The sequence below is a fragment of the Selaginella moellendorffii genome, unplaced genomic scaffold, assembly GCF_000143415.4.
Source record: "Selaginella moellendorffii unplaced genomic scaffold, v1.0 SELMOscaffold_0, whole genome shotgun sequence".
NCBI classification, from domain to species: domain Eukaryota; kingdom Viridiplantae; phylum Streptophyta; class Lycopodiopsida; order Selaginellales; family Selaginellaceae; genus Selaginella; species Selaginella moellendorffii.
Window position 1 is genome coordinate 5767141 of NW_003314261.1, and position 120659 is coordinate 5887799.

The 120659-nt window shown below is 46.4% G+C and overlaps 25 protein-coding genes, 2 long non-coding RNA genes and 1 other non-coding gene across 43 annotated transcripts; 16 read left to right on the top strand and 12 right to left on the bottom strand.

Moving 5' to 3' along the window:
• Positions 1–3561: 3561 nt before the first annotated feature.
• Positions 3562–5153, bottom strand: LOC9642697. The gene is made up of 5 exons (XM_024681657.1): positions 5108–5153; positions 4684–5036; positions 4096–4620; positions 3985–4048; positions 3562–3917 (listed from the first exon to the last, which is right to left on the bottom strand). Exons 2-5 carry the CDS (start codon positions 5032–5034, stop codon positions 3805–3807), a joined length of 1053 nt encoding a protein of 350 aa, XP_024537425.1. The 5' UTR covers positions 5035–5036; positions 5108–5153; the 3' UTR covers positions 3562–3804.
• Positions 5154–5439: 286 nt separating this feature from the next.
• Positions 5440–7164, top strand: LOC112348690. The gene is made up of 6 exons (XM_024681740.1): positions 5440–5758; positions 5813–5861; positions 5933–6285; positions 6349–6873; positions 6921–6984; positions 7052–7164. The coding sequence occupies exons 1-6, from the start codon at positions 5447–5449 to the stop codon at positions 7162–7164; spliced, it is 1416 nt and encodes a 471-aa protein (XP_024537508.1). The 5' UTR covers positions 5440–5446.
• A 79-nt stretch (positions 7165–7243) lies between these two features.
• LOC112345206 (probable pre-mRNA-splicing factor ATP-dependent RNA helicase DEAH5) lies at positions 7244–10858 on the top strand. Its single transcript, XM_024671528.1, has 2 exons — positions 7244–10273; positions 10333–10858. Exons 1-2 carry the CDS (start codon positions 7251–7253, stop codon positions 10724–10726), a joined length of 3417 nt encoding a protein of 1138 aa, XP_024527296.1. The 5' UTR covers positions 7244–7250; the 3' UTR covers positions 10727–10858.
• Positions 10826–12163, bottom strand: LOC9642698 (putative oxidoreductase C1F5.03c). The gene has a single exon (XM_002961202.2). The coding sequence runs from the start codon at positions 12078–12080 to the stop codon at positions 10839–10841; it is 1242 nt and encodes a 413-aa protein (XP_002961248.1). The 5' UTR covers positions 12081–12163; the 3' UTR covers positions 10826–10838.
• Positions 12164–27795: 15632 nt separating this feature from the next.
• Positions 27796–29215, top strand: LOC9632758 (loricrin). The gene is made up of 2 exons (XM_024673483.1): positions 27796–28543; positions 28705–29215. Exons 1-2 carry the CDS (start codon positions 27882–27884, stop codon positions 29039–29041), a joined length of 999 nt encoding a protein of 332 aa, XP_024529251.1. The 5' UTR covers positions 27796–27881; the 3' UTR covers positions 29042–29215.
• Positions 29216–29340: 125 nt separating this feature from the next.
• Positions 29341–31972, bottom strand: LOC9632759 (tRNA (adenine(58)-N(1))-methyltransferase non-catalytic subunit trm6). Its single transcript, XM_024673462.1, has 14 exons — positions 31863–31972; positions 31695–31804; positions 31518–31644; positions 31384–31465; positions 31254–31324; positions 31149–31190; positions 30968–31092; positions 30821–30914; positions 30364–30771; positions 30185–30290; positions 30043–30129; positions 29898–29994; positions 29669–29744; positions 29341–29611 (listed from the first exon to the last, which is right to left on the bottom strand). The coding sequence occupies exons 1-12, from the start codon at positions 31946–31948 to the stop codon at positions 29908–29910; spliced, it is 1425 nt and encodes a 474-aa protein (XP_024529230.1). The 5' UTR covers positions 31949–31972; the 3' UTR covers positions 29341–29611; positions 29669–29744; positions 29898–29907.
• A 105-nt stretch (positions 31973–32077) lies between these two features.
• Positions 32078–34791, top strand: LOC9642699 (probable methylenetetrahydrofolate reductase). Of its 2 annotated transcripts, none has more exons than XM_002960553.2 (13): positions 32078–32168; positions 32215–32455; positions 32511–32693; positions 32764–32824; positions 32883–32962; positions 33014–33187; positions 33244–33417; positions 33501–33601; positions 33654–33765; positions 33827–33907; positions 33966–34143; positions 34197–34534; positions 34596–34791. In XM_002960553.2, the coding sequence occupies exons 2-13, from the start codon at positions 32237–32239 to the stop codon at positions 34677–34679; spliced, it is 1785 nt and encodes a 594-aa protein (XP_002960599.1). In that variant the 5' UTR covers positions 32078–32168; positions 32215–32236; the 3' UTR covers positions 34680–34791. The 2 variants fall into 2 exon arrangements, with proteins under 2 accessions (XP_002960599.1, XP_024529167.1); XM_024673399.1 differs by having other exon boundaries at positions 32229–32455.
• A 100-nt stretch (positions 34792–34891) lies between these two features.
• LOC9632760 (28 kDa ribonucleoprotein, chloroplastic) lies at positions 34892–36412 on the top strand. The gene is made up of 5 exons (XM_024673489.1): positions 34892–35016; positions 35110–35588; positions 35670–35771; positions 35826–36125; positions 36188–36412. The coding sequence occupies exons 2-5, from the start codon at positions 35124–35126 to the stop codon at positions 36236–36238; spliced, it is 918 nt and encodes a 305-aa protein (XP_024529257.1). The 5' UTR covers positions 34892–35016; positions 35110–35123; the 3' UTR covers positions 36239–36412.
• Positions 36413–36492: 80 nt separating this feature from the next.
• TRNAN-GUU lies at positions 36493–36566 on the bottom strand. Its single transcript has one exon. It is a non-coding gene; the product is annotated as a tRNA-Asn (tRNA).
• LOC9642700 (ribonuclease H2 subunit C) lies at positions 36524–37350 on the top strand. The gene is made up of 5 exons (XM_002960555.2): positions 36524–36726; positions 36787–36879; positions 36944–37101; positions 37151–37196; positions 37260–37350. The coding sequence occupies exons 1-5, from the start codon at positions 36585–36587 to the stop codon at positions 37295–37297; spliced, it is 477 nt and encodes a 158-aa protein (XP_002960601.2). The 5' UTR covers positions 36524–36584; the 3' UTR covers positions 37298–37350.
• Positions 37290–39328, bottom strand: LOC9642701 (probable mitochondrial adenine nucleotide transporter BTL3). The gene is made up of 4 exons (XM_002961204.2): positions 38521–39328; positions 38129–38432; positions 37607–38065; positions 37290–37557 (listed from the first exon to the last, which is right to left on the bottom strand). Exons 1-4 carry the CDS (start codon positions 39081–39083, stop codon positions 37489–37491), a joined length of 1395 nt encoding a protein of 464 aa, XP_002961250.2. The 5' UTR covers positions 39084–39328; the 3' UTR covers positions 37290–37488.
• A 77-nt stretch (positions 39329–39405) lies between these two features.
• On the top strand, positions 39406–42945 carry LOC9642702 (shikimate O-hydroxycinnamoyltransferase). Of its 7 annotated transcripts, none has more exons than XM_024673432.1 (6): positions 39406–39528; positions 39817–39979; positions 40079–40302; positions 40395–40452; positions 40595–41450; positions 41707–42945. In XM_024673432.1, exons 5-6 carry the CDS (start codon positions 40944–40946, stop codon positions 42646–42648), a joined length of 1449 nt encoding a protein of 482 aa, XP_024529200.1. In that variant the 5' UTR covers positions 39406–39528; positions 39817–39979; positions 40079–40302; positions 40395–40452; positions 40595–40943; the 3' UTR covers positions 42649–42945. The 7 variants fall into 7 exon arrangements, with proteins under 7 accessions (XP_024529200.1, XP_024529192.1, XP_024529207.1 ...); XM_024673424.1 differs by having other exon boundaries at positions 39410–39528; positions 39760–39979; XM_024673439.1 differs by having other exon boundaries at positions 39412–39528; positions 39814–39979.
• Positions 42946–43226: 281 nt separating this feature from the next.
• On the top strand, positions 43227–45413 carry LOC9632761 (UDP-glucuronate:xylan alpha-glucuronosyltransferase 1). Its single transcript, XM_024673406.1, has 5 exons — positions 43227–43327; positions 43396–43587; positions 43637–44268; positions 44337–45157; positions 45208–45413. The coding sequence occupies exons 1-5, from the start codon at positions 43299–43301 to the stop codon at positions 45280–45282; spliced, it is 1749 nt and encodes a 582-aa protein (XP_024529174.1). The 5' UTR covers positions 43227–43298; the 3' UTR covers positions 45283–45413.
• Positions 45414–51877: 6464 nt separating this feature from the next.
• Positions 51878–54181, top strand: LOC9642703 (UDP-glucuronate:xylan alpha-glucuronosyltransferase 1). Its single transcript, XM_002960558.2, has 4 exons — positions 51878–52014; positions 52157–52384; positions 52458–53086; positions 53151–54181. Exons 1-4 carry the CDS (start codon positions 51968–51970, stop codon positions 54086–54088), a joined length of 1842 nt encoding a protein of 613 aa, XP_002960604.2. The 5' UTR covers positions 51878–51967; the 3' UTR covers positions 54089–54181.
• Positions 54182–54214: 33 nt separating this feature from the next.
• Positions 54215–54622, top strand: LOC112344440 (zinc finger CCCH domain-containing protein 15-like). The gene is made up of 2 exons (XM_024669206.1): positions 54215–54332; positions 54392–54622. The coding sequence occupies exons 1-2, from the start codon at positions 54243–54245 to the stop codon at positions 54527–54529; spliced, it is 228 nt and encodes a 75-aa protein (XP_024524974.1). The 5' UTR covers positions 54215–54242; the 3' UTR covers positions 54530–54622.
• Positions 54623–54659: 37 nt separating this feature from the next.
• On the top strand, positions 54660–57097 carry LOC9642704 (neurofilament heavy polypeptide). 2 transcript variants are annotated; one of them, XM_024669197.1, is made up of 6 exons: positions 54660–54725; positions 54823–55704; positions 55768–56373; positions 56450–56518; positions 56581–56814; positions 56902–57097. In XM_024669197.1, exons 2-5 carry the CDS (start codon positions 54847–54849, stop codon positions 56767–56769), a joined length of 1722 nt encoding a protein of 573 aa, XP_024524965.1. In that variant the 5' UTR covers positions 54660–54725; positions 54823–54846; the 3' UTR covers positions 56770–56814; positions 56902–57097. The 2 variants fall into 2 exon arrangements, with proteins under 2 accessions (XP_024524965.1, XP_024524959.1); XM_024669191.1 differs by having other exon boundaries at positions 54712–55704.
• A 4421-nt stretch (positions 57098–61518) lies between these two features.
• Positions 61519–65032, bottom strand: LOC9642706 (cryptochrome-1). Its single transcript, XM_002961206.2, has 3 exons — positions 63693–65032; positions 62608–63548; positions 61519–62546 (listed from the first exon to the last, which is right to left on the bottom strand). The coding sequence occupies exons 1-3, from the start codon at positions 64003–64005 to the stop codon at positions 61749–61751; spliced, it is 2052 nt and encodes a 683-aa protein (XP_002961252.2). The 5' UTR covers positions 64006–65032; the 3' UTR covers positions 61519–61748.
• A 739-nt stretch (positions 65033–65771) lies between these two features.
• LOC112350486 lies at positions 65772–68516 on the top strand. The gene is made up of 10 exons (XM_024686812.1): positions 65772–66466; positions 66548–66673; positions 66741–66917; positions 67010–67144; positions 67196–67314; positions 67365–67500; positions 67549–67678; positions 67732–67811; positions 67883–68017; positions 68078–68516. Exons 1-10 carry the CDS (start codon positions 65915–65917, stop codon positions 68294–68296), a joined length of 1809 nt encoding a protein of 602 aa, XP_024542580.1. The 5' UTR covers positions 65772–65914; the 3' UTR covers positions 68297–68516.
• A 19-nt stretch (positions 68517–68535) lies between these two features.
• LOC9632762 (zinc finger MYND domain-containing protein 10) lies at positions 68536–71060 on the top strand. The gene is made up of 19 exons (XM_002960560.2): positions 68536–68595; positions 68650–68715; positions 68763–68819; positions 68876–68920; positions 68989–69045; positions 69102–69215; positions 69274–69330; positions 69383–69452; positions 69526–69581; positions 69650–69734; positions 69816–69852; positions 69901–70009; positions 70069–70146; positions 70201–70290; positions 70346–70408; positions 70456–70530; positions 70590–70632; positions 70692–70872; positions 70934–71060. The coding sequence occupies exons 1-19, from the start codon at positions 68560–68562 to the stop codon at positions 71022–71024; spliced, it is 1410 nt and encodes a 469-aa protein (XP_002960606.2). The 5' UTR covers positions 68536–68559; the 3' UTR covers positions 71025–71060.
• Positions 71057–74727, top strand: LOC9632763. 2 transcript variants are annotated; one of them, XM_024686679.1, is made up of 14 exons: positions 71057–71339; positions 71399–71787; positions 71868–72039; positions 72099–72316; positions 72361–72421; positions 72477–72549; positions 72598–72675; positions 72730–72890; positions 72941–73109; positions 73169–73643; positions 73706–74017; positions 74074–74313; positions 74374–74507; positions 74568–74727. In XM_024686679.1, the coding sequence occupies exons 1-14, from the start codon at positions 71123–71125 to the stop codon at positions 74704–74706; spliced, it is 2838 nt and encodes a 945-aa protein (XP_024542447.1). In that variant the 5' UTR covers positions 71057–71122; the 3' UTR covers positions 74707–74727. The 2 variants fall into 2 exon arrangements, with proteins under 2 accessions (XP_024542447.1, XP_024542501.1); XM_024686733.1 differs by having other exon boundaries at positions 71405–71787.
• LOC112350531 (putative MYST-like histone acetyltransferase 1) lies at positions 74698–76951 on the top strand. 3 transcript variants are annotated; one of them, XM_024686939.1, is made up of 15 exons: positions 74698–74762; positions 74834–74915; positions 74972–75040; positions 75088–75326; positions 75379–75456; positions 75510–75544; positions 75604–75709; positions 75761–75892; positions 75952–76080; positions 76135–76228; positions 76282–76349; positions 76401–76475; positions 76523–76593; positions 76640–76700; positions 76752–76951. In XM_024686939.1, exons 1-15 carry the CDS (start codon positions 74760–74762, stop codon positions 76836–76838), a joined length of 1329 nt encoding a protein of 442 aa, XP_024542707.1. In that variant the 5' UTR covers positions 74698–74759; the 3' UTR covers positions 76839–76951. The 3 variants fall into 3 exon arrangements, with proteins under 3 accessions (XP_024542707.1, XP_024542656.1, XP_024542748.1); XM_024686888.1 differs by having other exon boundaries at positions 76282–76475; XM_024686980.1 differs by having other exon boundaries at positions 76282–76475; positions 76651–76700.
• An 813-nt stretch (positions 76952–77764) lies between these two features.
• LOC9642707 (regulatory protein NPR5) lies at positions 77765–79838 on the bottom strand. Of its 3 annotated transcripts, none has more exons than XM_002961207.2 (3): positions 79028–79463; positions 78199–78958; positions 77765–78124 (listed from the first exon to the last, which is right to left on the bottom strand). In XM_002961207.2, exons 1-3 carry the CDS (start codon positions 79445–79447, stop codon positions 77982–77984), a joined length of 1323 nt encoding a protein of 440 aa, XP_002961253.2. In that variant the 5' UTR covers positions 79448–79463; the 3' UTR covers positions 77765–77981. The 3 variants fall into 3 exon arrangements, with proteins under 3 accessions (XP_002961253.2, XP_024542947.1, XP_024542884.1); XM_024687179.1 differs by having other exon boundaries at positions 78068–78124; positions 78188–78958; positions 79028–79838; XM_024687116.1 differs by having other exon boundaries at positions 78087–78124; positions 78192–78958; positions 79028–79838.
• LOC112350657 lies at positions 79535–81421 on the top strand. Of its 3 annotated transcripts, XR_002993854.1 has the most exons (10): positions 79535–79648; positions 79714–79765; positions 79846–79961; positions 80014–80118; positions 80174–80340; positions 80402–80535; positions 80599–80642; positions 80725–80876; positions 80960–81109; positions 81169–81421. It is a non-coding gene; the product is annotated as an uncharacterized LOC112350657 (long non-coding RNA). The 3 variants fall into 3 exon arrangements; XR_002993851.1 differs by lacking the exon at positions 79535–79648 and having other exon boundaries at positions 79722–79765; positions 80204–80340; XR_002993843.1 differs by lacking the exon at positions 79535–79648 and having other exon boundaries at positions 79722–79765; positions 79846–79927.
• A 1891-nt stretch (positions 81422–83312) lies between these two features.
• Positions 83313–93244, bottom strand: LOC9642708. The gene is made up of 3 exons (XR_002992355.1): positions 93230–93244; positions 83427–83563; positions 83313–83367 (listed from the first exon to the last, which is right to left on the bottom strand). It is a non-coding gene; the product is annotated as an uncharacterized LOC9642708 (long non-coding RNA).
• A 680-nt stretch (positions 93245–93924) lies between these two features.
• On the bottom strand, positions 93925–94899 carry LOC9632764 (germin-like protein 5-1). The gene is made up of 4 exons (XM_024673992.1): positions 94640–94899; positions 94439–94575; positions 94241–94377; positions 93925–94182 (listed from the first exon to the last, which is right to left on the bottom strand). The coding sequence occupies exons 1-4, from the start codon at positions 94855–94857 to the stop codon at positions 94009–94011; spliced, it is 666 nt and encodes a 221-aa protein (XP_024529760.1). The 5' UTR covers positions 94858–94899; the 3' UTR covers positions 93925–94008.
• Positions 94900–99173: 4274 nt separating this feature from the next.
• On the bottom strand, positions 99174–100137 carry LOC9632765 (germin-like protein 5-1). Its single transcript, XM_024674198.1, has 4 exons — positions 99901–100137; positions 99700–99836; positions 99502–99638; positions 99174–99443 (listed from the first exon to the last, which is right to left on the bottom strand). The coding sequence occupies exons 1-4, from the start codon at positions 100116–100118 to the stop codon at positions 99249–99251; spliced, it is 687 nt and encodes a 228-aa protein (XP_024529966.1). The 5' UTR covers positions 100119–100137; the 3' UTR covers positions 99174–99248.
• Positions 100138–104702: 4565 nt separating this feature from the next.
• LOC9632766 (nectarin-1) lies at positions 104703–105656 on the bottom strand. Its single transcript, XM_024681918.1, has 4 exons — positions 105439–105656; positions 105238–105374; positions 105042–105178; positions 104703–104982 (listed from the first exon to the last, which is right to left on the bottom strand). Exons 1-4 carry the CDS (start codon positions 105654–105656, stop codon positions 104809–104811), a joined length of 666 nt encoding a protein of 221 aa, XP_024537686.1. The 3' UTR covers positions 104703–104808.
• Positions 105657–110235: 4579 nt separating this feature from the next.
• On the bottom strand, positions 110236–111270 carry LOC9632767 (nectarin-1). Its single transcript, XM_024673512.1, has 4 exons — positions 110973–111270; positions 110772–110908; positions 110574–110710; positions 110236–110515 (listed from the first exon to the last, which is right to left on the bottom strand). The coding sequence occupies exons 1-4, from the start codon at positions 111188–111190 to the stop codon at positions 110342–110344; spliced, it is 666 nt and encodes a 221-aa protein (XP_024529280.1). The 5' UTR covers positions 111191–111270; the 3' UTR covers positions 110236–110341.
• Positions 111271–120659: the final 9389 nt, after the last annotated feature.

Consider the following 120659-nt stretch of genomic DNA (forward strand, 5'->3'; position numbering starts at 1 on the left):
CACATCATTCACACACTTCGGAGTAGGGAACTTTAGAACAGCCACAAGTTTGTCAGGATCAACTTGCAAACCCTCACGAGAAATACGGTACCCAAGATAAGTTGTGTCCTTGGACCCAAACACACACTTCGACCGCTTCAGATTTAAACCAACGTCGCGTAGCTGATCCAACACTTTACAAACATCACGAACATGCTCCTCCCACGTCCCCTCCGAGTGGATCAAGACATCATCAATGAAGTCAGCCGTCACCTCCGGCATATCGCAAAGAACCTCGTCCATCATCCGCTGAAAAGTTGCTGGAGCATTGTTCAAACCAAACGGCATCACCAAAAACTCGTACAAACCAAATGGTGTACGAAAAGCAGTCTTAGGAATATCGTCTTCAGCCATCGGTACTTGCCAATACCCAGAAGCAAGATCTAGCTTGGTGAACCAATGACTTCGCCCCAGACGATCCAAGAGATCAGCAGTGTGAGGAAGAGGGTACACGTCCGGGATCGTCACTTCATTTAACGGACGATAGTCGATGCAGAAACGAATACTCCCATCAGGCTTCGTCACAAGATGAGGTTCACATGCCCAAGGACTCCGCGACTTCCGAATAACACCCTTCTCCAACATCTCTTTGACGTTTGCACGTAAAATCTTGATCTCCTTGGGTGACCGATGACGAACAAGAACCTTGATTGGACGAGCATCCCCGGTTGGAATGGGATGACGTGTGGCAATCTTGGCCCCAGACGATAGGTCAAATTCAAAGAGATCAGAATACTCCTTCATGAGCCATTCAATTGCTGCAACACAAAGATCATCGGAGGGATTGGAAAAGGGAAGAGCAGAACAAGATGGAAACACAAGAGGAAATAATGGGGGAACAAAAGTAATGGAAGCAGAGGTAGAAGTAGAGGGACGAAGAGGTACGGAAGTGAGAGGAATGGATGAAACATAAGGAAGTATGAGACAAGGGGGAAAAGCCTCAAAGTCACACTTGGCATGATTGTGCTGCAACCAATCCATACCAAGAATGAGGTCAAAAGCTTGACTCGGCACCACCCGCAACGACTGCAACTCAAGCTCGAGATCACCCACACGCACAACCAGGTCTGCCTCATCTCGTGCACATGCATGTGTGCGGCCGTTGCCATAAAGAATGAAAACTGGATCCGCCGCACGACGCAAGTGTAGACGACAACGTGTGGCAACAGGTTGAGCAATAGAAGATAAACTCGAACCTGTATCAACCAACACAGAGAGAAGAATAGAAGACCTCATGTTATAAAATCGAGCTTGGAAAGTAAACACTGGATGAACCGGTGCCGAGTGAACCCCTTGATGATACTCCCGAAAGAAAGATGGAGGGGTCACTAACTTATTTGCGCAAGGTCCCTCCATTACTCGCGCGACTCCTCGTTTCCCGAATGCACCTTGGTATCCAAACCTTCCACCGCAGCAGCACCAACGGGACGTTGCTGACGCCAAAGTCTCCACCCAGGAAATGGAGGTCGCCAATCCGGAAAGCGCCGACAACGCCGATAAGTATGACCAACTTCATCACACGCCCAGCAACGAATGTCACGGCCACGACCACGTCCTCGCCCTTGTCCTTGGACTCGAGTAGCAACAGCATCAACCTCCATGGGAACAGGACCATCACTCATAGGAAGTGGAGCTGAAGGACGTGTAGCAAGAAGTGGAAGAGGCGACGTCTCATAACGTTGTGCCAAGCGAAGAGCATCGTCAAGAGTGGCAGGAGCAAGTGCATGCACAAGTCCGACAAGATCTTGACGAAGTGCTGGCCACAGCATTCCTAGCTTGATCCGCTCCGACATATTTGGCTCCGCACGAAGCAAAAGACTTCGGAAACGAACACCAAATTGCATCACTGACTCAGATGGCCCTTGGCGAAGACGATGCAATTGTTGGAAGGCATCATCACAATCGTCGGCGTGTCCGAAGGTGCGTTTGAAGACGTCCGGAAGAACACTCCAATCGCCACGAGTAGCTGCGCTCAATCCATTGTACCACTGCAATGCCGTCCCTTGAAGACATGTGGGGAACTCACGCAAATGTCGAGCATCATCCCAAGAATGATATGTGGCAATCACCATGAAGTGATCGAACCAATGGTACACATCATCCCAGGATTCCCACGAAAGAACTCCGGCCGAACGCGAGGATTGGCACCAAAAGCAGGAGGAGTTGTACCATGTGCCGTGAACGCCGCCATCAATTGAGTTTGGTTGTTCAATTGCAAGCGCATAGCATCAAGCAATTGAACCAACTGTTGCTCTAGAGTCAAAGGAGGAGATTACGGATCGGCCATGAAAATGAAGGAGAAAGAAAGAGCAAAAGAAGAGAAATGACAAAAAGCTGGAAAGAAATGGTAGATCTAGACAATGCAAAAAGCTAGATCTAAACCAAAATCCTGAAAGGAAAGAACAAAAGAAAGGAAATGGAAAAAGTTAGATCTAGACAATGCAAAAGCTAGATCTAAACTGAAATCCCACATCCAAGCACTCCCCAGGGACAATCAAAGGTGCCCCTCACCTCCACCAATGTGAGTGCATGGAATATGGAAAGGGAATACAGAAATGTGCATCTCAATTAACCCAAAAACCCTAGCTTATATACAGGAGCGAGTGGTCCGGATTGAAACCAATCCGACGGCTACCAAAATCCACTACGCTAATATTAGTATACGGCATCGTAGCCGTACACTTGGCCCTCACAAATTTATATTAAAATCAGAATATATTCAATCTTGTTAACAAAATAATATTAACATTATAATAGCTTTGACTAAATTTTGATAAGTGATCCTTTATTTTAAATTAACACTTGTACTTTAGATTGAATTTGCCCATGATAAAACTTATAACATTCATGTGTTATAATTTAATGGTGAATTTGTTGGCACTTGAAGTAAGTTATTAAATAAGGAAGTTATGTAGTTGAAGCATTAAAATTACAAGCACCTGTATTAGTAAAAGTGGTATTTCTATGTCAAATAATTAAGTTTTTTTCTTAAAGCTTATTTTTCATCTATTTTTCTTATTAGTATTTTAAATTGTATTAGATTTGAACGTAATTGAAGAAAACTTTTAGTGTGATATGAATATCAGAAGACTTTACCTTTATAATCAAGTGAGACCAATCAACTTACACATTATCAGAGAGGGTGAACTTGATTATCTCCTTCAACTAATATATAATACATGTTTTTGAGGTCTTGCAGCCAGACGCAGTGATGACTTTATTAGTGCAATCAACACTAAATAGCATCTGTCAAAGGGTGTTAAATCTACATGACAATCTAAACATGCCAATGCTTCTTCTGTCTCAATCTACGATGAAGATGGTACCATTGTTGCATGAATATAAAGGGAGAAAGGTGGCAGAACATTCCACTTCCTAGTAGTGATTGTTTTCAGCCACTCTTACAAAGAGCAAAATAGTTTACGACAATGCTGGTAAAACGGACCAGCTGAGCCACAACGTTTCTATCCTTGTAAACCTGGCGAGAGAAAAAAAAAAAAGCAAGCGTCTGGAAGAAAAAAACACCCAGCAAAAGTCTGAATTTTGTTGAGCCAAAACAAGTTTCTGAGATAAGTGACAATTATTAGTTCCACTCGCTCACAAAAAGCTTGTGTCCCACTAAGTTTCGTGGACGAAAACGTACAAGCAGCGAGAACTTACCTGACTCCCTCAAAGGCCCAGCTCGACTCGGCCAGCGTCTTGTCGCTTCACCCTACGTGCGTCTCCAGCTCGAGCGGCATTCTTCTGGCACCGCCCGGGCTCCGTTCATGGATGTAGAGTTAACAAGTCCTTGGGCATGAAATCTTCCAGGAGATACACACCCTTCTCTGCTTTCTCCAGTTTCACGCCCAAGTTCTTGCAAAACAGTACATCTTGGCCTGGAAGTAAGTTACCACGATCAGCACAAGGATTGAAGATAGCTCACTCGCAATCTAATTAACTTACAGTCTTGCCTCCAGTACTCGCGAGGAAGCAAATAGTCGTTCTTGTAGTGATCCTCGTAGATCATCTGAGAAAACCGCGTAAGCTTTCCACAAAAGAGAGCACTATACTCACGTCAACCAGGTAGATGATCATGTCGTTGATCTGACTCATCCGTGTTTCCAGCGCAGGTTTGTGAACTTGATACCGCCCATTCCACGCTCTAGCTCGTATCCCCTGGAGCTCTTCCAGCGAGCACTCGAGCATTCCCGATTCCTTCCAGCGACAGTTCTCGCACAGGCTCACAAAGACACCGCGGAATGCTGCTCCGAAAACGCTGGCTGCCGCATCGTAAAGCTCCTCGCACCTGTCCCCCTCCTCGTCGTCGGCAGCTCCCTGGAGGCTCCACTTAACGTGCTCCACGAACGACTTGGTGGTGACCCCGCACAGCTTCTGGAGCTCCGCGTGATCACTCTTGCCTCTCGTCGTCAACGTCCAGGTGTAGAGCAAGCGGCCCATTGTCTCGCTCTCGTCACTGTACGGGTGGAAGTCCCATCGTTGCTTTCGGTAAAGTCGCGAACGATTTGTGAGCCAGTCTTCGACAAAAGCACTCGTCGCAGCACTGACATTCTCGATGTCAGTGCCTCGCAGTTTCACTTCCTGAACATTGGGAAACAAAAGCATCAGATAGAGGATCGAGAAAAGTGGCAAATGCTTACTTACCTCGAGCATCTGGCGGACAGCAGCAGTGAGTTCAATCGACTTGCACTCTATCCTTGGGACGGTATCAAGCCATGGGACAAGCAGCTCGATTATCTCCTCCGACGGTGGAGACTGGTAGTTCTCTGCGAAAAACACCAGTGCAGCGTGAGTGGCAGCGTCCGCAAGAGCCCGCGTCTCGAAAGCAGCCAGCCATTCCATCGCCTGCTCGTAGCTCTCCCCGTCAAGCTGAAGTACCAGCCAGGTATGTATAACATCGCAGGCTGCCTCACTCATGTCAAACAGCCGAGCAGCATCCTCGACGATTGTTTGTGGCATGCAAGTCGAAGGGACTTTCGCCACTGCGTCCGCCATGGCTGGAAGGTTTCTCGTGTTAGAAGTAACAATGAGAAGCAAAAAGAAACGAGAGAGAAGGCCATGTACATACATGCCAGTGCTTCTTCGGTCGCATCTATGTTGAAGGTGATACCATCCTTCTGCAACAAGGAACCTTAGCTTCTGGATCGTAAACATAAGAAACCACTTGGTGTTTGAGCCGATGCCAATCGCTCCCATCTCTCCTGTTCGTGGAGCTGCTCGTGATGAAAGAGGATGAAAGAGGTGCGATCTCTTCTTGTCTAGTGGTATGCCTAGGCCTCATTTCTTGCATTGTAGAACGCTCGCTCAAGGAACGTCCATCCCTTTGCTCCATCCCGACGCTGGTAAGTCTCTCCCCTTTTATATCCCTTGTATATATACTCAAGTATATCCCAAGGCCGGAGGTACCATGGCGAATCCTTTTAGCAAGTGGAGGGAGACAGAGATCGGTGAACAAGTGGAACACGTTGTGAGAGCTTTGTTCTCTCGGTTTGGTCTGGACAACACCGAGTCTCTCAGCTTCTACCACTCGACAGCCCAGCGCCAAGTTCAAGTTTGCGACCTCAAGTGGAGGATTTGGCACCATGCCCTTCGTCACGTCCTTCAGACGACCGTCCCGGATGTTTACTTGCTCGCAATCTTCGCTGCTGACTTCTATGTACAGCAGCTGCCTCCCTTTTCCTTTATGTTCCAGGACGTGGCCAAGATTTTCGATGACGAGGTACTAAGTGGTTTCTTATGTTTACGATCCAGAAGCTAAGGCTCCTCGTTGCAGAAGGATGGTATCATCTTCAACATAGATGCGACCGAAGAAGCACTGGCATGTATGTACATGGCCTTCTCTCTCGTTTCCTTTTGCTTCTCATTGTTACTTCTAACACGAGAAACCTTCCAGCCATGGCGGACGCAGTGGCGAAAGTCCCTTCGACTTGCATGCCACAAACAATCGTCAAGGATGCTGCTCGGCTGTTTGACATGAGTGAGGCAGCCTGCGATGTTATACATACCTGGCTGGTACTTCAGCTTGACGGGGAGAGCTACGAGCAGGCGATGGAATGGCTGGCTGCTTTCGAGACGCGGGCTCTTGCGGACGCTGCCACTCACGCTGCACTGGTGTTTTTCGCAGAGAACTACCAGTCTCCACCGTCGGAGGAGATAATCGAGCTGCTTGTCCCATGGCTTGATACCGTCCCAAGGATAGAGTGCAAGTCGATTGAACTCACTGCTGCTGTCCGCCAGATGCTCGAGGTAAGTAAGCATTTGCCACTTTTCTCGATCCTCTATCTGATGCTTTTGTTTCCCAATGTTCAGGAAGTGAAACTGCGAGGCACTGACATCGAGAATGTCAGTGCTGCGACGAGTGCTTTTGTCGAAGACTGGCTCACAAATCGTTCGCGACTTTACCGAAAGCAACGATGGGACTTCCACCCGTACAGTGACGAGAGCGAGACAATGGGCCGCTTGCTCTACACCTGGACGTTGACGACGAGAGGCAAGAGTGATCACGCGGAGCTCCAGAAGCTGTGCGGGGTCACCACCAAGTCGTTCGTGGAGCACGTCAAGTGGAGCCTCCAGGGAGCTGCCGACGACGAGGAGGGGGACAGGTGCGAGGAGCTTTACGATGCGGCAGCCAGCGTTTTCGGAGCAGCATTCCGCGGTGTCTTTGTGAGCCTGTGCGAGAACTGTCGCTGGAAGGAATCGGGAATGCTCGAGTGCTCGCTGGAAGAGCTCCAGGGGATACGAGCTAGAGCGTGGAATGGGCGGTATCAAGTTCACAAACCTCGGCTGGAAACACGGATGAGTCAGATCAACGACATGATCATCTACCTGGTTGACGTGAGTATAGTGCTCTCTTTTGTGGAAAGCTTACGCGGTTTTCTCAGATGATCTACGAGGATCACTACAAGAACGACTATTTGCTTCCTCGCGAGTACTGGAGGCAAGACTGTAAGTTAATTAGATTGCGAGTGAGCTATCTTCAATCCTCGTGCTGATCGTGGTAACTTACTTCCAGGCCAAGATGTACTGTTTTGCAAGAACTTGGGCGTGAAACTGGAGAAAGCAGAGAAGGGTGTGTATCTCCTGGAAGATTTCATATTCAAATCTATGAATGTAGCGCCTTGTTAGATAAAATATGAAATGTTAGATAAAATATGGAATATTCTTGGTTTCCTTGATTTAGGGGTTGCTAGGGCTAGGGCAGAGAAGCAGCGATGGAGAAAGCGAGAGACGGCGAGGCGGTGCTCCAGAAGAAGCTCGAGTACTTGTCGCTCGTGTCCAAGGTATGCGCCGAGCTGGAGACGCACGTAGGGTGCAGCGACAAGACGCTGGCCGAGTTTATCATCGAGCTGGGCCGGGGCAGCGAGAGCGTGGAGGAATTCGGCGGTAAGCTCAAGGAGAATGGGGCGGAGATGCCGGATTACTTCGTCAAGACGCTGCTGACGATCATTCACGCCATTCTGCCGCCCGTGAGGAAGGAGAAGGAGAAGGACAAGGAGAGGGACAAGGAGAGGAAGGAGAAGGAGAGAGACCGGGAGAAGGAGAAAGATAGAGAGAAGGAGAAGGAGCGAGAGAAAGAGAACAGGGAGAGGGAAAGGGATAGAGAGCGGGACCGAGATAGGGAGAAAGATAGAGATAGAGAAAGGCACAGGGACAGGGATAGCAGGGATAGCAGGACCAGTAGGAGAAGGAGAGACGAGGAAAATGGAAGAGACCAGCGTCGGGAGCCCGAGTCCCGGCCGGAGGAGCCAGAGCTCTACAAGATCTACAAGGGCAGGGTGGCGAGGATAATGGACTTTGGCTGCTTTGTCCAGCTGAATGGGTTCTGGGGGCGCAAGGAGGGACTAGTTCATATCTCTCAGATGGCTTCTCGAAAGGTTGGGCATGCCAAGGATGCTGTGGAGAGGGACCAGGAGGTTTGGGTGAAGGTGGTGTCTTTGACGGGGCAGAAGATGAGTCTTTCTATGAGAGACGTGGACCAGAAAACCGGGGACGATTTGGTTCCTATTCACAAGCCATCAGGAAATGAAGAGGATGCGTTTAGAACCAATCCATCCATTGCCAACAAGCCGTCGACGACAAGGAAGGGTCTTTCTGGGATTCCGTTGATCGACGACGACCCAGACGTATCGCACTCCAGAAGGCCTTCGAAGAAGATGAGCTCTCCAGAGAGGTGGGAGATAAAGCAGCTGGCTGCTTCAGGGGTGGTCGGCATCCGAGAGAATCCCCTGTATGACGATGACGGTGGTGGTATGCTGTATCACGACGAGGGTGCTGAAGAAGAGCTTGAAATCGAGCTTAACGAGGACGAGCCTGCGTTTTTGAGGGGACAAACAAGATACTCGGTGGATCTCTCGCCTGTGAAGATCGTCAAGAACCCCGACGGTTCGTTGCAGAGAGCAGCAACAACTCAGTCGGCTCTGGCTAAGGAGAGAAGGGAGCTTCGCGAACAGCAGCAGCGGACAATGCTGGATTCTATTCCCAAGGACTTGAATCGTCCATGGGAGGATCCCATGCCAGAGACAGGAGAGCGGCACCTAGCGCAGGAGCTCCGGGGTGTAGGACTGTCTGCATACGACATGCCCGAGTGGAAGAAGGATGCGTTTGGGAAGGCTCCAACTTTTGGACAACGGTCGAAGCTTTCGATTCAAGAGCAGAGGCAGAGCTTGCCGATTTATAAGCTGAAGATGGAGCTTGTGAAGGCTGTGAACGAGAACCAGGTCCTGGTCGTGATTGGTGAGACCGGCTCGGGAAAGACGACTCAGATGACACAGTACCTGGCTGAGGCGGGATACACTTCGAGGGGGAAAATCGGCTGCACGCAGCCTCGTAGAGTGGCTGCCATGTCGGTGGCGAAGAGGGTGGCGGAAGAGTTCGGTTGCCGTTTGGGTGAGGAGGTTGGATATGCTATCCGTTTCGAGGACTGCACAGGGCCCGAGACCGTCATAAAGTACATGACAGATGGTATGCTTCTCCGAGAGATACTTGTGGACGAAAACCTCTCGGCATACTCGGTGATCATGCTGGATGAAGCTCACGAGAGAACCATCCATACGGACGTTCTTTTCGGGTTGCTCAAGAGCCTGGTCAAGCGGCGGCCTGATTTGCGGCTGATCGTTACGTCGGCAACTCTGGACGCGGAGAAGTTCTCGGGTTACTTTTACGACTGTAACATCTTCACCATACCGGGACGGTCATATCCAGTCGAGATTCTCTACACCAAACAGCCAGAGACCGACTACCTAGACGCGGCATTGATCACGGTGATGCAAATTCATCTTACGGAGCCGGAGGGGGACGTCTTGCTCTTTTTGACGGGTCAAGAGGAGATCGACACCGCTTGCCAGATTTTGTATGAACGGATGAAGGGTCTGGGACCGAACGTGCCAGAGTTGATCATCTTGCCGGTCTACAGCGCTCTTCCCAGCGAGATGCAAACTCGAATCTTCGATCCAGCTCCTGCAGGGACAAGGAAAGTCGTCGTTGCTACTAATATTGCGGAGGCGTCCCTGACAATTGATGGCATTTACTATGTCGTTGATCCGGGATTCGCAAAGCAGAAGGTGTACAACCCGAAGCTGGGACTCGACTCACTCGTGATCACTCCTATATCTCAAGCGTCAGCGAAGCAGCGAGCTGGTCGTGCCGGAAGAACAGGTCCCGGGAAGTGTTATCGACTTTACACTGAGAGCTCGTTCTGGAACGAGATGCTTCCGACGACTGTGCCGGAGATACAGAGAATCAATCTCGGGATGACGGTTCTGATGATGAAGGCCATGGGGATCAACGATTTACTCTCGTTCGACTTCATGGATCCTCCACAGTCCCAGGCGCTTATTTCTGCTATGGAGCAACTCTACAGCTTGCAAGCGTTGGATGAAGAAGGTTTGCTGACCAAGCTGGGGCGAAAGATGGCGGAGTTTCCTTTGGAGCCACCTCTGTCGAAGATGCTTCTGGCGAGCGTGGACCTTGGTTGCAGCGACGAGATCCTCACAATCATCTCGATGCTCCAGGCGCAAAACATTTTCTATCGTCCTCGTGAGAAGCAGGCCCAGGCAGATCAGAAGAGAGCCAAGTTCTTCCAGCCGGAGGGTGATCACCTGACGTTGCTTGCTGTTTACGAGGCGTGGAGAGCTAAAAATTTCTCCGGACCATGGTGCTTCGAGAATTTTGTACAGTCTCGATCACTGAGGAGAGCACAAGACGTGAGGAAGCAGCTGCTCACGATCATGGACAAGTAAGACAAGTTTTCTTTTTTCCTTTTCGTTTTTCTCATCTGTTCTTGTTTGTGTGCAGATATAAGCTGGATGTGGTTAGTGCTGGGAAGAACTTCACAAGGATCAGGAAAGCAATATGTGCTGGATTCTTCTTCCATGCCGGGCGCAAGGATCCTCAGGAAGGATACAGGACGATAGTGGAGAACCAGCCCGTCTACATTCATCCAAGCAGTGCACTGTTCCAGCGTCAGCCCGACTGGGTGATCTACCACGAGCTAGTTATGACGACGAAGGAGTACATGCGAGAAGTTACACTCATCGATCCAAAGTGGCTGGTCGAGCTCGCTCCCAGGTTCTTCAAGGAAGCCGATCCAACGAAGCTGAGCAAGAGAAAGCGGCAGGAACGTATAGAGCCGCTGTACGATCGGTACCACGAGCCGAACTCGTGGCGTCTGAGCAAACGACGAGGATAAGTGGCTGGCTAAATTTCACCATGGCACGATTGTCAAAAAGCCTCTACAGGTTTTTTCCATGGTTTTCAATTCTCTTTCACTCTCGTTTTCGAAACTCTTCGTTTTCTACTCGTTACAGAAAGCAGTCTTTCCTCCGGGCATTGTTCCTAAAGAACCTGGCCGGATCAAAGTACTTCAAGTCCAAAGTCTTGCATTCGCCATCGACGATGAGCTCCGACAAGAAGGCCCCGGTGGCCGGTCCGTTAAGAATCCCCCAGTAGCCGTGTCCGGTGGCAACGTACGCTCCCTCGACGTTTGGAAGCTTTCCAATGAGCGGCCGTCCATCTTCCGATAGCGGCATGAAGCAGGCCTGGGCGGTCTCGAGCTCGGCCCCTTGGAGGTGGGAGGAGACGGTCTCGGACACTCTCCTCAACATGGCGACGGCCTCGTTCCTGGGCTTGACTTGATCGGCAGTAGCGGGCAGCTCGGCCTCCTCGGACATGCCCGAGACGTAAACTTCGCCGGTGGGACGCGGGTAGACCTCCGGAGCGAGCTGCTTGCCTTCCCGGGTCTTGTACCTCAGCAGCAGCGCGTGCGGGGTGAGATCTTGCGAGCTCTTGGGCCGGACGACGATGCTGTGAGCCTTCCTCCCCGAGATCCTGGTGAGGTCCGAGATGGAGCTGAGATTGCTGGACCAGGGGCCGAGCGCCACCACCGCCACCTCGGCCGGGATGAGCTCCTTGTTCACGACAACTCCCAGCAGCTTCATCCGATGTGGATCCAGGCGGAGCTCCTCCACCTCGCCGCGGATGACCCGGACGCCAAACTCGGCCTCGGCGGCGGAGAGCACCGCTTGCGTGAAGAGAGCCGGATGGACCTGCGCGGTGGTGGTCTGGTTTCCAATCGGGGTGGCACCTTTGACAGGGCCGTCGGTCCAGGATGGAAGAACCGAGGGGGTGGAAGCGTTCACCACCTCGCTGCCACCAGCGTGATGGCTGTCAGTGCCGGACCTTGGCTCCTCCACGACGAGGCTGAGCGTGTCGAGGGGGCGGTAGCCGTAGCGGTGCGCGCCGTCGAGCTCGGCGGCGAGGCGCTGGTGCATGAGGAAGCTGGCGCGCGCGAGCTTGCCGAGGGGGCTGCCATCGCACCAGTCGAGCGCGAGGAAGCCGCCGGCCTTGCCCGAGGCGGCGCAGGCGACGCTGCAGCGCTCCACGACCGTGACGCGGACGCCCTTCTTGGCGAGGAAGTAGGCTGTGCAGGCGCCGATCACACCCGCGCCGCACACGATGGCGTGGCCGGGGCTGGGAGACGGGTCGCTGCTGCTGCTGCTGCTACTGGCGCTGGGATCGATTGGAGTGGGCGGAGTCGGATCCATTGGATTGTTGGAGGTGCCCGCGTCGCCGCCGCGCACCCTGCGCTGGCGCGGCGCGGCGGAGAGGAAAAGAAAAGACAACGGTTGGGTGTCTTGGCCCTAGGAACAGGAAGGTGAAATCTGTGCCACGTCATGTCATAGAAAACAACGATATTTTATTTGTGAATAATAAAAGATGTTTTATGATTATTTCTTGTTGTTTCCTTTATTTTTAAAGTGTATCTCTTTTTTTTTGTGAGTTCTTTTAGTCTTTTTGAATCTTTATTATTGTAATCTTTATTGAAGTCTTTGAAATGTTTTGTACTATATTTGTTATATGTTTTTTAATTAAGTTTTGTGAGTGCATGGAATATGGAAAGGGAATACAGAAATGTGCATATCAATTAACCCAAAAACCCTAGCTTATATACAGGAGCGAGTGGTCCGGATTGAAACCAATCCGACGGCTACCAAAATCCACTACGCTAATATTAGTATACAGCATTGTAGCCGTACACTTGGCCCTCACATCATCCCCTCCTCTTGGAATAATGGAAGGCTGTTAGGGTTCTCTTGTAGATGGGCCGGGATCTGGAGGAACGTCAGGAGGAGGCATCGGTGGATCTGTAGACGGTATTAACTGCTCCTGATCCCTTTGTATGAAGCGTTTTAACCGCTGCACATGCACAATCTCCGGAGGATCAGCCTGCTGAACGTCATGCCGAACCTCATAAACTTGTGGTCCAACTTGCCGCAACACCCGATACGGTCCTTTCCACTGCGCAAGGAGCCCCTTAGATAAACCACGCACCGTAAGATGGGGAAAACGGACTAACACCAAATCATCCACTTTGTACTCCGCTGGTGGACGATGATGGGAATTGTAGTGCCGTTGTTGTCCCACTTGTACGCGGCCTAAGTGTTCAGCAGACTCTGCTCGGACAAGTGGAAGAATGCTTGTCAAATATTGATCCCATGACCTAGCATCAGGAGCTCGTGGCAATCGCGAAGGTAAACCTAGCTCTGTTGGTAATATTGGATCATGACCATATAGAAGTTTATATGGTGAAGCACCAACAGAACTCTACACCCCTGTGACATAAGCATACCAAAGAGACGGCAAATAACCATCCCAATCCAAATGTTGAAAGTTCACATACTTCGCAATCATCCCTTTGAATGTCCGAACGAGCCGTTCCACCAGACCGTTTGATTGTGGATGATAAGCACTCGTAAAAGTGTGGCGTATCCCCAACCGAGATGTCAAAACATGAAATACCTCAGCCATAAATGCAGGACCATTATCCGAAAGAATCCGTTCTGGACAAGAATGCTGGAACACCACTCGATTGAGGAGGAAGTATCCAACAGCAGTTGCAGAGGCACTAGCAAGAGCACCAACTTCCACCCAACGAGTCAAGTAGTCAGAAGCAATAATAACATACTCATTGCCAGCAGTCGATCGTGGAAAAGGTCCCATAAGATCAAACGCCACCAACTCAAACGGACGAGAAACTGCAATTGACTCCAACCGTCCTTCCGCAGCACAAGGGGGAGTATTACGAGCTTGGCACCAAATGCAGCTACACACATACCGGATAATATCACGTCGCATCTCTGGCCAATAGAAAGATCTGCGCAACTTCTCGGTGACACGACGGTCTCCCATATGCCCACATAGAATAGGAGAATCATGGTAGGCATGGAGAAACCGCGGAATAAACACCGAAGGCACCACCAGCCGTAAATGAGCATCAGGATCCGTCCCCACAAAATAAAGAAGGCCATCTTCAAGGCGATATTAAGAATGTAAATGCCGAAAAGGCAAGTCATCAGCAAGTGATGCAGGATTCTCAAACCCATCTCGAAGCCTTCGAATCCACGGCTCAATCTTTTGAGCCTCGCGAACCTCATCCAGAGAAGGTAGATCTTGCTCTACGCCCTGTGGACACTGAACGTCAAGGACAGCAACCGCCGATGGCACAGAATCCTCATCTAGAAAATCCACAGATGCTGGAACAACAGGTTCATCAGAAACATGAGAAGTGAGTGGAGAAGGAAGAGGAGCTCGAGAAAGGGCATCAGCATCAGCCATAGAACTCCCTGGGCGATGAACAACATCAAAATCATATATCTGAAGCTTCAAAGTGTGAGACACAAAATCCCTAGGCCCCAAAGTGGAGCTGGAAGGGCGCCACATGGTAGTGGCCGAAGCGAGAGCCAAACGAGCGTAACACGTTTGGACCAAAAGCTCCGACTTGAAAAGTCAAGAGCGGGAGTGGAACTCCCAACGAAGTGCTCGAGGAACGAGCACGAAGCGAGCAAAAGGCGAGGCTCCAAAAAGGGACCCAAAAGGACCAACACATGACACGTGGGAGTGTCCGAGATGGACTCGACTTGGAGTCCGAAGTGGAGTCCGAGATGGACTCGAGTTGGAGTCCGAAGTGGAGTCCGAGATGGACCCGAGTTGGAGTTCGAAGTGGAGTCCAAGATGGACCCGAGATGGAGTCCGAGATGGAGTCCGAAGTGGAGTCTGAGGTGGACCCGAGATGGACCCGAGTTGGAGTCCGAAGTGGAGTCCGAGATGGAGTCCGAGATGGAGTCCGAGATGGAGTCCGAGTTGGAGTCCGAGGTGGACCCAAGATGGACCCGAGTTGGAGTCCGAAGTGGAGTCCGAGATGGACCCGAGATGGAGTCCGAGATGGAGTCCGAGTTGGAGTCCGAGGTGGACCCGAGATGGACCCGAGTTGGAGTCCGAAGTGGAGTCCGAGATGGACCCGAGATGGAGTCCGAGATGGAGTCCGAGATGGAGTCCGAGGTGGACCCGAGATGGACCCGAAATGGAGTCCGAGATGGAGTCCGAGATGGACCCGAGATGGAGTCCGAGATGGAGTCTGAGATGGACCCGAGATGGACCCGAGATGGACCCGAGATGGAGTCCAAGATGGAGTCCGAGATGGAGTCCGAGATGGAGTCCGAAGTCGAGACCGAGACCGGGACCGAGACCGGGACCGAGACCGAGACCGAGACCGAGATCGGGACCGAGACCGAGACCGAGCCCGAGCCCGAGTCCGAGTCTGAATCCGAGTCCGAGTCCGAGTCCGAGTCCGAGTCCGAGTCCGAGTCCGGAGCTTGAGAGGGTGAAAGCCCAAAGCGTTCGTCTCCCAGACCCTGGGGGGTTTGGTGAGCCCCAAAAGTATAGTAAGGGGGAGGACTGCAGTGGAGCCAGTTTGGCCAGGAAAGGCCAGTTTGGCCAGGAAAGGCCAGTTTGGCCCAGGAAGGCCAGACCCAGTGTTGGGTGATGAGCTGCCCACTGGGAAGTCCAAGACTAGAGTGAACACAGACCGACAAGCGGGGTAGCTTGGTGAAGTGTTCAAGAGCCGGCTCTAGTTCCCCCGGGAGATCGACTGGCCGATGCTCCCAGTCCAAGTGTGGGTGGCACTACCTACTTGGATACCTGGTGTGGCTCAACGGAACCCGCTCTAAGCCCATGGCTAGAGCACCCAAGGGCAGAAGGCGAGGAGAGTACCCAGGTGGCTCGCGTAAGGCCACGGTGTTCCGAAATGTTGCCCCAAAGGCCCAGACTGTGGAAAGGAAGAGGAGCAGTCTTCTGGGGTAGTGACCAAGGACACAGTCGTGTGGTGAGGAAGTCCCAGAGGACCGTGGGACTTAGTGGTCAGGCCTGTGGGTCTTGATCCAGTGGCAGTATTGGCAAACACGGCCAGGGGCAGAAAGGGACTTAGTGGAGACTGACAGAGGGATATTGGGGAAGGCTATTCCCCTTGTCGGTGGGCATCCTAAGGATGCTAAGGAGTGGATTTGAGATGACCACTCACGGATGGTTTGCCTAGTCTTGGAGGGCCAAGACGGTGATGCAAGTGGTGTTGGACCACCAGTGTGACCAAGGTAAATGGGCATGGCCTTAGCGTAACAGGCCGGTACGTCGGTGATACCTTGGGGTGTCGATCATGGGATCGGACACGTGGAGCACTTGGACCAAGTGCTAAGGTTGAGTGGCATGGATGCCATTCTCGGGGTTAGCAAGCCCCAAGTCCTGAGTTGGACTTATGGAAGTTGTCAATGAGACTCCTCCAAGTGGTCAGCCGTGTGGTTAAGTGACTAAAGTAAAATGGAAAAATTAGTCGCTTACAATTTGGTATCGGAGCTGTTCCTTAGTCCGACTTTTATTGGTGCTCAAGTATATCACCACTAGTGTTGGCATCGGAAGGTCCAAGGAGTGGGCCTATCCTTGAGGAGTAGCAAGTCGGGAAGACATGGCTCTCCATTACAGTTCATGTGTGAACTTGTAGACGAGGTGGTGGATAGAAAAGGGCCAATAATGGAACGACTTTGGGATCTTGGGAACAGTGCAAGGTTTTCCTCATTGAGTTGAGGATGTGATCCGGATGAGCATTTGTCTCAGCAAATTGGCTTAGGTTGTTGTGGTAAACAACTAAAGTTGGGATCACGGGAAAGATAGAGACTCCAAAACAATAAAGGAGTCACAAGATTATCCTCATATGGTTGAGGTTGGTGCTCATGAATGTGAGACCAAAGGTAATGACCGTGGAAGGTCAAATACGGAAGAGGACTCAAGTCCTTGAAATGGTAGCCGGGGCTACCTTTAATAAATGCTGGAACAACCCAAGGAGTTGGGGGTGTATTAAGTGGATGAGTTGGTATTCTCATCACATGGACAAGTAGTCCTAAAGGGCAAAGGTTGCCCCCAGAGAACAAAATCAAGTGTCGGAGTAACGCTTGTGAAAATAGTCCTTTTGAGTAGGACCGGAATGCAAGATGTGTATTCCAGTGAGCTAGTGCCCCACAAGTAGGACCTTACGGGTCGGTGGATTAACCAAGTCCAAAACTGCTAGACGACTCAAGTAGAGTCAAGGGAAGGTCCTAAAAAGGACTGAATGAAGCATTTGGACTGAGGTGCGTTGTACCCCACAAAGGATGGGGGGGGATCATAGGATCCAAGGATGAGAACAGAGAGTATCTCATCGATGGCAAAATGTGCCATGCTAAAGTTATGGGAAAGGTGTTCCCAGAAGAAAACAACTTTGACATAAAGTTGTGTGTGACCTCTATGGGGCAGTGCTAATGGTTGGCATGAGAAAGAGCGGTGTTGGTCTTGGCAAAGACTTAGACACGAAGGGGAAATGTCATAGAGGTAGGCTCGTGGAGCCGATGGTGTGGAGACACCAAATGTGCCAAGGTGTGGTACCTTGAGGCTATGTTGGTGGGTTCATGAGAACCCCTTGCCAAAGGAATCCCAATGGAAATGGGAATGGCATAGCCTAAGCTGCAGAGCATGCAGTTGGAGTGTGGTGACCCAGATAGTGATGGAGGTGTGAAAGCACCAAACAATGAGTTGTAGGACTTGACAACTATGAGGCAACTAAGCAAGAGGTGCAAAATAACTGGTTAAACGGGTAGAAGGTAGCTACCCAAGACTTCTAGTATAGGGAAGTCGGATATACCCTTACGGGGGATAAGTTGCTTATGTTGCGATATAGTAAGTCAATGTCATAAAAGGAAATACTCATTGTCAAGAAAGCCATCATTGGGACACCCGAACACTCTAGAACACCAGAAGGTGGTGTTTGATGTCGCGAGGGCAATGGATAAAGCCCAAGGGACTAAGTCCCTAGCGAATGATGGATAGAAGGTGCTATCCAAATGTCCAAGGTTGCGGAGACAGGAGAGGACTGTCTACCCAAATTGGACAAAGCCAAAAATGGAATTTTGGCAAGGCTAGTGATGGGCATGTAAAGGCCCGTAAGCAACAATGTAATCCCAGTGTGTGGGATTATAAGGTGAGCATACCCGGATTGAGGAACCACTCCCTAGGCTATTGGGTAGGTTCATCCCTAAGAATACTTGCTAAAGCGTGATAGAAAGTGCAAAGCTATCCTCCTGGTCTGGAGGAGAATGACCAAAGGAAAGGTGTGAAGCCAAAAAGCAAGAAGTAAGGGGATAGAACCGAACCATAAGAATCAAAGGGCATAACCAAGGTTGATTATGCCAGCTGGGAGTGGAGAATCAAGTGGGGGCTCAAGGGTGTTGCCACTAGCAACCGTGATGCCATGGAGAGTCTAAAATATGGAATTGTCCATGTTAGACTATGTGGCATTTGGAAGGCTTGCAAAAAAGGAGGCCTTAGCAAGCTGAGGGACAGAGTTCCTTCAAGGTTCCCAAAGACGATTCTAGGTAGCTTAGTACCTAGAAAGGCCAAGTGTAAATGGTTCATGGAACGCGCGAAATCAGAGTAGCGCAGCAGAAGCGTGGTCTTGAAGCTTGCCATGAGGCAAGGCTATCAAGGTTAGGGAAGTAGTTCCCGAGTGTTCAAAGAGAGGGCTTTGAACGAAAGTCGATGGTCAAGGACTTTCACGCTTATGCAGGAACCATGTTACAATGGTCGGAGGACTTGCCAAGTGAGATTGGCACGTCGGGGGAACAAATACCATAGTTGAAGGTGATATCTTCAAAAAGGGTGGGCCAGGGGGCCGAGCATGGAGGAGTCCATGCATGATCACAGACATGTCAAGTGAGAGGACTTGGCAGTGTGGAGGAACTAGGTTCCTAAGCTGTGATCTGTAGCGCGCTTTAAAAATAGGTTGGTGCACCGGCGTGGGGAGTCACGCCAGGCATCTAGTGTGATGCCGTCCGTAGATGCATATACGGAGGTTGGGTTCGAGTCCCGACCCTCTAGTGCTTGGGTTCGAGTCCCAAATCACTAGGGCGTGGTGATGGTTTGGAATATGAGGACACTCATATTTCGGTGGTCATGGACTCTCAGTGGGGAGACTGGTTTGGGCACACCGCCAAGCGAGGGATGCCTCGGAGTCGTGATGCACGGTTAGATTGCCTAGTGTGAAAGCTCGGCATATCTAACTTGAACGCTTTGGTGCAAGTGGCACCAAGGTCGTGGTGAGTGAGATGGGGACACCTAATCTCAGTTGCTATGAACCCTTAGCCGTAAGGGCTAGCTTGGGTGCACCGCCAAGTGTGGGGGATGCCCCCGGGGTTATAGTCAACAACTTGGAGGTCTAGAAAACCAAGTACCTCTTGGCAAATCTGTTAAGGTGCCAAGGTGAGATCACTAGGTGATCTTATGGCTAGATAAGGACAAGGTCCTTGGTTGGCTAAGGAATGAAGTTCCTGGTTCAAAATGTTGAAATTGAACTGTTTAAGGTAGTGTGGCTTGGTCGTGATAACCAAGTGGGAAGAGCACCTAAGGGAAATAAACTATGTCCGTGCGATGGCATAGTGAGTCCGAGGAAAGTAGTCTCTATAAAAGACCCATGGGAGGGTCACGAAATTGGGCCGTGAATAGAGCCCATAGCAGAAGATGCTAAAGAGACGTACTAGGGGTGAACATCCTCCGGACTTGGCAAAGAAGAGTCTTTGCTATGGAACCGAAACAATATCTCAAGGAGGGAGGTAGAGATTCGATGTTGCTTGGTGCAACAATCAACGGATAGGAGCAAAAGATGAGTGGCCAAGATAGGGCCGTGGAATCCCTTGGAAGGAATCCAAGTGACAAAGTTAGGCGAGGAACACTAATGTGTTGGACGCTAACAAGTTGCGGGAAAGGAAGTGTGTTTCCAAGGAGGGATTCCGAAATGCTCCGATTTGGCGAAAGTGGAAGCTCCAAGGGAGGGAGCGGTAAGGTAGCCAAATGATAGGGCCATGAACAGCCCTAGCACAAAGTATGATAACTGGAACTTTGGCACGAAATAGAAGAGAGGATGATGGTGCCCTCGAGTAGAGAACTTCCTAGGATGGGAAGTGGAGTTGCACAAAAGGTGCAAGGCAAGGTGTCGGAGACACCTAAGATATTGACTCCAAGAAGTCAAAATTCAAAGTTCCAAAGTGCAAAGGTTATATCGATGGAAATTAAGACTACTCGAGAAGGAGTAGTGGGATTGACTGAGAGAAGGGTCTCTAAGAGGTTTAGCGAGAACTAAACCAATAAAAGGAGAGAACCATTACATGTGGTCCAATCAGTCTCTAAGTTGGAGAGACTACGCTCCTTAAAGGATGGACAAGGCATGGTGAGCCTTTGATGTCAAACCATAGACAAAGATTGGCTAGGTGCCAAGGATGGAAATGGTAACACGTGTGGGTGTCACTTTAGAAAAGGGTTTACCGTTCGATGAGGACATCGAACTTCGTCTATGGGTGGTGAAGTTGTGAGACACAAAATCCCTAGGCCCCAAAGTGGAGCTGGATGGGCGCCACATGGTAGTGGCCGAAGCGAGAGCCAAACGAGCGTAACACGTTTGGACCAAAAGCTCCGACTTGAAAAGTCAAGAGCGGGAGTGGAACTCCCAACGAAGTGCTCGAGGAACGAGCACGAAGCGAGCAAAAGGCGAGGCTCCAAAAAGGGACCCAAAAGGACCAACACATGACACGTGGGAGTGTCCGAGATGGACTCGACTTGGAGTCCGAAGTGGAGTCCGAGATGGACTCGAGTTGGAGTCCGAAGTGGAGTCCGAGATGGACCCGAGTTGGAGTCCGAAGTGGAGTCCAAGATGGACCCGAGATGGAGTCCGAGATGGAGTCCGAAGTGGAGTCTGAGGTGGACCCGAGATGGACCCGAGTTGGAGTCCGAAGTGGAGTCCGAGATGGAGTCCGAGATGGAGTCCGAGATGGAGTCCGAGTTGGAGTCCGAGGTGGACCCAAGATGGACCCGAGTTGGAGTCCGAAGTGGAGTCCGAGATGGACCCGAGATGGAGTCCGAGATGGAGTCCGAGTTGGAGTCCGAGGTGGACCCGAGATGGACCCGAGTTGGAGTCCGAAGTGGAGTCCGAGATGGACCCGAGATGGAGTCCGAGATGGAGTCCGAGATGGAGTCCGAGGTGGACCCGAGATGGACCCGAAATGGAGTCCGAGATGGAGTCCGAGATGGACCCGAGATGGAGTCCGAGATGGAGTCCGAGATGGACCCGAGATGGACCCGAGATGGACCCGAGATGGAGTCCAAGATGGAGTCCGAGATGGAGTCCGAGATGGAGTCCGAAGTCGAGACCGAGACCGGGACCGAGACCGGGACCGAGACCGAGACCGAGACCGAGATCGGGACCGAGACCGAGACCGAGCCCGAGCCCGAGTCCGAGTCTGAATCCGAGTCCGAGTCCGAGTCCGAGTCCGAGTCCGGAGCTTGAGAGGGTGAAAGCCCAAAGCGTTCGTCTCCCAGACCCTGGGGGGTTTGGTGAGCCCCAAAAGTATAGTAAGGGGGAGGACTGCAGTGGAGCCAGTTTGGCCAGGAAAGGCCAGTTTGGCCCAGGAAGGCCAGACCCAATGTTGGGTGATGAGCTGCCCACTGGGAAGTCCAAGACTAGAGTGAACACAGACCGACAAGCGGGGTAGCTTGGTGAAGTGTTCAAGAGCCGGCTCTAGTTCCCCCGGGAGATCGACTGGCCGATGCTCCCAGTCCAAGTGTGGGTGGCACTACCTACTTGGATACCTGGTGTGGCTCAACGGAACCCGCTCTAAGCCCATGGCTAGAGCACCCAAGGGCAGAAGGCGAGGAGAGTACCCAGGTGGCTCGCGTAAGGCCACGGTGTTCCGAAATGTTGCCCCAAAGGCCCAGACTGTGGAAAGGAAGAGGAGCAGTCTTCTGGGGTAATGACCAAGGACACAGTCGTGTGGTGAGGAAGTCCCAGAGGACCGTGGGACTTAGTGGTCAGGCCTGTGGGTCTTGATCCAGTGGCAGTATTGGCAAACACGGCCAGGGGCAGAAAGGGACTTAGTGGAGACTGACAGAGGGATATTGGGGAAGGCTATTCCCCTTGTCGGTGGGCATCCTAAGGATGCTAAGGAGTGGATTTGAGATGACCACTCACGGATGGTTTGCCTAGTCTTGGAGGGCCAAGACGGTGATGCAAGTGGTGTTGGACCACCAGTGTGAGCAAGGTAAATGGGCATGGCCTTAGCGTAACAGGCCGGTACGTCGGTGATACCTTGGGGTGTCGATCATGGGATCGGACATGTGGAGCACTTGGACCAAGTGCTAAGGTTGAGTGGCATGGATGCCATTCTCGGGGTTAGCAAGCCCCAAGTCCTGAGTTGGACTTATGGAAGTTGTCAATGAGACTCCTCCAAGTGGTCAGCCGTGTGGTTAAGTGACTAAAGTAAAATGGAAAAATTAGTCGCTTACACAAAGCCCATCGAGCCGTACGACCAACTAGGTTCTTCCGCTTCAATAATGAAGTAACAGCAGCATGGTCACCTTCAAGTAACGTCCGAGAACCATGTAGATAGGCATGAAGTTTCTCGAAACCCCAGACTGCTGCTAAACACTCCTTCTCCGTCGTGGAGTAGTTCATCTCCGCTGGTTGTAATGTACGGCTTATGTATGCAATGGGATGGCGCTGACCAGGCACACTCGAGCTCTCTTGCATCAACACACCTCCAAGACCAATGTCAGAAGCATCCACGCGCAAAATAAAAGGTCGAGTGTAGTCAGGATATGCCAAAACCGGAGGAGTCGTCAGTAGCTCTTTGAGATTCACGAACGCCCGCTCACAATCGGGAGACCAGATGAAAGATGACGTTGATGACTTCAGCAACGCTCGCAATGGTAAAGTGCGATCGGAAAGATGATCCACAAAACGACCGAGATACTGCACCTTACCCAAAAAGCGCTACGCATCATTCACACACTTCGGAGTAGGGAACTTTAGAACAGCCACAAGTTTGTCAGGATCAACTTGCAAACCCTCACGAGAAATACGGTACCCAAGATAAGTTGTGTCCTTGGACCCAAACACGCACTTCGACCGCTTCAGCTTTAAACCAACGTCGCGTAGCTGATCCAACACTTTACAAACATCACGAACATGCTCCTCCCACGTCCCCTCCGAGTGGATCAAGACATCATCAATGAAGTCAGCCTTCACCTCTGGCATATCGCAAAGAACCTCGTCCATCATTCGCTGAAAAGTTGCTGGAGCATTGTTCAAACCAAACGGCATCACCAAAAACTCGTACAAACCAAATGGTGTACGAAAAGCAGTCTTAGGAATATCATCTTCAGCCATCGGTACTTGCCAATACCCAGAAGCAAGATCTAGCTTGGTGAACCAACGACTTCGCCCCAGACGATCCAAGAGATCAGCAGTGTGAGGAAGAGGGTACACGTCCGGGATCGTCACTTCATTTAACGGACGATAGTCGATGCAGAAACGAATACTCCCATCAGGCTTCGTCACAAGATGAGGTTCACATGCCCAAGGACTCCGCGACTTCCGAATAACACCCTTCTCCAACATCTCCTTGACGTTTGCACGTAAAATCTTGATCTCCTTGGGTGACCGATGACGAACAAGAACCTTGATTGGACGAGCATCCCCGGTTGGAATGGGATGACGTGTGGCAATCTTGGCCCCAGACGATAGGTCAAATTCAAAGAGATCAGAATACTCCTTCATGAGCTGATCAACAGCTGCAACAGAAAGATCATCGGAGGGATCGGAAAAAGGAAGAGCAGAACAAGATGGAAACACAAGAGGAAATAATGGGGGAACAAAAGTAATGGAAGTAGAGGTAGAAGTAGAGGGACGAAGAGGTACAGAAGTGAGAGGAATGGATGAAACATAAGGAAGTATGAGACAAGGGGGAAAAGCCTCAAAGTCACACTTGGCATGATTGTGCTGCAACCAATCCATACTAAGAATGAGGTCAAAAGCTTGACTCGGCACCACCCGCAACGACTGCAACTCAAGCTCGAGATCGCCCACACGCACAACCAGGTCCGCCTCATCTCGTGCACATGCATATGTACGGCCGTTGCCATAAAGAATGAAAACTGGATCCGCCGCACGACGCAAGTATAGACGACAACGTGTGGCAACAGGTCGAGCAATAGAAGATAAACTCGAACCTGTATCAACCAACACGGAGAGAAGAATAGGAGACCTCTTGTTATAAAAACGAGCTTGGAAAGTAAACACTGGATGAACCGGTGCCGAGTGAACCCCTTGATGATACTCCCGAAAGAAAGATGGAGGGGTCACTAACTTATTCGCGCAAGGTCCCTCCATTACTCGCGCGACTCCTCGTTTCCCGAATGCACCTCGGTATCCAAACCTTCCACCGCAGCAGCACCAACGGGACGTTGCTGACGCCAAGGTCTCCACCCAGGAAATGGAGGTCGCCAATCTGGAAAGCGCCAACAACGCCGATAAGTATGACCAACTTCATCACACGCCCAGCAACGAATGTCACGGCCATGACCACGTCCTCGCCCTTGTCCTTGGACTCGAGTAGCAGCAGCATCAACCTCCATGGGAACAGGACCATCACTCATAGGAAGTGGAGCTGAAGGACGTGTAGCAAGAAGTGGAAGAGGCGACGTCTCATAACGTTGTGCCAAGCGAAGAGCATCGTCAAGAGTGGCAGGAGCAAGTGCATGCACAAGTCCGACAAGATCTTGACGAAGTGCTGGCCACAGCATTCCTAGCTTGATCCGCTCCGACATATTTGGCTCCGCACGAAGCAAAAGACTTCGGAAACGAACGCCAAATTGCATCACCGACTCAGATGGCCCTTGGCGAAGACGATGCAATTGTTGGAAGGCATCATCACAATCGTCGGCGTGTCCGAAGGCGCGTTTGAAGACGTCCGGAAGAACACTCCAATCGCCACGAGTAGCTGCGCTCAATCCATTGTACCACTGCAATGCCGTCCCTTGAAGACATGTGGGGAACTCACGCAAACGCCGAGCATCATCCCAAGAATGATATGTGGCAATCACCGTGAAGTGATCGAACCAATGGTACACATCATCCCCAGGATTCCCACGAAAGAACTCCGGCCGAACGCGAGGATTGGCACCAAAAGCAGGAGGAGTTGTACCATGTGCCGTGAACGCCGCCATCAACTGAGTTTGGTTGTTCAATTGCAGGCGCATAGCATCAAGCAATTGAACCAACTGCTGGTCTAGAGTCAAAGGAGGAGATTGCGGATCGGCCATGAAAATGAATGAGAAAGAAAGAGCAAAAGAAGAGAAATGACAAAAAGCTAGAAAGAAATGGTAGATCTAGACAATGCAAAAAGCTAGATCTAAACCAAAATCCTGAAAGGAAAGAACAAAAGAAAGGAAATGGAAAAAGCTAGATCTAGACAATGCAAAAGCTAGATCTAAACCGAAATCCCAAATCCAAGCACTCCCCAGGGACAATCAAAGTTGCCCCTCACCTCCACCAATGTGAGTGCATGGAATATGGAAAGGGAATACAGAAATGTGCATATCAATTAACCCAAAAACCCTAGCTTATATACAGGAGCGAGTGGTCCGGATTGAAACCAATCCGACGGCTACCAAAATCCACTACGCTAATATTAGTATACGGCATTGTAGCCGTACACTTGGCCCTCACAGTTTTAAATTGTTTTATGTTTTTTTTAAGATTTGGTGTATATTTATTATTTGTATATTTATTTTATTATTTTATTGTCAATTATGATCTAGGAGTTTAACAAAGTTTTTTCCTATAGCTTTTAAATTAGTTTTGTGATGTTTACATTTAGTTTCAGAATAAAACTTATTGCACAGTTTTGATTTTTTCCATAAATTATTTATAAATAAATTTTAAAAATTCTAATCACTTTTTACCATTTTTTTCTAACCATTATACACCTTACCAAATCCCTATATTATTTATTAGCTCATTTCTCCTTTATTGCATTATTTGCTTATTTATTAATCCTATTTTGAGTTGAGTATATAATCTGGTAAACTTATTTTTTTAGTAAAATTAAATATAATTATTAGATTAATAAATATATAAAATTATTTTTATTTTCTTATAGTTCAGTATATATATAATTCCATCTGTGGTGGAAAATTGTGAAAAATAACTTCTATAAATATTGTTTAAATATTTTAAGAATTATGTTAAAACATCATGTAATTAGAGCACTAGATTTACCCTATTATAAGATGCCTTTTGTTATATACAAAAGGTTAAAACATTTTTAAAAAAAACGTTTTTTTTTTTTTGCAACGTTTCAGTACTTCTTTCAAATTTCTAAGTTAATAATGCTTTTAATACATTTATGATTGGTTAGTTTGCACTTAGTGAATTATCATTCATTCATTCATTAGCTGTTTATGAGGTTTTATAATGTATGATACTGACAGATTATAATCTTTTGAGCCATTCATTTGCTGAACTCCTTGAAGTCTTATACCACCAAGCCTTCTGTCCTCACCCTAGGCTTCGCTGATCTACCTGCCGTACATCATGGGTTCAAGCCTGAATGCAATCCTGAGGTGTACTCACCAGTTTATCAATTTGAATGTTAATGTTAATCAATTTCCACTGTTTCTGATGATGTTGTAAATGTAAATTTTATCAAGTGTGTTAAATAAAATACATCAACAACATCATGCATGCCACGCTGCAGATTGCTACGTCATTAATCCATGGTGGCACAGAATGAATAGTGAAAGCTATGCCGTGATAGGTTGTGGGTATACTATACACCATGTGCTGTCCTTGAATGCATACATTTACACAAGCCAACGTGCCGAGGAAGTGATAGTTCAAATACACACAAGTCCTCCTGGCACAAGAAATAACAAACATGGCATCAAAAGATCTCTTGATCTTTGCGGATCGGTGTCTATTACTGGAAGCGCGTATCGATTGATTCAATCCAATGGATCTAAACAAATGAGCATGTAGATTTTGGAGAGTTTCACGTGCCTTTGCGCAGTCGTACGATATAATCTCATATCCTCACGCGAGAGTCCCTCTCGATCAATCAAACTCCTCTCCTCTCTTAGCTTTCAAAACCAGAGAGTTTCTGCTATTCCAGTAGCGAGAAAGAGGCTTTGAATCGATACATGGTTTCGTCGTCTTTCATGGATATATATGAGCTTGAAGAGATTCCTTGATGATTCCATCAGCCAGCGCGCGTAGAATAAAACCGTATACAAAGTGGGAAGGAGTGCCCCTGTCGACTCCATTAAATTCCCACACAGCTTGGCATGAAAAGGAACGTCGTTATTTGCTTGGACCCGCTGGAAACTTTAATGCTTTCATCTCACAAACGGGGGCGCGCAGAAAGTCAGGGACATGAGAAGGAAAGAAAGAGGAAGAGATTGATTTTCTTCTTAAATCTCGTGCTTAAAACCTTTCAAAGCTTGCAGCCAGCCGGCTATGGCAGAAAGACCAGCTAAAACTTCAGCAAGAAAACTGTAAGTTTTTCCACCACCAGAGGCTGGTACTAGCGTATAAATTGTCCCTGCTGGTCACCGAGCGAGAGCGAGAGGTTGGCTCCTTTAAAATCTCTCCCTTGCCAGTACAGCGTACAGGAAGGAAAAAAACAGTAAAAAAAAAGTAAGCTTCATGTGTGTCTGATCCAGGGCACTCAATGCTCGCAGGACTCCAGAGAGTGTTTTTCGCTCATCATGCCATGCAAGCTTATGGAATCAAAACTCGAGAGGGAGAAATCAAACTCCAAAATCTCTCAAAACTCCAAAAACGATTCAATCTTTGAAAACCATATGAAGTAGTAATCTGTGCACTTCATCATCAAGCCGCACCAAGGTCAAGGAAAACTAAATGAAATGCGTGCCAGCACCACCTCCACCACCCTCCTTAAAAGAGAAACACGTAGACAGCAAATAAACGAAGGAAAAAACGAATTTTTCTGTGAGTAAAGGAACCGAAAGAAGCGTCCCCGAGTATAAGAACATAAGGCACTCTCAGTTGTACCCTTGTCTTCCCTCCAGGTCTTCCCTCCAGAAACAAAAAAGAGAGAGATATCTTCCTCTTCTTCGTTCTTGGCGATCGATCGTCTTTCATGGCGAGCTTAAGCTCCCTCCTCGTCATCGCCTGCATTGCTTCGGCGGCGCTGGCCAATGAGTTCCAGAGCTACGAGCAGCAAGAGCGATACTTTCAGCCCCAGAACTTTGGTGGCTACGATCAGTCTCTAAGCTACTCTGGATCATCCGGCTCCAGCTCCGGCTCTGGCAGCGTTCCAAGCAGTGGCAGTTCCAGCGGCGGTGGTGGCAGTCCCAGCTCCGGCTCCGGCTCCGGCTCTGGCTCTGGCTCCGTCCCAAGTACTGGCGGTGGTGGCGGTGGCTACGGTGGTGGCAGCCCCAGCTCCGGCTCCGGCTCCGGCTCCGTCCCAAGCACTGGCGGTGGTGGCGGTGGCTACGGTGGTGGCAGCCCCAGCTCTGGCTCTGGTTCTGGCTCCGTCCCAAGCACTGGCGGTGGTGGTGGTGGCTATGGAAATCCTGGCTCCGGCTCCGGCTCCGGCTCCGGCTCCGGCTCCGGCTCCGTCCCAAGTTACGGTGGTAGCCCAGGCGGCGGTAGCGTTGATCCAGGCAGTGGTAGCATTCCAACCGTGCCTTCCAGCGGCGGCATTCCCTCTAGCGGCGGCATTCCTACTGTTCCTTCCATTGGTGGTGGCACTGGCGGCATTCCTTCCACTGGAACTCCTTCCTCCGGTTGCTCTTGCGAGTAAGTTTTCATGGTTTTCATGAGCTTGGGCTTGCTTGTCTTGCTCGTTTCCTTCGTGGCCTTTGCTCGTTTGTTCCATCTTTCACTCCTAGATCTTCTGTTTGTCTCGTTCTTGATATCGATATTGATATTCTATGGTCTGGTGGTTGTGATATGGACAGCTTCTGGGCTGCTCACGTTAACTCGTGGCCGGATCCACTCCAGCTGATCTCCACCGTCTCGGCCGTGTTCGGGGGTCTCGCCGGGAACACTTTCGGACCCAGCACCACGCTTCTCACTGCGCTGGAGACGAGGAGGTCGGATCCTTACAGCCAGCTCCTCCGCCAAGGCACCGCAGCCATGCTCAACGCCTACTCTCGTCCAAACTTCCAGTACACCCCTCTTGCCGTTCGCAACCATCTCAACGCCGCACTCGTCTCTCCCCAGGCCGCCGCCGTGCAAGCCGCCAAGTTTGCCAACGCCAACCGAGGATATGGCGTGAATACCGTCTGCACATAAAGAGAGACACCAAGGCTCTTCGTCCTTTTTCTCTTCTCTTCTCTTTTGGAACTCTTGTTCTCAGTATCTCCTCGGTGGTTTGGATATAGTTGTATTGGTTTTTGTTGGCACAGAAAGATTCACTAGTAAAAGGCGTGCTAGTTCTTGAATAACGTCGATAGTTTCCTCTTGCCACATGCATCGTTTGTCCAAATCCTATCTAAGAAATCGTGATAAGATCTCTATTCTTTTCTCTTATGAAATGTCCAAGAGTTTCAAAGCAAACCCAGAGCTTCAAAGCAAACCAAGAACGTTGCATGCACCATAAAATCCTACAAGAATTCAATCCATCTCAGTCCACATTTTCAATCAATGAATTTGCGACTCCACGACGCTGAGTCGTGCCCAACCGACCAAGTTCTAGTGCTTTCAAGGACACGATTCTTTTCTGTCTGTTCTAGTTGCAACTTGCAAGCAAATCCCTTTCTGAAAGAGAAAGAAAAAGGAGAGTTTTTAAGACTTATCTGTTGCACGGCTCTTGGACAAGCTGGGAAATGAAGGCAGCTGCCGGAGCAACATCACCTAACGCTTCTGCCACACAAATTCCAATCTGGTCAGGCCTTGAATGAACGGAAAAAAGGCCTATACCACTCAGTCCATATGTGAGCTGTCGCCTCTTGAGGAGTTTTATCGCTTTGTTGTTGTTTTGTTCCTGAGGATTTTTCTGCGTCGAGTTTCATTAGGCTGCGAAGATCATCTTACAAACAAATTTCTCGATCCTTATTTGGTCAGCAAGTAATGGAAGATCATAAATCAAGCTGCTAAAAGATCGAAACCATGAAGCTCTTGGTCTAAATTTTGTCAAAGAAAGAGTCACCTTTTGTGTTTCATTGTGGTAGAGTTTTGATACCACTTAGTATATATCCACCTGTGGAGCTCATTTGCATGTGGGGATGCGTGCGGGATGGAAGAACCTGCGAGAAAAGATTAAACATTTTTTCTTCAGCACCGGTAGTACAAACCTGGTACTCTCTCATCCATGGCTCCGAGAGCTGCAAACTGACTGCCGTGCGTTCCTTTTGCAAGGCAAACATGCAGTCCGCAAGAGGCTGTCGCAAAAGAACGATTTTCTCAAACAGCTGAATCTAAGAAAGAAATACTTACTTGCAGGTAAGTATGATAGATGACAAAAGGAGCGGAGGGGGCTAGAAGCGGAATGAGTTGCTGCAAAGTCTTCAAAGGATCGGCGTTTAAAGCCCCGACTATCAGACTGCATAGATAAGGACGAACACATTACGCGTTGTAAGAGCACGAAAACGGCAGAGAAAGATAGAAAACCTTACCTCGAGAATCCAGTTTTCACCCAATCAGAAACGTCTTCGTTCGATGGTTGCTGTATCAGTCGTTGCTTTGTTGGATTCGTAGAGGCCGGTTCCAAGTTCTCGGAGATCTGGGACACGCTTGTTTGTGATGCCTCGGTCACAGCCTTTTCCGGTTGCACGTCCATCGATGGGTCGCTTTGCAGTGGTTTGCCTGTGCCTGAATCATCTTCCATGTCTTTCGCCTGTTCTGCCTCGGTAACAGCCTTTTCCGGTTGCACATCCATCGGTTGCTCGCTTTGCGGGAGTTTGCCTGTGCCTGAATCATCTTCCATGTTTTTCTCCTGTTCTACGACAAGAGGTGCTGCCTCTCCGTTTTGTAAACCAGAATTGTAGCTTTCTAGAAGCGTAGAAAGCCGAACTCGAAATATCCTACACCATCCCAGTCACTATATGAGGTGTATCGGAAATAACCATTTACCTACTAGATGTTGCGGAGTCAAAGTTAAAGAGGCCCACAATGTCCAGAGATGGAGCTTTTGGAGTATAGTAGACACTACAAACCGTGCCAAAGCCTGAAGTGAAAGGATAAAGGTTTCACATCTTTTAAAGAAACAAATCACCTTACCGCTCAAACGTTCTGCGACTGCAGCCGTCAAGAGTCCTCCGACCATATCTGAGACCAAAACGTTGGACATCTCGCCTACATTGGCTAATGACAAGATCATTGACAAACTATCAACTCTTATAAACCTGCAACAAGTAGAAGAAAAGTCACAACAAATGAAAACTTCTATCGTTTAGTTTACCCGATCTTCGCTGGAGTTTTAGAAAAATATGCCTCACAAACACTGGAAAAAATAAAGAAAAACGTTTAGTGCCACGCCAACGTCAAAACTAGAAACAGATTCAACCTTTTAGCAGTAGGACACCTGATTATGACCCGAGGAGCGTACTTTTTCTGCTTTTTCCGCTTGTACTTCTCCTGCAAAAGTAAAAGTGTAAATAGGTTGTAGTTGAGCTTGGCTAAAATGGAAGAAAAACCTGTGAGAAAGTAGTCTTTGACTCAAACGACGCGCTATTTGCAATCAACGCATTCACAATCTCTTGTCCGGAGGAGCCTTCTCTACAAAGCTCATGATCTTAGAAGATAAAAACGAAGATGAAAAGATAAGAACCTTTTCATGCTATGGATCTCCTCGGCCGAGAGTGTCTGCGCAGTGTTATCATCGATGAGGTTCCTGTTATCCTTCGTTGCAGCATTTTCTTCTTCCTCCTCTTCCTCTTCGCCAGCGTTATTGTCCTCTGAAACAATACCAAATTTTCAGACCAGCGATCCCAAACCTTCCCATCACCAGCGCGAGACGATCGTTCCAGCGACGAGGACTTGGGCTCGAATTGCGATCCAAACGGGCATCCAATGACCGGCGCAAGAGAATACTTGGCCTTGCCAAGCTTGACAGTGCTGAAAGAAGGGAAGAAATCTTCGATATTGCAAGAAATACACAAGGATTCACGCTTACGCGGCCGGGGTAAGACGCGAGAACACGAAATGCTCGCCATTGTTGATGTCGAGCAGCACGCACGATCCCGCCTTCACGACTTCCATAGAACCCTAAACCCAAACTTTAGGGCTATGGGGAGTTAACCGTTCGTGGTTGGACGGCTGGGATTGCGAGCTAGGGCATATTTATTTCCTTTAAATCTCAGCTAACAGTCAAAAAAAGTCAAGCTACTTACTTAGGGTTTTCGTACCTCACAGTGTCTACCGTACTGTTGTATTTTAGTGGCTGAGGGCGCGAGGGCGCGAGGCGCGCTTCTCGATCCAGGTAGGGATCCCGATCCACGCAGTATCTCACCTCAATCTCAATGCAGATCTTTGCTCGCAGCGCCTACAATGCGGATTGTGGACAAGATCAAGGATGCGCAGCGGGAGAATCGGACGATCTTCTCCTTCGAGTACTTCCCGCCCAAGACCGACGAGGGTGTCGAGAATCTGTTCGAGCGGATGGACCGGATGGTGATGCACCAGCCTGCATTCTGCGACATTACATGGGGCGCCGGTGGCTCCACCTCGGATTTAACTCTGGAGATCGTCAACAAGATGCAAAACATGGTAAGATCTTTTTTCGGTTGCCACAATTTTCTGTTTTCCTTATTTCTTCTTCCAGATCTGTGTGGAATCCATGATGCACTTGACTTGCACAAACATGCCAGTGAGTAAACTTGACTTTGCTCTTGAGAATGTGAAAGCCAATGGCGTCCAAAACATTCTGGCTCTGCGTGGAGATCCTCCGCATGGCCAGGACAAGTTCGTTCAAGTGGAGGATGGATTCTCTTGCGCTCTTGATCTGGTTAGCTTTTTTTTCTTCTTCGTCCTGCTTTTCTCGGGAATGGAATGATTCAAGCTTTGTATTTTTGCAGGTGAAACACATACGCAAAAAATATGGTGGCTATTTTGGCATCACTGTTGCTGGATATCCTGGTTAGTATTGCTGTTGCTTGCTAGTTTTCCGTTGTGCTTACACGGTTTCATCATTTAGAGGCTCATCCCGACGTGATTTCTGGTGATGCTGCAACTCAAGAAGCATACGAGAAGGATCTCGCTTACCTCAAGGAAAAGGTAAGATCATGAAGAGTGATTTGTACGTGATGAAGAATTCTTTGTCCACAGGTGGATGCTGGAGGTGATTTTGTAATCACGCAGCTCTTTTATGACACAGACTTGTTTCTTCGGTTCGTTAACGACTGTCGCGAGATTGGAATCACTTGTCCTATCGTTCCGGGGATAATGCCGATCAACAATTATAAGGGGTTTCTTAGAATGACTGGGTTCTGCAAGACAAACGTACGTTTAAAGCATAACAGATTGGAGAAAACTTTACTTTGAGTTGGATATGACAGATTCCTGCAGACATCACCGCCGCTTTGGAGCCGATCAAAGATAACGACGAAGCAGTGAGATCTTTCGGCGTCCACCTTGGGACAGAGATGTGCAAAAAGATTTTGGCTTCGGGGATCAATGCAGTACATTTGTACACGCTGAATATGGAGAAGTCTGCCATTGCAATTCTTCAAGTAACTTTGCAACTTCGCGACATCTGCCATTTGTTTTTTTTTTTTTTTTTTTCTAACATTTTATGTTTGATATTTTTCGACAGAACCTCGGACTGATCGACATAAGCCAAGTAAGACGATCACTTCCCTGGAGGCCTCCAACAAATGTAAGGCGAACAAGGGAAGATGTCCGACCAATTTTTTGGTAAGCTTTGGAAGTTTACTTGTCAAAAGAGAGCTCTTATTTTCCTTGGCAGGGCCAATCGTCCCAAGAGCTACATTTCACGAACAACTGCTTGGGACCAGTATCCAAGTGGTCGATGGGGCGACTCTCGCAGCCCTGCTTACGGTGCATTGACAGACTATCAGGTAGAGGAAGTTATGTGTTTTGTGAGCTTGTAATAGAGCGGGTTTTTTTTTTTTTTTTCAGTTTTTGAGACGACGCTCCCGGAACAAGAAGATTCAAGAGGAGTGGGTTGTTCCTCTGAGTTCCGTCGAAGATATTGCAGAGGTAATTCACATTCGTTATTCCAACTTTCTTCTGAATCGTTATGTTTTCACCCGACCAGAAATTTGCCAACTATTGTGCTGGAAAACTAAAGAGCTTTCCCTGGTCCGAGCTGGAAGGTCTCCAGTTAGAGACCAAGAAAATCAACAGCGAGCTCGTAAAGATTAACAAAGACGGCTTTTTGACAATCAACAGCCAGCCTGCTGTCAATGGCGAAAAATCGGACTCTCCTGCTGTTGGTAAGCTCGACAAGCCTTTGAATTTCTAAAACTAAAGACGTGTTTTTGTACAGGTTGGGGAGGCCCTGGAGGATACGTCTATCAGAAGGCCTATGTCGAATTCTTTTGCTCTCCAGAGAAGCTGGAGAAGCTCATCCGAAAAGCCGAAGAGTTTCCTTCGCTCACCTACATCGCAGTGAATTCCGTGGGAGAAACAAAGTCGAACGTCGGGCCGGGAGACGTGAATGCAGTCACTTGGGGAGTCTTTCCTGCCAAGGAAGTGATCCAGCCGACGGTGGTGGATCCGATAAGCTTCATGTCTTGGAAGGACGAAGCCTTCCAAGGCTGGGAAGACGAATGGGCCTCGTTGTACAAAGCCCAGGACGATCCAGCAAAGAAAATCCTTCACGAGGTAATCAAGCATTCGAAGCTCTCTCTCTAAAGTTCTAAAGCTTTTTGCGTCCTTGCTCCAGATCAAGGAGAGCTACTATCTAGTAAGCTTGGTGGACAACGATTACATTGGTGGTGATCTATTCGCGTTCTTCAGTGGCATCTAAAAGTTTTTGCTACTACAGCGATAATTCTTTGACAGAAAAATCATAAGCTTGTGTGAGCTCTTTGACCGTTGATGCAAACCAGATAAGATGCCATCCTGGCCATTGGATCATTTACGTGCCCTAATTTATGATTTTGGGCCAGATATTTTCCCTTACATGGCCATTTGTCGCCGTCGATGGCCATCAGCGGACGGCCCAGATACCGCCACGTCTGCATGACCCCGACGCCTTAAAGCCCTGCTTATCCCCTAGAAGGCATTTTGTTCTTCCCTCTTGGTAGAGGGCGCCAAGGGTTTTGAGGCGCTCGCGTAACGCCGGCGACGATTCCATTGCGAAGGTAAGAAGGATTGTGGAAGGATTTAGATGCATTGTGTAGCTGGAGGCCGGATTGGAAAATGCGAGCCTGATTTTGGTGTTGTTCCTGTTCTAGAGAGGAAAAGAGCTATGGCGGCCTCGTGTATTTCGCTCTCGTCTACGGCCATTGGCGGTGCCGCGGCTCTGGCGGCGCCTCCCAGAGCCATGGCGCTGTGCATCGCTGGGGTTTCGGTGCCGTCGAGGCCCCTTTCTCTCTCGCTGGGCGAGACCTTCCATCTCGGTGCCGTACTATCCAGGAGAAGACCCCTAGAATTTGTGGCCAAGTCGTATGGTGGGTACGGAGCCGAGTCGATTGACAAGGAGGATTGGGCACCACCTCCGCCCAATCTCAGTGACTTGCCCCCGGAGCCATCGGAGCCAGTGGACAAGGAGTTCGTGGTGCCAGAGCCCGACGAGAGGGACTTTGGGAGCTTTCGCAGCGAGCCAGCGCCCAACACCAAACTTTACGTCGGGAACATTGCATGGAACGTCGATAGCAAGATGCTGGCAGACTGCTTCAATGGCGTGGGCATCACAGAACTGGAAGAAGTCAATGTGAGTACCCTTTTCTCTGTTCCTTCCATCGTTTTCATTCAACTTAGTTGCTAAGATCTTTCTTTCTCTTGTGCTTTGTAGGTGATGTATGATCGGATGCTTGGAAAGAGTCGCGGTTTTGCCTTCGTCACTCTCTCCACGGAGGATGCTGCGAAGACTGCCATCGAGAAACTTGATGGTCATGTAAGCGCTTATCATTGCATCTCAGTTAGAGCAACTGCGTGATCCTTCTTCCAGGAACTCGAGGGGCGGCCTTTGAGAGTAAACTACCCGCAAGTTCCCCGAGGAGGCGGAGGCTTTGGCGGTGGTTTTGGGACCAGACCGAGCATCCCAGCGAACCCGGCCAAGTGCTTCGTCGCCAACATCCCGTGGTCCGTGGACGACCAAGGCCTGCAAGAGTTTTTCAGCTCGCACGGAACGGTGGTAGACTGCCGGATTCTAACCGATGCCGAGAGCGGGAGGTCACGGGGGATTGGGTTCGTCACTTTTGCCACCCCAGACGAGGCCAACAACGCCATCAGCGCTTTGGATGGAGCAGTAAGTTCGATCGATCTTTCCTTTGGTTTGTGAGTTCTCTTGGCTCACTCGTTTTGCTCCAGGAATTGGGAGGTAGATCGATTCGCGTGGCTTTGGCGACTGGAAGGCAATGAGCGACGATCACAACCAGCTGACAATGAAGGAAAGATGGAATGGCGCATTTCCATGCAAGAGGAATGGATCGAGTTTTAGTGAGAAAGTGTCTTAGAGAAAGAGCATGTCTACATTGCTATGATGGTTTGTAGATTTTTTTGGGATCAAAAACAGTCGCAAATGGTTTTCGGTTAGTCAAGCGTAATCTTTAAAGGTAAATGAAATAACTAATTAAAAATACAAATTAAAACTATGACGATGCATTAAAGTTAATCGCTAGAAGGAGGGCTCGAACCTCCGACCTTGTGGTTAACAGCCACACGCTCTGACCAACTGAGCTACTCCAGCACATTTGAACAAGCGTGAATGGCTATGGAAAAAGAAGAAGTAGGGCGCATCGTTGGTTATGGCGACAAACTCTCGCCATGCTCGCTCCATCATCTTCCCTGTAGCATCGCGCACAACGGGCCAGCTAATGTCTCGGCGTATTTCGGCAGCAAGAGCACTGGTATGATGGATTGCGTGGAAATTTTTGCTTTCGGCTAATGCAAAGAAATGGCGAGGAAAGGCGCGAAGGCGGATGGAATGGAGATCCAGGAAGCAGCATTTCGGGGCAGGAGGCTGGTGGGATCGACGCTGCCGCTGCCGCAAAACCACCGAGGTTTGAGCAACCAGAATCAAAAGTTCTTGGATTTCTTTTCCCTGTTAATGTTCTTTCTATGTAGGATTTGTTCTTGAGAAAGCTCCAAGCAACCCTGATGATCCAGACGAGTGGGTTGTGAGATCGGAGTTTCGCGAGATCACGTACTGGAACCACGATACCATGCCATCGCTTTGCGATTCTCTGCCTCGCTGCATCGATTGGCTCAACATTTCTGCCGCGGTAAAGTAAATCATCGCTCCTTTCTTCCCGTCTCATTGTTTCTTTGCAGATCCACAAGCCCGTCACCACTGATCAAGTTGCGAGTGTTTTTCCAGGTAACCATTTCTCTTTTTTTTGTTTCGCGAAGTTTGCCGTACGATCAATCACTTCCTTTCCAGGAGCGATGGCCAGCAAAAGAAAATCCGAAGTAGCGTAAAATTTTCTTTGTTTCATCGTTCTTTCAATCACAATGCCAGGAACTCATCACAAGTTCTTCCTTAGAGATAGATCCCTGGAACAGCGACGATGAATCAAACGTCAGGATTTTCAAAGATCAATCGCGAAACAATCATCGTCCGTGGTATATATACACACTTCCACAACCACGACGCGACAGAAGAATGTGTCTCACGAAACTTTCATCGTCACCTTCATCCACTCGTAGACGAAGTAGCTCAAGGCCGCCGACGGAAGAACCTGGAGAACGCAACACATGAGCAAAAGAGAAATCAAAGAGCTCCCAAACCTGGAGTGTGCTGGGAAATATTCCAGCGTAGAGAGCTCCAACACCACCCCGATTCACCAGCCCCTGGATCGTTGGCATCAAACCGAGCCTGCTCGCTGCGCTTTGCAACTGGAGATGCCTCCTCACGACTTCCAGGGGATAGGTCACCGTCTCGGCACAAGCACCAGCGATGGCACCGTAGAGCAGCGTTCTCAAAGGCCCGAGCTCCATCTGGTCACTCCCTTTGCTGCCACTCATCCTCCTTCGCTGCTCTTCCTGGCCAGCAGGAGACGCAAGATAGTTTGTCTTGAGGATGTCGTAGACACCGTAGAACACCGCACCAGCCGGGGCCATGCTCACGATCGCCGGCACAATCCCAGCGTAGAGGGAAGTGAAGCCTTGGCTGGTGATTATGTGGCGGAAGCAGCCGGAGATCCCTCCTAGTGCGTCGCCTCCCTGAGCAACAAGTCTTGTTCGAATCTGGAAGAAAGACCGATCAACTCAATCCAATAAAAAACTAGACTTCGAGCGAGAAGAACTTACAGTGTCCATTGGGAAGCAGACTATGGTGGCAAAGACCCCGGCAGCGGCCCCAGCCGCCAACTTCTCAAGTGGCGTCACGTCTTTTCTCCCAGTCACGGTCGTGATTCTCTTGCGAATCGTGTCGTACGCATAGAAGTTGATGGACTTGAAGGGCGCTGTCCGGATGAGGTTGACGAGGTTGCCCTTCCAGAAGCCTTGGACTCCCTCCGACGCAAGAATCGTCCTCACCACATCCATCGCATCAGACGTGGCTCCACGTACGATGTACTCGAGCTTTAGCCTCTCAAGTGGCGCCACGAGAGTTCTAGAAGACAACAAAGACCAAGAAAATCGCGAAGTTAGAAAGATTCAAGTAGGAAAAGTATAAGGAAAACTGAGGAGAAAAACCACACCTGGAGATACACGCTGACAAGGCTCCGGCCAAGAGATGTTTGGACGTCTTCAAAGACCCGGCCTTCAAAGACTGGGAGTAATCGCTGCTGGAACTTCTCTTCTCTTGCCGCTGGGTGGTGGTGGCGATGGAGATGGATTCATCCGCGCTGTGCTCCAAGTATTCCAGAGATTTTTCCAGAGATCTTTCCTGCGCTTGATGAGCGTTGATCCTCCTGCCAAGCTTGCTGCTACCGTGGATAGCAAACCCCAATGCCGATGACCACGCGCTGGAATTCGCCCTGCTCGAGAGCTGGCGCTTGCCGGATTCCGCTATGGACACCGATGCCAGGCAGTAGCTGGCGGAGCTGGCGGAGCTGGCGGGCATGGATGGAAGCAGGGACGATAGCGATGACGCGGAGAATGGCGATGGCAGGAAGCATTGCAGCGGATCGCAATCGCGGCCGGGGAGGAAGCATCGCCACGACGGATCGTCGGCCCCGCTCAGCGTGATGAATGCGAGCTCGGACGATGCAAAGATCGATGCCGATCGGCTTCTGGCGCAAGAATCTACATCGTAGCCCATCGAAATATTGCCCGCCCGGCCACTTGGGGTGGATCACAGCAGAGATCGAGGGAATGCTGCCGAGACCCAAGGAAGAACCCTAAAGATCATACCCGAGGAGCGCCGCGCGGAGAGAAGAAGGATCTAAATTCTGCCAAGACCAGCCGCCACAACCGACGCCATCGCGATCGCCTTTCCCCATTCTCTGCCCGCGTGGGTTCCTCGCATATGGAACACATGGGATACTTTAATCGGCCATCGCCGGGCCCTCCTCGCCCTAACGGCATATCCCACGCGCGGCATATTCCGCTAGCGCGCAAAAGTGGTATAATTTTCATTAGTGATGGCGGGCCAAGAACCCTAGCGCGAGGACGCCGTCGCGACAGCGATGGATGATTTTCGCGTGCCGGGCGCTGGCACGGACAATGCCGCCTCGGATCCAAGCCACTGGCGCTGCTGATTTGAGGTATGTTGCTCTTGCCACATCTCTTGTCGCGTTGCAAGGCTGCGATGCAGTGATTTCGCTCTCGAATTCCTGGCTGATAGCATGGGGAGGGGGAAAGAGACCGCTGCCTGGTCAGTCCGTCGTGTGTTTTCTTTCCTCCCTCTTGTTTGACTCTTCCTCTCTTGTGCGTCCTTTTCCTTGCCTGCCAAACTTCCAGTTGCGAGGCTCTGAGAGACATGATTCCATGGGCAGCGCCAACCAGATACGAATTAATCAATCCCTTCTCTGCCGATGCCGCCGCCACAGCAGGAGCTGACTTGGGCCACCTCGGCGGGATGTGTCCGCATCCATGGAGGAGAGAAAGGATTAAGAAACGCAGGCATGCCAATCAACCCCCCGGTCTGGCAGCAGCGACCAAGCGCGAGGAAAAGAAAAATTTATGGCTGCCAACCAAGCAAGCGTCAAACAAGAGGTTTTTTTTTTGCTTTTGTTCTTGGTGTTCTTTTCGAGCTCTAAGTTTCTTGTTTCTTGTTTCTACTTACTTTCCTTCGTCTTGTCTCTCTGTTCACAGCTTCTCGGATCCAGGAGAGAGAGAGAATGGCGCTTCCTTTTCTCGGTCTTTTTATATATATAGTCTACGGGCTACGTATGACTCTCCTCCAGCAAATTGGTCCACCCTGTGCTGAAGCCAAAAGGGAAAACAATTGCTATAGCATATGGCAGGCATGTTGTGGCTCGGCTCCTACAGGGATTTAAATACTCGCAGCCCCAGCTTCTTTATTGGACGGACAAGAGGTGCGTGGTTTGTATGGCACTAGAGGCAGCGATGTGGTTCCTTTTTGTTGTTTTACGAAGAGGTCTCAGTCTCTCTTGCTTTTCTTTTGCAGGAGAGGGGACGGGCGGAGCCTTCTTTCCGCATAGATACGCGCAACTTTCAATAACTTGGTGAGTGCTACAGCTCTGTTCTTGACCAGGAAGAAGCTAAGTTAGCTCCTGCTTCTTGCATAGCCTTTAAGCATTTTTTTTTTCTCCATTCCATTATCCGTGTGGACTGCAACAGTCTTTTGGTTTGCTTGCGAGGTACCAGGGGCAGGGAGCTATATATTGTGCTCTAGGCGCGGATATGATAATGGCCTAGTCCAGCGTATTGTGCGAGTTTCGGCTGGTGCCGCTCAATGGGCATGCCTTCCAATCCTGGTACACACTGTGGGTCTTGGGCAACTCTTCATGTGCTCGGGGATTAAACAAGCGCTTAACAAACGCCGAAAAGTTGACAATGACGAGGAAGGAACAACGACTGGTAATCTTGCGGTACTAGCGCCATCTGCGACCGGGAATTCATATCTGAGGAGCTGGGAACTAGCTGTTACCGCAACAGTTTCTCCCTCTTTATAAGGCAGCCCGTGCTGTCTTCTCCACTTTGCTCGGGTCGGGTTATGGAAGAAGCAGCAGCAGCAGCAGCAGCAGCAGGAGCAGCTCAAAGGCAATCCTCTCTCAAAGCTCGTCGATCAGTGAAGCCCAGGAACAGTAGCAGCAGCAGGAAAAGCGGAAGAAGGAACGTCCCGCTAAGTACCTGTGATTTGGCAATCCCGAATGTGTACGCCATGGCAATCTACGCATTCAAGGCACCCACCAGGCCTGGTGTGGTTGAGGAGCTGGAAAGGGGTCTGGCAGAGGCTTTGGACGAGTATCCGGAATGGGCAGGCAGGCTGTGCAAGGACTCTTCGTCCTCATCTTCATCATCATCGTCTTCTTGCTCCTCTGGTTTGAGCGGCAGCGTCGGCTCTAGCAAGGTGGTTATTGATCTCAATGATGACGGGGTTGCACTAATGGAAGCAAGCATGGACTGCTGTCTCCAGGATTTGATGCCTTTTAACCCATGTCCCCTGCTTTTCCAGCTGGTTCCAGCTACGAAATCTGTTGAAGAACTGCTCCTTGTCCAGGTACTAGCATAGATTCTCTGTCTGCTGTTTTAGCTTACCGCTTCTAGACTAATGCTTCTTGCTTGCTGCTCAATGCTTGCTTGCTTGCTTGCTTTCTTGCTTGCTTGATTGATTGATTGAGGAAAAGAATGCATCAGACCTGCATTTGATCTTTTGTTTTCTCTCATCGAAGTTGCAAAGTTTTTCTTTTTCTTTTCTCTGGCTGTTGGTTATCTCTGACGCTTGTGTTTCCTCTGTTTTCTTTTTTTGTTTCCAGGTGACCAGCTTCAAATGTGGTGGCATAGTTCTCGGCGTTGCCTGGCACCACCGTCTCGCAGATGGACAGGCTTTCTTCAGCTTCATGGACAACTGGTCTCGGCTCACCCGAGGCGCTCCACTGGCTTGCAGCCCGTTTCGCGATAGAAGTGCATTAAATGCCGGGGAAACTGCTCAGCCGCTCCAGGATGACTACTTGCTGCTGTCGCCTCCTCAGGCTCCAGCGCCGGCTCCGGACCCAGGTGCTGCCAAAACTCCTCCTCTCGCGGCGAGGAAGTTCCACTTTAGCATGGATTTGCTCCAGAGGATCAAGAGAAGAGCCGGGGGAGACAGCTCTACGGACGAGCCGGCCTCCTCCACCACCAGAGGCGTGACAACTTTCGAGAGCCTGACGGCTCACTTGTGGCGGTGCATCACCAAAGCCCGCGGCATCACCGGCGACACCAAGACGCAGATAATGATCCCCATGAACGGGAGGAGCCGGCTGGAGCCGGCCATCCCCGAGAGCTACTTCGGCAACGCGACTTTCATGCCGTCGTCCGGGACCGAGGCCGGGGAGCTGACGAGCCGGCCACTGTGCTACGCAGCGCAGCTCGTCCACGGTGCCATCATCAAGGCCGACAGTAGCTACTTGCGCAGCGCGCTGGAACTTATGGAGCTCCAGAACAGGATGATGAAAGACGAGGAGGTGGCGGAGGTGGTGGTGCCTCCCAGCATGTCTCCTCACGTCGTGGTGACGAGCTGGGTGAGGTTCCCGCTCTACGACGTGGATTTCGGCTGGGGGACGCCTCTCTACGTCGGCAACGTACTGGATCTGTACGAGGGGATCATGATCTTACTGCCATCGCACACGCAGGACGGGAGCATCGATGCGGTGGTGGCTCTTTTCGAGCCGGAGATCGAGACGCTCCAGGAATTGTGCTATCGTGATGATCTTCTCTAGCGGCATTCTCGGCGGAGCGAGGGAAGGACGAAGAGCTCCAGCCCAACGAAGAATCGTGCCACCAGCAATCGAAGAAAGAAGAAGGATCAAAAACGCTTTGGCTTTGTATACTAAACTTTTGTTCTTTCGAATGAAGCAGGGCCGTCGATGCAGTGCCATCGGGACCGCACGTTTCTAAGTTTGTTTTGAATCCAGCATATTCGTACGCATCTCTTCGCGGGGCCGTCGATGCAGTGTCATCGGGACCGAATATAGTTTAAAAATTCTCTAAATCTAAAAATGTTTAAAGTTTTTATATTCGGGATATTCGTCCGCATCTTGAATGTTTATCAGGACCGTCCGTTTCTAAAGCTTTTTTTAAAATTTAGGATATTCGTTCGCATGCTCGCGGAGCCGTCGATGTTGCTGCATCGTGGCCGTGCATTTGAAAATTTTGGGCTAGGGCTTTTGGTGCTCTGTTTCTAGGGTTCTTGCGTGACAGCACGATCGTGGTCGTGGCAGGATGGAATAGTTTTGGCGGGCCATGGAATTCTAGGGATACATTATCCTTTTCCGTAAGCTGGTACGATGGCCGGAGCGTGCCCGCACGTCGGCGCGCAACAAAAGCTTGGCGATTCTCGTCGGGTTTTGTTCTTTTGGTGGCGGCAACGATGAACGAAGCTCGGCATCGCCAGAGCGGGTACGTGGTTGGATTGAGCGAGATTTTGTTCTTGAGAGTATTCTTGATAGCTTATAGCCTTGATCCAGGGACGAACTTCATGAATTTCTCTCGGGTTCGAGAGACGAGAAGAGGCACCAAAGAAAAAAGGTGGGATGCCACGAGAAGATTGGACCGAAGGCGCAGCTACTTTCGAGCGCATTCTTGTTTGCGTTCCTCGTTTTGCTGTTTCTAGGTACGTTCTTCAACAGAAAGATCGTTCTGGACACTCCATTGCCGAGGTACTTTACAAACTCAAACTGAAATGATGAAAGATTGATTGATCCACAGGCACGGGTCGCACAAGAAGCTCATCTCGTCGGAAGATGAGCAGCGCACGAAGCTTGTGCCGAGCAGCGACAAACAAGTGCTCAAATTCCTCCAAGGGTCTCCGGAGATTGATTCGATCAAGTTGCAGAACAACGGGTTCTTGAGGATCGGGCTGGTGAATTTTCCAAAGCCGGATGTTGCAAAGTGGAAGGCTCTTGGCGGAGGCCGAAAGCCGGTACTTTTTAGCATCGACAAAAAGAGAGATTTTTCCTGGTCGGCTTTTTTCCCCGAGGCCATCGACAGAGACGAAGAAGTCCAGAACAGAGAGTGCCCGGACATGCCACTGCCATCGGTTCCAGAAGATCTCAAGCTCGACTTTGTTGTGGCGAGAATACCGTGTGGCGAATCCAACTTCAGAGACATCGACCGCTTGCAGGCTGCGGTTTCTGCTGCTCATATTTCTCTCAAAACTGGCGCCTCGCACATCATTGGAGTAAGCGATTGTATGCTTGATCCAAACGTTTTTAAGTGCAAGGAGCTTGTCCGGCAAGAGAAAGGTGTTGGGCTTTACAAACTCGATCTGGAAAGGATTGGAAAGCTACTGAGCTTACCAGTTGGCTCTTGCAAGACTGTTCAAGTTCCAACGCTGACAAGTAAGCAAGCTTTATTTGTCACTCTTAATTTTGTGATTCTGATTCTCTCGTCTTTGTTTGTAACTCAGGTGAGCATACTGTTTCTCGAGAAGCTTATGCGACCATCCTCCATTCCGTCAAGTCTTACGTGTGTGGAGCGGTGCTTCTCGCTCACAGCATCCGAAAGACCGGCTCGACTCGAGATTTAATTATGGTTATAGACCAACACATAAATCTCGAAGACAGGCAGGGGTTAGAAGGTGCTGGCTGGAAAATCCATCACATTGAAAGGATCAGGAACCCGAGAGCTCGTCCAGACGCTTACAACGAGTGGAACTACAGCAAGTTCCGGCTATGGCAGCTGACGCAGTATGACAAAGTGGTGTTCATAGACGCGGACGTGGTGGTGACGAGAAACATGGACTTCCTCTTCGACTTACCGGAGCTGTCCGCGGCCCGCAACCACAAGAGCGTTTTCAACTCCGGAGTGATGGTGATAGAGCCGTCCAACTGCACTTTCAACTTGTTGGTGGATGGGATCTCTCGGATCAAGTCGTACAACGGCGGGGACCAAGGCTACCTGAACGAGATCTTTACGTGGTGGCACAGGCTTCCCAGGAGCATGAACTTTCTCAAGCACTTTGACGACGATGCCGAAGAGAACGAGTACAAGATGGAGCTCTTTGCCGCCGAACCTCCGGTGCTGTACGCTGTGCATTTCCTGGGAAGAAAGCCGTGGCTCTGCGGGAGGGGCCCCGACTGTAACGCGAAGATCTCGTCACAGAGGATGTTTTCCAACGATTTCGTGCACTCCAAGTGGTGGAGCTGGCATGATGAAATGCCGGTGGAGCTACAGCGGCTGTGCCGGATCAATCCAAAGAGAAGATTGTCACCACCGGCTGTCCATCAGGTTTGTTCTATATTTCTTTCATTTTGTAAACCTGAGAGCTCTGTTCGCAGGCACAAGCATCCAGCGAAAAGAGAAGATCAAGTTTTTCGAGATTTAAAAGGAAAACACACCCGGTTACACAGTGAAGGTTCTTCCCCTTTAAATCCTTTTTCCCTCTCTCGCTCCAATTCAATTTTCGGAGCTCTAGAACAGTAGGATCATCACCAAGAGGGGTAAAACGTCCCTCTCTTTTTTGACTCTATATATTCTTTCTTTTTCCCCGATTTCCCCGAGAAAGAGCTTCGTTGCTACTTCCTCGAGACGCTCATGGAGAACGCGAGAAGTGGGAACATTGAGGAGTTCATGTCCGAGATGGATGTTGTTGAATTTGAAACCGTGGCCTCTTCCATGACCTCGTTGCTGCGCTCATGCAAATGAAGTCGAAGGCTACTCTCCTGTTTCTTCCTCTCTACTAGAGATAGTGAGATGGCTACTTAGCTTTTCTGAGGAAGGAAATCGCATCGGGTGACATGCCTTTGCAAGAGACTTTCGTTGCCGTCACGGGACTGCTTGGACGTGCTGGACTTCGTGATCCAGCGTAGAAAATTCTCGGAGCTATTGAAAGTGCAAACCTGGATACTTGGGGTACGTATCTCATTCTTGCGGACTTTGTAGAGAAGTAGATACATTTGCTTTCATTCTTCGCTATCTCTTTCGTTGTTGACTGGTGCTGGATGCTGCGCAGAGGAGATTTTCAATGCTGGATACTTGAACGATGGCAGTAGGACCACGCTGACGCATTCATCGAGTTAGATCCACGATGACAGAGTCAGTAGAGGGATTACACTTGCCAAGACTAAGTCCCCGAAGCACGCTGCTCAACGCTGCCGCCAAGCAAACGATTAGATGAAAGGAAAACCGAAATTTCGAGAACATGATTTTACGCCTTTATCCTGCGCTCTATAAGAATATTCCACATTTTAAATTTGAAACTTTTTTTGGCGCATTGTTCCATTACAGGGCGATCTTTCTTTGATTCGCGATTTCCAGCTAATGCTTACAGCGCCAGAGAAAACTCCGGGAAAAAAATCGGGACGATGGCCATGGATGGCGATTGCTTGTACGCGGATGCCTAGCTCTGACTCGACGGCGAAACTTCTACCCCGGGCAGTCGAGTGCAGCTTGCAACTTCGAGCGGAGAAGAGGATTGAGAACCGAAGTCAAAAAAGGGGGTATTTCCCAGTTCCTGCGACAAAAGCTTTAGAATCTCTCCTAGAACAGATCAAATGTTGCGAGCTCACCACTGATGTAGCTCGTCAAGAGGCTTTAGCCTTAAAATAAAAGTAAACAAGCTAGATGGAAGCTAATCTTTCAAATTCTTGCCTCCTCAAAAACGCTTTCCTCGCGCCATCTGGTGACCAATATAACACTTTGTCGCCCATCTGCAGCATGCCCTCAATGAAAGCTCATGAAGATCGATTGCTCAAGTTGTTGGCCCCGGGGAGATCATGCCACTACAAACATCCGATTAGCAAGCAGCAGCTAACAAATGACAAGACATACTTCGTCATTGATGTAGAGATCCCCAACTAGAAATAATTTTTTGAAGTACTACTTGCTTGATAAACCATGCTAGTATTTGAGTTTATGCAAGCCACTGTTCAACTGTGCCATTAACATTTCCTCTTTCAAAGGATGCAAACTTCTTTCCTTATAGGATTCTTTAAACATAAAGCGTTGGCAAAACATAGAACATAACTATTATATACCAATACCTTTGTACAAGTTGTAGTTGATTTGGTTGCTTTGAATGTTTGCTATAGCATGTATGTTGAGCATAGTGTATGTAAACTTCGTACCACCAAAAACAAGGAGGTACATCCAATTGTAGTATCTAGAGGAGATGTTCTTTCGTATGTCTACTTGGGCATAGTTGAAGTTCTGAAGACGAAACTCACACCTTACTTGCATTCTGCAATAAATGCACAGAACAGCTTATTCCTCACACTGAGTGAAGAGTCTTTGCACTTTAGTGTTCTGAACTTGATATCAGTCCTAATTGCTTCCATGTTGTCAATCACATTCACCTCGTGGTCCACAGTGAACCCCTGCGAGAAGAGGTGTCCTGCCAGAAAAATTAGGACACAACTACAATGAGAAAACTTAGTTTAATACACTAACTAAGTTGCCGTCATTGGACTCTGGTTGAGTCTCCCTAGACGGGCTCCAAGATTGACTGCCACCACCACCCGAGGATGGCCCCTCTTCCATCTCATTTCATGCAGTACCCTGCATTACAAAATGAGGAAATTACAAATCAATCAAACTGTGGCAAGAACTACTTACCTCGTTGCATTCTAAAAACCTTCCAAGTCGGTGGCCTAATTCTCCTCTTGCAAGCGCTTCAAAGCAAGCAAACTCTTTGAGAGATGGACTCTAAGAGCCTCAGGGTGTGGGAGCTGTGCCAAGAGCTTCATTGGTGACATCTTGTCATGACAGGGTCTATCGTACGCTTCTTTTTTAATCTCTTGACATGCATGTTCGATCTCTGTTTAAAGTGGGTCTACAAACACGCCAACTTTGCTGGGTGTAGAACAGGTAAGCTACACCTGGGATGTCTAATTATAGATTTCATGGAATTTGAGTCTTTTTTCCTTTGTAATAGTCACCATGCTTGGTAATGCGATCAGTGAGTTGCAGCGAGGCAGTTATAAGCGCAAGACCAAGAGCAGCAAACTGGGAAATGAGGGGATTAACATGATCAGGAAGAGCAGCAAAGTCGCAAAAATGGGCGAGAGCAGCAAACCGGGGATCAGGGCAATCAGGAGGAGCAGCAAGGTTGCAAGAACGGGCGAGAGTGGCAAATTGAGGATTAGCGTGATTAGGAGGAGTGGCAAGGTCATAAGAACAGGCGAAAGTGGCAAATCATTGTTCTTGTGACTTTGCCATTCCTCCCAATCGTGCTAATCCCCTCATTTCCTGGTTTGCTGCTCTTGGTCTTGCGCTTACAACTGTCTTGCTATAGCTCATTAATTTCATTTGTCGATCCTGGTGACCTATTACAAGGGAAAAAAGCTGATCACAACTCAAACGTTATAAAATTTGTAACTGGACATTACTAATTCAGTCTTGCACCCCATTGTAACAAAATGCCACCAACAAAGCTCTTGGCATAACTCCCACACCCTAAAGCTTTTAGAGTCCATCTCTCTCGAAGCTCTAGGGTTTAGTAGAGAAAACCTAAAAGGAAACTTGCCATTGGATCATTTTGTCCCCTTTTATTGCCATGTAAACGGACGGCACGTCTGCATGAGCGGTTCTTCCCAAGGGGTTTTGAGGCGCTGGTGTGACGCCGGCGACGATTCCACTGCGAAGGTAAGAAGGATTTAGATGCATTGTGTAGCTGGAGGCCGGATTGGAAAATGTGAGCCTGATTTTGGTGTTGTTCCTGTTCTAGAGAGCTATGGTGGCCTCCGCTCTCTCGTCTACAGCTATTGGCTGCGCCTCCCAGAGCCGTGGCGTTGTGCATCGCTGGGGTTGTCGAGGTCCCTTTCTCTCCCATCTCGGTGCCGTACTATCCGGGAGAAGACCGGCCAGTGGACGTGGTCGAGAGGGGCTTTGCCAGCGCCCAACACCAAGCTCTACGTCGGCAACATTGCATGGAACGTCGATAGCAAGATGCTGGCAGACTGCTTCAATGGCGTGGGCATCACAGAACTGGAACAAGTCAACTCTTTTCTCTGTTCCTTGCTAAGATCTTTCTTTTTGTGGTGCTTTGTAGGTGATCTCTTGGAAAGAGACGCGGTTTTGCCTTCGTGACTCTCTCCGCAGAGGAGGCTGCGAAGACTGCCATCGAGAAATTCAATGGTTATGTAAGCGCTTATCATTGCATCACAGTTAGAGCAACTGAGGCTTTGTGATCCTTCTTCCAGGAACTGAACTACCCGCAACGTCCCCGAGGAGGAGACCGAGCAACCCTCATTCCTACCGTGCCTTCCAGCGGCTTCCGTTGGTGGCGGCATTCCTTCCACTGGAACTCCTTGCTCGGGATGGTTTCCTGCAGCTTGGGCTTGCTTGTCTTGCTCGTTTCCTTCCTGGGCTTTGCTCGGTTGCTCCATCTTTCGCTCCTAGATCTTCTCTTTGTCTCGTTCGCAGCTTCTGGGCTTGCTCACGTCAACTCGGCCGTGTTCGGGGTTCTTGCCGGCCACACTTTACCACGCTTTTCACTGCGCTGGAGACCAGGAGGTCGGATCCTTACAGCCAGCTCCTCCGCCAAGGCTCCGCCGCCATGCTCATCCAAACTTCTTGTCCGTAACCATCTCAACGCAGCGCTCGTCAAGCCGCCAAAGTTTGCCAACGTCAATAATCTGAGGATATGGCGTTCTGCACATTCCAGAATTTTGTTTGTCTTGATTCGACCACCAATTCATTTGCTAATTGTCTGTCCCCTGATTCAATGTTTTAGTGGGATGATCTTCCTACTGCCGCGAACATGACCCATCCGACTTCACGCAGGGCATGTTGCGGATCGTCGTGGGTGACAAAGTGCTGTCTTGGTCACCTGATGATGCAAGAAGGAAGCATTTCGAGGAGGCAGGAATTTCGAAGATTGACTCGTGATGCATACTCCGGCTGATTCATTGCAGCGTCTAAGGTGCAAACTTTCCGTTTCTGCATTGATGCTTTTCCTTTTTTCAGGCAAATGTCTGGTGTGTGAGGAGATCAAAGGCTGTTCCCAAGTGAGTGGTATGTGGCGAGAGGAGTTTATTGGTCTGGAAACTCATCCGAAAGCCGGTACTTTATAGCATCGACCAAAAGAGAGATTTTTCCTTGGTTGTGGTGAGACGAATCCAGCTTGAGAGACATGCTCTCAACACTGGCTCCTCCAAATTCACGCACATCGTTGGAGTGAGCGAGTGTATGCTCAATCCAAATGTTTTTAAGTGCAAGGAGCTTGATCGGCAAGAGAAAAGCTGGGCTTTACAAACTTGGTCTTGGAAGGCTACTGAACTTACTGGTCAGGTGGCTCTTGCAACTGTTCAAGTTCCAACACTAACAAATAAAGCTTACTCTTAATTTTGTGCTTCTTCTCGTCTTTGTTTTCAACTCAGGTGAGCATATTGTTTCTCGAGAAGCTTACGCGACCATCCTCCATTCCGTCATTGCTTCTCGCTCACTCACAGCGAGATTTAATTCTGGTTATAGACCCGAGCTGCGGAAGTACAGCAAGTTCCGGCTGTGGCAGCTCAAAGTGGTGAAGTGGTGTTTGTGGTGGTGACGAGAAACATGGACTTCCTCTGGAGCTGTCCGCGGCCCGCAAAACCACAAGAGCGTTTTAACTCCGGAGTAATGGTGATAGAGCCATCCAAGTGCACGTTTAACATGCTGGTCGACGGGATCTCCCGGATCAAGTCGTACAACGGCGGGGACCAAGGCTACCTGAACGAGATCGTTTCAACGATTTCGTGCAGTCCAAGTGGTGGAGCTGGCATGATGAAATGCCGGAGGAGCTACAGAGGCTGTGCCGTGTCAATCCAAAGAGGAGATTGTCACCACCGACTACTGTTCATCGGGTTCGTTCTATATTTCTTTCATTTGTAAACCTGAGAACTCTGTTCGCAGGCACAAGCATTGATAGAAAAGAGAAGATCAGATATAAAAAGACAACTCACTTTAACCGGCTACACAGTGATCAAAGGTTCTCTTCTTTTAAAGTTTTATTTTCCTCCTCTGTCGCTCCAATGCAACTATCTGGACCATCACCAAGGGGTCCCTCTCTAATTTCCTCGCAGTGGTGGTACTTCATTCTCTAGCGTTATATCTCTTTGATCGAATGATAGAAATCACGAATCAAAGAAAGATCGAGGCGTTGGAACATCTCCCTCGAATGATACTCCGATCGATGATAGAGAACCACCGGCAAAAGATTCCATTCTCCCCAAAAAAGGGCGCTAAAAGTTTCAAATTTGAAAAGTGGAATATTCTTATAGGGCTCCTTTTCCCGGCCATGGCACTTTCGCGTTTGGTGGCCTTTACGGCCCCATTCAAGCCCTAGCGCGGAGCTGGCATTTGTCGAGCAGCGCGGGGGTAGCTGCGGCATCGTCGTCGTCACAGCGCCATTGTTTTTCTAGGGTTTCCTGGCACGGCCGCTCGACGGCTATGTCGCGCAGGATGGGGCGTCGCCATCAGGTAGGCACGGGAAGCAAACAAAAGCAAGGAATAGTGATCATGTTCTCGAAATTTCGGTTTTTCTTTCATTGTTTCGCTCGATCGCGCACGCGTTGATCCGGTCGATGCCCTGGAAATCTTCATCTAATCGTTTGCTTGGCCCCACGGCAGCCACAGCGGCAGCGTTGCTTGCGTGTTTCAACGGGGACTTAGTCTTGGCAATCAAGGTAAGTGTGATCTCTCTACTATTTGACAAAGAATCTCTCGTCATCGTGGCTCACTAACTCTCTTCTTTTTGGATTTTAGGCTCGATGAATGCGTCAGAGTCGTCCTACTGTAGTAGCGTCACTCCAACTCTACCAGGTACTTCCACTTCTCGCCTCCAACTTTTTCTTCTTGGATCTTCCTTCTTCCTTCTTTTCTGTTGCTGTTTTTTACGTCGGTGAAGTCTCCTGTCGGTGTCACTCGTTTGTTCGATCGGTCCCTCATTTGCTGAAAAGAAAAAAAAAGCATGGCTGGGAAAGGGGCAGCGGCCCGCATTGGCTGAAAGTCTCTTGGGTTATAAGGTTGGCAATTACTACTTGATTGATTCAATTCTAGAAGCTCGAGCGATTATCCTTTTCGCTAGAGCTGCCTACATTTGCATTTTTCGGGATTCCTGAGATGAGGATTTCCAACACGGTGGCCGAGCCTCGGCATCGTCAGACTGGGTAGAGTTTTTCGCTGCTTTCTCGGTCTCTTGCTCGCACAATTCTAGCTGACTGCGCGTCTTTAGTTTCAAGATCTTTGTTCTCTCAGCGGCTGTCTCCAATTCATGTCATACTGATGATAGTGTTCTGTTCTTTCGTTCAGGGAGGGTGACGATCTTTCGCCAACCAATTTGCTGTCGAATTGGGATGAGAAGAAAGTTCGAAAGGATGCGGAGAAGAAGAAACTTGAGGAATCTGGGTCATTCAGCTACACATTCCTGGAACGGAAGAGGAACAAGGCCTTCACAGCTCTGGTATTTGCCGCAGCCTCCCTAATTACATTGCTGCTGCTCACAACTTCTCAGAGCGATGTTGTTCTACAGAACTTGAGGTAATTGGTTCCTTTCTTTCGCCAAGGATCTCCTCTCTAAATCGCTGGACCGGCATTTCCTTCTTTCCTCCAGATCCCAGGATAGAAGACAGTTGGATCAAAGGCCGTATTCGACTTGCAACGAGGATGGTGTCTTGAGATGGCTGCAGTCGTCCAAGGAGATCCGAGCGTTGAAGCGGACTAAAGAAGCATTGCAAGTTGGTCTGGTTAATTTCAAAAAGCCCGAGTCTATCAAGTGGGAGCTCTTCAGTGGCGGGGACGAGAGCCCACACTTATTCAAGTTCAAGACGGTAAAGAAGAGGCTCGACTGGTCCTCATTTTTTCCGGAGGATATAGACGAAAATGATCCAACAAACTCGAGCTGTCCGAACATGCCGATGCCGTCAGTGCCGAAGAACCTGACTCTGGATCTTGTCGTCGCCAGCATTCCGTGCGACTCGCCGAGCAACGACTGGGCCAGGAATGTGAATTGCTTGCAAGCTTTTCTCGCAGCAGCCAAGGTGGCAGCTAACACAGGGACAGATTTCGTCTACGTCGCCTTGTGTGGGAAATGTAGGCCGATCCCAAACCTCTTTGTCTGCCAGGAACTCATCGAACATCAAGACGGTTACTGGCTATACAAGCTTAATCTTAAAAGAGTCCGGGGACTGCTCGCGCTACCAGTCGGATCGTGCCAGTTAGCGATGCCACCAAAAGCCAAAGGTAGACCTCCGTTTTCTCTACACAGCAACTTAAGCTCTTTTTGTGCGTGATGTGATGATCACAGTGGAGCACGTCGAGTCGCGGGAGGCGTACGCAACGATCCTTCACTCGGCCCAATCGTACGTATGCGGTGCTATCAGTTTGGCTCACAGCATTAGATCGACCGGCTCGACTCGGGACTTAGTTCTTCTCGTGGACGAGAGCATTAGACTGGATCAGAGACAGGGGCTGGAGCTGGCAGGCTGGAAAGTTTTCACCATCCAGAGGATCAGGAACCCAAAGGCCGAGCCTTCGTCCTACAACGAGTGGAACTACAGCAAGTTCCGGCTCTGGCAGCTCACGCAGTACGACAAGATCATCTACATCGACGCCGACATTGTTCTCCTCCGCAACCTCGACTTCCTGTTCGACTTGCCCGAGATCACCGCGACGAGAAACGACCAGAGCCTGTTCAACTCGGGGGTGATGGTGATCGAGCCTTGCAACTGTACGTTCGAGTTCCTGGTTGACAACATCGGCAGCATCGATTCTTACAATGGTGGCGACCAGGGGTACCTGAACGAGATCTTCACCTGGTGGCACAGGCTCCCCGGGACCGTCAACTTTCTCAAGCACTTCGACAACAACACGGTGGAGAACCGGCGCAAGCTCCAGCTCTTCACGGCCGAGCCTCCGGTGCTGTACGCAATGCACTTCTTGGGGATCAAGCCGTGGCTGTGCTTCCGGGACTACGATTGCAACTGGAACCAGGACCAGCTCCACATCTTCGCGAGCGACCCCGTGCACGCGATGTGGTGGAAGATCCACGACACCATGCCGGCGGAGCTCCAGAAGTTTTGCGTGCTCCAGGGGACGCAGAAGTTCTTGCTCGAGTGGGACATTATCAAGGCGAAGAGGAAGCGCTACCCGGACGGGCACTGGAAGATCAAGATCGAGGACCCGAGGTGGCACGGAGTGAAATCGCAGAGCGTGAGAAAGAGGAGGAGATTGCTGGAAGATTGAAAAAAATTTGGAAGAACTCGTGGAGGGGAGGATGATTAGAAGATTGTTTTCTCGTAACGCTGTAAATGAATGGAAAAAGAAAGAACGAAAGAACAACGCCCAAGTATTAAGAGAGAAGAGAAAGAAAGAGAGAGATCTAACCTAGGTGAGAGAAATGGGGGAGGAAGAGGGCATCGGCAAGGCGCTAGCTCCTGCGCAAGGGCGCATCACACTGCTCCAGTACCGCGATTGGAAGCAGCGCAAGGTAGACTCCCCTCTTCATTGGATCGAGCGATCGATCGATCGATTCTGCCTTGGTTCCAGGATGCGGAGGCGGCGGCAGTGGCGGCGGAGCGATCGCGCAAGCGGCGCGAGGACATCGCCGCCGGGCGCGCGCGGATGAATGGGCGAGAGCTCTACGAGCGAGAGCCCTGGGTGTTTGACGACGGGGAATATGCCTGATTCGGGAATATATTGCGGATATCCTTCTCACGGAATATCCACCTTTAAAACATCGTCACCGCCGTGCGCGTACGGCACCGTCCTTTCTTTCAACGCTAGGGGCAGACGGGATTGAAATTTAGGGTTTGGCGCGAGCAGCAAGCCAATCGAGGGAGCGTAGCGCGAGCCCCGGGGTGCCAGGGAATGCGGTTGCGAGGTGAGTGGCGCGCGCGCTGCTGAGATTTCTGGTAGCGCGGGCAGCGCGGCCGGATTTGGATTTGGCGGAGATAAAATTCTCTTCCCTGGATTGCCAGTGCCGGCAGCTCTAGGTCTTGTTCATGAGAACCAGGGCGCAGGCTTTGCTGTCCGATGACGCAGAGGTGGAGCCGAGGAGGACAGGGACAGGCACAGGGAAATCCTCGTCGCCAGGGTTGATCAAGAAGATCAAGCTCAAGATCAGCAGCAATGGTCGGTATGGCACGCGTAGCGAGTCGCTGAGGGAACGGCAAGCGGCCGCCAAGAGGGAGGGGCTAAAGATCGTCCTCAAGAGAAAAGCTCCAGAAGCACAGGAGGCACTGGTGATCAAGAAGCACAAGAGGGGAATTCACAGGCAGCAGCGGCTCCATGGAGAAGAGAAGAGAGATGAGGAGGAGGACGAGGAGGAAGAGGAGGAGCGAAGTACACCCGCGCCCGAGACCAAAGCTCCTCCCTCGGCTGTGAAAAGCAAAGCTAGTCCGGCCACCGAGAATGCGTCACCTTCTCGCGAGGAGACCAACCACACGGGTGGTGTTTTGGAGGAGGAGGCCACGGCTGTGAAGGAGGAGGTGGCTGGATCGGCGGGGCGGTTTTGCTGCACCGTCAACACGGATATGGTGGCCGATCGCTCCGAGGCGAGCGTCTCATCCGAGCCTTCGTGCTCGGCGGACTCCAAGAGCTCCAAGAAGCGTCATGCCGACGAGGAGCGGGCGATGGACGGACAAACTTTAGTTGCGGTGACGGCTACGCGGACACCGTTGTTTGTGCCTGCGAAACGATCGCCGCTTCCGTTTCCTCTGCCGGCTGCAGTGCCTCCGGTCATCACCGCGACGCCTACAGCAGCTCCTCCGGCCGTGAGATCGGCGTTGCCAGCTCCGCCCGCAGTGCGCTCCGCGCTTCCGCTTCCCGGTGGAGACGAGACGGCGGATGCCGATGAAAAGGCAAGCTTTCCTCGTAGCTCTTCCTCTTTTTCTTCTTTTTTCCTTACCGTTCGTGCTGTTCAGGTGGTGTTTGACGAAGTTGACATCCACGGCTTCTCGTCGGCAATCACAGGCTCAGAAGTGCTACGGTTACGTCACGATGGCCTGGTCGCTCAATCCAGTGAAGAAGATGGCCTCTCGCTGCCGGAAGAGGAGATGCTGTCTCCAATGTTCTTCGGCAACCCATGGCACGACGATGGCTCCATGAGCTGCTTGCCGGAGATGAGAAAGAAAGGCGGCCCTGGTTCCCGTGCGATTTACCGGTGTAGCAGATGCTTGGCACCAAAGAAAGGACACAGGTGTCCGTTCGAGACCGAGTCGCCGGTGGAGGATGCCAAGCCAGAGCAGGTGCCACGACACGGTTCACATAAGAAAGCGTCGGATACCAGCACCTCAAACGAGCTAGAATGCCAAAACACTGACCGTGCTAGTCCCTCCAAGTCGAATGACACCCCGCCGGCTGAGACGTCGATTCAGGAAGAAGAGACTTCCAAGCCCGGGAAGAGTAAGGCGGCGGCTCCTCCTCCGCCGGATCCGGTGGTGAAAGAGTTCACTGTGTCGGCGAAGTGGCTGCTCGAGTCGGGAGTTTTGGAGGGTCTCACCGTGCGGTACATGCCACGGCCGGGAGAGGTATGGTATCTTGTTTTTCATCTCGTGATCTTCAGTTTCTTTTTTACGACAACCACCTTGTTGACGCTTTGTCCAGGTGTTGGGAAGTGGAGTTGTCAAGAGCGGTGTCATTCTGTGCAATTGTCGACATTGTAAAAGCCACCAGGTGAGGGAGTTCACGTTTGTTTGTTTCTCTCGAGTCCTAGCCATGTCTTTATTCTAATGCAGGGCTTCAACGCGTCCTCGTTTGAGAAGCACGTAGGTAGCACTGCCCGGCACCCGAGCGACTTCATCTTCCTAGACAACGGGAGGCGGCTTAGAGAAGTTTTGGAGGACGGGTCGAGGTTTAGAGACAAGCCAAACATGATGGGTGCGCTGCGCAAGGCCGTGTCCATGGACTGGGAGGACGATTCCTAGAGAAACAATGGAGTTTCAAGCGTGCGCGTGTCAGTCTACTCTCAGGTCTGTAATCTCCTCAGTAAAGAAACGGTTTTCTTTTCTTGTTTTGTTTTGTTCTGTGACCAAATCTGAAAGCCGTGCTTCTTCCAGGAAACGAGAAAGCTAGGATTCGAGCCCCCCCTTACCTTCTTTAAGAGCCACCCGTGCAAAGAATTTCGTTTGGTACGTTCCCTCCAGTTTTCTAGCTACGAAAGAGAGTGAGAGCTGATTTTTCTTGCTGGAACTTGGATCGATCGATTAGATGATCAAACTTCCAAAGTACTAGATATCGTTTTCCAGGACCTGAGATGGCGACTGAAGTGTGGATCCCAGCCTTGGAAGAAAAAAAGGCGAGAGAAGAGGGAGAAGAGATTGATCCTTCTCCACCACCACCATCGCCACCACCATCGCCACCAGCAAGGCTTTAGTGACGTCAAACACACAGTGATGTCACCGCTAGAGGAGAAATTCAAAGGTCGTATGATATGGATGGACGGAAAAATAAGAAAAGATTTCCTTTGCCAGGCATTGCGGGACCCAAGATCATTTTGAGAATCGGATTGGTCCATACTCCATTCATGGTGGTGGTGGTGACAAAGACAGCAGCTCAGAGAAAAAAAAAGAGGGTTTAGACAAATCCTCTCTCCCGTACACCATAACACTCGTGCCCGTACACCTGGACGTTGCTACTGTGGTTACCGCCGGCGGCGGCGGTGGTGGCAGTGGCGGCGGCGGCGGCGGCGGCGTACCGCGCGGTACCGCCGCTACCGACGTTAAGGTTGAGCTTCCAGACGAAGAGGCTCCCCAGGTGCTGGTCGTCCAGCCGCCGCATCTCGCACGGCACGCCGCTTAAGTAGCAGCGCTTGACGCCCTCCATCCAATCCACTCTCGCCTGCCCGACCAAGCTCACGGCCGAGTAGGGGCTCCGCTCGCTCTGGAAGGTGACGCATACGTCCGGGGTGGGCGTGGAGGCCGCGGCCACCACCACCACCTCGGGCTGGACGGTGGTGGCGATGGCGCCCGTGGTGGCAGCAGCGTTCATGCTGTTGCTACTGGCCGAGTCCTGCAGCCCGATGCTACTGCCGCCCGACGAGGAGCGCACGAGCTGGTTGTAGGCGGCGTTCACCCAGCGCACGCGGTTGCTCCTGTCCGTGACGAACGCCGGGAGGCCGTCCTTCTCCAGCTGCGACTCCACCGTCTCTAGGCTCCCGGAGAGGTAGCCCGCGTAGGAGTTCACCTCGGTTATGGAGTCGAGGCACACGTTGGAGCCGACCACCAGCGGCACTGGACGGACCGGCTGTGGAGCGATCACCCTTTGCTGCTGGTGCTGGTGCTGGTGCTGTTGTGGGATCGAGCTCGAGCTTTGCTCCACAAACTCAGCCCTGCCACCCGGCTTGGACGAAGAAGAGCTCGGGAGGCCAGTGTGCATGAACTTTTTGAGGAATCCCCACAGCACGGCATTGCACTCCGAGTCCCGCATTCTATACCGGAAGCATCCCAGCTGCGTAGGGAGGCCCAGCGGATCGATGTACGGCCCGGCGGCGCGCTGCGGCTTACCGCCCAGCCTCTCCGACACCACCTTGTCGTAGCTGAGGTTGGACCAGAGCACCACGGAGCGGGTGCTGGATGCGCCACCGCCGAGATCCTCCGTGAGGGCCACCGGGTCGGACGATCCGCCATAGGCCTGCTCCAAGTAGCTCGAGTCGATCACCATCCCGGCGCGGTGCTGCTGATGATGATTCTGCGGGTGGAAGGCATCCTGGCGGCTTTGTTCTTGTTGCTGTTGTTGAGGAACCCTTTGCTCGTGTACCGCGGCGGTACGTGGCTGCGCCGCCGCGCCATACCGCCGCGCCGCCGGCGACGCCGAGCTGCCCGAGCACAAGCTCAGCTCCAGCCGATTGGAATCGTCCCTGTATCTATCCCGGTCCCGCCGCCCCAGCAAATCGATCGATGACACCACCTCCGGGACTGGATTCGCGAGCTGATGCTGCGCTGGTGTGTCTGGCAGCAACGACAGCGTCACAAGCTTGGGCCTCTCGTCATCGCCATTGCCATTTTCCAAGGCAGCGATGGGAGCTGGAGGAGAAGCCTGGCGAGGCGGCGGCGGCGGCGGCGGCGGCGGAGGTAGTGATGATGGCGGCGGTGGAGGAGGAGGAGGAGATACTTGCTGTACGTTGGAGCCTAGATCACTCACCAGCGATCTCGAATTGCTGCTGCTGTTCTTCCGGAGGCTATAGCCACCGCCGCCGCCGCCACTGCTCGCCAGCGTGGCTGGCGGCTTGGCCGCCACCATGACGCTGCTGCCCGCGTCCTCGAGCACGACGTTAGGGCTCCTGGCGTACGACTGTGTGCTCGTGTTGCCAATCGATCCTCCTCCTACTGCCACTGCGGGCCTTATGATCTTCCACCCGGGCAATGCCTGGGCGTCCGACAGCATCGATACGGACGTGGTGACCGTGGACAAGCTCCCGGCGATGTCCACCATCACTGGCACCATCTGCTGGCTCTGGTGGTGGATTTGCTGCTGGATCTGGAGCTGGATTTGCTGCTGCTGCTGCTGCTGCTGCTGCTGCTGCTGGTGAATCTGCTGCTGCTTGCTGCGATTGTTGGCCGCCGATCGCTTGTAGCTCCGGGGCGAGCCGAGCGAGGAATCGCCGGATCTCTTGCGCCCCTTCCTACACCCTGGCGACACCGAGGAGGAGGATTGCGTCGGGGCATCGGCGGGCGCTGGGGCTTGATCGGGCTTGGCGCTGCCGGTGGCGCTGGATGGCGCCGAAGGGGGCTTGGGCGCAATTGGACGATAGCGCGACAAGATCTGCTCCGCCTTGGACGAATACATGTTGAAGAAGGGAAACATGAGGGAAGAACACCACGATCTACCGCCGCGCGCTAGTGAAATATCCCCCACCTTCTTCCTCCTCGCCTCCCCATTCGTGAATCATGCCCCCTCCTCCCGATTCTCACCTCCCCCGCCCGAAATATCGATCCATCCCCAGGAATTCGGCGCTCCATCGCGATCTTGCCCGCATTCCAATCCGGGCGCTCCTCCTACCCTAAGAGATCCCGCCCCCCGGGCGAGCTCCTCTCATGAAATCTGTGCAAACCAAACAGCCACCGGCACAGAAAAACTCAGAGATTCCCCCGGGAGCCGATCGATCCGGCGCTGGCCTCGCGGATTCCAGACACCGAGCCCTAAAACCACAGCCCTCGCACGCAATCGCTCGGTTCTTGGCCAAGGCAGTGGAGACGACAGCGCGAAGAGAGAAAACGAAGAGAACAAAATGAAGAACAGGGTAAAAAATCGGATATCAAAGGGTTAAAGTATAAGTCACCTAGAGTTAAGAAAATTTGACGAGAAAAAAAAAACATTATTGACGGTACTGGAGTGTATCAAATGGAGGGCGGTAAGGGGATCGATGGCAGGCAAGCCACCACAGCCACAGATTTTGATATCGTGCCCAATTACCTACGACAAGAAAACTTCCAGCCCAGACAACCAGGTCCGGCACCATACCTACCAGCTTTCCCCGCACCACCACGAACAAAACACGCGTCGCGGCCTGGGCCCCACGCCTCTGGGTGGCCCACGCTGCTTCGGAGCCGTACCCCATTGGGCAAAATGGGACTTTGGACAAAATATTTTAAGCCCTTGTTTCCGGCGAGCAAATTTTTTAGGGCTTTGCTATATTCTTACTATGTATAGTGCACGGGAGAGATTTGCTGATCCACTACAGCTGGACAAAGCATATAAGAGTGATTAAAGCATTTAGGGAAGAATTTTAATAGCCTAAGTGGACCCAAGCTTCAGACAACATTGATGCCGTACCACCAACCGATTTTCAGCACCAATTTAGAAGCAAAGGAAAAAGAAGAGTGTCGCGCTGGCGGGTGGCCACTGGCTGTACGAAATATCTCCCGACCCCGTGGCCAAAGGCAGCCGATTGGTCCAGAGTCTGGTGGCCATTACTCCCACGAGGGGCCATCACCCCTTAACCAGGACCGATTTAAAATAAGGTTACAAGCTACTTATAAACGGCCAATGAGGTACCTGGATTTGACGTCAGCCCTCTTTCCAGCCGACGCGTGGCGGTGGGCCCCGGCCGACGTGGCTGCAAGGCCGTCCAATGAAGCACGTGGACCCGGCAACGAGAGGCTGGTTTTGATTGGCTGACGGGGCGGAGGAATGGCATCCCATTGGCCGGCGTGCTTGCGAAAAGATCCCCATGTATCCACATCCACGATTCCTTTGTTTATAAATAAGTAAAGAATGAAGCAAGCTTTTGATGGAGGAAACCATGCAAACCCAATTCATGTTTATACTATACGTCGCTATCAACACCACCACCACCACCGCCTTGTAAACAATGATAGTGCATGTCTCCCAATGGCATTAAGGTATATGGTCTCGTCCAAAAGGATTGGCCGCGTCTATGATACCTAGTCCAAAGTGCCGGCTTGGAACACCCATTTGTTTTTTGGGCTCCCGATGATCACGGATCGACCATACTCGGTGACCGATCAGTGGATCTCTCATGGCTTAATCACTGAAAACCGAGCGAAACACCATTTATACAATGGTTTGTGGCTGGATCTGTCGGCACAAGCCTATAAAGCTTTGCCTCCCACAAAACCCACAACTCCCACTCATAAAATACGAAAGCTTCTCCCCCTGCGCGAGACCCCACCAAAGTCAGCAATTCTCCACAAGCCCCTGCTAGGAGGCATCCATTCAAGTCCCATCGCACCGATTCCTTTTCATTAAGCTGTGTGTAGAGCCCCACAAGTTAGTGCAAGAGATGCTCCTACAAAGTTTTCCTTCCAGATCAAAACCAATGCTACAAAGCTTACTAAAAACTTCAACAGAAACCCATCCTTTTCTATGCTACCTTATGAGAGAGAGAGAGAGAGAAAAGAGAGTTGGAAAAGAGAGAGAGAGAGAGAGACAAAGAGAGAGATATTCACAAGTAAGCTGAGAAGTCCACCCTACGTCGATTGCTGTGTGTGGGGAACCATACCGCCGCAGCTGTCGCGTAGCCGTCGTAATTCCTCCTAAAGGCTGATGACGACTCCGCGGTGGAGTTGACATCACTGTCCATCATCTCGACCGCCTGCTGATGCTGCTGCTGGGGTTGCTGCAGCTGCAGCTGAGGGAATTGCTGCTGCTGGGGATGCTGCTCCTGTCTGTGGTTGGCGGGATGAAAATCTTCCCCCGGCCCCGCCAGCGCAAAGTTGTGCTGCTGCGGCTGAAGATGGTGGTGGTGGTGGTGGTGGTGATGATGGATCCGGCTGGACCCGGACCGCAGCGTGTTAAAGTCAGGGAGGAGCGTTGGAACGATCTGATCCGGGTGTGAGGTATCCGAACATCGGTCTCGCTGCTGCTGCTGCTGGTTTTGGCGCTCCATCACCATCTGGTCGTTTGATCGTCGCTGGTGCCCGTTGCTACCGCCATAGTCTCTGATCTGCTGCTCGCCATTGTCACTGTTTATCTCCGGCGGCTCCGGCGTCCCACTGCCGCTGCTGATACTGTTACTGTTGTGCTCCCACATGTCCCGCAGCCCCCGCTGCAGCCGCTCCCGCGCCGCCGCGATCTCCACCACCGGCCTCGGGTAGTTGCAGCCCAGCTCGATCCCCGCCGCGCACAGCACGCTCGGGGGCGCGTTCCACGGCTCGTGGATCCACTCCGTCGGCAGCCTCGACAGCTCCGGCAGCCACTTCCGGACGTAGTTGCCATCCGGATCGAACCGCCGCCCCTCGACCTGCACAAAACCCCGGGTTTGCTCTTAGAGAGAGAAAAGATGGCGGGCAATGGAGGCTTACGTGTGGGATCTCCATGCGGTCCAGCTCGTGGCCGTCCGGGAGGCTCCCGGAGATGTACTGCCACCCGAGGATGTCCGACTCGAGGTCCGCGTCCAGCAGCGTGTCCCAGAAGTACTTCATCCCCCAGCGCCACGGGAGCTGGAGGAACTTGACGCAGAAGCTCGAGACGATGACGCGGATCCGGTTGTGGAGCCAGCCCGTCGCCCAAAGCTCGCGCATCCCGGCGTCGACGAGAGGATACCCAGTTCGCCCCTGCCGCCACGCCTTGAAGAACCCCTCGTCAACTCTCCAGGGGAAGTGTCTCAGGTGCCCCAGCAGCGATCGCTCGTGAGTGAAGGGGAAGTGGAAGCACAGGTACCTCGAGTACTCGCGGTAGCCGAGCGCTCGCAGGAACAAGCTCGCGCTGCGCTCCGCGGGCTGCCTGCCGTCGGTGATCCACAGCAGCTGCTTGCTGCGCACGGCGTGGAACACCTTCCGGATGCTCAGCTCGCCGTAGTGCAAGTGCGGCGAGAGCATGGACGTGGTGCCACCGTCCACCTTGCCGCGGTTGTCGCCATAGTCGGCCAGCGGCCCGGCCAGGAACGCGTCCAGGGCCTTGTTGGCGTTGCTCCAGCCGGGCGTCCAAGTCCGGGCCAGCATCGCGTTGCTGCTCTTCTCGAAGTCGTCCTCGAGGCCGAGCTCCTCGGCTGGGAGGCCAAGGTGGCCGAGCCCCGGCTCGGCTGGCGGGGAGAGGCGCTTTGGCGGGAGTAGTGGGCCGTCGGGTTCGTGGTCCATGCCGAGGTAGCGCTGCCAAAACAATTGAAAGTGTGTATATGGATTGCCTCGCGCGTCGAAGAGCTCCCACGGCTCGTAGAGGAGATCCGCGTTGAAGGTCTGTACGGTGATGCCGTACTGCGAGAGCCCGTGCTTTACGTGGTGGTCTCGGATGAGCGACACGGGATCTGTGGAGGAACAGGAGCGAAAGAGTTAGATCATAAGAGAAGTTGGCTATCGAAAGACAACTTGGAGGAACTGGAGAGAACTCGAGGAACTATAGGCTATACAAAGTTTCTACCTAGGAAAGATGGAAAATCCATGGTGCTCACCATAGAGGTGATTGTAGAAAACCTGAGTAGCTTTGGTGTCCCTGGCGATCTGGAGCAGTGCGTTGAGGCTGCTGCCGCGGGACTTTTGCATCAAGAGCGGGCAGCCGAGCTTGGCGAGTGAGGAATTCAGGTGCATCAAGCTTTGCTTGAGCCACCATCGCGACACTCTCCCCGGGCGGAACTCTCCCTCCTCCTCAGCGCACCAGATGAACAGCGGAACCACGGCCCCGGCCTTGGACGCCGCCGCCAGCGCCGGATTGTCCTCCACTCGCAGATCTCGCCGAAACCACACGATGGTTGTGCTGCTACCCATCTCTTTCTCTTTCTCTCGCACTCCCTCTCTCTTACGTTAAGCTTGGTCTCACTCTCTCTCTCTCTCTCCCCTCCCCTGTTTTAGCGACTGAAAGCGATGATCAGCGACCTGGGCGGTGAAATGCGAGCGCGATTTCAGTCATGCTCGGCTCCCAGCCCCGAATATGGCATTGGGCAGAGGCCGATTAGAGATTCCCCGGCCCAGCGGTGCGCCATACCTTGTCTTCTCACTCCAGGTGCTTTCCTGGCTCCTTTTGCCTCGCTCTCTTCTTGGGTCGCGGAATCCATAGCTGTTCCAGCTGCCCAGCTAGCGCATTCCGTGCCTTCTTTCTCTTTTTTCGCTTTTCCACTGCCTCGCCAATCCACAAGGAAGAGAGAGAAAGAGAGGGAAAGAAAAAAAAAGGCTTATCTCTTCCACTGCTTTGTCCAGTTGCTGAGCCAGCTTGTGGATAGTAGTAAGAAGATGGGTCTGCCAAACAGCGCATTAGGGCACACTGTGATCAGCGCCACGTCTACGTCCCTATAGCGCCACACCACCGCGTGCAGTGCCACGGCTAATGTTACTCTCCACTCTTTGCTCGATGATTTAGAGATATTCTTCCTGTCGCCCTTGCATGGGGCATTTTCTGGTACATGGATTGGAATATGCCATTCATGGAAGAGCAGTCACCCGTGGACGAATTACGAGGCGCCAGGTGGACGGACCAGTGGCGATTCACGCGCAGCCATGTCGGAGCTTTTGTACAATGACGAGCGCTGCCGTCATCTCTAAGCGGGAGGTGAGCCTATCGTCTAGAATTTGCGTCTTGCTAGGCCTATCTCGCACTCTTTGCGATCGATCTTACCTCGTTGGAGGAGCTCCGCTTTTTATTCATTGCTGTTCATATGAAACCACCTTCTTATTTTCCTAGTTTTTCTCTTTATCTATAGTATTTTCTTTTCTTGGCACATTAATTATTTGTGACTCTTATAATTCTCATTTCCAGTCTGGTGGTCCTTTTTATCTTAATGCTAAGCATATGCATAAAGTTGAGAATTTTATTTAATTTTTTGTCTTTGATCAATTTTAATGTTGAGTATTTCCCTATTCCAAAAGTTAAATCACTTTTAAGTTTTGGGTTGATTACATATCATTGGTTATAAGTGTGAGTTCATGCTGAAATCTATCAGGAAAGAACAAAGGTCGATCAAATAGTAATCTAAGTTAAAATTTTGATATATTACTAAAAACTTAAATTTAGTTGAATAAAATTTTAATCCTCGGGATCTAATTTTATAATAAAAACTTTATGCTGACCAAGCCACCTTTTTCGATTATTATTACATGGGTGACTGGCGCTCAAATGGAGTCATTAGACCACAGTGCAATGGATGCAAATGTAAACCTCAAAGGATTGAGAAGTCAAAGGCCCGCCACCTCCTACTATTAAAAGAAGATCAATAAAAAAGAAAGCCTTCAATGCAAAAACAAGAAAATAAATCAATCTAAGTCACAAGATCTCGTCAAGAATGCCGTGTCAATGTTGTTTTCGATTGCATGATTGTGCTGTGCAGAGCTGTCTATGAAGTGAGAGTCTCCCCGCGGTTTCTTGCTTCCAAAGCGTAAAACGAATATACCCAGCGCCAGCGGAATATGCTGGGGCTTAGCTGAATATTCGCAACCTCTTTTTCTCTTAGCAGACCCTTTGAGAGAATATGCCGGCGCGATGACAAAAATGGCGTGAAAAAGGTAATTCCTTTGTCTAATGGGACGTGGCACGTTAGTGTTTAAACGATCGCTAGGCTAAACCTCTTTTTGTAGGTGAGGGAAATTCTAGGTAGCGCGCGAGCGAGAAATCGGCGAGAGGGAGAGCGCGAGGAGAAGATCGACTTGAGATCACGGAGAGAGTGTAGCTAGGAAGAGAGCGGCTATGGCGCCAGCAGCTGCCGTGGATTCGTCGCCGCTCCAGGATTGGAGCGACGAGATGGAAAGCAATGGAGATTTCGAGCTTGCGAGCAGCAGCGGGAATGGATCGGGGGCTCCTGGCGCGCCGGATCACGGCTGGCACAAGGTGACAAACCCTAAGAAGCAGCGGCTGCGGGAGAGGAAGCTCAAGGCCGAGGGGGGAGGAGGAGGCGAAGGGGGCGCTGGGTTAGGTCAAGATGGGAAGAACTCCTCCAAGGCGTTTGAGGCGCTGGAGAAGGAGGCGGAGGCGCGAACCGAGCGGCGCAAGTCGAGGAAGGCTGCATGGAGCGCCAGTGTCGCCGCCGCTGCCATCCCCGCCGCGAATGGCGTCCATCATCCTCACGGCAGCGACGATGAGGAGCAAGGTAGCGATGTTGAGTCTAAGAATGCCGCTGTAGGAGGCAGTGCCAATGGAGGCGAGAAGAAAAAAAAGGCAAAGAAGCCAAAGGTTTCTATTGCCGATGCTGCGGCTGCAATTGACCCAGTGGATCTGGCAGACTATCTCGCCACCTTGTCGGTATGTTCTTCATCGTTTTTTCTTCTTTAGTTTTTCTTTTTTCGAATTCCATGCATGCTGACACTTGGTTTTCTCCTCCAGGCGTCTTACGACGATATTCAATTGATTCGTTGCGTGGATTACTTCGTCAAGATTTTCTCGCCTGTAAATACGGTAGAGATCGCGTGGGACAAGATGTCGAGGGATCCGCTGCTCAAGAGCGTCCAGGTGAGAGTTTAAATGCTTCTCGTGATGCTTAGAGACTAATGCTGGCTGTTTTCCTTCACATTTCAAGGTTCCTATCGGGGATCTTCCTGACAAAGTGTGTAGAGCCACAGCTAACTGGCTGGGACAGAAGTCCGTGGACTCTTTGTCACAATTCGTCTCCTGGGCCCTGAACGATGTTTTGTTCGAGGCTCAGCCCCAGCAAAAGGGTGGGAAGAGTGGTCCTACGGTTTCCAACAGCACAAAGGTAGCTAGCCCATGACATTTTGTGGCGCTATTTCTTTATCTCTACACATATATCCTGACCGGTCGCAACCAACTTGCGCGTGTCTTTGGCAGATTGCTGTGCTCGTTGTTGTGGCCATACTACTGAGAAGAAGGTCCGAAGTGCTACTGGGAATGATGGAAACGCTTCGACAACCGAAGTTTCAAGCTCCACCGAAGCTTTACGTACTGGCCTGGATGTACGGCCAGGTTGGTGTTTGATACTGTCCTGTGCTCCGAAGGTTTTAACATTTATCGCAGGTAGCTCGTGAGGATCTGCTTGCTGGATTATATCTGTGGTCCCATAATCTTCTCCCATTGGCTGTTGGTAGCTCCAGCACTCCTGTTACTCGGGACATTGCTCTCCAGTTTTTTGAGGGGTACGATAGCTCTTGTTTATCTCATGACTGATGGTTTGCATTTATTGCAGCTTTGTGATGAAAGACCTCGCTAAGAACCGCCCCTCTCTCTTGACTGGTGCTACAAGGAAGGAGAGGTTGATTTCTCCTCACGCGCTCATTGCGTGCCTCCATATGGCGTATCCACCCGAGTCGTCTAGAACTAAGGTACAACTACTCATTTTTGGCGGGCAAGATATTGACATTCGCGTGCAGGCAACGCAAAGGTATTTGGCGATTTATCCCACAGTGAAAGAAATTTCTCTTGGAGGCTCTACTCGCACTCGAGCACTAAAGACTGTGGCTCAGCAGCTTCTTCCGATGTCCCTTACCGTGGCCGAAGAAGGTAAACTATCTGCATTATCTGAGGGCCTCCCTCATCTAAGCTTGTCCTGGCAGATGATCCCGAGTTGTCCCTTGAAGGCTGCGATCTATTCAGGTGGTGTTTGTTTCAGTCACCCGACAGCTACAAGCAATGGGTGAGTCCTGCTTAAGGTTTCTTTGTGACAGACCTTGAACTCTTGTGTCTATCGAACTTGTACTATTGCAGGAGAAGCTCTATCCGGAAAGGTTGAAAGGCAGCGTGCGTGTCCTAAAGTTCCTTAGGGGCACTTGGAGGGAATCCCAGTCCATGCTCTCGCCACTCAAAGAGTTACAGAGCACGGTGACATCACTAAAGCTCCAGGTGAGAGCTGGAAATGCCCTTTCCTTTGAGATGTTCGCTAACTCTTGTTTGTATGTGCAGAGTCTCAAGATGAAACAAGATCCCAAGCTGGAAGCCGAGTCGATCAAGGCTTTGGATCACTGCAAGTTTCTCCAGAAGAAGATGAGCTTGTGGAATGCGTGCTTGAGCGCGAGCGTCGCTCTGGCGTGCACGGCGGCTGCTGGCTACGCGTTCTATCTCCTGAGCCCCGACAAGAACCCATGGAACTGGGACGGTAAGATTCTTCTCAGCAATCTATAGTTTCTCTCTTCTATCTCGATCGCAAGCTACCATTGACGACAGCAACACCAAAAGCCAAAAAAAAGGTTCTATGCTCGACGTGATTCAAAGACAAGTTCTTAGATCTTAGAGACGGTGAAGAAAAAAAAAATTGATCTTTTGGAGTAGAATAGGCGCTTCTCTCTTTTTTTCCTCACCGTTTGTTTCTTCGTAATAATAAGGAATGGAAGTCTTTGCCTTCTGAGAGGGAAAATTTCGAAATTTTAGGGCTCTTTGTGCTGGTTATGGAGAAGCCGGGGCATCTCAAGGCGGTGGACGTGGTTTGATCGTCGAGGGCTTGATTCTCGTCTCATTCTTGCTCGATTTGATGCCAGGTGCTGCTTACAGCTCATGAGGCGGAGCACATTGTGGAGAATCTCAAGTGTTTCTCGGTGAAAGAGGCATGGATTGTCTTGCATTTCGTTTTTCTGTGAAGTTTTGCTGTCAGGTGGGATGTCCTGCGTGGATGAAGCAACACCGGAAGCTAGAAAAGCTTAATCTCCAGGTTTGTCTAGATCGCGATCGTTCTGACGCGTGATTCTTTTTGTTTCTTTTGATCAGGCCCATTATAACACTATAGCTCACTGTGACGAGTTCATTATGGAGGTGAGATCTCGATTCTTGTGTAGATAAACACTTGTTTGATCGTCTTTTCTTCTTTCTTTGTGCTACAGGCTTTGCTTTCGTTTGAAAAGCTAGGAGTTTTGATTCATGAGCTTCTTGTTATCGAGGTAATACAAATATCTATCTATCTATGGAGCTCACTCGATCGTTGTGACAAGCGTAGATCTGGAAAGAGAAGGTCTTGCCTCATATAATGAAGCACTTGGCTGGAATGTCATCTACAATAAGGCTGAGCCTGATTTTCTATCAGGAAGTAACAGTTATAAAGTTGTTTGAGGTGCGATAGACGAAATTTGGAAGCCCGTAGTGTTAACAAGAGTTAGTTTCCCTCGCAGATCATGCTCTTTCACAAGGAAGCGTGTAAAGCACTGGGTAGCAGCAACCTTCTTGAGGTATGGTTTCCACTTCTTCTTTTTTGTTGTTATAACTTTTTGTTTCTCGCAGCTTGTTGATTATTGCTATCGAAAACTGGTGTATCTCAACACAAATGCTTCAAAAGACGCCGCTTATAAAGGTTTTGCTTAGATCCTTCAAAAAATGCTGAGTCTTAAGAATGGATATTTACCTTTGGATCTTTGGATCAATAGAAAGAACTGCCCAGCAAGTCATGTCTCTAAAGCCAGAACTTGAGATGGAAGAAAAGGTTAGTGTCGATTTTACGCAATTCGCTGCCATAGTTGAATTGACTTAGAGAGCTTCGGTGACTTCCAGGCTGGCGAGATAGAGTTTGGCTGTGCCATCGCGTCCTTGACAATTTTGCGGTACATGCTGTCTGCTGTTGCTGATAACATAAAACGTGAACGTTTCTAATCAAAGGCATGAGCTGATTCACTCTCTGACTTTTGATCATTTCTTTTTCTTGTTTTTGTTTATCTAGGTACTTCAGCGATTATGTCAATGATCTTCCTCCAGGAGTGATGGTTAGATCGACAATCAGGTGTTATTATATCATTCTGAGCTATGAATGCACAGGCCCGGCTGATTGACACGCATGATGTGATTATGGGGCTTGTCAACCTTGTGGAGTCCCCCCCATGGGAAAGACGAAGAAATCTTAAAGCCAAAGTCGTGGTACGTTTTACAAAGTATCAGCTCAGAACATTTTTCTTCTTTTGAATTTGGAATACTAGACAGAAAAGTATGAGGAAGGAAAATGGGTTGAGGTTCCTCCACAAGATCGGTTCAGGATTTTCAAGTCTGAAGCACAAGTAATTCTTAATTCCTCTCGAATTGTCAAGGCGATTGAGTGTCGATCTCTGCAGGTCTGGCTGGCATTGAATAATCTTGTTGCAGACATTCAGTGCCGTGCTAGATACACCTACGATGATTTCCGCCAGGCTCAAGTCTTGAAGGTAGAAGGTTCTCTTCCTTGTCTTCTGTCCTGCCTGACACTGGGATCCACTCCAGCTGCGAAAGTATCTGAATGAAATGGTGCTGGAGCAGCTGCCGGTTTTGAAGGATTTACAATGGGTAACACTGTAGCTGAAATCACCGATTCAGCATTTGTGTTTATACAGGCTTTAGAAGAAATTTCTCTCAAAGTGTTTGCGACGGAGGAGGACCGAAGAACTGCACACTTGATCATGGAGGAGGTACGAATACCAGAGATCTCGATGTTACAAAGGCGTTGACATTGACGACATTACTTCAGATACCGGAAATGAGAACAGCGCTGCTTGCCAGACGAGACTGGAGTAAGCTTAGTTTTCGAAAAAAGAAGTTGGCAAATGCTCGTGTCCTCTTGTTTTCTCAGGACAACTTGCTGAAGATCAGATAGAGATGATACGATCCGACCCACGATTGAGTGGCGATTCCCCGGCAGAGCTGGACGAACTAATGCGGATGTTCCAGTTTGGCGAGTCCATGGATACGCCCAAGTGCGCAGCTTGCGGCGCTCCAGCGGAGAAACGATGCTCACGCTGTAAAAATGATTGGTGAGCTTGCAAAATTCGATCGATTCCAAGAGAAATTTGTAAAACGTTTTTGCTCTTCCAGGTATTGTGGTCGGAGCTGCCAAGTCGCAAACTGGAAGATCCACAAGAAGATATGTGACTTGGTCTCAAGCGCTAACACGAAGAGCTCCTAGCCTAGCGACGCTTTAGCGCCAACGTTTGAATTTAAACGTGGAGCTGACGGGGCTGCTGACGTGGATCCTACGCGGGTGCTGTCCCCAAAACCCTGGCTATGGCCGCGCTAGCGAGCTCGTGCTGCTGCGCGTTTAGGTTCCGCCGGGAGAAATGCCGCGCGGTTCTCGGGTGTGGCGAGCGGCGCCTGGCGCCTGGCAATGCCGCTGGATTGATCGTATTGATGGGATGCGTTCCTTGCGAAATAGGCGCCTCGCGGCTTGTTCTTGTGAAAGCGTCGGCGGCAGGGGCATCCAGTGATGAGCCACTACCCGCTGGTAAGTAGTTTCGATTCGACTGCGCAACGATCTTACTAGTCATAGTTCTTGGATTTAAGATCCAGCAGCTAAACGCTCGCGCTCGACGAAGAAATCCAATGTGGAAGGGGGAACCCAGGCTCCAAAGAAGGCTTCTGCGAGGAAGAAGAAAACCACCGATTCTTCGGAAGAACAGGCTGAGTCGCTAGGGGGTGGTGGAACTTCTACCATCCAGCGAGACAACGAGTTTGCTGCGACCAGGAGCTTGTACAGGAAGGTGATGAATGCCGAGGAGAAAGAGCTCCGTTTCTACTTCCTCGAGTCGCTCATGGAGAACGCGAGGAGTGGCAACATTGATGGTGTGGAGGAGGTCATGTCCGAGATGGACGTTGTTGGATTGAAACCGGGGCCTCGATCCTTCCATGGCCTCGTTGCTGCTTACGCTCAAGCGAATGACGTTGAAGGAGCGGTAAGTTTCTCTCCTTTTTCTTCCTCTCCGCTAGAGATTACGAGATGGCTACTTATCTTTTCTCTTTTCTTTCAGTGCAGCTTCAGGCTTTGAGGAAGGAAATCGCGTCGGGAGAGACGCCTTTGCAAGAGACTTTCGTTGCCGTCGCGAGGCTGCTTGGACGTGCTGGCCTTCGTGATCGAGCGGAGAAAATTCTCGGAGCTATTGAAGGTGCAAACCTGGATACTCGTACTGCTTGGGTGGTGACTTGTGGTACGTTTTTTATTCTTCTTTATCTTTTCCGTTGTTGAATGGTTCTGGATTCTGCGCAGAGGAGCTTTTCAATGCTGGATACTTGAACGAAGCAAATGACCTTTTTATGAAAGGTGCAAATGGTGGTTTCAGAGCCAGTGAGCATTTGTACGACATATTGGTCGAGGAAAACTGCAAAACCGGCAAGCATGGTGTTGCCATAAATATTTTGAGGTCGATGGAATCAAGAGGAAGGCTGGCCACTACCTTCCATTACAATTGTTTGCTTCTTGCTCAGGTAAAAGTTTTTAAAATCTTGGTTTCTATTTACACTTTTGACAGGGAAATGCCAATTTTCCAGACATTGCAGAAGACACTTTTGAAGAGATGCAGTACCTAAGACGTGAGTCCATACGTTTTACGTGCTCAATGACTCACAAAGTGCCTTGTGCTTGCAGCGGACACGAAACCCGATACCGAGTCATTTAACCTTATGATACAAGCTCAAACACGTTGTGACAACGGAGAAAGGTGTGTTTGGTCACGCGTATAGAGATGCTAACGTCCTTCCATTCACAGGGTTCATGAAGTCATAGTGCTGATAGGACACATGACGGAGCTGTATCCTCAAGTGAAGCCAAATGCTCGAACATATGCGTAAGTGAGTCTAATCATTATAAACATTTCCTGTTTCCTACGTTCGATATGCAGACTGATCGTTGAATGCTACGTGAAATTTAACTTCATGGACGAGGCAATGCGTCATTTTCGGGCTCTCACAAAATTATTCCCAGGTTCTCTACACGTTCTCCATTGTGATGGGAAGCACGGTGATCCTCTCTCGCTGCTGATACGCTCGCTTTGCTTGGAAGGTAACTTGGAAAAAAAATGGATTCTGTGTTCATTGCTATTGCTTAAGCAGGTAGAATTGTACAGCTTGTCGAAGTTTTGGATTTGATGCTACAAGAAGGCCTGAAATTAACTCCAAGAGCTATGTTTATGAATCGAAAGGGACGCACGTTGGTAAGCTCGTGGATTGAGCCCATGCAGGAGGAAGCAGACATAGGATGCGAAATTGATTTTGTTGCACGGTCAGTTTTCTTTCTTACAGTTTATTTCATGCTCTTGATACGAAGCTTGTAATTTGCAGTTACATAGCAGAAGGTGGTCTAACTGGCACACGGAGAAGATGGACGCCCGCTGCTCGTAAGGATCCAAACAGGATTCTACCCGATTATGATGGCTACAGATTTTCACCTCCAGTGGAGAAGTCTTACAAACAGTACTGCAGCATAAAGCGACAAGAATATAAGCGAAAGCTGATCCATTTGTTGCAATTTGAAGGCGTCTATGCCTTGGGGGAAAATGCCAGGGAAGAAGAGTACACTGCAATACTAGAGAGGCTGAAAAAAGAGAACGTCCGGAAGAGACTTAGTGACGTTCGCAAGCCCAAGGCAGCAAGTAAGCTTTCTGTTGCTGAAATGAAGGAAGAACTTGAAGCTCAGGGACTTCCAACGGACGGGAACAGAAGGCTCCTGTATCAAAGGGTTCAAAAGGCGCGCAGGATAAATCTGGCCAAAGGAGCGCCTTTGTGGATGCCACCGGAAGAAGAAACTATCGAAGAGGTCTGTCTTCTCAAGCAATTTTTTAAAATTCTTTTTCTAAGGCTTCCATCGTTGTATTGCAGGTAGATGAAGAGTTTGAAACAGTCTTGGCTAAAATAGATCTGAGAAACCCGAGACAACAATATCGACGAAAATGCTTTATTGAAGGAGTGGGACTTGAAAACTTGTACAAAGAAAATCCACGAATGGTGATCGAGGAGTCGGACAGCGAGATGGAGGAGGACGCTGAAGCAGAGTCACGAGAGGTAGAAGGACATGTAGTCAGGGAAGACGAAGAAGAGATTATTCAACCCGTTGACGGTGGTGAGGTTGATGAAACAACAGAAGCATCGAAAGCAACAGACGACGAAGACGAAGAAGAGGAGGAAGTCGTGGTAAGTGCTCCAAGATTCCTTCTACATTTGTGAGGATCACATTTTCGCTTTTGTAGGAGGTGAGCCCTGCTGTAGTTGGCAATGAACCAGCGTCGGACAACATCGAGGGAGCCTACAAGCCATTGACGCTGGAAGAGAAGCGTGCGGAGCTTGCTGCAATGAAGTTCGACTTTAGAGAAATGGACGAGATTGAGGAGATATGGGGATGGACCTGGGAGAGAGATCTACAAGCTCAACCTCCGGAGATATGGACGCGCAAGCGCGAAGTTGAGCTGAGCATTCAGCTGCTGGACAAGGCAAGTTTCGTCCTTACGATTTTTCGAGCTTTGGAGGTGCTAAATACTTTGTCTCCTCAGGTTCTCGAGCTGGGAGGAAGTCCTACGTTAAGCGACTGCGCCATGCTTGTCCGGAACGCGATGAAACTCCCATGGCCGGAATCAGTCGTCACGCTGATCAGAAAGTCTCACAAATGTGGACACAAATTTGGAAGGCAAGTGCTTAGCTTCTAAAGTTTTTGTTCTTCTCAAAGTTTTTGCTCTCTCTCTCGCAGCAAGCTCTACGAGGACGCGGTTATGTCGTGCTTGTCCGTCCAAGAGAACGATGCCGCCATCGCCATTCTCACAGACATGGAAGAGTCGGGAGTTAGCACTCCAAACGAGCTGCTAGGCCGGGTCCTTCCAGATAACTAATCTAAAATCTCCCATTAGACACGTGGCATAAGCTAGGGTTTTGGGGCTTGGCAATGGTAAGCTCTTCTCTCGCGCGCTCGCGCGTCCACGATCTTCTCTCGGCTTGATGATCGATCCTGTTTTCTAGGAGAGGGCGATCGGCGCTGCCGATCCGAAATATGTGGCTGGATCGAAGATTATCTGCGTTTCGTCGTGGGACAATGCGCGGCGTAAGTATCCGGTTTTGGGATATCTCCAGCGGTTTTGATCGTCTCCTTCTCTCTAGATTCGGCCGAGATCATCGATCGCAGGGCCTCCAAGGATGGAATTGAGTACTACGTTCACTACATTGATCGTGAGTGGGTTTCTTTTCAGGTCTGGGATGATGAGTTGTGGATGTAGTGAACAAGCGCATGGACGAGTGGGTTTCTCCAGGGCGGATAGAGAGATTGGACACGGAAGTTGCTCCAACGTTGAAGTCTATGATGGCTGAGAAGCTTGCTCCACTCACAATTCCTGGCACACCGAATTCAGGTGGACAGGGATCCTGTGATAGCAAGCACGACACTCCAGGCACGTCAGACAGGAAGCTCACCAGGAATTTTAAGCGGAGATATGACGAGATTCACAACGTCCAAAAGGTTTTATAGCCTTTCTATACTTCTTTGTCGCTCAAGAAATGCTGTTCTGTAGGGAGTGGACGAGCTTGCACCCATCGATCAAACTCTAGAAAAGGAGCACGAGGAGAAGACGAGGATCAAGAACATACAGGTTCTTAGCATGGCCCGAGAGGTTTACGATGATTCTAGGTGCTTGTTCTTCAGGTTGTGGAACTGGGAAAATATGAGATGGACACCTGGTAAGTGCATTTCCCATCAATATCACAAGGATTAAAACACTATTGTTTGGCTTACGCAGGTACTATTCGCCCTATCCAGATGAGTACGCGCACGAGCACAAGCTTTACATTTGCGAGTTTTGTCTCAAGTATGTCAAGAAGAGAAGAACTATTGAGCAACATAAGGTACTTTAAGCTGTCTGTGCGGAACTGCATATAACTATTCATGTGTTTTAGATAACGTGCCACCTGAAGCGGCCTCCAGGCAAGGAAATATATCGAATGAGTGCCCAGTCCGACGATGGAAGCGGCAAAGCTACTTTGGCTCTCTTTGAAGTGGATGGGTTACTACAAAAGCTCTATTGCCAGGTAATTGTCCTGGTTCCGTGTAGATTTTGTCTTGATATTTATTTATTTTTCCCTTACAGAACTTGTGCCTGTTTGCGAAGCTCTTTCTGGATCATAAGACTCTATTTTATGACGTCGAGGCTTTCTTGTTCTATATTCTCACCGAGATTGATGAAGACGGGTTCCATTTAATGGGATATTTTTCAAAGGCAACTTGTTGAAAGCAGCTTTTCGTTTTCTAATCTCTCGTGTTTCTTCTGCAGGAAAAGCTTTCACTGGAGGAGTACAATTTGGCCTGCATTTTAACGCTACCTCCTTTTCAGCGACGCGGATACGGACGCTTGCTGATTACTTTTGGTACGCCCTGACGTTTAAGTTTGTTTTTCTACTTATGTATGGATCTGGCATAGCGTATGAACTTACAAAGCGCGAGGGTAAATCGGGAACACCAGAGCGCCCGCTATCTGACCTTGGGAAGGTTAAATGTTCAAGCTTCGTTTTTATTGCACCTTATATTTACTTGATGCAGGTGAGCTTTAGAAGCTACTGGACACGAATTCTACTGAGCATTCTCAAGGATCATCGGGGAAATTTGTCTATAAAGGTTACTTGGTCTTCTTTTTCTAAATCACGTTCTTATAATTCATATAGGATTTAAGTACCATGACAGCCATTCGCACTGACGACATTGTTCAAACTCTTCAATCTCTGAATCTTATCAAGTACGTGGAGTTCCTTTTTTATACTTTTTTTTCTCATTCTTTCCAGGTACTGGAAAGGCCAGCACATTCTTTCAGTTACAGCACGCGTGGTTGACGAGCATTTGAAGGTGCTGTATTTCTTTCCTCTGGTATGTAACCCGCAATTTCGCTGAATGCAGAATGTCGGACCACAACCAACCTGGAGCATTGATCCAGCGAAGATGAACTGGACTCCAACAACGTATGCAATCAAAAGGCCACGGTGACGTAGTTTAGAGGGACCGAAGGAGGACTGTAAGAGACATGAATAGGACTACGGATGATGCAGCTGTGACAGTTGAGAGCAGGGACAAGATTATAAGAACTTTGCTCGGCCTCATATTCAGCAGCTGTTCGTGTAGGAGTCCCAGAAGTAGCGATATCTCTAGTTGGATAGCAGGATAGCAGTTCTTCTCCCAAGGCATCCACTCCGACTTTGAAGCTTCGTCAGAATTAGCACCATCTTCTCGCAGCTGGACCTGGCGAATCCTTTCTCTCAGCAGCAGCATGTCACTAGCAAAGTTTGTGCTACTGAACCCGTCTACGGCTGAGTACTCACCGCGACTTTCCGACACCTTTACCTCACGGATTCGTTCACTCAGCAGCCGCATCTCCCTTTTCAAACCATCTGCACTGAAGCGACTATCGGAAGAAGAAAACGAAGACGAACTAAAGTCTAGAGACATCTGGACTCTGGCACGCCTAGTGCGATGGAGAACGGGCCTAGAACGGCACAGGTTTTTCCTCAGCGTCCTAGAATTCACAAGGAGCAGAGCTGATGAAGAGCTACTGAGAAGATCCATGGCCGAAGATTCAGAGTGCGATGTTGGAAAAGCCTAGCAGCTTAAATGAGAGACCATTCAAGCTCCAGGACAAGAACAGGAAGGCTGCGGAGAAGGTTCGTTGTCCGCGGCAATTTACAACTGTTTCTTAGCGTTGTCTGGACATTTCTGCCGTTCCGTATCCAGATAGCTTCGAAGTAGTCATCAAGAACAGGAAGCCTGCTAGCAAACAAAGCTGGGTAGAGCTAGCTACCTCTCGGACGGCTCTTCAGAAGAATGTGGGTCAGTCAGCGTGCTGTCGTCTTCTCGGGTAAGTGCGAGTTTTATGCTTCACGTTTTAGTTTCTTTTCAATTTTTTACGACTTCTGGAGTGCAGATCTCTTGCTTTATTCTCGAAAGATTGGCCAACAAGAAGGAAACTGTTTGTCTTCTGACGAGGTAGCTATCTAGCTTCTTTTTTTTTCAATTCGATCGTGTTATCGTGACGGAACTTCTTCTCTTTGACAGGACTTCTATCTTTGGCAACTACTGTGCAAGAATCAATTTCTGTTGTATTTACAGGAGGGAGTGAGTATATGGTCTCTGGAGCTACCATACGGAGTCATGCTGAGACACTTGTTGGTGCGGGTTCATGAACGGGACAGGAGCAGAATAGTGTGGGTGAGATACCACCAGCCGTATTATCGGGTCGATCACCTCGTCATTGTCACTGCTCCATGTCGGTGAATTGCCTGCTTTGACAAACTATATCGGTAAGCCTCTTCATTTCATCCGCTAACTCAAAGCTTACTCACTCACTGTGTACCTTTAGGAGCCGGGTAGAAATCGTTGTTTCGCTCTGGAGCCATTAGCAAGCAGTTACCTTCATCCTGAACGATACGCTCTTGTGAGGAAACTGGCTCAGCAGTCTGCAGCAGCTCCAGACACAGCTTGAGCTTACTGTGGTCCGCTGGTGCTCCACCTTCCGACGCTAAAGTCAGTGCTTGGAACACATGACTTTGCACCATGTCCAGAGCGGTGGTTCCTGCTGGAGAACGTACGTGTGGGCTCGCATGGTGGTCGAGCAAAACCGCTATCATCTCTGGATCAGCGAGTTCTCCAGCAATGTGTAGAGGTGTCCTTCCTTCGACATCGACAGCGTTGACATCGGCGGCTCCGAGCTGTAGCAGGATGCTCACAACTTTTCGGCTGCAGTGCGCGACAGCATAGTGAAGAGCGAACGTTTTGTCGAGGCTGAGGCCTTCCTCCATGACCAGAAGCTTCACCAGCTCAACATCCGACGAATCCAGTGCCTTTTGCATCCTCCGTGTCCGTTGCTCGTCCAGCGAGTCGCTGCAATCGGCTCTGGAGGCATTGTAGTAGCCACATTTATGTCGGATGGCTTCTATCTCGGCAGCTATCTCCACCGGTACATGTTTCTCTAGCGCTTCCGTTGACAGGCCAGACTTGGCTATAAGCTTGGAACACACTGACCACAGTTGGAGCAGGTCCTGCTTGCGAGCTGTGACAAGGATTCTCATGGCGTCCTCGATCGATGCCTTCTCAGCCATCGCAGCCAGCTCCTTCTGTTGTAAAGGTAAAGAAGTTGGATTACTTAAATCATTGGCTTCTCTCTCTCTCTCTTTCTTACAGACCTGTACCAAGACGGAGAGCTCGTCAATGCCAAACATTTGAGCGGCATGAAGGGCTTCCAGCGCGAAGTCGACCGCGGCTCTACATTGTGAATGCCAACAAGAGCTTTCCTTGCACCCTCTGTCAGGCTGAGAATTCGAAGGTAGCAAACATAGCTGACCACTGTAGAGAAATCGCAACGTGAGCATGAAGGCGTCGTGGCCGACTGCCGAGACCGGCATAACCAGGGGGGCTTGCGTTGGTCCATTGCTAGTCAGCACCATCCGGAAGAATCGACTCCGAGCAGCCAGGACACACTTGTGAGCATAGACGTGCCTCCCGTCGATTGCAAATGCAACGTCACTGAAGGCCTGGCCATTATCTAGGAGGTTCGAGAAGTCCTCTGCCAGTTGCTTCAAAGGCTCCGAATCCTCGAGACTCATTCCGGGAAACCTTTCTCAGAACAAACTAGCAGCGGAGCCGGGACTGCGAAATACCGTGTGAAGATCCTGAAGCAAAGCTGTGCAAGGATTCATCTCATGAAGAACTCTATGGTCTTAGATGGCAAGAGATGGGGCGGGAAAAGTCTAAGACGATTTTAAGAACTCAGCACTCAACTGGTCGTGATCAGCGAGATCAAAAAGGTGAGAGGCTTCATACCTTTGAATTCTTTCTTCTGATTACACATCTGCTGATTCGATCGCTACAGGGATGTTTTGTGGCCGCGAAAAGGCAACAAGAACGCTGTTTGTCCATTCATGGTGCTGTTCTTTCATTCTCTCCATTTCACACTTTTTTCTGTGCCTAGGAGTTGACTCCAGAGCTCTCTTTTTCTTTCTAGGAAGGCCGCTACCGCTCCTTACATTTTTTTTAGTATGGGGAATTGATGACTCGGTCTTTTCCTTATGCTAGGAAATGGACGGGTAAACGCTACTCCAGTTTTTTTCTTCGCGTTTGGTTTGTCTCGGTTGGATGATTGGCTTGGTCTTATTAACTTTCATATTTGCAGCTACCCGCCATTGGAAAGGGAAGAACCGGTCAAGGGGGCCCGATGATTGGGACTCTAGAGGTACACATCCAGTGCACACTTTTGTCTAGCACTTTGCTTTCACAGGTATGACTGGTTCATCAAGAAAAAGAATTTTTAAAGTTGGAAAAGATAACAAAAGGATGCGGTACGGAGACTTACGTTATCTCAGGTGGGGGTGTTAAAAGCCAGAAAATTAACTTCCAAGCCAGCGAACCAGCCAGCGAGCGGAAGCTTTGGGTGCTGCGACCTTTTACGAGCAGCACAAACGAGGTCAAAAGCTCCGCTCACCGTGACGAGACTTATTAGGTAAGCGTCCGTTTCTTTTCTAAGAGGAGATTTTCTCTTGATTACAGCTTCTCTTTGGCAGACAACGGGATATAAAAAAGATGTTTGCTTGCATCGACAAAAAGGGGCACTAGCATTACGTTGTAGGATCATCCTGGATCTATGCGAGACAGTTGAGCTGTTCCGGGGCTTGTTTCACGAGGCAGCATTGGGACGGTGAAAAATGCCTCTCCTAGTTTTTATTATGGGCACTGACATTCTCTTTCATTTGGCTCTCAGAGGCGGTACACATATTCGGAACTCCAGCCTCGAAAAGCTTTCTGGTAATCTGTGCCTGTCCCCTCTCTGTTTTTCTACCTAGTGATTCTCTTGTTTCTTTGCTAATGTGATGTTTACACTATACAGATATCCGACTTTTAAAGGGGGACCATCTCGCCCTGCACGTACAGTGTGTCGACATTCTGGAATGACATGGCGACACTCCCACCAAAGCTTTCGAGCGAGTTGCCGGACGCGAGTTTAGCAGCGGGAGGCGAGCATGTTGTCATCTGCCAGTGGTATGGAGACATCTCTTTTTCTTTTGCCGATTTGCAGTGGCCTCTCCGTGTATAAAAATCCGTCCCTGTGCTTGTTTTTGCAGCAGCCAAGGATTGCAGGTTTCGGTGGTGCTGGTTCCAATTCAGGTCGCGGCTGCGTTCCCTGTTGCTGGGCTCTGAATTGAAATCAGCGCCCTTGAAACTTTGCGATCCACACAGGGGGATATCGGTTCTATTTTCTCTCGACGTCTTTGGTGAGGTCTTTGTTTCCTCATGGTGTGGGAGACTAATAAGCTTTTGGCTCCTTTGGCAGCACTGGAACAAATACGTTACAACGCGTGAGGCAAGATGTTCGTCGTGGATCAATCAGGTACTAGGTTTTTTTATTTGGCGCTCAAAGCGTTAACTATAGTGGCAAAAAGTACTTCTTTTACAAGCAGTGTTAGCTGGCCTGAAATCTTCGTTCCTAATAGTTGCATGGCTTCACAAACTTGTCCTTGGTTGTCCACTTGAAGACATGATACCAATTTAAGCTAAAACATAAACTAAGATTAAGTTTGACTGTTCTCACCTTCATTGACAATGAAGTGAAAGAAAGAGATTGATCGCAACAGAAACACCACCATGCTCCCCTTTGTGCGAATTGGCATGGTATTTTTTTAATGTAAACAAAGAAGAAAAGCCTGGAACATTAAATCTTGGTGGCGATGTCGAACGCACACACTGGGCGGGGCCAACTCGAGCTGGGGTGTGTATGGCAGCATATTGGCCTTGAGCTCCCTTATCATGTCCAGTTCTACGTTAAGCGCTGTCGCAGTGGACCTGTTGGGAATCATCAACAGAGCACCACCACTTGTCTGTAGAAACAGACACACAAAAACTATTATGAAAAAAGAATAACGTAAATAACTTCAGAAAAAAAGTAAGAAGGAAGCTGGCGATGTTGTTTTGTTTACCAGAGTTCCTGGGTTTTGGCTGTTCAGAGCCGAGATGTAAATCGCAGGCTTGGTCCCAACGTTGAGCTGAAAGTGCATCGTTCGTCACAGGAAAACCATGAGATCGCCTGGGTACAAAAGGTTAATGCGTGATACTTCTGGAAAATCACATCGTATTCAAAGATCTTTACGAGATCAAGATCGAGAGATCGGTCTTATTTCCTACCGCGTGTATCAACGAAGCCAACTTGAAGCTCGAAGCCAACGACCACCGGAGACCATGGTCGAGTGCTCCGAACCTCGAGGATGCGTGTGTGGGACATTGACTCCACAAGGAACCACATGAAACTGGACATAAGTTAATCCTTGAGACCTTCGTAGAAACAAACGAAAGAACAAGCCATGAGTTTTGAGAACTGAGAAAAGAATACGTGATTCCTAAGATTGTCGTGTTGATTGCAGCCACGAACACCACCGGGTCTATTGCGAACATCCCTCTTAACATCTCGTAGCACGAAATCGCAAAGAGCTCCCTACCCCGCGAAATCTCGCAGTGGATCGGGATTGGCCGCGACTAACACATTCAAGCACCCAAGATCACCACTGCCAACAAAGCTTCTTGAAATCCAACGGTAAAGAAAAAAAGTATCCAAATGCGATCAATGTCTCGTTGTGCTTGAGAAACAATAGGAAGAGAGAGAGAGAGAGAGAGAGAGAGAGAGATGTAAAAAGGAAAAGTAAGAACGAAATGAGGGAAGAGGGCATCGAGCTTGCATGCATGCATTCAAGAGAACGTGTGTTTTTGGAAAAAAATCTAATTCAAATTCCTTACAGCCTTCGAGTAACATATCTCGACTTTTCTCGTAGAAAAGGTTTTTAACCATTTGAAAAAGTCAGTTGGGGCATTGCAGGAATCCCAACGGACCACTAGCCATTACATTTGCTCCATTAAGTCAAGCTTCGGTGACACAGCGATCAAGTCGCTCACTACTCTCATCCTCTACCTAGTGGTTTTTGCAATAGAAACCACTTGATCAACCACTACCCAAGCAATTCGCTGCAATGAAATCAGTAGGTACGAGACTTGGACGCGACCATTCTCTTGCTTCGAAACAAAGTCAGCCTTTAAATATAAGTGTTCCCATCAAAAAGCCAAACAAGTCAAGGATGGATCACTTTAGTTACAGTGGTCAATGTAAACAAAGGACCTTAAATCTTGGTGGTGATGTCTCGGCCGGGAACGCACACGGCGGGTGGGGCCAACTCGAGCCGGGGCGTATATGGCAGCATATTGGCCTTGAGCTTCCGGATCACGTCCAGCCCTACGTTGAGCGCATTTGCAGCGGACCTGTCCGGGATCATCAAGAGAGCACCACCACTTGTCTACACACACATCAGAAAAACGTTAAGAGAAAAGCCGAGATAAGTTTTTTGTTTACCAGAGTTCCTGGGTTTTGGCTGTTGAGAGCCGAGATGTAAAACGCAGGCTTGGTCCCGACGTTGATCTCAAAGTGCATCGTTCCCCCGTGGGAATATCGTGATATCGCCCGGGTTCAAGAGGTTGATGCGTGGTACTCCTGGAAAATCACCCCATATGTTCTTTATAAGATCGAGAGAGAGAATCTTATTTTCCTACCAGCTGTATCCACGAATCCAACTTGAAGTGGCCCGCCAGAGATCATGGTGAGGAGCTCGGAAGCTCGAGGGTGCGTGTGTGGGAGATTGACTCCACAGGGAACCATGTTAAAGTGTACATAAGTTATCCCTTGAGACCTGCAAAGAAAACCAAGGAAAACCTCGATTGGGATCTCCAGAGGCAAAGAGTTAAGAAAAGCACGTGCGCCCAGGATCATTACCACCAGCATCAACTTCTTGGACTCCATCGCTCGAGATCTCAAAAGAAGATTGTTCTTCAGAAACTTCGATTCAGGAAGAGGGGCGAACGATGATAAGTCTAAGAGTGTGGGGTTTATATACTGTGGCAAGTCTCAAAGTCAGAGATTAAAAACTCTTCAAGCTACCGGTTACGTTTCTAAATCTTTTCTTTACGAAAAAAAATAAGGTAAAACTATTTTGACCTGACCAGTTCCAAATCCGCCATTTACGAATGCATACATACTCACAAGTTCTTGCAAACCAATCCTTTGATTGTTTTAGATGGAAACTTCCACAAGAAAAAACATGTCGTAGAGTTTTTGGTACATACAAGGGGACCTCACACTTGTGAGATACGGGAAATATTTTCTCCTTATTTTTGTTCGCTCGATGTGCTGTGTCTTTCATAATCTATAACAAGTGGAAGAAGTATTGCGAAAGCAAACAGAGAAAAAGAAAGCTACGCAAGAATCGGGCTGAACTCCTCCACGCAAACCTGGAGAGAAACTTTAGCTTTACCTTTTCCCCAGGATACACTGTCTTGGATGACGCACTTCTCTTGAGTTCTAGAACAATCAGATTTTTCTCACGACAAGGAGACGTTGCTGAATCAGTGAAAATTAGACCACAGATCAATCTCAGCTTAGCAGCTTCTCCATGTTAGAGGTAGAGATGATGTGGCATGTAGTTATGCCCACGTGGCAGTAGTTCCATGTATATGTATCATCTATATACAATTGAATACAGAGAGAGAAAGTTCTTCCTCCTTGTGTGTGTCTCTCCGCTGCTAACATGGTATTGGAGCAATTGGCTCCGGCATGGCACTTGCTGGCTAGGAGGCCAGTGACGAGGAGGAAGATGAGCCTCCTGATTGCAATCACTCTTTTTGCAATGCTTGAAGCTTTTGTTAGATGCGCTAGATGCTTGAGGCATTGCATCAAGGCACCAGGCCGTGCAGAGGCGCTGAGCAGCAAGCAATAGCAAGCGGAGCATAAAGCCAGTGGGAGCTTGAGAGATTTCAGCAACCCACATCAAAAATTGGATCAAACAAGATTCAAGAACATTGCATAACAATTCTTTGCAGGAATTTCCAGCAATTGGGAAGGATGCTTATGGAGATTCAAGTGCCTGGTAGCAGTAGAAGTGAGAGCGTGGCAGTTCATAGCCAAGACCACATGCTAGTGGCAAGATTGAAGCCATAGCAAGGAGTAAAGAGTGTGCAAGCAAGTTCAAGACCAAGCAGGGTTTTATTCAAAGCTACTTTTTGGCATTTTGAATAATTATGACCGTTTAATTAAGCATAACTTTTGAACCTTTAACCCTGCCGGAGAAAAGATTCAATGGTGATTCGATGCATATTCAAGTTGTCAGGGTTATTACTAACATTGATATTGTTGATTTTAGGCTACTTAAAGAAATTGTTAGCTCGGCCACTAACAGCAATTGATTTTTCAAATGGCACTAATTTGTATTATAGCTTAACATTTTCTCTGCCAAAAAACCATTTCAAATGGCTTTTTGACGGCCGAAATAAAACACTGAGACCAAGAACCAAGTTTTGGGTAGTTGATGAGTTTTTCATATATTTTCTTATCAACTCTCCATGCTCATCATCTCAGACTAACTAGACAGGATTCAGGCTTAGATTCAGACTTGGATGGGAGTGTTAAAGGTAGAGATGATGTGGCATGTGGTTCCATGTATATGTACTATCCATATACAGTTGAATACAGAGTGTTAACACTCCAGCGATGGATCTTTCTTACAAAATCCAATGACAGATCACCCGGAGAAACTCCACTACGTCGGACTTTGGAGAGCACATCCGCCACATCCAAAGAAGTGCCATGATTCTTAAAGTGCCCTTCCCTTTCGAATATTCTTGTAACGCGGAGGGTTTTGTGAGTTTTGCAATGGTTTTAGCTCATACCAGTGAATTTCTTGGAGATTTGTGCTGTCGGGTGGATAGAGGAGCTTGATCAGGTCACACAACAGAATGGTTTTGAAACGAACAAGAGAGCGAACCCTAGGCCAACCTCCCAACCCTTAAGGCGTTATGGCCTTAAATCCCACATGCCATAGAATATTCTTGGAATATTCCTGTGGTTCGTGTCATTTTCCCCTCCCTCATGACCCAGCCACATATGGTAGCCTTGAGAAGCTAAACGAGCCTAAATGAAGGGAGTCCAATGCAATACGGCCATGGAGAAAAGATGTGCAAACGGCAACACCAACGTCGCGACAAACAGCCATGAAAGAAAGAAAGCAATACGGCTTTCTCACATGACAATACGGTCATGGAAAAAAACGGCTCAAATCATATAGCAATACGGCTATAGAACTCAATTCTCCCCTTCCTCAGGAATGTCATCCAAGTCATAACCAAAACTCAGAAACACTCTCTTCATGTCATCCTCAATTTCCCATGTAGCTTCGTCCATGGAATAACCATTCCACTGAACTAACAACTCCCTAGTTGTTTTCCGGCGTGTTTTCACCAATCTTTGAGCAAGAATATTGGCCGGACCAGCCTTCTCTGCATCAATCTCTGGAACCTGGATGATGGACTGATCCACAATATCACCAGAGTGCAAATACACTTTAAGCTTGCTCACATGGAACGTTGGATGAATCTTCGAACTAACTGGCAAATCCAAAGTGTATGCAAGATCCCCCACACGCTGTAAAATTGTCCAAGGCCCACAATACCGTGGGGACAACTTAGCACTACCACTTCCTTTTAGAGATTGTTGTGCATCCGACAGCTTAAGGAAAACTTTGTCACCAACTTTGTACTCTTGATGACGACGATGCTCATCAGCCAATTTTTTGTCTCGTTCTTGAGCTTGCCTCATGTTCAATTTTGCCAACTCAAGCTTGTCTTGCATATCCTCCAGGAAATCACAAGCATGAAGAACCCGAACCAAAGCCAAATTCAAACTCACAGGAGACCTAGGCTCATAGCCATACATCACCATAAAAGGAGACATGCCAATAGCCGATTGATGAGCGCTATTGTGAGCAAATTGAAGCAAAGGCAAGTATTTTTCCCATACTCCTTGTCGAGTCAAGTTTCCCACAAAAGACCGTAGCATATCTTCTAATAGCTGATTCATGCGCTCTGTCTACCCATCAGATTGTGGATGCTCACCACTACTCATGCTCAGTTTAGTCTCTAGTTTTTCAAAGACCGTTTGCCAAAACTTGGACGTGAACTTAGGATCCCGATCACTCACAATGTCACCCGGCAAACCATAGAGACTGAATAACCGGTCTACAAACAACTGAGCAAGTTCAGAAGCTTTTATCGTTGTCTTCACAGGGAAGAAGTGAGCCATCTTCGTCAAACGATCCACAACAACCCAAATAGCATCATTTCCTCGAAAGGTTTTGGGCAAACCAGTGATAAAGTCCATCGAGATGCTATCCCACTTATTCTCGGGTACACGTAAAGGATGATAGAGGCCAGCGAGCTTCTGATGATCAACTTTGACCGCCTGGCAGGTCAAGCAACCACATACGTACTTCTCAACATTTGACTTCATCCCAGGCCAAAAGAAATGCCTCTTCACCAACATATACGTTCTCAATACCCCCGGATGCCCAGCACTTGGCACATCATGACACTCAACCAAAATCCGTTTGATGAGTTTGTCAACACGAGGAACCACTACACGTCCCTTCTTCACCAGGATTCCATCTTGTATTTCGAATGACGCAAACTTGTCACCCTTTAAATCTGTAGAGGCGTCCCTCAACAAAACCTTCGCGCGAATATCAGTGATAAAGGAGTCGAAGTCAACAAACTCCTTAAGCTCATCCAAGAGATCACTGGATAACTTCACGAATGAGATAGAATTTACCATCCTGGATAACGCATCAGCCACCTTATTGTCACCTCCATGCTTGTACCGGATCTTAACAGACATTTCCTGCAGGAACTCTTGCCAACGAGCAAGGCGGCCTCTGTAGTGCACCTTATCTCTCTCCCCTTAAGCCAACTGGAAAAGGGGCAATTGCTTGATGAGAGAGCCCTTAGTGGCTATTTTATCCCCATTTATCCCCCAAGGTTCCAAGGATCCACGGTGACAGTATATCCAAATCTCATCCCATGTATATCCAAATCTCATCCCATGATCGCATGCGCTACACTCACCCCCCCTTCAGAGATGTCAATGTCCTCATTGACTATTGACTAACAACCCCTACTGAGCCCTCATTGACTATTGACTAACAACCCCTACTGAGCCAAGGGAAACTAGCACCTCCATTTCCACACTCAATCTACCAATCCTTCCATTGTGTAGACCAGCTATTCCATGTGAGCCAACTAGTCATCCACCCGTACCGCAGTCCCACGGTGGATACCTTCGTCCGTGGATACTCCACACAAGAGGAAGGACATATGCACCTCCATTTCCACACTCAATCTACCAATCCTTCCATTGTGTAGACCAGCTATTCCATGTGAGGCAACTAGTCATCCACCCGTACCGCAGTCCCACGGTGGATACCTTCGTCCGTGGATACTCCACACAAGAGGAAGGACATATGCATGGATGCCCAATACGTACGATTTCAAATTTAGGGGTAGGAATATACCTTGCTCAAGGGTATATTATATTTTTAAGTAGCCACTAATCAATGGGAATCGAACCCGTGCCATTTGCTCCAATACCAACTGTAGCGCACCTTATCTCTCTCCCCTTAAGCCAACTGGAAAAGGGGCAATTGCTTGATGAGAGAGCCCTTAGTGACTATTTTATCCCCATTTATCCCCATTTATCCCCCAAGGTTCCAAGGATCCACGGTGACAGTATATCCAAATCTCATCCCATGATCGCATGCGCTACAGCCTCGAAGATCCACATCTGGAGAGACTGATGATTTGAAACTACATGGAAGTCCGATCCATATAGATAATGTTGCCATTCTTGAGTAGGTCAATTTTGCTGTGTGACATGAAACTTGTGGCTCATAAAGGCAAGAGAATGCCTAACTTGAAGCAATACGGCCCCAAAAGCACTATCACTCACATCATTGCTTATAATTTCCACCACAGTCACCTTATCATTCATTGACCCCTTCAGAACAATCCTTGCTCTGATGTCCAGCTCTATGGCAACGAAAACAATTGCCCTCCGCCTTGTCTTTCTGTCGCTGGTCCAAACAAAGTTTCTTAGCTTCACTGCCATCTTCATGCTTCGAGCCACAACGGAATAATGACCATTTCTTCCCCGAATATGAAGAATTAGCAAGCTGGTCATCACGTTGACTACTCCGTGGACTATTTCGTTGACCAGAGTTGACCAAGTTGACTGACGGTTCGGGTGAAAAGATCTGAGCCTTAGTGATAGCATCAGTCAATGTTGCTAGAAAATTCTTCTTGACCTTTTGCTACACATCCACCGAGCTCAATCCTTTGATGAAACATTGCACCTTTAGCAGCTCATTGTAGGTGCCCGTGAGACTAAGGCAAAGATCACGGAACTTGCGGGCATATGCATCCAAATCCAAAGTCCCCTGCTGGATCTCTAACAACTGATTCACGAGATCAACCTCTTCAAACTTCTTGACAAACAAAGCGCGGAAAACCTTTGTCAAATCAGTCCAAGAAGTCGGCATCGGATTAACTTTGATGTAATTCTTTCACCATGAAGAAGCATGGCCCGTAAGCTTCGTCACAAAGAAATCTATCTTCACCTTATCCTCACAAGGATTATGAGACCAACAACTTTCCCACAATTCCAACCAAGAATCAACCTCTTGACTATCACAAACATTCGGTGATGATTTCCATTCCACGATACCATAATCCTTGGCATGCTTGACGTACCAATGGTAATCATGGACATGAGATTGATTCAACCCAATCCTTGATGAGATTGACAGAATCCTTAACCTCCTTTATGTCGCTCTGAACTGCAGAAATCTGGCGTCCTTGCCGCAGAACGACATCATCAAGAGTCTCTTCTGTATCGTCATGGCTATCCTCACTAACGCCATACTCCTCATCAGGATCAATATCTTGCTCACCCACCATCCCTAAAAGAACGTGCTGCTCCGATACCAATGAAACGAACAAGAGAGCGAACCCTAGGCCAACCTCCCAACCCTTAAGGCATTACAGCACAGGCCATGGAATATTCTTAGAATATTCCCGTGGTTCATGTCAGGTTTCTATCGAGAAAATCTAGAAGCAGCTTTCGACTTGGTACTCTGAAAGTCGATACAAGCATTCTCTGTTTCCTTTACTTTCTTTAAATCCAGGTGATCACTTTGCAAAGTGTGTCAAGTTCCAGCTAGTTTTGGAGCCTACAAGAGGAAACGAGCAAGAAAACTGTTGCATAGGGTTTGCATGAAAAGGATCGTTGGAGAATTTGATTTTCTCTTTCCAGCCATCTATGGTCGTAGAACACCAGGAAGTCTCCGTGAAGGTTTTGCTCTAAAGTGGAAGCAGCTCAGGTAATATATAGTAAGATCAAATAATTCTCGAAAATATTGTTGGTGGTGATTGTGGATCATCATCACCACCATTAATGATGGCGAAGAATGGCGGACCATGGGGGAGTGATGTAAGTTCAGTCCCATGCTCCTCAGTCGGACACACATGATTATGACAGTGAAAAAGTGGTTCATTTATACGCTTCTTACATGGATTTTTTTTTCTTCTTTTTGCCTTCGTACAATTACAGATTGCAAGCTGGCCTAAAACTTCCACTAATGATTTCATGTATCTAATCTCAAAATATGGTGTCAAAGTTGGTGTAACCAACAAGGTTGATGGCATTCAGACTATTACATCGTGGAGGCAGCTAATACCCATTCAATCAAGGGAAAATCTATGGTTGGGAAATTTTTAATGCGAATGGAAGTCAGAGTGCAAAGAATGCCAATAGCAACAGCTAAAGCCCCGTATAGAATGGATGAAGAACAGCCATGGCTCAGAAACTATTCACGTTTGTAGTACTTCTCCAAGACTGGGCCCAAGAACACATGACCTGAGCAAGGTCCCCAATTTGAAGATCACCTGAATACTTAGGTGGAGAAGTACTACAAGCGTGAATAGTACCTGAGCCATGGCTGTCAGCAAGTTGTAAAATTGTCACAGTGTTGTGTACAATTGGATGCTATTTTTGTTGGTGAGGCATCTTGTTTTAGATCTTAAGGCCCAACTAAGAATCCAAGTACAAACTTTGTTTTCATAACAAATTTGATTCTCAAATTTCAAGATTATGTTTGACTAAATCAGATTGTATAAATTTAAATTCAAAGTCGACAAAAAAGTCATCAAAACTTTTGAAAATTCATTCCTTGGAGGAAGGCCAAAACTTTGGGTAATTTGGTCAGAGTATGAAGGTGTACTTCAGGGCTAGTCTATATGCATTTCCATTAATCATGGTCGTCATTGCATTTGCTGCCAAAAAGGGAGTAGTTACCATTATTATTACCTTTCCTTTACCAGGTTATGCTAGACTAGTTAATATAGAGGTTAGAAGATTGACTTTGATAAAAGTTCCAATTAAATTTTCATATTACCAAGTTATACAGATGAGGCCATTTTAACAACTCAAGACTGAGAATCATATGCTATGATTAGCATTTTTATTGCCAGCTTTATTAAAATTGTCCAAGAACTTTGTGATATTGATATTGCATAAAGTTGTTGGCCATTCTAGACCAATATAGATTTATTTTTGCATATTTCCTTTAGGACTTCTAAATAAGTAGAAATAATTATAAATTACATAAATTTTGCAAAAATAATTCTAAACTGGTGTTTAATATTTCTTTATTAAAATTTTATCACACCCCTTTTGATCTCGTTCATATTCCACCCCACTTTCTCCACAAGTCAGCACTAGTGAGTAGGAGTTTGAGATACTTGATTTGAAATACTAATATCACAAACATTAGATATTTTATTAGTGATTGTATTTAGGTGCTTGCTTCTTATCTTACTCATGCTTCTAAGTTGCTTACTAATTTCCATCATTGAAACCTAATCCTTCATCAATTTAATTGCCATTTGATGCTTCAAAAGATATTAAATATGTTTGGCATCTTTTACATAGGATCAGGGCACAAATCAAACCCTAAACCCCTGCTCAGCATATATAGTGGGCATCTAGAATTAGTAAATTAGTTTTTAAATCCAATTTTTCTTTTTATTGTTTTAGTATTTTATTGGTAGTTTCATCCCCTGCTCTCAATGATGAGCTTGTGACATATGATATATAATTTTTATTATTACCTATATTCATTAAAATTAGTTATGCTAACTAAAATTTATTATAAAAATATTTTTTATAATAAAAAATAAATTAAAATCAAAAGTAATTAAAGGAAGGTAAGATAAGTAGAATCCAAAATGATAGCTGAAAATATTATTATTTATACTCATATAAATGTAAAAATGCTTTCCAATTTACAAGATATAGAGAATTATTTTGGTATATGAGCTTTAAAAAATTACTTATTTCGTATAAGAATTAAATATAGCATAAAATTTTTTTTAATATGTTATAAATTAAGTACTAACAATGCATACTCAACCTATCCCCTTTTTTGGAACCTTTAATTTATCAACTAGCTATTGATAAAAGGTCTAGTAATACTTAAAAGATGAATATTTAAAAAGACTTACCAACAAATAATTTTGGATACCCACAATCACATTCGACAAACTTTTAATATTTGATAAATAACTTTTGATACCCATAGTCACATTCATGACACTTAAAACTAATATCAAATTTGACTCTACAAAAGTTCTCACCTTCATTGAAGACAATAAAGTGAAAGAAAGAGATTGATCACAGCAGAAACACCATTATTCTCCCCTTTGTGCCAATTGGCATGATTTTATTTTCAAAAAAAGGTAAATATAAACAAAGAACAAAAGCTTGGAACATTAAATCTTGGTGGCAATGTCTCAGCCGGGATCACACACACTAGGCGGGGCCAACTCAAGCTGGGGTGTATATGGCAGCATATTGGCCTTTTGAGCTCCCTTATCATGTCCAGTTCTACGTTAAGCACTGTCTCAATGGACCTGTCCGGAATCATCAACAGAGCACCACCACTTGTCTGTAGAAACAGATACACAAAATTATTAAGAAAAAAGAATAACATAAATAACTTCAGAAAAAAGCAAGGAAGCTGGCGATGTTGTTTTCTTTACCAGAATTCCTGTTGAGAGCCGAGATGTAAATCGCAGGCTTGGTCCCAACGTTGAGCTGAAAGTACATCATTCGTCACAGGAAAACTGTGAGATCGCCTGGGTACAAGAGGTTGATGCGTGGTACTTCTGGAAAATCACGTAGTATTCAATGAACTTTACGAGATCAAGATCGAGAGATCGGTCTTATTTCCTACCGCCTGTATCAACGAAGCCAACTTGAAGTGGCCCAACGGAGACCATGGTCAGGAGCTCCGAAGCTCGAGGGTGCGTGTGTGGGACATTGACTCCCCAAGGAACCATATGAATGTGGACACCTTGAGACCTTCATAGAAACAAACGAAAGAACAAGCCATGAGTTTTGAGAACTGAAAAAAGAATACGTGATTCCTGGGAAGATTGTCGTGTTGATTGCAGCACGAACACCACGGGGTCTATTGCGAACATCCCCATTAACATCTCGTAGCACGAAATCGCTAAGAGCTCCCTACCTTGCGAAATCTCGCAGTGGATCGGGATCGGCAGCGACTAACACATTCAAGCACCCAAGATCATCACTGCCAACAAAGCTTCTTGAAATCCAACGGTAAAGAAAAAAAGTATCGAAATGCGATCAATGTCTCGTGCTTGAGAAACAATGGGAGAAGAGAGAGAGAGAGAGAGAGAGAGAGAGATGTAAAAAGAAAAGGTAAGAACGAAATGAGGGAAGAGGGCATGGAGTTTGCATGCATGCATTCAAGAGAACGTGTGCTTTAGGAAAATTTCTTAATTCAAATTCCTTACAGCCTTCGAAGACTTATCCCAGTAACAATCTCTTTATCATATCTCGACTTTTCTCGTAGAAAAGGTTTTTAACCATTTGAAAAGTTAGTTGGGGCATTGCAAGAATCCCAAAGAGACCACTAGCCATTACATCCGCTCCATTAAGTCAAGCTTTAGTGATACAGCGATCAAGTCACTCACTACCCTCATCCACAGCGCTCCCTCTTAGGTAGAGGGTTACGCCAGCCCCTAGGTAGTCGGTGTTAGGCAGCTGCCCTGCCGTCCAGCAGCACGAGACGAGCATTTTCTTGCTTCGAAATAAAGTCAGCCTTTAAATATAAGTGTTAACAGCACACTACAGCCAAACAAGTCAAGGTACAGTGGACAATGTAAATGGACCTTAAATCTTGGTGGTGATGTCTCGGCCGGGAACGCACACAGCGGGCGGGGCCAACTCGAGCCGGGGCGTATATGGCAGCATATTGGCCTTGAGCTTCCGGATCACGTCCAGCCCTACGTTGAGCGCAGTTGCAGCGGACCTGTCCGGGATCATCAAGAGAGCACCACCACTTGTCTACACACACACATCACTAAAACGTTAAGAGAAAAGCCGAGATAAGTTTTTTGTTTACCAGAGTTCCTGGGTTTTGGCTGTTGAGAGCCGAGATGTAAAACGCAGGCTTGGTCCCGACGTTGATCTCAAAGTGCATCGTTCCCCGCGGGAATATCGTGATATCGCCCGGGTTCAAGAGGTTGATGCGTGGTACTCCTGGAAAATCACCCCATATGTTCTTTATAAGATCGAGAGAGAGAGAATCTTATTTTCCTACCAGCTGTATCCACGAATCCAACTTGAAGTGGCCCGCCAGAGATCATGGTGAGGAGCTCGGAAGCTCGAGGGTGCGTGTGTGGGAGATTGACTCCACAGGGAACCATGTTAAAGTGTACATAAGTTATCCCTTGAGACCTGCAAAGAAAACCAAGGAAAACCTCGATTGGGATCTCCAGAGGCAAAGAGTTAAGAAAAGCACGTGATTCCTGGGAACAGTGTCGTGTTGATTGCTGCGCGAACGCCACCGGGTCCATTGCTCACGACGCCATTCTTGAACACATCTCGCAGCACGAAATCGCTAAGAGCTCCCGACCCCTCGAAATCTCGCAGCGGATCGGGGTCGGCAGCGCTCACAAACACATTCGCGGCGGCAGCGCCTAGGATCATTACCACCAGCATCAACTTCTTGGACTCCATCGCTCGAGATCTCAAAAGAAGATTGTTCTTCAGAAACTTCGATTCAGGAAGAGGGGCGAACGATGATAAGTCTAAGAGTGTGGGGTTTATATACTGTGGCAAGTCTCAAAGTCAGAGATTAAAAACTCTCCAAAAACACGCGTAGTCTCAATTGCCAATCTGGTTACGTTTCTAAATTACGAAAAAAATTAAGGTAAAACTATTTTGACCTGACCAGGTCTCACTCACGTTCCAAATCGTAGATTTTACGAATGGATACATACTCACAAGTTCTTACAAGCCAATCCTTTGATTGTTTTAGATGGAAACTTCCACAATAAAAAACATGACGTAGAGTCTTTGGTACATACAAGGAGACCTCACACTTGTGAGAAACGGGAAATATTTTCTCCTCTTTTTTGTTCGCTCGATGTGCTGTGTCTGTCATAATCTATAACTAGTGGAAGAATTATCGCAAAAGCAAAACAGAGAAGAAGATAGCTCACGCAAGAATCAGGCTGAACTCTCTCCATCGAATCCGTACGTGTCCTCCACGCAAACCTGGAGAGAAACTTTAGCTCAAAGTTTTGTTACCTTTTCCCCAGGATACACCGTCTTGGATGACGCACTTCTCTTGGGTTCCAGAACAATCAGATATTTCTCGCGACAGGCTTCTAGGGAGGAGACGTTACTGTTTAAATCAGTGAAAATTAGTAGACCATAAATCAAACTCAGCTTAGCATCCCCAGCTTCTCCAGCGATGCGTCTTTCTTGGAAAATCCAATGACACATCACCCGGGGAAACTCCACTACGTCGGACTTTGGAGAGTGCATCCGCCACACCCAAACAATCCGGCCATGATTCTTAAAGTGGCCTTCCCTTCCGAATATTCTTGTAACGAGTTTTGCAATGGTTTTAGCTCGTACCAGCGGAGATTTGTGCTGCCGTGTGGATAGAGGAGCTTGATCATGTCACGCAACAGAATGGTTTCTATCGGGAAAATCCAGAAGCAGCTTTCGACTTGGTACTCTGAAAGTCGATACAAGCATTCTCTGTTTTCTTTACTTTCTTTAAATCCAGGCTTTGCAAAGTGTGTCGAGTTCCAGCTAGTTTTGGAGCCTACAAGAGGAAACGAGCAAGAAAACTGTTGCATAGGGTTCGGAGGAAAAGGATCGTTGGAGAATTTGATTTTCTCTCTAAAGTGGAAGCAACTCAGGTAATATATAGTAAGATCAAATAATTCTCGAAAATATTGTTGGTGGTGATTGTGGATCATCATCACCACCATTAATGATGGCGAAGAATGGCGGACCATGGGGGAGTGATGTAAGTTCAGTCCCATGCTCCTCAGTCGGACACACATGATTATGACAGTGAAAAAGTGGTTCATTTATACACTTCTTACATGGATTTTTTCTTCTTCTTTTTGCCTTCGTACAATTACAGATTGCAAGCTGGCCTAAAATTTCCACTAATGATTTCATGTATCTAATCTCAAAATATGGTGTCAAAGTTGGTGTAACCAACAAGGTTGATGGCATTCAGACTATTACATCGTGGAGGCAGCTAATACCCATTCAATCAAGGGAAAATCTATGGTTGGGAAATTTTTAATGCGAATGGAAGTCAGAGTGCAAAGAATGCCAATAGCAACAGCTAAAGCCCCGTATAGAATGGATGAAGAACAGCCATGGCTCAGAAACTATTCACGTTTGTAGTACTTCTCCAAGACTGGGCCCAAGAACACATGACCTGAGCAAGGTCCCCAATTTGAAGATCACCTGAATACTTAGGTGGAGAAGTACTACAAGCGTGAATAGTACCTGAGCCATGGCTGTCAGCAAGTTGTAAAATTGTCACAGTGTTGTGTACAATTGGATGCTATTTTTGTTGGTGAGGCATCTTGTTTTAGATCTTAAGGCCCAACTAAGAATCCAAGTACAAACTTTGTTTTCATAACAAATTTGATTCTCAAATTTCAAGATTATGTTTGACTAAATCAGATTGTATCAGAGTAAATTTAAATTCAAAAGTCGACAAAAAAGTCATCGAAACTTTTGAAAATTCATTCCTTGGAGGAAGGCCAAAACTTTGGGTAATTTGGTCAGAGTATGAAGGTGTACTTCAGGGCTAGTCTATATGCATTTCCATTAATCATGGTCGTCATTGCATTTGCTGCCAAAAAGTGTGGGAGTAGTTACCATTATTATTACCTTTCTTTTACCAGGTTATGCTAGACTAGTTAATATAGAGGTTAGAAGATTGACTTTGATAAAAGTTCCAATTAAATTTTCATATTACCAAGTTATACAGATGAGGCCATTGTAACAACTCAAGACTGAGAATCATATACTATGGCTAGCATTTTTATTACCAGCTTTATTATAAATTCCAAGAACTTTGTGATATGTGCCATTACATAAAGTTGTTAGCCCCTCTAGACCAATATAGATTTACCTTTGCATGGTAACTTTAGAACTTCAAAATAAGTAGAAATTATAAATTACATAAATTTTGCAAAAATAATTCTAAACTGGTGTTTAATATTTCTTTATTAAAATTTTATCACACCCCTTTTGATCCCATTCATATTCCACCACCACTTTCTCCATAAGTCAGCACTAGTGAGTAGAAGTTTGAGCTTGCTATTATACTTGACTTGACAAACTTTAGATGTTTTATTAGTGATTGTATTTGGGTGCTTGCTTCTTATCTTACTCATGCTTTTAAGTTGCTTAGTATTGAAACCTAATTTTATATCAATTCAATTGCCATTTAATGCTCAGCATCACACAAGTTAAACCCTAAACCCCTGCTCAGAAGGCTTAGTAAATTAGTTTTCAAATCCATGTTTTAGTATTTTATTGGTATTTTCATCCCCTCCTCTCTGATATATATACTTTATTATTACCTATATTCATTAAAATTAGTTATTATAGAAATATATGTTTATAATAAAAAATAAATTAGAATCAAAATTAATCAAAGGAATGTAAGTAGAATCCAAAATGATAGCTGAAAATATTATTATTTATCCTCATTAAAAAAAATTATAAATATAAAAATGCTTTTCAATTTACTAGATATAGAGAATTATTTTGTTATATGAGCTTTAATAAATTACTCATTTTTCATAAGAATTAAATATAGCAAAAAAAATTTTTAACATGTTATAAATTAAGTACCAATAATGCATATCCGCTTGAAACTTTCTAGTTTCTCAATTAACTTGGGTAGAGACTAATAAAGGGTTTAGCAATATACTATTATAATTTTTGATACCCACAATCACATTCATGACACTTGAAACTAAAATCAAATCCGACTTTACAGAAGTTCTCACCTTCATTGATAATGAAGTGAAATAAAGAGATTGATCGCAATGGCATGATTTTTTTATTTAAAAAGGTAAATGTAAACAAAGAAGAGGAACATTAAATCTTGGTGGCAATGTTTTGCCAAGGAATGCACACATTGGGCGGGGCCAACTCGAGCTGGGGTGTATATAGCAGCATATTGGCCTTGAGCTCCCTTATCATGTCCAGTTCTACATTAACCGCTGTTGCAGTGGACCTGTCTGGAATAATCAACAGAGCACCACCACTTGTCTGTAGAAACAGATACACAAAATTATTAAGAAAAAGAATAAAGTAAATAACTTCAGAAAAAAACAAGAAGGAAGCTGGCGATGTTGTTTTGTTTACCAGAGTTCCTGGGTTTTGGCTGTTGAGAGCCGAGATGTAAATCGCAGGATTGGTCCAAAGTTGAGCTGAAAGTGCATCGGTCGTCACAGGAAAACCATGAGATCACAAGAGGTTGATGCAAATGCGATCAATGTCTCGTGCTTGAGAAACAATAGGGAGAGAGAGAGAGAGAGAGAGAGAGAGAGAGAGAGAGAGGATCAAAGAAATGTAAAAAGAAAAAGTAAGAACGAAATGAGGGAAGAGGGCATCGAGCTTGCATGCATGCATTCAAGAGAACGTGTGTTTTTGGAAAAAAATCTAATTCAAATTCCTTACAGCCTTCGAGTAACAATCTCTTTATCATATCTCGACTTTTCTCGTAGAAAAGGTTTTTAACCATTTGAAAAAGTCAGTTGGGGCATTGCAGGAATCCCAAAGAGACCACTAGCCATTACATTTGCTCCATTAAGTCAAGCTTCGGTGACACAGCGATCAAGTCGCTCACTACTCTCATCCTCTACCTAGTGGTTTTTGCAATAGAAACCACTTGATCAACCACTACCCAAGCAATTCGCTGCAATGAAATCAGTAGGTAGAGGGTAAATCATCCAGAAAATCCAGCAGCAGCACGAGACTTGGACGCGACCATTCTCTTGCTTCGAAACAAAGTCAGCCTTTAAATATAAGTGTTCCCATCAAAAAGCCAAACAAGTCAAGGATGGATCACTTTAGTTACAGTGGTCAATGTAAACAAAGGACTTAAATCTTGGTGGTGATGTCTCGGCCGCGGCGGGTGGGGCCAACTCGAGCCGGGGCGTATATGGCAGCATATTGGCCTTGAGCTTCCGGATCACGTCCAGCCCTACGTTGAGCGCAGTTGCAGCGGACCTGTCCGGGATCATCAAGAGAGCACCACCACTTGTCTACACACACACATCAGAAAAACGTTAAGAGAAAAGCCGAGATAAGTTTTTTGTTTACCAGAGTTCCTGGGTTTTGGCTGTTGAGAGCCGAGATGTAAAACGCAGGCTTGATCCCGACGTTGATCTCAAAGTGCATCGTTCCCCGCGGGAATATCGTGATATCGCCCGGGTTCAAGAGGTTGATGCGTGGTACTCCTGGAAAATCACCCCATATGTTCTTTATAAGATCGAGAGAGAGAGAATCTTATTTTCCTACCAGCTGTATCCACGAATCCAACTTGAAGTGGCCCGCCAGAGATCATGGTGAGGAGCTCGGAAGCTCGAGGGTGCGTGTGTGGGAGATTGACTCCACAGGGAACCATGTTAAAGTGTACATAAGTTATCCCTTGAGACCTGCAAAGAAAACCAAGGAAAACCTCGATTGGGATCTCCAGAGGCAAAGAGTTAAGAAAAGCACGTGATTCCTGGGAACAGTGTCGTGTTGATTGCTGCGCGAACGCCACCGGGTCCATTGCTCACGACGCCATTCTTGAACACATCTCGCAGCACGAAATCGCTAAGAGCTCCCGACCCCTCGAAATCTCGCAGCGGATCGGGGTCGGCAGCGCTCACAAACACATTCGCGGCGGCAGCGCCTAGGATCATTACCACCAGCATCAACTTCTTGGACTCCATCGCTCGAGATCTCAAAAGAAGATTGTTCTTCAGAAACTTCGATTCAGGAAGAGGGGCGAACGATGATAAGTCTAAGAGTGTGGGGTTTATATACTGTGGCAAGTCTCAAAGTCAGAGATTAAAAACTCTCCAAAAACACAATTGCCAATCTGGTTACGTTTCTAAATCTTTTCTTTACGAAAACAATTAAGGTAAAACTATTTTGACCTGACCAGGTCTCACTCGCGTTCCAAATCCTGCATACATACTCACAAGTTCTCGCAAACCAATCCTTTGATTGTTTTAGATGGAAACTTCCACAAGAAAAAACATGTCGTAGAGTTTTTGGTACATACAAGGGGACCTCACACTTGTGAAATATGGGAAATATTTTCTCCTTATTTTTGTTCGCTCGATGTGCTGTGTCTGTCATAATCTATAACTAGTGGAAGAATTATCGCGAAAGCAAAACAGAGAAGAAGAAAGCTACGCAAGAATCGGGCTGAACTCCTCCACGCAAACCTGGAGAGAAACTTTAGCTTTACCTTTTCCCCAGGATACACCGTCTTGGATGACGCACTTCTCTTGAGTTCCAGAACAATCAGATTTTTCTTACGACAAGGAGACGTTGGTGAATCAGTGAAAATTAGACCACAGATCAATCTCAGCTTAGCATCATCCAGCTTCTCCAGCGATGCGTCTTTCTTAGAAAATCCAATGACACATCACCCGGAGAAACTCCACGACGTCGGACTTCGGAGAAGGCATCCGCCACACCCAAACAATCCGGCCATGATTCTTAAAGTGGCCTTCCTTTCCGAATATTCTTGTAACGAGTTTTGCAATGGTTTTAACTCGTACCAGCGAATTGCTTGGAGATTTGTGCTGCCGGGTGGATAGAGGAGCTTGATCAGGTCACGCAACAGAATGGTTTCTCTCGAGAAAATCCAGAAGCAGCTTTCGACTTGGTACTCTGAAAGTCGATACAAGCATTCTCTGTTTCCTTTACTTTCTTTAAATCCAGGTGATCACTTTGCAAAGTGTGTCGAGTTCCAGCTAGTTTTGGAGCCTACAAGAGGAAACGAGCAAGAAAACTATTGCATAGAGTTCGCAGGAAAAGGATCGTTGGAGAATTTGATTTTCTCTTTCCAGCCATCTATGGTTGTAGAACACCGGGAAGTCTCCGTGAAGGTTTTGCTCTAAAGTGGAAGCAACTCAGGTAATATATAGTAAGATCAAATAATTCTCGAAAATATTGTTGGTGGTGATTGTGGATCACCATCACCACCATTAATGATGGCGAAGAATGGCGGACCATGGAGGAGTGATGTAGGTTTAGTCCCATGCTCACACACATGATTATGACAGTGAAAAAGTGGTTCATTTATACGCTTCTTACATGGATTTTTTTTCTTCTTTTTGCCTTCGTACAATTACAGATTGCAAGCTGGCCTAAAATTTCCACTAATGATTTCATGTATCTAATCTCGAAATATGGTGTCAAAGTTGGTGTAAGCAACAAGGTTGATGGCTCCACCCATTCAGACTATTACATCGTGGAGGCAGCTAATACCCATTCAATCAAGGGAAAATTTATGGTTGGGAAATTTTTATGCGTCTCCAAGACTGGGCCCAAGAACACATGACGTGAGCAAGCCCAATTTGAAAATCACCTGAATACTTTTTCTTTTCGAACTAAGAATTCAAGTACAAACTTTGTTTTCATAACAAATTTGATTCTCAATTTCAAGATTATGTTTGACTAAATCAGATTGTATCAGAGTAAATTTAAATTCAAAAGTCGACTTTTGAAAATTCATTCCTTGGAGGAAGGCCAAAACTTTGGGTAATTTGGTCAGAATATGAAGGTGTACTTCAAGGCTAGCCTATATGCATTTCCATTAATCATGGTCATCATTGCATTTGCTGCCAAAAAGTGTGGGAGTAGTTACCATTATTATTACCTTTCCTTTACCAGGTTATGCTAGACTAGTTAATATAGAGGTTAGAAGATTGACTTTGATAAAAGTTCCAATTAAAATTTCATATTACCAAGTTATACAGATGAGGCCATTGTAACAACTCAAGACTGAGAATCATATGCTATGATTAGCATTTTTATTGCCAGCTTTATTATAATTGTCCAAGAACTTTGTGATATTGATATTGCATAAAGTTGTTGGCCATTCTAGACCAATATAGATTTATTTTTGCATATTTCCTTTAGGACTTCTAAATAAGTAGAAATAATTATAAATTACATAAATTTTGCAAAAATAATTCTAAACTGGTGTTTAATATTTCTTTATTAAAATTTTATCACACCCCTTTTGATCTCGTTCATATTCCACCCCACTTTCTGCATAAGTCAGCACTAGTGAGTAGGAGTTTACATTACTTGATTTGAAATACTAGTATCACAAACTTTAGATATTTTATTAGTAATTTCTTCTTATCTTACTCATGCTTCTAAGTTGCTTATTAATTTCCATCATTGAAACCTAATCCTACATCAATATAATTGCCATTTGATGCTCAGCATCAAAAGGGATGATATTAAATATGTTTGCCATCTTTCTATATTTACATAGGATTAGTAAGATCGTTTTTAAATCCAATTTTTTATTTTAATTGTTTTAGTATTTTATTGGTAGTTTCATCCCCTCCTCTCAATGACGAGACATATGATGTATAATTTTTATTATTACCTATATTCATTAAAATTAGTTATGCTAACTAAAATTTATTATAAAATTGTTTAAAATAAAAAATAAATTATAATCAAAAGTAATCAAAGGAAGGTAAGGTAAGTAGAATCCAAAATGATAGCTGAAAATATTTTTATTTATACTCATTAGCAAAATTTTATATAAACGTAAAAATGCTTTCCAATTTACTAGATATAGAGAATTATTTTATTATATGATCTTTAACAAATTACTCATTTTTTATAAGAATTAAATATAGCATACAAAAAATTTTAATATGTAAGTACTACCAATGCATACCTAACCTATCCACTTTTTTGGAACCTTTAGTTTATCAACTAGCTATTGATAAAAGGTCTAGCAATACTAACCTTCTAGTATTATGGCAATAAAAAATGAATACTTTAAAAGACTTACCAATATATAATTTTGGATACCCACAGTGACATTCAACAAGAAACTTTTGATATTTGATAAATAACTTTTAATACTCATAATCACATTTGTGACACTTGAAATTAATATCAAATTTGACTCTACAAAAGTTCTCACCTTCATTGAAGACAATAAAGTGAAAGAAAGAGATTGATCACAGCAGAAACACCATTGTGCTCCCCTTTGTGCTAATTGGCATGATCTTTTTTTAAAAAAAAGGTAAATGTAAACAAAGAAGAAAAACTTGGAACATTATAGCCGGGAACACACTAGGCGGGGCCAACTCAAGCTGGGGTGTATATGGCAGCATATTGGCCTTTTGAGCTCCCTTATCATGTCCAGTTCTACGTTAAGCGCTGTCGCAGTGGACGTGTCCGGAATCATCAACAGAGCACAACCACTTGTCTGTAGAAACAGATACACAAAATTATTAAGAAAAAAGAATAACGTAAATAACTTCAGAAAAAAGCAGATGCTTTTTTGTTTAGGAAAACCGTGAGATCGCCTGGGTACAAGAGGTTGATGCGTGGTACTTATCGTATTCAATGATCTATACGAGATCAAGATCGAGAGATTGGACATATTTCCTACCGCCTGTATCAACGAAGCCAACTTGAAGTGGCCCCCTGGAGACCATGGTCAGGAGCTCTGAAGCTCGAGGGTGCGTATGTGGGACATTGACTCCCCAAGGAACCATATGAATGTGGACACCTTGAGACCTTCATAGAAACAAACGAAAGAACAAGCCATGATTTTTGAGAACTGAAAAAAGAATACGTGATTCCTGGGAAGATTGTCGTGTTGATTGCAGCCGGGTCTATTGCGAACATCCCCATTAACATCTCGTAGCACGAAATCGCTAAGAGCTCCCTACCTTGCGAAATCTCGCAGTGGATCGGGATCGGCAGTGACTAACACATTCAAGCACCCAAGATCATCACTACCAACAAAGCTTCTTGAAATCCAACGGTAAAGAAAAAAAGTATCCAAATGCGATCAATGTCTCGTGCTTGAGAAACAATGGCAGAGAGAGAGAGAGAGAGATAAGGTAAGAACGAAATGAGGGAAAAGTTGCATGCATGCATTCAAGAGAACGTGTGTTTTAGGAAGATTTCTTAATTTAAATTCCTTACAGCCTTCGGAGACTTATCCCAGTAACAATCTCTTTATCATATCTCGACTTTTCTCGTAGAAAAGGTTTTTAACCATTTGAAAAGTTAATTGGGGCATTGCCAAAGAGACCACTAGCCATTACATTCGCTCCATTAAGTCAAGCTTTGGTGATACAGCGATCAAGTCACTCACTACTCTCATCCACAGCGCTCCCTCTACCTAGTTGTTTTTGAAATAGAAACCACTTGATCAAGCTACCCAAACAATTCGCTGCAATGAAATCAGTAGGTAGAGGGTAAATCATCCAGAAAATCCAGCAGCAGCACGAGACTTGGACGCGACCATTCTCTTGCTTCGAAACAAAGTCAGCCTTTAAATATAAGTGTTCCCATCAAAAAGCCAAACAAGTCAAGATGGATCACTTTAGTTACAGTGGACAATGTAAACAAAGGGCCTTAAATCTTGGTGGTGATGTCTCGGCCGGGAACGCACACGGCGGGCGGGGCCAACTCGAGCCGGGGCGTATATGGCAGCATATTGGCCTTGAGCTTCCGGATCACGTCCAGCCCTACGTTGAGCGCAGTTGCAGCGGACCTGTCCGGGATCATCAAGAGAGCACCACCACTTGTCTACACACGCACGTCAGAAAAACGTTAAGAGAAAAGCCGAGATAATTTTTTTTGTTTACCAGAGTTCCTGGGTTTTGGCTGTTGAGAGCCGAGATGTAAAACGCAGGCTTGGTCCCGACGTTGATCTCAAAGTGCATCGTTCCCCGCGGGAATATCGTGATATCGCCCGGGTTCAAGAGGTTGATGCGTGGTACTCCTGGAAAATCACCCCATATGTTCTTTATAAGATCGAGAGAGAGAATCTTATTTTCCTACCAGCTGTATCCACGAATCCAACTTGAAGTGGCCCGCCAGAGATCATGGTGAGGAGCTCGGAAGCTCGAGGGTGCGTGTGTGGGAGATTGACTCCACAGGGAACCATGTTAAAGTGTACATAAGTTATCCCTTGAGACCTGCAAAGAAAACCAAGGAAAACCTCGATTGGGATCTCCAGAGGCAAAGAGTTAAGAAAAGTACGTGATTCCTGGGAACAGTGTCGTGTTGATTGCTGCGCGAACGCCACCGGGTCCATTGCTCACGACGCCATTCTTGAACACATCTCGCAGCACGAAATTGCTAAGAGCTCCCGACCCTTCGAAATCTCGCAGCGGGTCGGGGTCGGCAGCGCTCACAAACACATTCGCGGCGGCAGCGCCCAGGATCATTACCACCAGCATCAACTTCTTGGACTCCATCGCTCGAGATCTCAAAGGAAGATTGTTCTTCAGAAACTTCGATTCAGGAAGAGGGGCGAACGATGATAAGTCTAAGAGTGTGGGGTTTATATACTGTGGCAAGTCTCAAAGTCAGAGATTAAAAACTCTCCAAAAACACGCGTAGTCTCAATTGCCAAGCTGGTTACGTTTCTAAATCTTTTCTTTACGAAAAAAATTAAGGTAAAGCTATTTTGACCTGACCAAGTCTCACTCGCGTTCCAAATCCTGCATACATACTCACAAGTTCTTGCAAACCAATCCTTTGATTGTTTTAGATGGAAACTTCCACACAAAAAAACATGTCGTAGAGTTTTTGGTACATACAAGGGGACCTCACACTTGTGAGATATGGGAAATATTTTCTCCTTATTTTTGTTCGCTCGATGTGCTGTGTCTGTCATAATCTATAACTAGTGGAAGAATTATCGCGAAAGCAAAACAGAGAAGAAGAAAGCTACGCAAGAATCGGGCTGAACTCCTCCACGCAAACCTGGAGAGAAACTTTAGCTTTACCTTTTCCCCAGGATACACCGTCTTGGATGACGCACTTCTCTTGAGTTCCAGAACAATCAGATTTTTCTTACGACAAGGAGACGTTGGTGAATCAGTGAAAATTAGACCACAGATCAATCTCAGCTTAGCATCATCCAGCTTCTCCAGCGATGCGTCTTTCTTAGAAAATCCAATGACACATCACCCGGAGAAACTCCACGACGTCGGGCTTTGGAGAGCGCATCCGCCACACCCAAACAATTCTTAAAGTGGCCTTCCTTTCCGAATATTCTTGTAACGAGTTTTGCAATGGTTTTAACTCGTACCAGCGAATTGCTTGGAGATTTGTGCTGCCGGGTGGATAGAGGAGCTTGATCAGGTCACGCAACAGAATGGTTTCTATCGAGAAAATCCAGAAGCAGCTTTCGACTTGGTACTCTGAAAGTCGATACAAGCATTCTCTGTTTCCTTTACTTTCTTTAAATCCAGGTGATCACTCTGCAAAGTGTGTCGAGTTCCAGCTAGTTTTGGAGCCTACAAGAGGAAACGAGCAAGAAAACTGTTGCATAGAGTTCGCAGGAAAAGGATCGTTGGAGAATTTGATTTTCTCTTTCCAGCCATCTATGGTTGTAGAACACCGGGAAGTCTCCGTGAAGGTTTTGCTCTAAAGTGGAAGCAACTCAGGTAATATATAGTAAGATCAAATAATTCTCGAAAATATTGTTGGTGGTGATTGTGGATCACCATCACCACCATTAATGATGGCGAAGAATGGCGGACCATGGAGGAGTGATGTAGGTTTAGTCCCATGCTCACACACATGATTATGACAGTGAAAAAGTGGTTCATTTATACGCTTCTTACATGGATTTTTTTTTCTTCTTTTTGCCTTCGTACAATTACAGATTGCAAGCTGGCCTAAAATTTCCACGAATGATTTCATGTATCTAATCTCGAAATATGGTGTCAAAGTTGGTGTAAGCAACAAGGTTGATGGCTCCACCCATTCAGACTATTACATCGTGGAGGCAGCTAATACCCATTCAATCAAGGGAAAATCTATGGCTGGGAAATTTTTAATGCGTCTCCAAGACTGGGCCCAAGAACACATGACGTGAGCAAGCCCAATTTGAAAATCACCTGAATACTTTTTCTTTTCGAACTAAGAATTCAAGTACAAACTTTGTTTTCATAACAAATTTGATTCTCAAATTTCAAGATTATGTTTGACTAAATCAGATTGTATCAGAGTAAATTTAAATTCAAAAGTCGACTTTTGAAAATTCATTCCTTGGAGGAAGGCCAAAACTTTGGGTAATTTGGTCAGAATATGAAGATGTACTTCAAGGCTAGCCTATATGCATTTCCATTAATCATGGTCATCATTGCATTTGCTGCCAAAAAGTGTGGGAGTAGTTACCATTATTATTACCTTTCCTTTACCAGGTTATGCTAGACTAGTTAATATAAAGGTTAGAAGATTGACTTTGATAAAAGTTCCAATTAAATTTTCATATTACCAAGTTATACAGATGAGGCCATTGTAACAACTCAAGACTGAGAATCATATGCTATGGCTAGCATTTTTATTACCACCTTTATTATAATTGTCCAAGAACTTTGTGATATTGATATTACATAAAGTTGTTGGCCACTCTAGACCAATATAGATTTATTTTTGCATATTACCTTTAGGACTTCTAAATAAGAAGAAATTATAAATTAAATAAATTTTGCAAAAATAATTCTACACTGGTGTTTAATATTTCTTTATTAAAATTTTATCACACCCCTTTTGATCTCGTTCATATTCCACCACCACTTTTCCATAAGTCAGCACTAGTGAGTAGGAGTTTACAATACTTGATTTGAAATACTAGTATCACAAACTTTAGATATTTTATTAGTAATTGCTTCTTATCTGACTCATGCTTCTACGTTTCTTATTAATTTCCATCATTGAAACCTAATCCTACATCAATTTAATTGCCATTTGATGCTCAGCATCAAAAGGGATGATATTAAATATGTTTGCCATCTTTCTATATTTACATAGGATTACTAGTGTTTAGGGCACAAATTAAACCCTAAACCCCTGCTCATCTCTAGGATTAGTTAGTTTTTAAATCCAATTTTTTATTTTTATTGTTTTTAGTATTTTATTGGTAGTTTCATCTCCTCCTCTCAATGACGAGCTTGTGACATATGATATATAATTTTTATTATTACCTATATTCATTAAAATTAGTTATGCTAACTAAACTTTATTATAAAATTGTTTAAAATAAAAAATAAATTATAATCAAAAGTAATCAAAGGAAGGTAAGGTAAGTAGAATCCAAAATGATAGCTGAAAATATTTTTATTTATACTCATTAGCAAAATTTTATATAAACGTAAAAATGCTTTCCAATTTACTAGATATAGAGAATTATTTTATTATATGATCTTTAACAAATTACTCATTTTTTATAAGAATTAAATATAGCATACAAAAAATTTTAATATGTAAGTACTACCAATGCATACCTAACCTATCCACTTTTTTGGAACCTTTAGTTTATCAACTAGCTATTGATAAAAGGTCTAGCAATACTAACCTTCTAGTATTATGGCAATAAAAAATGAATATTTAAAAAGACTTACCAATAAATAATTTTGGATACCCACAGTGACATTCAACAAGTAACTTTTGATATTTGATAAGTAACTTTTAATACTCATAATCACATTTGTGACACTTGAAATTAATATCAAATTTGACTCTACAAAAGTTCTCACCTTCATTGAAGACAATAAAGTGAAAGAAAGAGATTGATCACAGCAGGAACACCATTGTGCTCCCCTTTGTGCTAATTAGCATGATCTTTTTTTAAAAAAAAGGTAAATGTAAACAAAGAAGGAAAGCTTGGAACATTAAATCTTGGTGGCAATGTCTCAGCCGAAAACACATACACTAGGCGGGGCCAACTCAAGCTGGGGTGTATATGGCAGCATATTGGCCTTTTGAGCTCCCTTATCATGTCCAGTTCTACGTTAAGTGCTGTCGCAGTGGACCTGTCCGGAATCATCAACAGAGCACAACCACTTGTCTGTTGAAACAGATACACAAAATTATTAAGAAAAAAGAATAACGTAAATAACTTCAGAAAAAAGCAGATGCTTTTTTGTTTAGGAAAACCGTGAGATAGCCTGGGTACAAGAGGTTGATGCGTGGTACTTCTGGAAAATCACGTAGTATTATGATCTTTACGAGATCAAGATCGAGAGATCGGTCTTATTTCCTACCGCCTGTATCAAGAAGCCAACTTGAAGTGGCCCACCGGAGACCATGGTCAGGAGCTCCGAAGCTCGAGGGTGCGTGTATGGGACATTGACTCCCCAAGGAACCATATGAATGTGGACACCTTGAGACCTTCATAGAAACAAACGAAAGAACAAGCCATGAGTTTTGAGAACTGAAAAAAGAATACGTGATTCCTGGGAAGATTGTCGTGTTGATTGCAGCACGAACACCACCGGGTCTATTGCGAACATCCCCATTAACATCTCGTAGCACGAAATCGCTAAGAGCTCCCTACCTTGCGAAATCTCGCAGTGGATCGGGATCGGCAGTGAGGAGAGGGGAGAGAGAGAGAGAGAGAGAGATAAGGTAAGAACGAAATGAGGGAAAAGTTGCATGCATGCATTCAAGAGAACGTGTGTTTTAGGAAGATTTCTTAATTTAAATTCCTTACAGCCTTCGGAGACTTATCCCAGTAACAATCTCTTTATCATATCTCGACTTTTCTCGTAGAAAAGGTTTCTAACCATTTGAAAAGTTAATTGGGGCATTGCCAAAGAGACCACTAGCCATTACATTCGCTCCATTAAGTCAAGCTTTGGTGATACAGTGATCAAGTCACTCACTACTCTCATCCACAGCGCTCCCTCTACCTAGTGGTTTTTGAAATAGAAACCACTTGATCAAGCTACCGAAACAATTCGCTGCAATGAAATCAGTAGGTAGAGGGTAAATCATCCAGAAAATCCAGCAGCAGCACGAGACTTGGACGCGACCATTCTCTTGCTTCGAAACAAAGTCAGCCTTTAAATATAAGTGTTCCCATCAAAAAGCCAAACAAGTCAAGATGGATCACTTTAGTTACAGTGGACAATGTAAACAAAGGGCCTTAAATCTTGGTGGTGATGTCTCGGCCGGGAACGCACACGGCGGGCGGGGCCAACTCGAGCCGGGGCGTATATGGCAGCATATTGGCCTTGAGCTTCCGGATCACGTCCAGCCCTACGTTGAGCGCAGTTGCAGCGGACCTGTCCGGGATCATCAAGAGAGCACCACCACTTGTCTACACACACACATCAGAAAAACGTTAAGAGAAAAGCCGAGATAAGTTTTTTGTTTACCAGAGTTCCTGGGTTTTGGCTGTTGAGAGCCGAGATGTAAAACGCAGGCTTGATCCCGACGTTGATCTCAAAGTGCATCGTTCCCCGCGGGAATATCGTGATATCGCCCGGGTTCAAGAGGTTGATGCGTGGTACTCCTGGAAAATCACCCCATATGTTCTTTATAAGATCGAGAGAGAGAGAATCTTATTTTCCTACCAGCTGTATCCACGAATCCAACTTGAAGTGGCCCGCCAGAGATCATGGTGAGGAGCTCGGAAGCTCGAGGGTGCGTGTGTGGCAGATTGACTCCACAGGGAACCATGTTAAAGTGTACATAAGTTATCCCTTGAGATCTGCAAAGAAAACCAAGGAAAACCTCGATTGGGATCTCCAGAGGCAAAGAGTTAAGAAAAGCACGTGATTCCTGGGAACAGTGTCGTGTTGATCGCTGCGCGAACGCCACCGGGTCCATTGCTCACGACGCCATTCTTGAACACATCTCGCAGCACGAAATTGCTAAGAGCTCCCGACCCCTCGAAATCTCGCAGCGGGTCGGGGTCGGCAGCGCTCACAAACACATTCGCGGCGGCAGCGCCCAGGATCATTACCACCAGCATCAACTTCTTGGACTCCATCGCTCGAGATCAAGCCAAGGAAGATTATCTCGTCTCCTTGTTCTTCAGAAACTTCGACTCGGGAAGAGAACGAGAGGGGGCGAACGATGATAAATCTGCCAAGAGTGTGGGGTTTATATACTGTGGCAAGTCTCAACGTCAGAGATTAAAAACTCTCCAAAACACGCGTAGTCTCGATTGCCAAGCTGGTTACGTTTCTAAATCTTTTCTTTATGAAAAAATTTAAGGTAAAACTATTTTGACCTGACCAGGTCTCACTCACGTTCCAAATCGTAGATTTTACGAATGCATACATACTCACAAGTTCTTACAAACCAATCCTTTGATTGTTTTAGATGGAAACTTCGACAAGAAAAAACATGACGTAGAGTTTTTGGTACATTCACACTTGTGAGATACGGGAAATATTTTCTCCATTTTTTGTTCGCTCAATGTGCTATGTCTGTCATAATCTATAACTAGTGGAAGAATTATCGCAAAAGAAAAACAGAGAAGAAGAAAGCTACGCAAGAATCGGGCACGTTACTGCTTACATCAGTGAAACTTAGTCAATCTCAGCTTAGCATCCCCAGCTTCTCCAGCGATGGAAAATCCAATGACACATCACCCGGAGAAACTCCACGACGTCTGACTTTGGAGAGCGCATCTGCCACACACAAACAATGATTCTTAAAGTGGTCTTCCCTTTCGAATATTCTTGTAACGAGTTTTGCAATGGTTTTAGCTCGTACCAGCAAATTGCTTGGAGATTTGTGCTGCCGGGTGGATAGAGGAGCTTGATCAGGTCACGCAACAGACTGGTTTCTATCGAGAAAATCCAGCAGCAGCTTTCGACTTGGTACTCTGAAAGTCGATACAAGCATTCTCTGTTTCCTTTTCTTTCTTTAAATCCCAGGTGATCACTTTGCAAAGTGTGTCGAGTTCGTGCATCGTTTAGCTTAGTTGGAGGGAATCGATTCCATTTCTCCCAGCTAGTTTTGGAGCCTACAAGAGGAGGGTTCACTGGAAAAGGATCTCCGTGAACACCGTTGGAGAATTTGATTTTCTCTTTCCACCCATCTACGGTCGTAGAACACTGGGAAGTCTCCGTGAAGGTTTTGCTCTAACTCAGGTAATATAACTCTCGAAAATATTGTTGGTGGTGGGTGGTGATTGTGGGTCACCATTAATGATGGCGAAGAATGGCGGACCATGGGGGAGTTACGTAGGTTTAGTCCAATGCTCCTCAGTCGGACACACGTGATTATGTACGATTACAGATTGCAAGCTGGCCTAAATTTTCCACTTGCAGTCGTTATGAATGATTTCATGTATCTAATCGGTGTCATACGATCCATGTGTTGGTGTAACCAACAAGGTTGATGGCTCCACCCATTCAGACTATTACATATTAATCAAAGGAAAATCTATGGTTGGGAAATTTTTAATGCGAATGGAAGTCACGAATGAAGGAGTGCAAAGAATGCCAATAGCAAGAGCTAAAGCCTCGTATAGAATGGATGAAGAACAGCCATGGCTCAGGTACTATTCACGCTTGTAGTGCTTCTCCAAGACTGGGGGCCCATGCTCCCCCAAGAACACATGAGGCGAGTGAGGTCCCCCGATTTGAAGATCACCTGAATACTTTTTCTTTTCGTCTCTATGAATAGTACCTGAGCCATGGCTTGATCAATTACACAACAATGTAACAATTTTACAACGTGCTGACAGGTACAATTGGATGCTATTTTTGTTGGTGAGGCATCTTGTTTTAAATCTTAAAGCCCAACTAAAGTACAAACTTTGTTTTCATAACAAATTTGATTCTCAATTTTCAAGATTATGTTTGACTAAATCTGATTGTAGCAGATGGAGGAAGCCAGATGTAGCTATATATGGCCTTTAGGTAATTCGATTAACAAATATGAAGGTGTACTTCAAGGTTAGCCTATGTGCACTTCCATTCATCATGGTTGTCATTGCATTTGCTGCCAAAAGTGTAGGAGTAGTTACCACTGTTACTACCTTTACCAGGTTTGTTGGACTCTAGTACCAAACTCTAGTATTAGTAATTGGAGGTTACAAGATGAAAGTTCCATTTAAATTTTCATATTACCAAATTATATAGGTGAAACCATTGTAACAAATCAAGACTTAGAATTTGCTATGGGTAGCATTTCTAGTACCAGCTTTACTATAAATTGTCCAAGAACTGTGTGATATTTGATATTACATAAAGTTGTTAGCCACACTAAACCAATATACATTTGCATATTACCATGAGGAAATTGTAAATTATATAAATTTTACAAAAATAATTCTAAATTGATATTTCATATTTCTTTATTAAAACTTTATCACACCACTCATATTCCACCACCACCACCTTCTCTAGAGGTCATTACTAATGAATAGGAGTTTGATAATTAACTTAAAGTATAAACTTTAGGTATTTTCTAAGTGATTTTATTTGGATGTCTACTTTTTTATCTTACTCATGCTTCTAAGTTTACCATCTCTCTATATTTACTAAATAGTATAATCATTACTAGTGTTTAAAATACTAAACTTTTGCTCATGGGATTTGAACTCAAGACATGTTATGTACATGTCATTAGAAAGGTTTTGTAAAAATGTAAAAAGTATTTTCAAATTATTAGATATAGAGAATTATTTTGTTGTATGGGCTCTAACAAGTAATTCATTTTTCATAAGAATTGAATGTAGCATACAACAAATCTCAATATGTCATAAATTAAGTACCAATAATGTGTGTGTGTGTGTGTGTATATATATATATATATAAATATAAAGAGTTTCAACCAGTTAAGAAAAAGTTAATAAGTTATTCAAGTCAAATCAAGGAAAATTATTATAAAGTTAAAATAAAAGCATTAAATTTTATTAGATGTATTATCAACTATATTTTAAAATATATTAATTTTTTAAGTAAAAAACTATTTTTCAATCTTAAAGATATTTTTAATCATTATTATACCAAATTTAATCCTATTATGTTAGCTAAATACCAAACCTATTTACTTTGTAATATAAATAATTTCTGTAAATATTTTAAAAAGAAACATGTTCATGAAAGAAAAATTATACTGACATACAATCAGAGAAAAAAGCTAACTCCATACCATGATAAGTAAAATTTTTAGGTTTATAAATTTAATAGTATCTTTATTAATGTGCTGATGAATATGTCAATTATGATATCTTCATTAGTGCCGAATTTAATTTCTTATGCTCTTTTGCTTTCAACAGCTTTTTAAGGTAGTATTATTTTTTTCTTTTACAAAAACAGAATTTTAGTTAGTCAAAGAATAAAAGATTTAAAATGTTTTTTTAATAATAATAAAAAAAAAGATTGACCATGAGCTCTTATATGGCTAAGGTTATTTGAATAACCTTTGTTCCATGGACCATGGAAGAGCTTAAGGTGGCCAAGCCAACCTTAACCTCAGGCACTTTAATGGTCTTTTTGCAAGCCCAAATAAAAGCACCTTTTTCATTGGTAGATGGAATTCTTTACTATAATAGTTATGTATATTTGCCACAAATGGATGTGTTAATTATTCAAGTTTTATTTCATTATCATAATTGTCTAAAGGCTAGTCATTTTGGGGGAAAGAAGACATATGAGTTGATTAAGTGCAATTTTTATTGGAGGAATATGAAAGTTAATATCCTTGAGTATTCTAAATCATGCAAGCTCTATTAGCAAATAAAGGTGCTATGGGAGAAGCTAGGAGGACTTTTGCAACCTTTATCTATTCCTTAGAGATGTTAGTGTAAATATGGGTTATAGTGAATTGTTTGACGAAGTATATGTGGTTGTTGACTCTTCAAAAGACAATCACTATCATTAATGATCGAGATTCAAAGTTCACTAGTGGATTTTGGAAGAGCTTTATAAAGGCTATGCTAGTGATTTTGAAACTCTTAAGTGGAGATCATCCTTAGACAGATGGGCAAACTGAGCATATGAATCATATAGTGGAGGATATACTATGTTGTAGCATTAGTCAAAGGTAAAGATAATGGGATTTATATTTTCTATTAGTGTAATTTGCTTACAATAATAGCCAACAAAGTGGAACTAAGCTGAGTCCTTACTTTGCCATTTTGGAAGGCATCCCCGAACAGTGGTGGAGTTGCAATTGCATTTGAGTAAGGATGTTCAAAATAAATTTGATTTCAAGGCAACTAATCTGGCTATAGAACTTGATGAGATTTTGATGGTGTGCAAACAAATTTGCAAGCAATTAAAAATAGAGTGGAGAAGTTTGCTAATGAGCATCATCAATTTCAGGAATATAAGGTGGGTAAGCTTGTCTTTATATGAGTGATCTTTCTCTTAAGTGATAAAACACTTTTGTGTTTTTATAGAATAGGAAGAGTGATAAACTTTCTCATTAATATGCTAGTTCATATGAAGTGCTAGAGTGCATTAGTAAGGCAGCTTATCAGGTGTGGCTGTTAGTTGGGGTGAAAATTTATTTAATATTTTATGTCAGCTAGTTGAAAGGTATACTATCTCGAAGTGAAGGGCCCAATGCCTCCTTGATGTATATGGTTATGAAAGATGGACTAGAAGCTTGAGCAAGGTTCCTTAAAAAAGGTGATCACCAGTACAACTCATCCTTAGGACAAAGACTTTGTTAGGGGGTAAGAATTGTTATGTGCCAGCTTTGACCATATGGTCAACATTGGTCAAAGGGAACTCAAAAACATATTAAGATAAGGAATTTAACCTACCCTAGAGCTCACAGTGGAGCAATGGCATAGAGGAGCTTTTGAGGTAGTTCAAGGGTGGTTGAATGGTGGAAACTTTAAAAGGTGGTGTAGAGTAGTTTAAAGAGATTAAATCTTTATCTTTTTGTGTTAGATCATAATATATGCTTTCACCCCACATCTGGCATTTCGCTTCGGATATATTAAGCCTTGAATATATCAACATTTTGGACATTTGGTTTTTTAATGAGACAAGATATTCCACTTTGAGTGTCCATCACTTTACACTTTGCATTTGTTCTTCAAGTGCTTCTTTGAGAGTTCTACTCTCACTTTTGACTTTGCAAATTAAAACTTTTGGTCCAAACATGTTATATTCATTAAACTTTTGTTTTGATGAAACATAAATGTACATTCCCTATGTCTAATAGGGACTAAACAACATTATCAAAAACACATTCTCACAAAATGTTGCTAGCGAAACTACAAGTACAAATGTATGCTCTTAAATTTAGACTTTTTGAGATGTCATCTAACTCAATACTATTTAAACCCAAAGAAACTTAACCCTAAATATCCCAAAACTTTTACTCTTAAGTTGTTTTCTTTAGTTGCTTATAATAAATTCATGGCATTATTTTTGGGTAATTTGCCTCCAAGATAACTCTACCACAAGACTTCAAGCCATATGCTATACTCCATAGCACATAAACTTTGCCATAGTGCGCTCCACCTCCAATATGCCACCTAATCGTGATATAACTCTAATTCATAGGTTTAAGCAAGGTGTGAATGTGCTCTAGCTCAAGGCTAGAGCATGTTACCTTGCTTCCCATGTGAGATAAGTGCATTGGCTCATCTTTAAAAAAGTCTTAGCTTTGCTATAAAGACTAAAGAAGTACTACAAACCTCCTCTCAAATTAGAGATCTCTTAACATGTAACACTTACTTACCTTCATATGCTAGTGGCTCTAATCATGGTAGCAATCCCTACCAATAGCTCCAAACTCAACCCCTCCAAATCCCACAAAATCAATTTAAAACCAACACCAAGCATGGTTTTCCACAAAACCTAGCACATTAGCAACCCTAAATTGTGCTTTGTAAGCACTATAGTGAAACCCTAGCTAAGATGAGTTAGATCTCACTAAAATGGATGAAATTTAGGCTAGGAACTTCCTTTCAAGTCACTAGCAGTTTATTGGACACTCCCAAGTCTTGTCATATCTTGTCAAAGTGCTGAAATTGAAGATTCACTCACCTCCAAGAACCTTAGCTATGCCACAATGTAGGGTCACTAAGATTTTGTAGATCTCGGATTAGAATGTCATACCATGGAACTTCAGCCACTACCACATGGCACAACTTAGGGTTTTGTGTGTTACAATTATTTTAAAACTAACTCATTAAATGACTTAATCTAATCATTTAAATTTAACCACACAAATTGCATATAATCATTAGGGTTCAATTGTACAGTTTTAAGGTCAACCCCCAAACATGTATAGCCTATTTTTTTAAGTTTATTTCTTTTGGAATTTATTACTAGGTTGGAAGTTATGACAAAGGCACATTCTTCTTGGGTGCTCGCCACTTAAATATACATATGTCATTTAAATCTTTGATTTGATGGGTTAATTAGATTGATTGTGAGATTTCATGCTCGGTGACTAGATGTTTTGAGATTAGGACAATTGTAAAGGACCTAATTATGTTTATGAACATAAAAAAGTTCCAAAATTATGTTATTCTGTTTATTCTTTCTCTTTTTTATACTTTTCATTATTTTTGAAAAGCTCTTGGTTTTTCTTTTTCTGGAATAACTTAGGTACACACTTTCATTTGCTCTCTAGATATAAATAGTGATTACATATTATTTTTACATTACTGTATAATTTGATGTTTATTATATTACTTTACTTTAAAAGTTTGTAAGTCAATTTTAAGGGCACAACTTTACAGAAACTTCTATATGGCAGGAGATGGCTATAATGCTTAAAATGTCACTCTCCAACAGTATTGATAGAGACTTTTTTACTCTAAAGCCTACACAAAAGTTTTCAAGTTTATCTAGTTATCATATATTTTATTTAACTTTCAAAATATTACCAAGTTAGTCAAATGTTGCTACTGGAATTTCTAGATAGCGATAAATCTCTTATATGATCATGATCAAGCTTCTCTATTTACAAACTCTAAACAATAATAAACAATCAAATCTCAGAGTATTATTTTTGGTATACCAAAATGTGTCTTTGTTGTAAAAACATTGTTGTAGCTAACAAGGTTGGTGACACACTATCCTTCTAACCATGATATCATGACCAATAATTTATGATATACTACAACAACTATATACTATTACCCATTTATGAAAGGCTAAAAAGATCCAGGTATAATTAAATACGTATATAGGCTATTTTTGTTGGTGAGGGTCTCAAGAGTTTATCCATTATTTGGTATATGCTAGATAAATCTATTTAAGATTATGTTGACTTGTTTGTTTATCTTACGTAGATAAATCTGATTCTATCAAAGTATATTTAATAAATTCAAAATGATGTAGACAAATAAGTCACAAACAACTTTTGACAATTCATTCCACAAGTTGTATGTAGGAAGTCAGAGTTTAGCTATATAAGGCCAAAGCTTTAGGTAATATAGATTATAAGCAATCAACAAACAATCAGTATGAAGGTGCTCAAGGCTAGTACATATGCAAGTTTATTTATCATTATTATCATTTCTTTAACTATTAAAAGTGTGGATGCGGTCACCGCCATTACTACCTATGCTGCACCAGGTTGTGCTGGACTAGCTAATACATATTCCAATTGTGGTGTGTGCCAGACTTTAGCAACAGGAGTTGGAGGCTATAAAATTGACTTTGATGGAAATCCTATGCGGATTTACACTGTACCAGGTTGTACAGGTGAATCCCCAGTGATAACTCAAGATCGAGAATCATGTGGTATCGCTAGCCTTCCTATTCTCAGCTTTGTTATACGCTGCCCATAGGTTGGATGAGATGTGATACTTAATAAATAAAGTTGGTTGTTGCTCTTGAGCTAGAGTATATTACTATTAGCAAATTTTGAGCAATTTCTTGCAAGTATTCACTAGGATGCTTTAATGGCCGACATACTTCTTCTAAATAGACAATCTTGATGGCTTGTGAGGTGTAGGGCTTTGAGATTGTAATTATCATGATTATTGCTATGGTGCATGGATATATGTTGAATTATGAGAAATTCACATGTAGCTACTACAATATAACATTACATATAACAGTGACTTCAATAAATAATAGTGATGAGCTTTTCGGAAAATAATTTAATATATCTAACTATTAAAGAGACATCTAAGAAATATGCAATCTATATGAAACTTAATTCATATTTTTTGAGGCAGAAAATAAGTACCAATTAGATAGCTAATTTATGGTGCTTACAATTGCATGTGTAAGCTTGAAGATGTTTTAAGGATCAAACAAACTCTACAAGTGTGTTCATGAAATGATTCAATGAGAGTTGGATGGTTTTCTTGAAAATTCTAAATTTACAAAAATACCAGATATAGAAGGCTCATAATTCATTCTAAAGAACTAAAAGTTAAGACTAATTGAGAAACTTCCAGTAGTTCATTATAAATATTTGTAATGAAAATATACTCTTTTTTTAGATTTTACATATGTAATTTACCAATACATATGTTACTCCTTTTTAAGTTTTCCTATGTTGTAGAGAACAATCAACTCAACTTGGATATTTTTTTTGTTGGTGAGTTGTTTTTCACCACTTGAGTCCCTCACCAACAAAAATAATATCTACATAAGATTAAAAAAAAAAAGTCAATATAATCTTGAAATTTGAGAATAAGAATCTTATTCAAAAAATTTCAAGATTATATTGACTTTTTTGTTTATATTATATGAATAAATCTATTTGTATCAGAGTATATTTAATAAATTCAAAATATTATAGACATATAAGTTACAAAAAACTTTTGAAAATGTATTCCACCGGTTGCTAGTCTTGAGCACCTGATTGTTTGCCAATCACTTATTACCCAAAGCCTTGGCTTATATAACTAAACTTTGACTCTTGATATACATATGTGAAATTTCATTTATCATGGTTATCATCACATTAGCTCCCAGAAGTGTAGGAGGGGTCATCACTATTATTATATATGTTTTACCAAGTTGTGTGGGCAAACCCAGAATCCTTGAATTCAATAGAATATGGGAAAGTATGTAGGAAAATGAAAAGGTCAAACTCCGAAAAATCCCACAAGAAATGGCAAATATGAAGTTCAAGACACACAAACAATTTGCAGCATACTGCATCTTGCAATTGCTACCTAATATCATGTTCCTTGGGCGTGTAAAAAAGTTTTCTACCTCCTCCACATCTTGTGCAAGAAAAGAAAATGGCAAAAAGCTCCAACACTAATGTTAGAGGAAACTTATAAGAACTCACTCCCACATGCAAACAGTCCACAACAAAATATAGCTGGGATTTCTCTCTCATTTTACTTTACCTTTAAGAATCTGTAATCACTAAGATAGTTCCCAAAGGAATATATATATATATATATATATATATATATATATATATATATATATATATATATATATATATATATATATATATATATATATATATATATATATATATATATCTATATATATATCTATATCTATATAAGTATATATACATCTACATAGGCCTATATATATATCTATAGA

Coding starts and splice junctions, on each gene's coding strand:
- LOC9642697 (XM_024681657.1), bottom strand. CDS start 5,034: ATGGCGGACGCAGTGGCGAAAGTCCCTTCGACTTGCATGCCACAAACA. Junction 4,621..4,683: donor CTGTCCGCCAGATGCTCGAG/GTAAGTAAGCAT, acceptor CCCAATGTTCAG/GAAGTGAAACTGCGAGGCAC. Junction 3,918..3,984: donor CGAGTACTGGAGGCAAGACT/GTAAGTTAATTA, acceptor ACTTACTTCCAG/GCCAAGATGTACTGTTTTGC.
- LOC112348690 (XM_024681740.1), top strand. CDS start 5,447: ATGGCGAATCCTTTTAGCAAGTGGAGGGAGACAGAGATCGGTGAACAA. Junction 5,759..5,812: donor CCAAGATTTTCGATGACGAG/GTACTAAGTGGT, acceptor TCCTCGTTGCAG/AAGGATGGTATCATCTTCAA. Junction 6,874..6,920: donor TGATCATCTACCTGGTTGAC/GTGAGTATAGTG, acceptor CGGTTTTCTCAG/ATGATCTACGAGGATCACTA.
- LOC112345206 (XM_024671528.1), top strand. CDS start 7,251: ATGGAGAAAGCGAGAGACGGCGAGGCGGTGCTCCAGAAGAAGCTCGAG. Junction 10,274..10,332: donor CTGCTCACGATCATGGACAA/GTAAGACAAGTT, acceptor GTTTGTGTGCAG/ATATAAGCTGGATGTGGTTA.
- LOC9642698 (XM_002961202.2), bottom strand. CDS start 12,080: ATGGATCCGACTCCGCCCACTCCAATCGATCCCAGCGCCAGTAGCAGC.
- LOC9632758 (XM_024673483.1), top strand. CDS start 27,882: ATGGCGAGCTTAAGCTCCCTCCTCGTCATCGCCTGCATTGCTTCGGCG. Junction 28,544..28,704: donor TCCTCCGGTTGCTCTTGCGA/GTAAGTTTTCAT, acceptor TGATATGGACAG/CTTCTGGGCTGCTCACGTTA.
- LOC9632759 (XM_024673462.1), bottom strand. CDS start 31,948: ATGGAAGTCGTGAAGGCGGGATCGTGCGTGCTGCTCGACATCAACAAT. Junction 31,645..31,694: donor GGAACGATCGTCTCGCGCTG/GTGATGGGAAGG, acceptor GTATTGTTTCAG/AGGACAATAACGCTGGCGAA. Junction 31,466..31,517: donor GAGATCCATAGCATGAAAAG/GTTCTTATCTTT, acceptor TGAGCTTTGTAG/AGAAGGCTCCTCCGGACAAG.
- LOC9642699 (XM_002960553.2), top strand. CDS start 32,237: ATGCGGATTGTGGACAAGATCAAGGATGCGCAGCGGGAGAATCGGACG. Junction 32,456..32,510: donor TCAACAAGATGCAAAACATG/GTAAGATCTTTT, acceptor TTCTTCTTCCAG/ATCTGTGTGGAATCCATGAT. Junction 33,188..33,243: donor CTGGGTTCTGCAAGACAAAC/GTACGTTTAAAG, acceptor TGGATATGACAG/ATTCCTGCAGACATCACCGC.
- LOC9632760 (XM_024673489.1), top strand. CDS start 35,124: ATGGCGGCCTCGTGTATTTCGCTCTCGTCTACGGCCATTGGCGGTGCC. Junction 35,772..35,825: donor TCGAGAAACTTGATGGTCAT/GTAAGCGCTTAT, acceptor TCCTTCTTCCAG/GAACTCGAGGGGCGGCCTTT. Junction 36,126..36,187: donor TCAGCGCTTTGGATGGAGCA/GTAAGTTCGATC, acceptor GTTTTGCTCCAG/GAATTGGGAGGTAGATCGAT.
- LOC9642700 (XM_002960555.2), top strand. CDS start 36,585: ATGGCTATGGAAAAAGAAGAAGTAGGGCGCATCGTTGGTTATGGCGAC. Junction 37,102..37,150: donor GGCTCAACATTTCTGCCGCG/GTAAAGTAAATC, acceptor GTTTCTTTGCAG/ATCCACAAGCCCGTCACCAC. Junction 37,197..37,259: donor AGTTGCGAGTGTTTTTCCAG/GTAACCATTTCT, acceptor CTTCCTTTCCAG/GAGCGATGGCCAGCAAAAGA.
- LOC9642701 (XM_002961204.2), bottom strand. CDS start 39,083: ATGGGCTACGATGTAGATTCTTGCGCCAGAAGCCGATCGGCATCGATC. Junction 38,433..38,520: donor TTGTCAGCGTGTATCTCCAG/GTGTGGTTTTTC, acceptor GTTGTCTTCTAG/AACTCTCGTGGCGCCACTTG. Junction 38,066..38,128: donor TCTGCTTCCCAATGGACACT/GTAAGTTCTTCT, acceptor TCTTTCTTCCAG/ATTCGAACAAGACTTGTTGC.
- LOC9642702 (XM_024673432.1), top strand. CDS start 40,944: ATGGAAGAAGCAGCAGCAGCAGCAGCAGCAGCAGGAGCAGCTCAAAGG. Junction 41,451..41,706: donor AAGAACTGCTCCTTGTCCAG/GTACTAGCATAG, acceptor TTTTGTTTCCAG/GTGACCAGCTTCAAATGTGG.
- LOC9632761 (XM_024673406.1), top strand. CDS start 43,299: ATGAACGAAGCTCGGCATCGCCAGAGCGG. Junction 43,328..43,395: donor GCTCGGCATCGCCAGAGCGG/GTACGTGGTTGG, acceptor GCCTTGATCCAG/GGACGAACTTCATGAATTTC. Junction 45,158..45,207: donor CACCACCGGCTGTCCATCAG/GTTTGTTCTATA, acceptor CTCTGTTCGCAG/GCACAAGCATCCAGCGAAAA.
- LOC9642703 (XM_002960558.2), top strand. CDS start 51,968: ATGAGGATTTCCAACACGGTGGCCGAGCCTCGGCATCGTCAGACTGG. Junction 52,015..52,156: donor CCTCGGCATCGTCAGACTGG/GTAGAGTTTTTC, acceptor TCTTTCGTTCAG/GGAGGGTGACGATCTTTCGC. Junction 52,385..52,457: donor GTTGTTCTACAGAACTTGAG/GTAATTGGTTCC, acceptor TCTTTCCTCCAG/ATCCCAGGATAGAAGACAGT.
- LOC112344440 (XM_024669206.1), top strand. CDS start 54,243: ATGGGGGAGGAAGAGGGCATCGGCAAGGCGCTAGCTCCTGCGCAAGGG. Junction 54,333..54,391: donor GCGATTGGAAGCAGCGCAAG/GTAGACTCCCCT, acceptor CCTTGGTTCCAG/GATGCGGAGGCGGCGGCAGT.
- LOC9642704 (XM_024669197.1), top strand. CDS start 54,847: ATGAGAACCAGGGCGCAGGCTTTGCTGTCCGATGACGCAGAGGTGGAG. Junction 55,705..55,767: donor CGGCGGATGCCGATGAAAAG/GCAAGCTTTCCT, acceptor CGTGCTGTTCAG/GTGGTGTTTGACGAAGTTGA. Junction 56,519..56,580: donor GACATTGTAAAAGCCACCAG/GTGAGGGAGTTC, acceptor ATTCTAATGCAG/GGCTTCAACGCGTCCTCGTT.
- LOC9642706 (XM_002961206.2), bottom strand. CDS start 64,005: ATGGGTAGCAGCACAACCATCGTGTGGTTTCGGCGAGATCTGCGAGTG. Junction 63,549..63,692: donor TTTCTACAATCACCTCTATG/GTGAGCACCATG, acceptor GTTCCTCCACAG/ATCCCGTGTCGCTCATCCGA. Junction 62,547..62,607: donor ACCGCATGGAGATCCCACAC/GTAAGCCTCCAT, acceptor GGTTTTGTGCAG/GTCGAGGGGCGGCGGTTCGA.
- LOC112350486 (XM_024686812.1), top strand. CDS start 65,915: ATGGCGCCAGCAGCTGCCGTGGATTCGTCGCCGCTCCAGGATTGGAGC. Junction 66,674..66,740: donor CGCTGCTCAAGAGCGTCCAG/GTGAGAGTTTAA, acceptor TCACATTTCAAG/GTTCCTATCGGGGATCTTCC. Junction 67,812..67,882: donor CCGACAGCTACAAGCAATGG/GTGAGTCCTGCT, acceptor GTACTATTGCAG/GAGAAGCTCTATCCGGAAAG.
- LOC9632762 (XM_002960560.2), top strand. CDS start 68,560: ATGGAGAAGCCGGGGCATCTCAAGGCGGTGGACGTG. Junction 68,716..68,762: donor AGTGTTTCTCGGTGAAAGAG/GCATGGATTGTC, acceptor TTTTGCTGTCAG/GTGGGATGTCCTGCGTGGAT. Junction 70,633..70,691: donor GCTTGCCAGACGAGACTGGA/GTAAGCTTAGTT, acceptor TTGTTTTCTCAG/GACAACTTGCTGAAGATCAG.
- LOC9632763 (XM_024686679.1), top strand. CDS start 71,123: ATGGCCGCGCTAGCGAGCTCGTGCTGCTGCGCGTTTAGGTTCCGCCGG. Junction 71,340..71,398: donor TGATGAGCCACTACCCGCTG/GTAAGTAGTTTC, acceptor CTTGGATTTAAG/ATCCAGCAGCTAAACGCTCG. Junction 73,110..73,168: donor GAAATTGATTTTGTTGCACG/GTCAGTTTTCTT, acceptor TGTAATTTGCAG/TTACATAGCAGAAGGTGGTC.
- LOC112350531 (XM_024686888.1), top strand. Junction 75,457..75,509: donor CGAGGATCAAGAACATACAG/GTTCTTAGCATG, acceptor CTTGTTCTTCAG/GTTGTGGAACTGGGAAAATA. Junction 75,893..75,951: donor TACAAAAGCTCTATTGCCAG/GTAATTGTCCTG, acceptor TTTCCCTTACAG/AACTTGTGCCTGTTTGCGAA.
- LOC9642707 (XM_002961207.2), bottom strand. CDS start 79,447: ATGAGTCTCGAGGATTCGGAGCCTTTGAAGCAACTGGCAGAGGACTTC. Junction 78,959..79,027: donor AGCTCTCCGTCTTGGTACAG/GTCTGTAAGAAA, acceptor CCTTTACAACAG/AAGGAGCTGGCTGCGATGGC. Junction 78,125..78,198: donor TTTCTACCCGGCTCCTAAAG/GTACACAGTGAG, acceptor TTGTCAAAGCAG/GCAATTCACCGACATGGAGC.
- LOC9632764 (XM_024673992.1), bottom strand. CDS start 94,857: ATGGAGTCCAAGAAGTTGATGCTGGTGGTAATGATCCTAGGCGCTGCC. Junction 94,576..94,639: donor ACACTGTTCCCAGGAATCAC/GTGCTTTTCTTA, acceptor TTTTCTTTGCAG/GTCTCAAGGGATAACTTATG. Junction 94,378..94,438: donor TGGATTCGTGGATACAGCTG/GTAGGAAAATAA, acceptor GTGATTTTCCAG/GAGTACCACGCATCAACCTC.
- LOC9632765 (XM_024674198.1), bottom strand. CDS start 100,118: ATGGAGTCCAAGAAGTTGATGCTGGTGGTAATGATCCTAGGCGCTGCC. Junction 99,837..99,900: donor ACACTGTTCCCAGGAATCAC/GTGCTTTTCTTA, acceptor TTTTCTTTGCAG/GTCTCAAGGGATAACTTATG. Junction 99,639..99,699: donor TGGATTCGTGGATACAGCTG/GTAGGAAAATAA, acceptor GTGATTTTCCAG/GAGTACCACGCATCAACCTC.
- LOC9632766 (XM_024681918.1), bottom strand. CDS start 105,656: ATGGAGTCCAAGAAGTTGATGCTGGTGGTAATGATCCTGGGCGCTGCC. Junction 105,179..105,237: donor TGGATTCGTGGATACAGCTG/GTAGGAAAATAA, acceptor GTGATTTTCCAG/GAGTACCACGCATCAACCTC. Junction 104,983..105,041: donor GCCAAAACCCAGGAACTCTG/GTAAACAAAAAA, acceptor GTGCGTGTGTAG/ACAAGTGGTGGTGCTCTCTT.
- LOC9632767 (XM_024673512.1), bottom strand. CDS start 111,190: ATGGAGTCCAAGAAGTTGATGCTGGTGGTAATGATCCTGGGCGCTGCC. Junction 110,909..110,972: donor ACACTGTTCCCAGGAATCAC/GTGCTTTTCTTA, acceptor TTTTCTTTGCAG/ATCTCAAGGGATAACTTATG. Junction 110,711..110,771: donor TGGATTCGTGGATACAGCTG/GTAGGAAAATAA, acceptor GTGATTTTCCAG/GAGTACCACGCATCAACCTC.